Consider the following 144,179-nt stretch of genomic DNA (forward strand, 5'->3'; position numbering starts at 1 on the left):
TGGTAAAGGCTTTTAAAGGTGTAAATCTCTGTTACTCACAGAGTTTTTATAACATTAGGGAGCAATTCCTGATACTATTAATTCAATGTCGATGCTCAGTTACCTCTGACCCTGTGTGTTATCCGCTGGCTAACAAGCTATCGATTTCTGTTTGCCCATACAATTGGTAAGCAGGGAAATTTACGCAGCTTGTGGTGTTGCTTTTATTTACATATTGTAAATGTGTCACGCCAAGGTGCCGCCCCATCCTGTTCAGCTCATAAGCACCTTCAGTTAGATGGCATCTCCGCCCAGCCAATCACAAAGCGGTATTCTGTGTGATGCCACATCAATATTTATGATTTGCCCTCGGCTCTCCTATGAACAGAAAATGTGCTTACTGTATGTATACTTGCCAAACATGGGTGAACTCCAGAGAGCAACGCTGCACTTTGGGAGTTTTTCACCCCCACCTCCACCAACTCTACAAAAACTGGGTCTAACAACAGTATTGCATCTTTCATCGCTATCTTGATAGTTGGTGCAACAGCATCTCTGTTAGGACCCTAAAAGGACATAATGGATCAAAATGAGCCGCTACTTATTTTTTACAAGCAAAACCGCCACTAACTTTAAAAAATGGAGGCTACTCTCATCAATCTCAACATGGAAAGAATTCATATAGGTTGTAGATCTCCATGGCAGTATCAGGATCAGACATCCAAATCAAATGTGTGCATGTTAAGATTTAAAAACAGATCTTTTATGCATCTGCTTCAGTCAGCTCATTCAGCAGTTGCAGACCTTAAAATTGTCACTGGAAAAATACGCCTGCGTACATTCCAGTGGTGGAGGACGGAGGCTTTGTGGGGGTGTGGCAGCAAGTGTGGCAAGCCCAGTAAGAACAGAAGAATGATGGTTTGGAATGAGAAAATACCAGAAAAGGTCTCCAAGCACTCAGGGGACGAAACACAAAACTAATATGGCTGCCGAGCAGGTAAGTGGCGATGGATGGGACGACACGAAACACAAAAGACAAATCAAAGAAGGGGAACAGAAAACAAACGATAAAATCCAGGATCATTCATAATTTATTCAACACTTATGTAAAATGATGTTTACATAAATACATGATTTGCATTTTTTGCGGGGGGGGGGGGAAAGAAATTTCTGCATTTCATACATTTGTGTATTCAACTAAAATCTAAATGGACTACCCCTTCTTCTTTTGATTAAATAAATAAATAACTAAATACACTCCAGTAGGTTATATCTTGCTTTAATGTCAATGACTAATATTTTGTGATATGATTTCAAAAACATAATGAGTTTATATCACACCTTTCAAATCGAGTACATGATCCTGTTTTGATTCTGCGGCTGTGGTTTGATTTTCATACAAAGCATTGCAACAGGACTAATATAGGTTTCCTTTATGTTCTCTCTGGGGTAGATTTTAATATTTGGGTTCAGGTTTAATGTCATTTATGCAGATAGTAGACTAAAGCTTAAGCATGTTTTAGCTGAAAGCTGTACTGAAATGGACTCAAATATACATTTTAAGACCTGGAAGTGATCTGTGTGCTGACCCTGTGAGGTCTGAGCTGTTCCTTTTAGGCGTGGATCTGTAAAAGCAGACTTGTCTCTCTCGTCCATGACCATGATAAATGTAAAAAAATTAAATAAAAAACTAGATTTGTCTCCTGTCAGTCTCTACTCACACAGCTGCCTTTCACTCACTACTTTCCTCTAAAAACAATATCGCTTTGTATCTTCTAGATAAACATTATCCCTCTTATCATTAAAAAAGCTGCTGCAAAAGTAGTTAGAAAACAAAGAACACGTCCATATAATTGTCATCTATCTGTGCATCAACTCTCCACAATGTAATGATCAGTTTAATATTAGCAACAGGAAGACAATCCACACACTACCTGGAGTCTATTTCTTTTTCAGATAATGCACAATCTAATATCTAAACAAATGTCTTAATAACATGCTCCACCTCAATATGGGAGACAGAAATTCTATCGTTCCCTGGGTGAATGCTGTATAACTACATTTTTGTTTTAAATATTGTTTTTTTTTATAGAACATAAGAACATCAACTCGCTGCATCAATGTCCAAACATTCCCACCAGGCGCCCACACAGTTAACCAACAACTAACAAAATGAATAGTGCATTTAAACAGTGGGAATACTTCATACATCATACAAAACAGCATGGCAGCAAGCTCAACGTCGACATTATTCCTTCTGACCAACTTATAAGTTTCAAACAAATGACAACAAAAGATCAAAACAATGTAAAAAGATATGTAGGCTTGATCGTATATTATTATGTAGTATTGCTCTGCCTCTTTGTTCAATTATCGAAACCAATTCAAGCCTCACTCGAAGAATGAAGAGTCAATTTACCAAAAAACAGACCATCATTTTGACTGATGTTACTGGGAATTCAGTTTCACAATTTAATAAAAAACAAAGTTATCCATTCAATGCTCTGACTCCGGGCAGCATCGCTCCTCTCTGTGGCAGAACTCGAGACGGCTCTCTGAACTCCTTAGCAGGGAGGCTGATTATCATGAGCAGCAACAAAGTGCAACAGCGCTGCTAACGGTGAGCTGGGAATTCTCACACTTGCAGCTAAGAAGCGGGATATAAAAGTGCACATGCGTTTACATTTACCAAAAGCTATGCATGTATGGAATGAAAGCTTGGAGTTTTAGAGCTTGAAAGGGATGCAGGCCTGTTTCTTGATCTTAATATCGCCGTTTTTTTATAGCAGTTCAAAACTTCAATATATTTGAAATCTAAATAGTGTGATTATGAATATACCAATAGTTATTATGATCCATTCTATTCATATGAAACAACATCCTACAGCTGAAATATCTAGTAGGCAGAGTTTATTAAACCTGTGTCTCACACACTTTAGGATTGATCGAATATTGAACTGAAGACGGCCCGGTGTGACACACTTCTTCATGCTTTTGCTCGTCTCCCTGACCTTTGACTCCACCGTGCCAAAAACCAGTGGCAGTGCTGTTAATATATACAGCTTCCCTCCAAGTCCAACCTGTCGGGCGCGGTGACACAAACACCACTCTCTCCTGCCGAGTGTAATCTTGGGGTTGTCACGACATTATTCCGCACACACGCTGGTGTGTTTATACTGGCTGGTGATTTATGCAGCAGCGAGCATGCCACGTACCCCCACAGCGTCTGTAACCTAAACACAACCCTCCAGTGGAGCTGGTTTTGGCCCATGTATGGGGCGAGTGTTTACCCTGCGCCCATCACTCTGAATGGTCCCAGGCAAAGCACTGGGACAGTGTCTGATGGAAGACCAACGACCCTTAAATCATCTCAACACATGACAGTCGATTCCGGGAATGGATTAAACACAGGGTCGTCCACTCAGCGTTATCTCAAGCACCACTTTGTCTTCGTCATTTACACTTGTACAGTCATAACGGAGCCACGGCCATGAGCGCAAAACATACATGTAATGATACAGAGCACCTGACACAATCTGTTACGCTGACAGCTACATGATCAACAAGTCAGCAGAAAAATGAATTCATTTGAGAGCCGAGCAGGGAAATTCAGCCATCATGACGGAGGAGCTCGTCAACCAATAAAATAACCAGCTGTGAATGGCTGATTGAGTTTCGGTGTTTTCTTGATTATCTGATGCTGGGAGTTAAAGAGTGTATTCATTTAATTAGCTAAAATAGATACTAACATGTGTTTTTCTAACTGTTGTTGGCTGCAGCTTGGATCTTGTTGGTGGGTTATACAAGGGGGCGTGGTCACACATGGGCAGAGTAACATGTGGGGGCGTGGTCACACATGGGCAGAGTAACATGTGGGGGCGTGGTCACACATGGGCAGAGTAACATGTGTAACACTGTGCACAGCAATCCTAGTTGGCTGTGCATGTAAACCATGGTGAAGTTACATATTAGGTGGTTTAAAGTTGAGGGAGAGTTACATGTGTTACTCCGCCCCACTGGCTAAGACGCCGTGACGACCCTCTTGTTTTTTCTACAAAAATAATTTCTATCCATCTTAGCAAAAGATAATTATTTGCAAAAGTCTTTCTTTGTACCCTGATGGCTTTAAAAGTATGAAGTTTATAGCGGCACACATGATGCAGATAATGAGCATAATGGGGATACATCAACCAAGCTGCTTTCAATGTGAACACACACCACCCTGGGAATCCTTACTTACATTCTGTACACATCCAGAGATACTGTACAGAACAAAAACCTGAGAATCCACTATGTACCACATATTCCAAATACAATATTTCAAACTCATGCCGCCCATATCTGATCTCAAAACTCATCTACATCCAGTTAATCCCTGCTGGAAAAAATATCACACTTATATCATCTGGCTAAATAATCAAAAATAAATATTTAATATCCTTAATATATGAAGGATATATGGGACAAGTCAAGGCCACTTTAATAACAGACAGCAAAGTTATCATGTTACCAAACTCAGAATCTCATTCATGAACCCTGCAGGGAACATTCTGTTCATTTACCCAACTACTTTCTTCCTCTATCCAGACAAAACAACAAACCTATTCCTCCCACACAAACCACACCTGGTCACAAACACAGCTGATCAATGTACGATGGCTGATGAATACCAGTGAGTTGGTAAATGTAGTTATTTTAGGGAACAATCTGTGCTGATAAGTGTGCCACAGTGCAACTTTGGCATTTCAAAGAGCGCTCTACTCAACAGTGGAATAGATACTTTATCAAGAATCTTTCAACTGTAACAAAAACAACCTGCTTCAAGAAGGAGAACAAAATGAACAAGTTACAGTACAGTGATTTTACAACATCCATGTACAAGTAAGTAAATTCGATCCCTGGATTTTAGGGCAAAACACAAACACAGATTTATTTCTAACCCAGAGGTAATGATGATTACTATGCTATGATTTGTTATGTTATGAACCAATAATGTTGCAACCATCCTGCAGCCAGGATAACATACGTGTGCACACACGATTCAGCCTCGACAAGAACTACGTCTGAGTATGAGGTGGTATAAAAAAAAAAAATGCCATTTGTAACCAAACAAAATCCAAACTGAGTGGAATGATGGGACTACAGTGTGTTAGTGTGCAAACATAGGAAAGAATCTCATTTCGGAGATGTTCGCATGAATGAAATGAAAGGCAAGACGGTTCACCTCAAACGTATAGAATATAGCTCCAAATATATTTTCCAAACTGGATTTCGCTTAATCTCTTCTTTGCCAACTCTAAGCCAACAACTATGGTCTCATGTGGTGTTCACTGTGCTAATAAATAATCGGGTAAAATTACACAAACCAAAATAATTACACAATATACAATCAGTCCAATGGATCTTAACAAAATGGAGATTTAACTTTCTCTTTTATCAAACGTGTGCGTCTTGAAAGGAATAAGCCTTTTTTTCAAACTAATTTCTATTAATAGCTGAATTTAAAGTGATTCGACATTTCGAAGGCAGCTATTACCTTGGAAACTCTTTTGCTTTGTCCAGTTTGTCTGGAATAATTTGGTGTCGGGAGTTTGCTGTGACCGAGTTAGACTCCTGTCACAGACTTCTCAACAGTCATTTGAACACGGCCCCTGCCTTTGTGAAAGCAGTTAGCTGTTGAGTGTGGCTGCCTGTTCCTTCTCAGCTTTATCTTTGGCCTTTTCCTTTTCCACCAGCTTCTCCTCCTTCTGCAGCATCACCATGATATCGGCCACCTGGGAGGTGGAAATGTCGATGTCCTCCTTGTCGATCAGTTCTACCACCTATAAAAACAATTAGGATCATTTTCACTATAGTTACGTTCACGCTTGTATTCGTTGGTTTCACACTGAAAATTCTAATTTCAAAAACAAAAGCATATCAACAAAAGTCGTCCGATTTGAAAGGTCCAATTTGTAAAAACAGTCTACAAGTGTACTGTATCTATATAACATGTCCTATACCTAAGCTGGCAGAATGCAGAATGTTGACTTGAAGACAATGTCTGGAAAACTACATAATGCTTAATATTATGTGATGACCTACTCCTCTTTAATTCTAGTTAAATAAATAAATAAATAAATCAAAATCAATCAACCACCATGAAACAGGTTCAGAACTAGTTCACATCTTGTTCTTGATCTTCCTCTACGTACTTTGATGACTTCATCAATGTCAACTTTGCCATCCTTGTTGTCGTCAAGAGCCTCGGCGATTCTCTGCAGCTTGTGCTCTGGAATGTTCTGGATCTGACGCATGACGTTGATGAGATCGTCGATGCTGATGAGGTTCTCCCTGAAGGTGTAGAACAGACTACATACAGGAAACAATTACCAGCTTTAACAGAATGTCAAATGGTGGAGAAGTCTGAGGGGACAGTCAACATGCTGTAGGTCACGGTTCCCAGATCACACCAATCAGAATCATTTTCACACTGAATTAAATTTTTATCCATGTTAAATTTTTGTTAGATTTGCGTAAAGATTTGCTCACACTGACAAGCAACACAGAACAGCCCCACTTACTGCTTTAATTTGATTTGTGAAAAAAGGTCACAAACGTCACATTTCATGCTGCCCTAAGCAGCACAGTGTAGACGGATATGATGGCCATATGAATATATGAATATATTTGATTCAAGGGGAAATTTTATACAGACAAAGAGTTTAAGATCTATTTTGGAAGGTTAGCAGCACAATAATTTGCCCAAAACACACAATTCCAATTTCACTGTCCCTTACTGCAGTATTGCTGTGCATTTAAGAAAAAAACTTGTTTTCTTCAGTCTTAAGGTCCCTTGCTGATGATGCAACATGCCTGAGCTGCCAACACTCACTGACACTGATTCCAGTCAAACACCGGCTCACGAGCCTTGCAATTTTTTAGTTGTGTCCGCGAGTGCAGGCAGGTAAATTCACAGGAGTTACAAATTGATGTCAACATGTTACACAAGTAGCAGAAGAAAAAAAAAATTTCAGGGCAATTTGATTGAAATCGATTCAATCGGTTTGCCTTAGTGAATGCATTTCATTAGGCATCACCCTCAAGTTTGAGCACTTCTACTACACCAAGTGGTGTACGTGAACCTGACCACCATGAGGTGGCGCCAGAGCAAGAGTCAATGACCCTCCATGAACTAATGTGAACTGGGGGTCATACTGTATAATAAGTAATCACACCCCCAACATGCTCAACTCATGGAGGAAAGCAGCTGTGTGGGTAATTTCCCATGGATTTGCATGATTAAAAAGCAGAAACCCTGTGCTCAGAGACTGCAACCCCGAACAGGGACGAATGTATGTTACAATGAAAATGAGGGATAATAACTACAAGAAGAATATGTCCCCTTGAATGTCAGTAAAGGTTACATATCCCTGGCAAAGATATTTATATATTGTATTGTATCATGCAAGTCAACTTTCTATGTTATCTAATTCATTATGGGACAAAAATGCTGTGTAGAAAAATGGGCAACCAGTGCAAAATACTTAATACTTGTTACATAAAAGATACTGATGCTCAATGCAGGAATTTCAGCAGATGATGGTTGATGACTATGAGGCAATGTCAGCATTTGGCAAGCAAGCAAAATTTGGAACTTTACACAGTTCATCTTACCTTGTGGCATCACTATATTTCACAAAGAATAATCTGTAAAAGTTTGAACAAATTAGGAATTGGATTTTTTTTTTTTTTTTTTGGAATTTGTCCAAAAAAAATGGAATTTGTATTTTTCTTCTGGGAAACCGTTTCTTCCCCCAATATAGCTCCACCACCATTTCACAAAGATGATGACAATGATGATAAAATGATCGATGGCACAAACTAAACAAAATTCAACAAAATGTATCTGATAATTGCTGAATAACAGACCCAAAAGCTACGAAACATACAGTATATACCTGTCATACATGGAGAGATTAAGACGATGATACACAGGCAACATTTTGATATCATTTACAAATTTGGCCATTTAATGTTTTGGCAAATTTGATCAAATTATAATTGGCACCTTTAAATTATAGCTTTTACTCCATAGATACATTAGTGCGGCATCCTTTTTGCCTTAACCAACATTTATGGGACATAAATGCAATTATGGTTGTTATATGTCGAGGTTCTCAAATTCGTCACTCCATTCACATTTGATGCTCGTATCCACTGCATCAAAAAGTTGCCTCTTATATCATTGCCTCTCAGGGTGGCCTGTGAAATGGTGCAAAGCCGAGAGAAATCAAAGCTTTCTTCCTAAAGTGCAAATCTATTGGGTAACTCACTCACCCACGCGCTTGTGCGAGTACAAAGTGTGTGCTTCAAAAGGTCACAGTGAATCTTTAAATTCACGCTTAGCAAAACACTTGAAGTGAGGTTGTTGGTGTGCTAGTGCTGGAATCAGAACCTGTCTATCTACCTGCACCAACAACCTCACTTCAAGTGTTTGCTAAGCATGAATTCAATGTGCACAGGACAGGTGAACGCGCTTCATGCTTAATTTCCTGGCAAAATCAAGTGATCTTATTCTAAATTGAACACGATGGAGACGAGGAGAGAGGGAGAAAGACAGAGCGGCATGGAAATGTTCTTATCTACGCGAGCTTTCTTGCTGTCTTCATGAACAGCTGATTAAGTCTTACAATATTGTGTAGCAGTTTAGTCCTTAATTACTGCCTTTTGTCTCCTGCTTGTGAAACCTCCTGAGGGGTCAGTAGGCAGAGCTCAGCCAGCCAAGAGAGATTTGCACCAATTACAGCCAGATGGAGGTAACAAGATATCTCCTTGGGGACCTTTCATAAAGAACGAAAGAGCCTGAATCACAGCATCTTTAGCCTTGCAACATGTCTTTTAAACCACTAAGTTCTACTTAAGGTATAGTGGGACCTTTGCTGAATTTAGATGTTGTGATTATTGCCAGTGCTCTTGTGTAACCCTTATAGCTTTGTGAACCAGGTTAGAATAACATGACTGTGTTACTACAGACAATGAAACAGTTCTTACCCAACAGGTGGGGCGGTCCCACTGTCCATCTTTCCATCCAGGATGACTTTGTCCTTCTCTAGCTCTAAGATGATCTTGTCCATACGGCCGATCATACCGTTGACTCTCTTAGAGAGTCGCCTGCTGGCCTTCGACTCCTCCAATGCCTCCTCCTTGCCGGTCTTAGAAAGCTCATGCTTCATCTCTTCCAGATCCTAGAATAGCACATGAACACATAGCTCACACACAACGCACACATCTGGCATTAAATCTTGCTTTAATTTGTTCTACAGAAATTACTAGTCTGAGACCGGTACCTCATTGTATTCTTGGACATCATCCTTCAGGTCTTCCAGCTCCTCTTTCTCCAGAGTCAGTAACTTCCTCTGCTCCTTAAGCTTTGTGCATGCATTACTCAACAGGTCAATTTCTTCTTTGGTGATCTCCTCATCCTGGAACATAAATGAGCAAATGAAGATCTCCTACTTGGAAAATGTGTGGTACTTTTTAAACATACAATGTGTTCTTAGCAGAGAAAACACCTTTACTGACTGAACCTTAATATAGTACACATTCAATTAGAAGCAAAGGACCTGAATTATCCGGGTACTTGAAAAGGAAAATCAGAACGTGTTTCTGGAAACTGAGAACTAAGCAAGTACCACATGGGTTCATAATGTAAAGGCACATAAAAGACCAACCCAAACACACAAAATGGGTGAGAGAGGGAAGGTAGAAAGGATCCTGGGAGACTATCCATAACCTCAATAACATATCACCACATGATGTGAGGATAGTGCTGTGGAACTCAAGGTTATTATTTAGGGAAAGGAGTGGTTCACCTCAGTGATCAACATCTTCAAGGGTTGACGAGGAAAGAGGAGGAGATGGAGGTCCATCCATACAGATGTGGGCCAAAAGGAATTTGCAAATCATAGCATCTAGCATTCAGTTACATGATCATCAAAAAGCTAATAATCATGTAAAAGCTCTTCAATTCTGTCAACTTTAAACTATATTCTATTCATTTGGATGTCATTTTCTATTCCAAGTGACAGCAGCCTCTGGTTTTCATCACAGCAGCAACACACAAGAGCTGAATACAAGCATCTGTGGTTTGCGTTCACCTCACCCTCACTACCTTATATGCTTTGCAAAGTATGAGTATGGACTGGCAGATGTCAACATCCATCTCATCCTAACCATACAACCTTGCAATTGGGGGATCTGTCCTGTAATTCTGGTTATGAATGTAATGGTAATGAACCTGAAAAGCGGTCTACATGGAACCAGATGGACACCCTGCATCATCGGGCATCTGAGGATGAATCAGTTGGTGTAACCATGGATCAAATGGCAACCCAAAATGGTTCAAAGGAATACCAGAAATGCATGCAAAACAATTTGTCCCACATCTACATGGTCTGAGGCTAAAGGGGCGTGGCTGAGGGAATCATTTGGGAGGAGATTTCATGAAATCTAACCTGTATGTACAGGAATGTCTGCCACTGTTCAAACTGTACAGAGGATAAAGAAGTGGCAAAATGACTGAAGGAAACAATTAAGTGACAAGATAAAGACTAGGGTATCGTAGTTATAATAAAGAGAGAAATGTGTTTTCACAACATTGCCTTGCTTGGAATACCAGTTCTAATTTCATCTCATTTCAATTAGATTTTCTATTTCAATATTTCTTGCTGTCTTATTTATGTAAGCCATAACAATCTAAACCAATTACAACAAGCTAAGTGTTCTCAATTGCTGAAATGATTCAGTTTATGAAGAAAGAAAAAATACAGTGGTCAATTAGAAGTTTTCCTATTTATCACAGTAAATCAGACAAAACAAAACAATGCCAAACATCTTGTGTTCAAATTGTGCAAGATACAACAAATGTTGCATCTTACACAATGAAGGAGTACTACTCTTCCTCTTCTTGCAATACTTCCTGTTCAGAGAAAGATTACCTTGATTCCTTCCAGGACAGGCGCTGTATCCCTCAGTGTCTCATCAGCCTTAAAAGACGTCTTGGCCCTCTCTGCTTCAAGCTCCACCTCATCCTCCTACAGAGCACAGTGATGTGTAAATTAATCCTGTCTTAAATTCTGTGATGATGATCACAGACATAGTGAAATTTCCTATAACAACTAATTTTCTGGATTGTTTAGAGCACATATCCAGCAGTCGCCAAACTTCCACTTTGACTCCTGAGGGAACAGTATTTATCTGTACCCTGGCTGCTTTCTCTGCAGCATCAGCCAATCTCTCCATCTCCTTATCCTTGTTGTCCTGGCGTATGGCTGCCTCCTCTTGCAGTGTGGTCTCCAACTTGGTCTTATTGTCCACTTTGGAAAGCTCCAACTCAGCCACCTTCACCTGGGCCTCCTTTGCCTGGCGAGGCAGGGAGAGAATAAATATGTGTGCGTTATTCACTACACAAGACGAGACAGCAGCTTCATATTCCAGCTACGACCTGCTAACTTACCACAATTTCAGGAAGTGTCTGCAACGTAGTCTTCAGCTGATCAGCAGGGGAAAGCGTGTCAGGGAGGTACATGGCTCTCGACAGCAGTAGCAGGGAGGTGGGGATCTGCTGGTTTAGATGCAGCTCCAGCCACTGTTAAAGAGGAACACATGACAGATTGATGATATGCAACATGGGTAACATTTAAACCAAACGATATCTCCACAAAAAGCATATCCTTGATTGTTTGAGTCTCTGTAGCCTCGGCCAATGTAAGGTCAAAAGTTAAAATTCTGGAAATATCCTCCAACCCTGGTTGTTGTCATTGTTGTTACCTGGCTGAGTTGCTCTCTCAGTCGGTCCTCAGTCACTCCCAAAGATCTCATCCCTCTGACGCGACAGGCCGCCTGCACCTCATTCACGTTCAGAGTCTCCACTCCCTCCTCTGCTATCAGCTGGATGGACAAATCAAATCTTTTTTTCGTGAATTAACCTACGGTTCATTAATTTAATAATTTAATAAACAACAATCTGGAACACCTACGACTTCCCAGATTAAGTACACTATCCCCATTTCCCCCAATTACAATACCTTTATTTGTCTTGCTAGAGGAACAGTCTTCATTATTGATCGGAAGAAGATAGCAAACAGCACAATTTCAACCAGAGGCCTAAAATACAAAACACCACAGAGCTTCAGACCTTGTCATCGGCACGGATGGCCCTGAGCTTCATGATGAGCTGGAAGCGAAGAAAGTTGTTGGTCCCAATGGACTGAAGCTCCAGCAGGCGGCACAGAGCCACCAGCTGGGGACGGGTGAGGTTGTCTAGAGTCAGCTCATCTTCAAACAGTTTGGAAAAGCGAAGGATCTCCTCATTACTGGGACGCTCCCCGGAGTCCCGGATCTACAAAGGTAAAACACAATATGCTGTGTGAATCATTCTGAATGGGGGAAATCTCTCTCTAACGGTGCAGGGGGCATTAGTTAGAAGTAGAGTTTAAGGGGGGAAATGTGGCCATAATCAGCACTGATGATGAAAAACACATTCAGTGGACAGAAAAAATACTTTAAGGATTTTCTTTCTCCATAATTCCAAAATATGCACGTTTTAAATGTCAACCTGCACATTTTTACCCTAATGCCCTAATTATTCCACTTTCACTGTACAGTCTAACAAACCATCTAATCAACAATAACAATCTGAAATATCTGTTTTATCTTTACACCAACAGAGGGCAGTGGCGAGCCTGTTTTCCTATTCAGAAACATTGAGGCCAACCTTCTGGAAGAACGTGGAGAACTCCTCAGTCACATTTTCCTGAGCGGCCTTGTTCCGCAGAGCGATCTCCTCGATTGTGTCCTGCAGAAATTTGGCCATCTCCAGTTTCACCCTCAGTTCTTTCTTCAACCTCTCCTCCTACAACCACAGTTCAAAATTAAATGTTATTTGGGTCTTGATTCAATTGTGCTTTATGAAAAGTGAGAGAGCAGAAAATAGAAGAAAAACATGATTTTAATTATTTAGCAGCACCAATGAGAAGGCTCATTATATTTATTAGTATACTTCCAATCTGCTTTATGTCGCCTTTGTCATCTAGAGCTTGTCAAATTGAAAGGCTGACTCCCATTACCTTCTTTGACTGCGTCTCGAAAGTGGACGGCAGCATGTTGGGGAAGAGTTTCAGGGCGACTGGAAGCAGGAACTCCATGAAGGGAACGATGATGAACACCAGGAAGGGAAGGAGCCTGAAGACATCTGCACACGTTCTGAGGAACTGTGGAGAAAATTGGGGGGGGGGATGTCATCAGTGGGACTATGAGTTAAGAGGTTCAGCAAATATAATGTTTGAAACATGTCTCTTCACCGAGCAAAGTTTTTACACTTGTCCAACCCTTTGCAGAACATCTTGGGGCAGTTCCAACGCTCGTATTGTGAATCCTAATATTCCACCAGGCTGTAGTTTGTGCAAACGTCCGGCAGAGAGCAGCAGAGAGGGACACCAGAACAACAGTGAAAAGGTCTCCCTCATCTGCTTTTGTCTCTTTGTACAATCATTCTTCTACTAACAATTTCAGCAGTCAGCACGTTTTGACTCTGAGGCCATTGAAACCTCCTTATTCACTAGTGTGTGTTATTTGCATGGTGCTATAGACTAAAGTGAACATTCTGCCTTTCAAGGCTTAAATACTGTCCACCTGGCCCAATAGCAAGCACATTTGTTTAGCAGAGACCTAAACAATTCTCAAAGTATAGAAGTACCAGGCCAACACTAGTCTACTTCTTTGTCCAACTGTCCAACTGTGACTTACTGTCTGTCCCCAGACACAATCCCAACCATCCATCTACAGAACTAGTCCTGAGAAGGCCAAAGCAGGAATCCCTCTTTCTCTGCTCTTTCCACCTGCATGTCAGTGGACCAGTAGGGTGAAGGATTTAAGCCAGCGTAAGTGAAAAGGTCTTTGTCCGCAGTCCCATTGACATGTATATCATCTCCCAGAGTTCCACATCAAAGAGGGGAGGGGGGGGTGACACATTAAAATAGTAGGACCCTTGAGATAAAGCCTGAGTACTGGAACTGAATATGAAAAGAGGGGGGATTAGGAAGCCAGTGCCAACCCAGGTTAAGATGAATGGGGCCGCGATGGGTTGGGGACATGTTCTCCAAGGGAGTCAGCTGCATTTGAAAAGGTGCAGATGGGGTAGTAGTGAGGGTTTAATGCGGGGGGAACTGGCCATTATCAGCCCTGACTTTACTATTAGTATTGGAATGAGGGTTTATTTCCCAGCAGTTATAGAGCTGCTTCAGCAGTTATATACCAGGAACAAATACAATCAGAAGTAAATGTTGACCAATCTAACGCTGACATTGTACTGCAAGTTACTTCCTTTAAAATATCCCAGATTTAATTACTTTAAACTGTTTTCATTAACTCATAAGCAATCACTAAGTCAAACAATCGCAAATCTGCAGAATAGTTCAATCTTGAGTAGTTCCCGCTCTTTTTTTTGCTGTATAACTCTGAACACGCAATAAATTGAAAATTATTTAGCTGGGTGGTTCAGTCAAAAGATTGAGCCTTTTTTTTTTTGATGAGGAAGCAGGGCCATGGAAAAAGGGGGTGGCCACATCTCAGCTCTTCCTTTTGGCACATTCACAAGGCATGTTGCACAATCCACATACATAGCTTGAGCTTGATAGGTTCAGATGCCTGTTTATCTTTGTGAATTGTGTTGTAGCTGAATCTGAACACAAACACCAAGGACCTAAGAGATGTTGGATTTAGGAGTTGTGGGTTATCAACATTTCCTTGTACATGTAAAAAATTGAGAAGATGGATTTTTGATGGATTTTCTCACATTGACACAGCAAACCAATCACATTGGTTAAGGCTCAAAGCAAGAGAGTAACAGAGTGGCCTGAGCTGACCTGCTCGTCATTCCTCAAAGCACACCTGCATCAGATTACAGCAGTAGGTGCAGGGCTGCGCTTCAAGCAACAACTGTGAATATAACGTGACACGCTGCCTTGAATTATTAACAAGGTGCGCAGATCGTGACTGTGAATATCTGTCCTTTACACATTTAGAGGAAGTCTTCGTTCAAAGCGTTAACATGTTAACACACTTAACTTTAATCAAGCAGCAAAGACACTAGTTAGGAAACACTCATGCAGCTGATTGATCCCTTTTTTGTTTGAGAAGCTGTGGAGTAATGAGGTGTCTGGGCACTAAACACTTACTCAGTGTAGAGAATAACTCTTTCACTAGAAGCAGACGTTTATTGGAAAGTTAACTGCCGACGACTCAAGTGTTTCCCCTTCCACTATATATGGTGTGGTCAAGTCCAGGATGTGGTGTACAGAGTTTTACTGTTTCCGTACTTCCCCCAACTCAAAAATTACATTACGATACCAGCAGATTAAACCTTTCAATTGTATTTGAACAAAGAGGAGGATCAACAAACATACTTAGGGTGGTAAATCTACAGTATTTGGACGTCCTACATACATGTTAATTGATCTTCGAGTGTTCTGTGCCAAAATTGAAGCGCAATTTTGGCACACAACATGAATGGAGCCCAAGCAAAGCCGCCACCTGGATAATTATTTTCTCACCTGTCTCCTCTCACGGCGGGACAGAGCGTGTCCATTTAGCACCATCCACAGCATTCGGCCGGTGATGGTGGTGTCGATCCACAGCAGCTTGAAGCCATGGTAGTAGTGCTTAATCTCATCTGTCACCCACTGTCTAATAGTCCTTCTGACAGGTTCGGCATCAAGCGTTGGACTGTACACCGGTCCTCCTTCCTCCAACTTCTTGTTCTTGTCCTTTAGTGAACGTAGGGACTTCTCCACCTTGGAGTCGTCCCGTCTCTGTCTTGTGACGTGTATCCACCTCACACCGGGGATATCCTGCGGCCGCGCAATCGTCCACCGAGCCCCCGATGCGATTGCCAGGTGTGGTGGACAGGAGGACGCCGCCGAAAAAGAACAGTAAAGGCGTTGCGAGTCCAGGTTCTTGCAGGGGGCTGTGTAGCCATCTGACGAGTGGAAGGCAGGGCCAAATGAAGAGGCTTGTGCCAACGAGCCCAATCGCAGCCCGTCAAGTCTAAATAAGACGAGACAAAGAGAGACAAATTGGATCATTCAGGCTCAATGTTGCACAGATGGAAGACGACGTTAACATGTTAAGGATATTGTCAAGACATTTTCAGAAAGTGGAGAAAATGCCATTTAAATATCTTACTTTTGGCTGGTCAGTCTGAGTGCTGTGCAGTTGAAACAAGCACCACCTTGTTGTTTCCCTGAAAGGAAGGAACACAAACATTACCATTAGATAGACAGAGACACACTGAGAATACACAAAAGTGATCATACACCACCTACTGATACAGCAGTATTAGATCTAATTACTATTTATCAGGATTTTTTTTCTGAATTGAACAGCAGCACTGATACCACAAAAACAGGCAATGATTTTAATAAATACAAAAACCAATTAGAAAAAGATTAAATGAAGTATTTCCCAGGGTGCTCATTGACTGTCTATGTTCAGGGATGTACGGAAATGATTGAAGGACATGCGTAACAAAAATATGAGCCTTTAGTTATGCGGTTTTACATTTTGTTGTTGCCACCTCTCAAGAACTCTGCAGGAGACCTGAAGGGGACTATTCTTAAACCTTTTATCATCTATACACCAAGTTGTGTGGCGGAGAGGACCTTCACACCCAGAGTGAGGCCCACAGAGGGACTCCCGAACCCACAGGCAGCTGACAATGAAGTACAGGACACGCAGAAAGAGGCCGGGGGGAGGGGGGGAGAGATTAAGCACTGCCAACCAATCAGGTCAGGTCAGGAGGCTTGGACACGCCTCTTCTCCAGCTCACATGGCTGGTTGGAGTGAATCCAGCAAAGCCTGGTTGAACATGAGTGCCAGGCAGTAGGCCGGGAGGACACAGAGTTTACTGGAACAGTGTCACCTTTGTAGTTCAGTGACCAGCTACTGTAACTATGGGTTACACGTGGCACAGAAAGAAAACACTGGAAATACAGTAAATATACAACCAGCCACTGGAATTTATCCGTCATCTGAGGCGTGTCCCCTGCGTTTTTAGTTTCAGAATCAAACAGTATTTCAAAGTAAACTATTATTCCATGTGTTTATTTACTTGACACATTCATCGTCACATTACAATTATTGGTCGGCTGATTAGCAAAGGAAGCTGTAGTGTACACAGTCGTATTCGCTACAATCCTGACGCGCTCTTCCTTACAACTTACTATGGAGTCACAAGTTCAAGAGAGCACATATTGATTTTAATAATGTTCCTAGCAATGTCTATAATTGACACTGACGCACTGCAAAAAACATTGAACTACATCCGACAAGCAGAAAACCGGTTTCCTTTGTGTGAATAAAGAAAGTGTTGGCTAAGTGACAAAACAACACTAACACTTAACCAGGTGGTCAAGAGCTACAGCAGCGTATCCATGTTAAGTTCATAAGCCAGTCAGTCAGCTATGGAAGATATTCAAGCACAGACCTGCCCCGTTTAAACTGCAATTAAATATGACTTGGCAGTAAGGACCAACAGTTGAGTACCAATCCACAGAGTTGGGGTGGCCTTGTTTTCTCAAGTTGCAGACTGGCTGACGCTCTGACAGCTCAGTGTCCTACCTCTACATCCGTCTGACTCGGTCTTACGCTTGTGTGAACTTGCCCTTTGCCACCAGATCAGCATTTCATAACTATCCTTTCTCTCTTTCAATAAACTGTGTATTCTTTTCTATCTGGTCGACATTTACTTTCCCCAAGAGTTAAACCCATTTAGAGATTACGTCTGTGTTAATCATGTAATCACTAATCCTCAAACATTTGTGAACCCATCAGTCCAAATCCAATTTGTCTAAGTCTACAACAGTAAGCAGCTTTCAAAATCTTCTCTGCTCCCTCGTAAAGCATTATGGTTTCATTTGTGTTATTGGATTGGATAAGACTGTGTTTACTCTGGACTTAGTCAACCACATTTGTTTGTCTCGACTTCATCCTTGCTACAGCTAACAGCTAAGGTGTGAGCGCCACCTTCTAGCTGTCTGACTCTGACAAAGTACTAAATGAAAGTCTAATTACACGGTGTGACTAATATATCACCAAACAGAGTATGAGCGAGGGCACAGCAGTTATCTCGGCCACTTCAATAAAGTTACAGCTTTCTTACTCCACAAGTAGCCCATTATATGCTATTGCTACCTAAACATTCAACCACATAAGCGATGATACCTGATTGCATACGGAATGTAAATATGCTCTGTGTGAGGATAGGCGGGGTCTGTATATACTGTATATCTGACCGACAGTAAATTGGTCAAGGCCAAACAGAGTTCAAGCAGGAAGTACAGATTCTGTGGCTAGAAAATCAAACTGGACAATTCTTTAACATAAGGTTGCATCCATTTTCAATTTCACTTTAAAGAAAGTATATAAAAGATAGCTTTCCACTCTGATAAATACATTTACACACACACACACACACACACACACACACACACACACACACACACACACACACACACACACACACACACACACACACACACACACACACACACACACACACACACACACACACACACACACACACACACACACACACACACACACACACGGCTTTAAGTGGTGAGCCAGGCTTTCTGAGTATGTGGTCCTTCTGGCACTCAGATGTCACAAACCATCTGACCGCGTCCATAAAACAAAACGTTTACGGGTCATGTCTCTTAGCAGGCCAGGACAACACTTTCAACCCTAACCAAACTCACTGAAGTTTGCTATTGACGACTCACATTTTCTGCCGTATGAGTGCGACATCCTCTCAGCTGAACAAAGAAACTATAAGAATTAGAAATCCCACCAGACAAACCACTCTACACGTGTTTGATGTAAATACCTCCGCACACGTGTCCCGTCATGCATCTCCTCCAAAAAAACGTTTCATATGTGGTTTATTGACTGTTAGATAACGATCCAATCACTGATGGACCTTACATCATTGCTTTGAGCGTAGCTATATGTACACTCTGCCAAGACATCGTAAAAATGATGCACACTGGTCAATGTTCAGTCATCACAGCAGCACTGTAGCTGATCAGAAAGCTCCTGTGGAACAAGACAAAGCTTCCTTCGATCCTTAGGAACTCAATGTTTGGGCTGAGGCTATCAATTACTTACACGTTAAAGTGCAGTGCAGTGTTTGCTGAATCCATGTAATGAAGAAATATTCTGTTCTATGCATAGGCTAGTTTATGTTTGCACTACATCAGAATTTTACCGTTTCTGCTGATTCTGTAGAAGTAGTAGGATAAGATTGTACTAGAGAACATTTGCTGTACTATGACCATTTAACAACACTCATGTCAGTGGGTATTCATACAAGAACCACTGACCTTTTGCTGCAATTTGTCTAATGATACGGGGCTAAAGCAGAGACGCATGATCTCAGTCCTCTAGTGCAGACAGACAAATCCCCGTCATGCTCCTCTAATCTATTTATAACTGAATGAACGAGGGAAAGACCCCACTACACACACACACATACTGTAAATCATGTTTCCTTTACATGAGAATTGCATTTTATGACACAACTTCACTGCATATTAAACAACAAAGATGCAACAGATAGATAACCTTAACATCTACGTTGTCTAATACTTATCACAAATCCAGCCATTGGAGCCTAACCCAGCGATCAATGGATGAGAGGCAGAGTAAAACCTATACATCTTCTTATCACAAATGTCTGGTGGATTTATTATCAGTAGTCAAGCTGCTGCACCACTTCACACCTACAACTAAAAGACACACCAACGTGCCCTGTCTGCGACGACATTTGGTCTCTATTCCTGAGGGAAAATGTACTAAATACACCTCTCGTTTATATTTTATCACATAAAATCCGAAACATTACCTCTCTTCATTCATGCTTATAATATAGGCGTATGTTTCATATTCCACCATTCATTTTCTGTGCTCTGTATACAGTTAGAAACAAACAAACAACAAAGAATTTTACGTCTGACCTAACTGAACGATTTCAATAACATGTTTTCAGAACTTGTAAAATCTGCGTTACATCTTAAAATAAAAACTACAACCACGTCCCTATACTGGACACAATAGACACAAACAACATATTCGTATCTTATTTGTTACTTGACACTATTATGAACAGGCATCCTTTCTCAATGGTCCATCAAGGTGAAATAAAGGTGAATGGTGATAGAAACATCATTAAATAGAAATAAAGCTTCATTTGTGATGTGAACGGATCATTTTCAAACAACACACCGTGTGAAGCTCATTCTGAACGAGGGAAAACAACAGAGAGCTGCTCTGCATCAGCAATGAGTGAGTGTATCCTCAGACTGCAGTAAAAGAGGGGGGCGCTGTCCGATCACAACCAAACATAGGGTGTCCTCAAATAACCTGTGACCGAATTCAAGTATTATCCGCATTTACGTGTGATGAGGCATTTCTACCTGCATACACCGAGCCCGGCTGCTGGAACACATCAAATACAAGCAAATACAACGTCACTGCTTGTTCATAGCTTTAGAAATATAACGACAAATAATCTTTGGTGTGTGTGTCTGAACCTGTGAATCTGTTTTCAGCATCCACCATCTTCCTGAAAACCCCAACAGGCTCAAACAAGGCGACGCACCACCGTGACGACTCTGCCACGCTAACGCGACTGAGCTAATTATTGTAGCTGTACTGTCCTCATAATGACCACAACCTAGTTAATGAGTTAGACAATAAGAAAACAAGATAAAAGCTTACAATTACCTTTACGCAGTTCATTCTTGAACGACCTGGACGTTTTCATTAAAGGAGCCCGGGTTCTGGTAAACAGGATCAACGCCATGCGGACGCTTTCTGTTTCAGAGTTACAGTTACACTAAAGATAAAAGCCAGCTAGCGCGTTAGCTAGCAACTTTTTGGTAAGGATTTCGAAACCGACCTTCTAGCTAACAGGCCACATAGATACACCAACGTTCCCACACTTCTAACAAGCTACGGCGCATATACAAGTTTACATGGGAAACTCAAACTCCATGTCATGCCCTTGGTTTCCCTGCGTATGACAGCTAGCCGGTCCGTCTACCGAGTGACGTCACGCTGGTATTTGTTTAGCAGCTTGGTTGGGTGAAGCGAGCAACAGGGAGCAGCTTCCTGTTAAATATTTTCAAAATAAATACTTGCGAGTCTCAAAATAAATACTTGCAAGTCTCAAAAGTAAGGTTGGGTTGACACAAAAAGAGTTGAGTCAATACATCATTACAACCACTCGTACTAAATGTAGATACAGAATAGACGGTACAGGAAGGATGGATGGATGGATAGGTGGATAGAATACCATTCTTCATAAAGATCTTACCTTATTTGGGTTTTGAAGATGACTCATCATTTTTGACATGGTGAGAAAGGATCCTTTGACCCGTTTGTGTCCACGGCAGTCTCTCACTCAATCAAGCTGTCTATCATCTGCACCATCATCATTCTGTTACTGTACTCCAGAGTTTGATAAGGATCTGCTTAAGTAGTATGACTGTAGCTTTTACTTTCTTTTTTTATTTAATGTTAGGTATTCGACAGGTAGTGCATCTTTGTAATTGCCCTCCAAAACTAAGTCAGCTGAAAAGCAGACCTCTCCAGGGAACACAGCCAAGCACATGTTGTTAATGTGTCTCTAATATCCTTTCTTCAGAGGAGTGTATACAGTGCCTTTTTTACCTTCTCCCAGATCATGAAGATAGCTGGAGACACCGTCAGCCTCATCAGTCCTCATGTTCACCTTCAGCTTGTGTTCCAGCAAGAAAGGAAAGAGGGAGTGACATCAGAATGCAAGCTATGACTATGTGCTGCCCGCACAGAGTCTCCACCAGGCAGGACAATACAGTTTTCAAATATTGGGGTCCGGATCTTAAACCTTGAAAGAGCAGTTCTGCCACCCTCAAGGGTTCTGAGCAGCCAAGCCTATGCTGCAGACATACAGCACGATAGACATACGGCTGATAGATAGCCCCACATAGTTCATGATTCATGATGTCATACTCCCACTACTATAATTGTGACATCATTCATGATGTCGTCCTACTACTATATTTGGCACATCATTTGGTGTGTTCTGCTAATTTAATATAAATTAAATAATACCCCGAACGCACAAATTTTGTTTTTGGCTAGTTTGGAGGCGGTTGGATGAATGGTGCTTGTTGAAACTCAACATAACACACACATGCACGCTCTCCAATTACAGTTGTAATGATAGATAATATAAGATAGTGGATCCTACAAAAATTACAGCAAAAGTTGTCTGCATATTACCATGAGCGTCTCAGTTCTACTTAAAATTGCGATGTGAATACTTGGGCTTTATTTTCCAAGTATTAGTAGTAGTAGTTTGGGGATTAACTGCACAGTATTTTGTCTCACACTGCCAGATCTGTTTTACACTGTACCTTTGGTGTACCTTCATGGTATTATTGTTCACTGGAGGTTTTAAGATAATAGAAAATATATATATATAAATTATGTTTTCTAGATTGGTCAAAAGCATGATCATACATTGGGTAATAAAAGTGGAATATTCTTTCTTGAGTTCTCTAAATTTAAATCAATTTTTAACCCATTGTCCAGATTGCACATCCTCATATTAACTATAAATTGAAGTTCCTTTATTCCATCTGACTGCAGCTGTTCCTCTCTGGAACAGTTCTTATCAATATCTCAAGATAATATAATCATAGATTTAACTATTCAAAGTTGTATTCAACCTGAGCAAAGTAAATTGATCCCTGCGGTCACTGTAAACAGAACCAGATACGGTTTGTGTCTGTTACCTATGGTAGGTCTTGTTTCACATCATCAGTCAACCACATTCATCAAAAATGGCATTTTCTGCATTCGTGCTAATCTCTGTAATTCCATATTTCTGTCTGAAGAGGTGTATTTATATGTACGATTTACAATGCAGTCAAGACTGCTACTGTCATTGTGAGGTCTTAAGTCAATTAGTAATTGATTCGGACCAAAGGCTCAATTTCAACATAGCAGATGAAATGAAACAAATCGCTTGTAATTCCTTCAAGCATTGAGGCTTTTATTTTTTTAATTTTGTACCGGAAGTATCTTATATTCTGTTCAATGTTACGCCGCTCAGCTGTCTCTGTTGGTACTGCAGATTTGAATGATAGTACAGTAGAGCAGGCCAGTACCATTTTGTGCTATGAAATCCCATGTTATATTATTCTTCTTTCCTCTCCCTTTTAAAATAAAGTCACCATTGCAATTATAATTACATTCCTTTTTGTTTGACAGATAAAACAGTTAGGTTGTTCATATGTGCTTCCCAATAAAAACACAAAAGACTAGAACAAGTATATTTGTGAATGCTCCTTTATGTGTATGTATGAATTTTGAGTAGATAGATAGATAGATAGATAGATAGATAGATAGATAGATAGATAGATAGATAGATAGATAGATAGATAGAAGGAAATGCATACTTTGTCATCAGCATTTGAACGTCGCATGTGACGTTGGACAGCTTGTAAATTTTTTGATACTATTGACAAGAGACAAGTAAAGTAAGTGCAGCCGAGTTTAAAGTAGCTACACGTGAAAATGTTATGGAACAAAGTGAAAAGTGACGGTAGAGAGCGGACTCGGCGGACTCAGCTACTTCCTACGGTTGGTTTTTTTGAACGGACCGGTTGGATCCTCTCTCAGCTCCCAACCAATCGGAAGTGAGTATTTTTCGCGCTGGTTGTCCGCACGGTTTGAGTTTCCCGCAAGCTTTTGAGTCGACTTCAATGAAATGTTCGCCTAAATTCAATGTTTACTGCCAGTTTTTTCCTTAAGCCACCGAGAGGAGATCCGTCAGGTAACCGGAAAGGAACATTTGTTTATGTTATTGTCAAACCGGGGGATGTTATCTTTGCGGTCTCTTTTTTTGCATGGACACTTGTTCGGTCCGACCAACCATTCTAGTAAGTGAAAAGCTAAAGGGATGCTAGCTAGCCGCCGCTAACGTTAATGTACAATTTGACTGTGTTTCAATAGAGTGGGGTTAGCATAGGCTAACTCGACTAGCATGTTTGAAATGAGCTGTCATGGCGCGCACAATTTGACTATAATAGTGAAACGACTACTAAACAGCTTTAACATAATATCGTAACCGGCCATACAAATCTAGTTTGGTTTATCCGTGCATTTGGAAAGAATCGGGGATGGGTAGTCGGGTCAGTTAGCTGCATGTAGCCACTGGGTGGTGGCTACGTCTATGTACTGGATTGCGTCGTAATGGCTGCCGAAAGCAATGACAGGCAGAGTGCGACTTAAAACATAGCTTGGCTGCTCGTGCCCATGGCTGGAATTCCCGAGATTCCCAGATCGTGGCTTCCGCTCCAGACGATAGTCTGAGCCCATTCTGTGCACGACAGTGTGGAACCGCTGTTCTTAAGTTGATGCGCTAGTTTTTATCAATGTATCGCTTGCAGTAGGTCAGCTTTAAGGTAAAATGTTAGATTGGATGGCCAAGCGTTTGTTAAACTGATGGCGTTGACTTAACTCAAGACTAGCAGACTTGCTGTCACATTGTAAACTAAGCTAACGTAAAGATTATCTGTTTTCCCCATTTATCGGAGTTTAGCCGAACGAGAGTGGATTTGGTTCCAGCAGTCTTTCGTGTCCCATTAGTGAGGCACGGACTTGTCAGACGCTTCCATTTCCGCGGCTTTTCTGCACAGTGATGCTGCGGTTACGCGGCACAGCTAGCCTCTTACTCATTGGGCATTCGCTGCATGCGGCGGAACCTGCAGCCTGCCTCGCTGCTCTCCGTACAGCCTCTCTCTCCACTGCGGTCCGGAGCTAGCTAACGGTAGTGCTGCTCCAGGAGAAGGCCAACATGGAAATCCTCGCGGTAGTGATTTTTCCTCCCACCCAGTGTTTTTTGTTAGCGTGACCGTCATCTACAATGGCTTTGGCTCGGCTTCATCGCTTACATCAGTTATTACCACGCTATAGGACTGCATTTCATTGAGGATTTGCTTTTCTTTCCATACGCAGAGGTGTTGTTGTTTCATACTTTGGGTCAATTGTTTTGTTTAATTTTCACGGAAAAACATCGAAACTCTAAACATTGCGTGACAGGTGCAGTTTTCTCTGTCGCCTCCAAGCTTTCTATTCATGCTCCACTAAAGCAAGTGAGTGCCATTTTGTGAAAGGTATAACGTGAATTTATATATATATTTATATTATTTAATGCTGTTTCTGGAATGCCCTAATCTGTTATATTTGTGGTGTTGTTAAACCTGTGGAATGAAAAGTTGGTCTATTCTCTGTGACCTGCAGCTCAGTGAGCCTCCGGGGGCTTAGATGGGATGGACAGCAAAGGCAGTTCCTTGCCCTCTATACCTGAACCAGCCAACCCAATCAGCATGAAGCAGCCGCCTGAGCCCCTTGGTGTACGGAAAGCTCGGGGCGACATGAGTGGGGATCCTGCTCTGCTAATGGACAAGGCTGCTGCTCAGCTGGCTGCCTCACTACAAGAGGGTGTCCTTCAGAAGATGACTGGCCACGGTCACAACCACAACCACGAGAGATTTCTAGACCTCACCTCCCGCATGCTGAATGGGGACCAAGACCAGGTGCCTAATCATTGTACTACAGAACCACCCATGTTTAAGGGTGCTGAAGCCCCTGCCACTAATGGCACCCATCAGCACAACTGTTATCCTGTACTGAAGGGGAAGGTACCCCACGTGGTGACACAGCCTCCTTTTGAATCATGTTCTGCCAATGGGACCAGTTTCACCTTGGACACTGAAGGTATTATACCTGGAACTGAACCGAGGCAGGAAGTGAAGAAAAGGAGGGGGAGATCTGTAAAACCAAAACCTCAACCAAACCTCAGTTCCGCTCTAATCCCGGTGGTGCCAGTTGTCAACAAACACGCAATAGAAGGAACTGGAGTCGCATACGAGGTTTGGCTTTCTTTTTTTTTCTTAACCAGAATTGCAATTTGTGTGACATCGAAAACTCATTGCAAAGTTGTGCAGATAGGCCAAAGGACAAGGCCAAAATTGAATTGATCAGAAAAGTGCTGAAAATGTGAACGTGCTGCTGACACTCGATCCATGCTAAATGTAAAAAAAAAAAAGGGCAATTTATACAGAAGTAGAATAATTCAAGTATTAAATAGTTTTTACTAAACTAAATATATTTCCGAGAAGTTAAATGTGTTAAGTACATGCATTGTTACATGATGATTATTACATAATTGACGCTGTACAAATTATTAGTTTATAAGAAAGAATTGGATATTGTTGCCCAGATAGGTTTCTGTTTTTGTTTGATATTCATTCTTCTATTTCTCTAGCGGCCCGGGCCTCTCCCAGACCTGAAGGGTGCTAAAGAAGAGCCAGAGCTGAAGGAGGCTAAAGAAGAGTCTCCACTGCTCATCCGTTTCTCTGTTGGTGATGTGGTTTGGACCAAAGTGTCAGGATACCCCTGGTGGCCATGCATGGTGGCCACAGATCCTGAACTCAACCATCATATTAAACAAAAACAGAAAGGTGAGCTACATTCATCCGCAGTGCATCATTTTGATAGTTTGGTAGTATATGATAATGGCTGGGTTAAAAGGAAAAGTACTGCGATCTCTGAAGTACCCCACTGAAAAGCATGTAAGCCTGTTTCTTACAAACCCCCCAAAATCTGAATTTTAGGTTGAGAGGAGTGCTAGTAGTTGTACTTTCATTGTTCACATCTTGGGGCTTACTCTGTCATTTCTATTTGTTTCATCCTTTCCAGCGACCCACAGCAGGTACGGTCAACTTTACCATGTGCAGTATTTTGGAGATGCCCCCGAGCGAGGGTACATTTTTGAGAAAAACATGGTATTTTTCACCGGGGAGGATCAATACCAGGATCTTAGCCAGGCCAACAAACAACCCACCTCTCGCGGCCTCCACAAAAAGGTACATCACCCACGGCTTCCTGTGGGACACCCATACAAATCCAGAGTTGGTGTATAGATATATAACAGAGTATGAAGCTTTTTACAAAATGTCTCTTAAGATGACGAAGCCTTGAAAGCCTCACCAACTTTATTTGCTGCCAATCTAGTAATACATTTTGCACTTTATAAGGCAGGTTCATGGGTAACGTAATTGTCTTAGGTGATTGAAGCACAGTAACCTATATGTGTAAAGGATTCTGGGCTGTGAGAAACTCATAGTATATAAAAAATCTGTGCAAATAGTATTTCTCTTGTGCCTGTCATGGTTAAATATCAAGTGTCCAAATGCAAAAACGACGTTTGTTTATAGACAATGTCTTGGCAACAGCTTATGTTTCCTGTATCAACAACATTATTTAACCATCACAACTCTGTTGTAGCTAAAACTTTTGAGTTTTCTCTCTCTCCCTTGTTATGTCAGACTGCTCCCTCTGTGCCCCGTAAACTGAGGGCGCAGTGGAGTATGGGCATCATTCAGGCCAAGGATGCTGCCAACATGTCACTGGATGATCGAATGGCCAAGTTCTCCTTTCTATATGACGACGACGGGCCTCATTTGAACCCCTACATCCTGGAGAAGCTCAAACCTGTGCAGAGCTTTGGGATACACGCGGAAATAGTGTCACGGCTCTGCCCCGGAGTCCCCACCATGGAGGGCCACCCTGCAGGCGATCCAGAGGCCACCCACCAGTCCTTGCACAGCACTTCAACGGGGAAAAAGACCCGAGCACCTAGAACAAAACTCAGAAAAACAGAATGGCAGAAAAGGGAAGACGGCCAGCAAATTAATTTATTGAAAAAGAAGTCAAATGACCAAGATTCTTCCAAAGAAATGTCTCAACCACAGCCAGCCTCACAGGTTTGTGCAGGAGAGTTTCTTATCTGGAGTCGTATGTTATGCAGGCGTGTGTTGCCTATAGTTTTCAGTTTTATTTGTACTTTTATTTGTAAGTACTCTGTGAGCTGTCCTGACTGAATTTTGTTAATTTGTAGGATCCCACCACTTCTGCATCAGATACACAGGTTGAATTCGTTGTACCTCAGAGGGAAAAGAGAGATCCCCCAATATCTCAGGCTCCCACAGAGACGGTGAAGAGGAAGAGAAAAAAACCTAAACTGGACAACACATCTGACCCTGTGAAGAAAAGGAAGTCAAAGATGGTTTCTTCAGTGGGTTGTACAACTGAACCAGTTTCAGTTCCAGGTTGGTCAAAAGTTAAAAAGAGGCCTATTTGCCGTTAGAGGCTAGTGACCTAAGAACACAGTTGTGACGTAATGGATTTATGTACACACATTTTCAATAGATTCTTGTGTATTTGTGCAGGCAATCTCATGAAACACTGTTTAATTTCCTTTTTCGCATTTTTTATAATATGGCAAAAATATAAAAATACGTCAGAGAAAAGTTGATACTCATTTGTATTTGGTCTGTAAAATTGTTGTTACATATTTCATGAAGTTCAAGTTTATTGAATTGTTTTCTTTCCTTAGATAACAAGGTGAAGAAAATAAGAAAGAAAAGGACTCCAGTAAATGAAGAGCAGAGCACAAATTCCTCAGGTGAGTTAGTTTGTATTTAAAACCTTGAACGTGGTTGTTACTTCTCATTTGATGACATGAGATTTAATCCAAAATGCGTTATTTTACTGAACGGCCCTGTTTGTTCAATACGACATTGATCTAATTCCAAACTAAAATGTTGATAATGTTGAACGTTTTCAACACATTTTTGTCTTTAGTCGAGAAGGAGCAGAAGAAGACGTCCAAAAGGCCCCGGGCAGAAGCCACAGACAAAGATCAGCAGCCTAAAAAGAGACGTAAAACAAGCAAAGGTGCTGAAACACAGGTGAGTCAGAGGAATTATCAACCACTACTGTGTTTCTAAAATGAGACATAATCAGTAAAACATTTTGGTGTACAAAGAAACCACATAGAATCACTATTTGATCCCCAAATATTTATTTTTTTGCTTTGGAATAAGATTTCCTTGTCGGCCCCTTTCCTTTTCTCAGGGTTTGGCAGATGGAACGGGCAAAAAGGAGAGGAGATGGGTGAAAGTTGATCAAGGCATTAAAGAAAAGAAGCAAATAAAAAAGTCAAAAGCTCCTCTCACAGGTAAACAGTACTTTATTTGTATTGTATTGTATTTATATTTATTCTTGCTGTACTAATGGCAAAGTGTTTTTTGGCTCTTGCACGGCATCAAAAATAAAATCTCGTTTTGATGTTTGAATACTAGTCGAAGTGAGTATTTTAAAGGTTGAATGACATTTGTAGGTGAAACTGTGAAGTTGGAAAATTTTCAGATTTATTTTCCCTGTCATTTTAACAGGATTTTGACTTTTTTCAAATTTGAATGTTTCAGAAACTAGGGATTGAAGAACAAATAATTGTGTGGAACAACAGTACCATATCAGCTAGAACATATCTGTTTCATCACAGCTCTGTTGCACTCTGATAACTGTAGTCAAAATACTTTGGAATCCACAGAGGACCAAGATCCAGAGAAGCCAAAGCGGAGGAGGAAAAGAAAACAGGATGGACTCAACCAGGCCACGCCTTCCAAGGTCAAAAAGAGGCGGTCCTCTCTGTGCCCTGAGCCTGAGGTGAGACGGAATAATCTATAAAGTTAATACAACTTTACCAAAAAAATCATTCTACTGCCAACAAGCATGTTGGCTTTCCCTCATCTTGGCTGACTTTCCTCCGTCATCTCAATCAGAAATTAAAAGCCTTCCAAAGACTTTTACGATTACGATACAAATTGTTTGCTGCAGGGTTCTGGAAGTGAAGGACGTCCTGATTCCCCAATTGACAGCTTAGACGGGACCAAGAAGGGTGAAAGAAAGAAAGAGTCTGTCTGCCAGGTATGTCTTCTGACCTTCAGCATTTGACTCTCCATTTTGTTTGAAAATACAAACTCACTGGATTCAAAATGTTGAATTTCTATTGCTGTTAATTCCGGGGGTGAGAGATGTAGAAAGTGTGCACCTACCTGCATCTACCTTTACATGTCCCAGTTAATGGCCGATCTTATTCTCTTGCTTTCTACATTCTTTTTTGTTCTTACCACAATCAGCATGATGACTGTATGAGTTGACATGAAATGTTGTGTGTCTTTTCTCCAGGTGTGTGAGCTCGCTGGTGAGGATGTGGTCCCCTGTGAAGGCCAATGTTGTGGGATGTTTCACCTTCACTGTATTGGTCTGTCATTCAAACCTGAAGACAAGCTGCTGTGCCAAGAGTGCAGTACAGGTGAGGAGTGTGGTTTTATTTACAGGAAAGGCATGGTAATACACCGTGTCACTGACTCGTAATATGACACGCCAGTCAGTGAATGTTCTTACACGTCGGCATCGGACAAATGATCAACTTATAACAGTAATGATGTTGGCAACCATTTTTGCAATAGCTGCCATTCCAAGTGTATTTTTTACAAATCCCACACTTCTCTCTTCACAGGCGTTCACTCGTGTTTCACCTGTAAGCAGACAGAGGGGGCGCTACGTCGCTGCCACGTCCCGCACTGTGGGAAGTTTTACCACGAGGCCTGCGCTCGGCTCAGTCCCCTCACCGTGTTCGATAACAAGGGCTTCCGCTGCCCGCTGCACACCTGCCTGAGCTGCCACTATGGCTGTCCGGCCAAACACAAGGCAACCAAGGGTGAGAGTCTGCAACACCACACTTTTTTATGTAGTCTAGTAAATCACGCTATTTACTTTAGAGATATCTTTTATATTTGGACGTATGTTTGGTCCTGAAACCTGTGTTCCCCCCTGGGATGACTAAAGGATACATATGCAAGGTTCCAGCAGAACAGAAGAGAGGATGTGCATATTTCTTTGCAGAATGTAAAAGCTGCAGTGGTGTTGCTGCAGTTTCTTTTCTGTTATTTGATATTGTAGTTAAAACGTGATCTAAAACAAACCATTTGAACGATTTTGGATTTATTTCTAGAAATTGTTCCATTGTGCCTTCCAGGCTACAATCAACCTGACCACACACACACACGACAGTGTTCTGTTTCTGTCCGTCTGCATTCTCTAATTATGGTGCTTCTCGCATACATTTGCATTTACCATGGAGCCATTGAAGGATTTTTTTTACTCAAATACATTTCAAGAGATTGTGGTGGTTTCTGTTTTTAAGTCTGGTTATACACTGAATATGATAGCAGCCCTCTGGTTTTGCCACAGAGCCGCTCTCCGGGGCTTTAGTTTTGCTCAAGAGAGCAAAACTCTGTGGGGAAGCAAGTTGGTCACTGCTCATTCACAGTGAAGGGAAACCTGATCACTTTTTTTAACTTGGCATCCACTTTGCTGTGCCTTACAGGTAGACTGATGCGTTGCCTGCGCTGTCCTGTCGCGTACCACATGGGTGACCTGTGTGTGGCTGCAGGCAGTGAGATGGTAACAAACACCGCCATCATCTGCACCAACCACTTCAACGCCAAGAAAGGCTACAGCCACCACAGCCACGTTAACGTCAGCTGGTGCTTTGTCTGCTCCAAAGGTACATAGCTTCTCCTTTCTAACTGAAGGCAGTAATAATGTATTTTATTTGTTTGACTCTCCACCAGCCACTCTCTGGTGACCGCAGCTGTTTCAGGATTCTTAAAAATGTCCTTTGTATGTGTATTGTAGCTGGAATGAGCATGGATAATTAGAAATTTGGGTCACGATGAAAGAATGGCCTCTTTGCTCTCCAGCTATGGAGATATGGACATATGTTGTGGGCCTGTAAAGCCCTTTGAGACATTGTATCATACTGGGTTATACAAATAAACTTGACTTGACTTGACTTGAACAAAGCTCAGGTAGGTGTGGTACTGTTTAGTACAAATACAGTTGCTACAGAAAGTCAGAGGAACCTTCTGTTCCAACTTATCATAATCTTAGCATTTATCAAGATCTCATCAGCAAATGTTCTTTTCTTTTTTTTGTTGTAAGATAACCCAACACATTTGCCATCAAATTGTGATTTAAATTGTCAGCTCGTCACCTCCATACTCTTGATCTCAACATCTGTAGTCCGGACCACTGATGTGAGGGTGATAGCCGTGCATGTCGGATGACCGTGGTGCAATCGATCTTTTTCTTGTTGCTCTTTTTGATGTGGTGGTGTTTGCGGGGAAAACACATTTTCTTTTTGGCTTGGGCGCTGCTCAAAAATCATATAGTTATAGGGAAAACACAGATCCCTCAAGTAGAGCTCCCTTAATAAAATATCAAAATTTACACGTATCTAAAATGCCAAGTGTTTACAGTAAGTCTGCTGTTGTAGGTGGGCAGCTTCTGTGCTGTGAATCATGTCCAGCAGCATTTCACCCAGACTGCCTGAACATAGCCATGCCTGATGGGAGCTGGTTCTGCAATGACTGTCGTGCTGGAAAGAAACCTAAATACAGAGACATCATTTGGGTTAAACTGGGAACATACAGGTAAGTTAAAGGGCAGATTTCTGTTTCATTTCACACAATATACCATTCTTAATTTTTTGTAGGGTAACTTATCCTTTCCTATTCCTCAGATGGTGGCCTGCAGAGATCCACCACCCTAGAAATGTCCCTACCAACATCCAGCACCTTCGCCATGAGATTGGCGAGTTCCCGGTCTTCTTCTTTGGCTCCAAGGATTACTTCTGGACTCACCAGGGCCGAGTCTTCCCTTACATGGAGGGAGATAGGGGCAGCAAGCACCAGAGGACCGGGATAGGGAAAGTCTTTAAGAACGGTGACAGCCCACACTTCTTTATAAATGGATTCATGTAGCAGACAGTTTGAGATTAAGAGGTTCAGTTTTTAGAATCACCTGTAGCCAATTGTTTTAATATCCTTTTCCACAGATGAAAGGAAATGTAATGAGCCATTATTGCTTTGTTTTTTCAGCTCTAATGGAGGCTGAAGCGCGGTTCAAGGAGATAAAACTGAAACGAGAGGCCAAGGAAGCGCAAGAGAACAACCGAAAACCACCCCCATACAAATTTATCAAGGTCTGACATCTCAGTGTGTGCAGCTTTTGTGTTTCTATACAAATGCAGTAGATTGAGAGGTAGAGATAGGGAGGCAGTAGTCGAGTGGGTAGAGCTTCCGCTTAAGAACCGAAGGGTTGCCGGATCGAGTCCCTGCCGAGGTGCCCCTGAGCAAGGCACCGAACCCTCAAGTGCTCCCCCCTCTGCGAAGGGTGGTAATATAATGTAATGTAAGTCGCTTTGGATAAAAGCGTCCGCCAAATGATCGTAATGTAATGTAATGTAATGTAGAGATAAAGACACAAAACCATTTCTGGTTAGTACATTTGAAGAGTTGTACTGAGATGAGCGCCATCATTCTTGGTCCGGAATAAATTCTAGCTGTGTACTAGTATGGTTTATTTTTTAAAAACAAGATGTACAGACTACATTATTATTTTAAAAGTGCTTAAATTCTCTTGTTCTTCCCTGGCAGGTCAACAAACCGTTCGGAAGGGTTCAGGTCTACACTGCTGATATTTCTGAGATCCCGAAATGTAACTGCAAACCAACCGGTGAAAGGCCATGCGGGTTCGAGTCAGAGTGTTTGAACCGCATGCTTCTGTATGAGTGTCACCCTCACATCTGTCCCAGTGGGGAGCGCTGCTGTAACCAAGACTTTACCAAGCGCCTCTACCCAGAGACGAAGATCATCAAGACAATTGGCAAGGGCTGGGGCCTGATCTCCCTGCGAGACATCAAGAAGGTGAGGGGATGGGTGCTGCTCCTGCTCTAAACCCAAACGTCAACTCAAGTGTCTAACTCAAATACAACATTTTCCTATTAAGTAAAATTTTTGCTGAAGAACCATTTAGTCTGAGATGAAGTTGTTGCTATTGCCCTATTCAGCGAAAATGTCACTGATGCAGTGTCGTAGTGTAAATCTGCTTTTTATCATTCCCAGTCTTACAAACTGTTTTCCTCCTGTAGGGTGAATTTGTAAATGAGTACATTGGAGAGCTGATTGATGAGGAGGAGTGCAGGGCCAGGATCAAGTACGCCCAGGAAAACAACATCACAGACTTCTACATGCTCACGATCGACAAGGTGAGTTCCAGACATGTCTGCTACGCACACAGGTTTCTTGGGAGCAGTCTGTGACCCAATTCCTGTTTAAAAATAATGTCCTTGAGAAACCCCAGCAGCTTCAGAGTGTCTCCAAATATAACCTCTGATCTCTACAAGTAACTTTTGGGTTGCTGTTGCCAGCTCAGGCCTGACTGCTCCATCAGAATAAAGTAGGCTTCCCTGTTTTCATTCAGTGTGCAAAGTGAAGAGTAGCAGTTTTGCACATTTAAGCATTGCAATTGTATCAGAATTTACCCTGCATGGAAAATAAACACATGGGTTTGTTATTGTCATTTAAAAAAACTAGCTAAGTTTGCTGTGAATGTGTTTGCTCTGCAGTGTGTCAGTGGTGCTGTGTTCTCAGCAGCAGTGCCACTCTTACTGGGAGCTACATCAATAAACTGGTATTGCATTGGGAATGTTGCACAACAGACAGCTGTAACGTTACAGTAGTCGATACCACAAATACAAAGTGCCGAAATCTTAACCTGCTGACTGACCGAATCTGTTTTCAATGCTGAAACAATCTTCAGATGTTAGTTGGTTGTAATTGTACGTACGGATTCATCAAGCTAATGTGGAAGTAGATGTTGGTGGTGTTGAAATCGTTATCGCTGTGTGCTTTTTCAGGACCGCATCATTGACGCAGGGCCAAAGGGAAACTACTCTCGCTTCATGAACCACAGCTGTCAGCCCAACTGTGAGACCCAGAAGTGGACAGTGAATGGCGACACGCGGGTCGGCTTGTTTGCTGTGTGTGACATCCCCGCAGGTAAGACAAGTGCCAGTAGGGAATCCTCTGGCAAAATAAAGAACTGTAATTAATTTATTACAACAGTGAAGTGAAGGAACTACACTTAATCATCTCAACTCCCCTTGGAAGATTACATACATTTAATTTTTTTTCATCACAGGTACTGAGTTGACTTTTAACTACAACCTGGATTGCCTCGGCAACGAGAAGACTGTGTGTCGCTGCGGAGCTCCAAACTGCAGTGGGTTCCTTGGCGATCGACCTAAGGTAAACATCATACCTGAGCTACAGCCTGGCAGATCTGCAATATTTGAAGGAATATTATTAGTAGAAGTTTTAGGGCATGTTGGCACATTGACAAAGTAAAAGCATATATCTCCTTTTAAGGCGCAAAATTCATAAAATTCATATCCAACAATGCTTTTTTTTTGTAATCGACTACTCAATTAATTATTTTAAAAAAACATTGAATTACACATATTCTATTGTTTTGCAAAGTGGAAACTGGCAAGATGACAACTCTTATTCTGTTTATTGACTTTATTCATTCTGTTTCTTTCTGCACTACGGAATAACCACATCACGTCTTATTGCGTCTTGCAATATGACGTGAAAACTTGCCGAATTATGACAATTTATTTACAGTATGTCCATATACAAATATTCACCACTTGCTTTAAAATCTAAATAACCACCATAGCAGTTGACTTTCAAAATAACCCTAATTGTACTGGAATTTTCACTTTAATACAACCTGTTTGTCATGTAATCCACTAAGTTTGTTACCGTTAAAAACCTTACCCTCACCCAGTGATCCAGAATCAAAACTGCTCTTCAGTTTCTGGAAAAGCAGATCAGGGCAACTGGCGGTATAAGCTTAACACTGCCTCTGCTCAGGAAATTGATCCCATTCTCATGTCTCTCACACAGAACTCAAATGGCCCAACAGCTGAGCCCAAAGCAAAGAAGCTGAAAAGAAAATATAAAAAGAGGAAAAGCGAGGGGAAGAAGAAATCTGACGACGAGTGTTTCCGCTGTGGGGATGGAGGACAGCTGGTGCTCTGCGATAAGAAAACCTGCACCAAAGCTTATCACCTCACCTGTCTGAACCTCACCAAGAGACCCTTTGGTAAGAAAGGCCATAAGCACAACGCTCTAGTAGTTCAAAAATATTTAATGCAAGAAAAATTAATTGTTTTGATTTTTTGACTACTTTTTGAATACCTGATTAAACCGTTTTATAGATCTACATATGAAAATCAGCCTGTTCACACATGATATTTGCTTGTTTTTTCCATTTGTTTTCATTTAATTAAAATGGTCTTGTCGCTGTAAGATAAGTAGAGTTTTTAATTTTAGTTTTTAATCTCTTGATATCTCTGCTGCCCCCTGCAGGCCGCTGGGATTGCCCCTGGCATCACTGTGACGTCTGCGGGAAAAACTCTGAAGCCTTCTGTCAGCTCTGCCCCAACTCTTTCTGCAAAGCTCACCAGGAGGGGGCGCTGCGTCCCTGGCCTGCCACTGGACAGATGTGCTGCCTGGAGCATGAAGAGTTGGAGGGAATGGACAACCAGGATCTGGCCATCACCACGGCGACACCAACAGAAGCAGTCACCGCTGTCACCTCCACCATCGGCCGTCCCCTCAAAAACCCCAGGAAGGCAGACGGAGCCAAAACCAAGGGCTCAAAGAGGAAAGCAGCAGAGGCCTAAAGTGACCTTGACTCCTCCAAGAGCCAAAACAACAAACTGGACACAGAGGCCAATTCCCCTTTCAGGAACAGAAGCAAACCCCAACTAAATCTGTTTGAAATCACACAAACCCAAGCACTCATCATCAAAAGCCGCCAGCACACCGCTCATACCTTTTTTCTTATAAATCTTTCGTTTTCCTGTTAAGAAATTACTCGACTGCACTGGGACAAACCACCTGTTGGAACGTACAAAGCGCCTGCGCAGGTAAAGGAACATTGGCTCCTGAATTCCAACTGTCAACCAAACTGCGTGTTTTGTTTAGTTTGACATTAGAATAACAACTTAAGAGACTACAAACTGAAGCAGCCTGGAGGTGGAACTAATCATTGCTGTCTGCTCACTTGAATCTCGGCTCATTCACCTCATACAATTCAAAAGACCTTGAAGCGCAGAGTTTTATGGCTATATCTATATATGTGTATATCAAAGACCAAACTTATGATTACTGGAATAGTTTAAGTCATCGAACAGGTTGCCAAATGTATTGTTTTTATTTTTATATATATAGTGTATACTGTACATGTGAGATGTAATATCAAACTCCAAGACACTATGAGTAGGCCCCCAGATGACCTGTCTTTACTCCTTTCAGTAGCCATAGGTTACATTTAACTGTAGACGAGTAATCATGTTTCGTTATTTTACAACCTGTTTATGCTTTACTTTGTTTTAGTGAAATCGCACTGTCTAGATGTAAAGGATTATGTTCAAACAAGATGCACAACGTTGGCACCATAAACCGTTAATCTACCTGCCTGTCCAGAGAGCAGCCGATTGCAAATAGTATTTCTCTGCAGGCGCTTAAAGTGCCGTCTAAGAAAGAAAACACTACAGGGAGGTTCAGAGGTCTGTGCTGCCCTCTTCTTGGTGCTAAAACAGATAAATGAAGGAATATAAATGATCCATTTAAGGTTTTTCTAGAGTTTTGAGTCCGATCTTGAAGGTGCTGTTTTTACTTCAAGGTTTTGTTGAAGCTGCCCTCGCGTCCATTATAGAGCTTCAAAGATCGGTGCATAAACACATGATTTATGTTGTATGGATTGTGGTTTATGTGGCCTTTCTAGTGCTGACGAGCAGTTTCAGCTACACTGAACAACACGGCTCACTGCTGAAACCTGCTCGTTTTATGCAGTTCTCCATCAATCTACCACAGTTTCAATCAAACGTACAAGGTTTAATCATAATTGACTGACAGAGACAAAAGCCGCTTAATTTCACTTTACATCGATACAAAGTGGGGAGGGTCGTTGCATTTTGTTTTTTGAAGAACCTGATAGCCACTTTTTTTTTTTTCTCCTTTTAAGGTCTCTTACGAAATTACTTCAAAACTCACATTTCAGTTGTGCAGACCCAAAGGTGCTTTTTTCTGAGTGCACCCGTTTGTTTTGCCCCCAAAGATGTTAACAGAATGTGTCCAGAGGTGCAGCAAGCCTCTTTGTTTTTGTTTTTTTTTTACTTCCTATATAACTATTTTCATCCTAACCATGACTGTTTTGAGTGAATGTAGTCAAGCCAGGCTTTTTTGTTTTGTCGTTGTAAGCACTGTAATTCCACTGTAGAGCTGAAACGTTATAAACCGTGCTTAGGGGTTTCATTCTGTAACTACTGTCATAGTAAACCAGAGACTAATATGTACATAATGTATAAGTGGTAATAGTGATGCATCTATTGTAAATATCATACAATTACTTCAGATTGTATGCTTGTTTTTGTTTTCTGATGCAGTGCTGATACACTTTTGTGCAAGATTTCACTTCTATTAAATCATGCAATAAAAGTGATGGAACTGCACTCTGCTGGACTTGTATTCTAAACTATTTACTTTTGAATGACTGATCTTTTCTCTTTTAGTCATGACACTTCAGAACTTAGATAAATAAATTCATTATGTGAATTTTGTTGTGGCACCCTCAAATTTCATGCACAATATAGAATCCTTTGGTTTTTTAGGGTTGGACTTAAGCTTTCAAGGTACACTTAAAATTTACAATAAAGTCTCAAACACGGACAAACTACAAGTCACAATGCTCTCTGGCTTAACTGTTCAGCGCGTAATTTTAGAACAGTCATTCCACTAAATCTATCAACTGATCTCCCCTTTTGAATAAAGGAATGGATGATGCAGCAACACAGTGGTTGACATTCTGTGTCCCGTTGTAACTGAATAATGATCAAGTTAAATGGACCTCATTCATCAAATGCACAGATTTGATCTTGACCTGCACGCCAAAGTTTATATTTATTGTAACACTGACTGAATCGGAGATGTCTGTAGCACAGCTTGACCTCCTGTATGTGTCCTGTGCTTTTTGGAGATGTATTTCTAAGCACAAAGATGACAATTGACATGTGGCATGAACTGAGCCTCCTGCTTTGGTCAGCGGCCTGTTTCCTCTTCTCTCTCCAGGCAGAATCATCACTTCCCTGCTGTGTGACGGACAACATTTCTGGAAGATTGAGAGGGTTGAGGGAGGCAGTGGCTCAGTGGGTAGAGCTTCCGCTTGGGAACCGGAGGGTTGCCGGTTCGAGCCCCTGCCGAGGTGCCCGTGAGCAAGGCACCGAACCCTCAATTGCTCCCCCCTCTGCGAAGGGTGGTAACTGTAATGTAAGTCGCTTTGGATAAAAGCGTCTGCCAAATGATCGTAATGTAATGTAATGTTGAGAAGCAATCCAGTTGGGCTCTGGCATGTGACTGAATGGGGCTGCCTTCTTTGTGTTAAGTCAAGACAGAAATATTTTTTTTTGAAGAACTAATGTTCTAGTGCTCAGTCCTGGTCCAGGGTTGTGTTCATGATGCAGGTGTAGGTCCCCTCGTCTTTATCGTCACATCTTTGACGGTAAAACTTTCCGTTGCCACCACAGACCTAATGGCAGAGTATCAGCAGAGGATGAGGCTTTTGTTCTCATTTCTCCATGTTTTCAATCCCCATGTTTGGTGGGTCTCAAGGGTCTTGGAGCCACGTCATGGTGGGAATTAGGGATGGAGCCCGTTGGACAAGTACAAGGCTCTCGGTCCCTCGTTTTGGCGACACCTACTGGATGTATGGAGGGAAAGGCAGAAAAGATGGAGAGAAACAGAAAGATGAAGAAAATGGACCGTGGAGCATCAGGGGAAAAAAATAATTTAATACAAAAACAAATGTGTCTGTGTGCAAATATGTTTAACAACTCATTTTCACCTACCCATCTACAATATGACAGGAGGGGGCCAGGAGGTCAGCACTGCAGCACCAGGAAGACCCCCGTTGGTACCAAAAAGGCTTAATTTCTCACTTTTTACCACAAGGGGGACCCTGCGAGTCAGGTAACCACCAAACAAAGTCATTCTGGAATTCCTGCAACTTGGTGTAGATCAAATAGATGTGTGCTTTCCCAGAATTCTAGGGAAAGACATGAGTTCAGAGAGTAAGAGTAAGAGATTGAATATGAATGCTAAAAAAAATTACTTCTAAGTAAATAGAACTTTAGCTTGGTAATGCACACCTTCCATGACCATGAATGTATTATCAAATCTTCCAGAGAGACTTCACATTCATCATTCATATTCAGGGAAAAATATGTGACAAGAAGCCGATACAATTTAGACATGAAGCCCTGAGAATTGTAGTCAGATGTGATGAGAGTGATGTGAGTAGCAGTTAATAAGCAAACATCAAGCTGTCTGAATTCAATTAAACACAGAGAGAACAACCACTGCTTTAATTTATTTTAAGCCCATAGGTAGGTGCCATTTCAGTGTCTTCTGGGCTGGAGAGAGGTTTCATTCTGAATAAAGTTTATAAAGTTTATCACGAACCAACACTTGTACTCATCCTCCATTTGGCAAGAGCAAAGACTAAGGCAAGTGATATTATTTTATATATATATATATTGGTTGTATATATATATATATTTACTATTGCTTTTCAGCTCTCCATATTGCTCACATATAGATGATTGCATTATGAGGTCAAATATGATTTAATAATCATTATTGATCTTCTAGTAGGTGCCATTTCATACACTGGTTGACTCCATCTATGCTGCATTTGAGTGCTCATTTGAATGCGGTTTATATCAATTAGTACATGACGTAATAACTGGGTATTTGACCCCTTGTGGTTTGAATGAAGATTATAACTTTCCATTTTTCTGTCTCAGATGTGATTTTAGAACTTCCACAATGTTGGTGTGATTAGATTTTGCGATAATGTAAAACACTTTTTACGCTTGTCACTGTATAGCAAACCCCAAGTTAACCACGGCGGATCTAATCTCGTCTACTCTATTATCTATAATTTGACAGAGAACAATGGGGCGTTCATGGCCCTGTGTGAGCTGAGTTTGTTGGCTCGGGTCCCCTAAGCAACCAGCCTCCTCAACGCAAACACCGCGTTACCGTGGACCAGGTCAACAATCACAGCAGGACAGCGGTGGACAGCGGACGACATGGAGGACAAGAGGTTCGACTTCATAGAGGAGGTTGTGTTAAAGAGTTTAAAACTTAAACGGGACCACTGGCAGAGATGTGTCTCCAGCGAGGACAACAAGCAAGTCCTGCAGGAGTTTCTGGACAAAGCCGAGCAGGACACGGTGGTTGTGTTCCAGAACTCGACCGGACTTCAGACCGCTTCTGACTTCTCCAAACACTCCAAAAACAGAGCGGTGTACTTTGTAAAACGAAGTAAAACTGTCCTGACCGCAGACTCCATGAAAACTAGCTTGTTTTTCGGCGACATACCTCAAACTCCATTTGACCAATTCTCCTCTCTGTTTGAGCAGGTGAGCATCAGCACACACGGACTTATTGAGTTACTATTTGCTTTGGATTAGTTTGATGTATCGTTCAAAGTTACCAAGGTTACCGGATTACGTTTATAGTTAAATCAATCAGTGTAAAGTTTAGACAACGGTCCACGGTTAGTCTCAAACTTTTTCCTAGGTGTCTGCAGGATTTACGCCTTTTTTTTTTAACATTGATTCAAACAGAACTGAAAGATTAGAAACGAATGTCGTAACGTTTATTTTCACATATAATAAACCATTGACAACAAGCGATGATTTGATAACGTCATTACTGCAAGGTTCATTTTAAGGTCGTTCCATCAGGACAAGCTCATCTTCTCATTTGAAATGTAATTTATAATTCGGAAATAGCCACATTTCAGCTGTGATCGTCATTACATTACGTGTTATTTATTAATTTGATTGGCTGTAACTTCTTCTACAGCCCAATCAACCAAGATGAGGATTTGTTAACAGATAGAATCATATAATACCAAAATTGCAGGAGATAGAACTCTTGAAAGTATAACATTTATCAATTCATTAATTCATTTAACCAATACACACAAAAGACCCAGACATCTTAACCCTAACTATAGTCCTAATCTTACCTATAATAGGTTTATAATAGGTTAGAACAAAGCTGTTGGAACAATGTCACTTCACTGCAATGTGGCCTTGGTTCAAGTCCACATGCTTCCCTATGTTCTCTTTTTGTGGTAGTAAGGATTGGTCAAATGCAGAGGATGAAAGTGTGGGATACAAAAAGCATTATTAGAATAAGGCGGACTCATTCAGTCCAGGCCATATGTACTCTCTATTACTTTAGTCTGGTCGTGGTATTATGTCCTTTAGAACTGTGACTGTCTTGAATTTCCCAGTAAATTCTTCTCATGTACTTTTACTCCTCTAGGTAGTGATGCCACTGCTGTCCAACAGTATTAAGAAATCTGACTGGCCAAACGTGATTTCTCAGGACATCAAGCGCCATGTCAACTCCCTCGGGACCAGTGTATGTGTGGTTTCAGGTCAAATCAAAGGAAATATTATGCTTCCTCTCCCCGCAGGGTTAGAAAGAGTGGAGCAGGAAACCAACAAAAGGTAGAAGAAAACATCTGGGTCTTCAATACTATAACTGAGGGTACATAATTTGTCCTAAAACTTATTTATGTCTGAAACATTGTAGGTGGGAAACGGTGGATAAGCACACGATCCATTCCCTAGAGTCAGTGGTGATTGAGTGGTGCCAGCAGATCTATGCAGTCCTGTGGAAAGACTCCTCTGAGGCCCTGCTAAAAGGCAGAAATCCTACTCCACACACAGAGCTGCTCTTCTGGAACAACAGGTCAGGAATGATATTACCATATCCACTGGTTTTTCTAATGTTGTGCTGATACTATTTATTATTTCAGATTTATCATTTCAGATGTACTATATGTATGTATGTATGTATATTCTGGCCTTTTGTCATGCTGTAATGTGCTTTTTGCAGGAGAATGAATTGTATTGCAGCTAATTTCATAAAATAGTCTTTCCCTTTCCTTCTTATCATTGTGCCAAATTGCTTTCTAACTTACTTACTTACTTATGTGTATGTATTAAGTTATATGAATTATATTTTTAAATAAATTAGGCTGCTACCGGGACCTTGTACATGTTGTATATGCCATTTGGGCGTCTTTCCTCTCCTGTACAATTTTTAAATGTATAAATTTATAAATTGCAACTAATCTTTCATTATTTACATCCAATGGAATGTAATAGAGAAAAAGCAGCAGAATCTCATTTTGAGAATTATGAAACAGGATAGATATTTAGTAATTGGTTGATTGATTACTTTGACTCATTGGTTATTTCAATGCTTTTCTTTCTTCAAGATATGCAGACCTGAAGTCCATTAACACTCAGTTAAGTTCCTCCAAGGTGAAAAAGATGGCGATGGTGTTGGATGCTATAGAAAGCAGCTATTACCCTACCTTCAGTACCATGTTGAAGGATGTTCTTGCAGGTAAATACACAATATTTATATGATAATAGTAAAAAGCTTAATGAGGCCTGGTTTGTGAGGCATGGTAGATCTTTGTAATATTTTGCTTTTACACATTTGTTATTGTTGTTCCTTGGGTACAGTCACTTTAATCCTATATTGACTTGACAGCATTAGAGGAGGCAAAGGACATCTGCATCCACTTGAAACCTCTGCAACATCTGTTTGAGGACATGGAGAATGCAGAATTTCCTCAAGTGAAGGTTCAGATTGGCCCTTTAATGCACACAGTGTGCCTGGTGTGGGCTAACTCCAGATACTACAACAAGCAAGCGCGCATCATCATTCTGCTGCAGGAGATATGTAACCTCCTAATGCAACAGGTCAGCAGAAGTTTTCTTAGTCAGCACCTTGTGGGCAGTGGTGTTATATCATGATCCGGATCTTCATTTAGTGTTACATCATTGGAATAAATATAACTGCATCCTGTAAAATATATAAGATTCTTATTATTTATTTATATTTATATTCCTTTCAGAGGAATCGCAAAATCTAAAACGTTTACAAACTGGATTATGTGAATTTCTGACACCATAAACACCCATGGGTATAGAATGTTTGTGTTGTGCACCTGACAAACAGACTCTGTCCTTTGCATCAATAATAGGCTCAGGTGTATTTAAATCCAGAAGAGATTCTCAGAGGGGAGGTTTCAGAGAGTCTCTTCAAAGTGCAGACAAGCCTAGAAGTCCTGGAGCTGTTCAAGAACACCTTCAATGAACGCAGGGCCAGTCTGAGTCAGTACCAGAGGAATGGGAACCTAGTTAAGCCTTGGGACTTTTGCCCTCACTTGGTCTTCTCTGGATTAGACTGCTTTTTAAACAGAGTCAGAACTATTGAGGTGGGTATATGGATTGTGTATTTTATTTCATCAGTGGTAAATTTGTCAGTGAACGTTTTATTCAACATGGTGTGGTTGGTGTTGTAAGTTGTAGAATAGCTTTAGGCTTCGTCCTCCAGGACTGAGAATCTATTTGGACAGGATTAGTTTTACATGATTACTCCTTACAGGGTATACTTTTGATGGCCGTGGACCTGTTAAAACTTGAGAAAGTGGAGATTGGTGGCATCCAAGGCAGAGGCCTCAGCCAGCAGGTCCAGTCACTTCATCAAGAGTTCTTGGACACGTATAAATGCTTCACAGAGAAACCGTATGACTGCTTGGACCTGAACAACAAGGTTTGTTAGTTCATGATTCACAGGGTTCATGGGGTACAGGGTAGAGAGCTGCACAACTCCTGTAGGAGAACGGGTCCTCTTCCCAAGTTGAAACATTAGTATTGCATTATCATTGTCAATGTCCAGTACCATTGTCTGTTTAATAGATACATTTGTATTATATTTCAATGTACTCATCACTTACTTGCCGTGGAGCTCTCTGTCTCCGTCTATCTGACTCTCTCACATGTGGAGTAGATGCAACACAAAGGGTTTTAGGCGTATTATTGTTATTGTTATTGTGTGGTGTACTGTGTGGTATTTTGCCAGTCAGTCTAGCTGATATGTTTGCCCCATAGGAGTTTGAAGATGATGTGAGAGAGTTCAAACTGAAGGTGGATGACATAGACCGACGACTAGGAGCCATCTTTTGTCAAGCCTCAGGGCTGGAGGATACCTTCAAGGTCTGGGAACCTAATCTGTCTCTCTGTTTATCTCTATTATCCTCTTTCTGTCTGTCAGTGTCACAAATTCTAAGATACACACATGCAACGCCTTAATTTGAATTCTTTTTCACTGCTCTAATGCCTGCAGCTTCTGGATATGTTTGGTAGCTTGTTGGAGCGTCCATTAGTCGCTGCAGAAGCTCTGGGCATATACCGTGTCCTTGTCTCAATGTTTGACAAGGAGCTGGACTGCTGTAAAAGCATCTACGACGTACACATTCAGACTGCACAGGAAAAGGGTAAGATTGTAACATTTTTGATATTTTATACAATTTTACACAAGTTTACATGGTCAATGACTCCTTGAATGGAGGCCTTATTCACCCTTCATACTAATAATAGTTGTATATCTTCATTCAACCTTACCACCTCAGGTTCCTCTCGAGTGAATAAAGATATGCCATCAGTAGCTGGAGGGCTGAGGTGGGCCAAGGAGCTACAAGGACGCATCGAGGGCTGCTTCTGTAAATTAAGCCACATTTCCTACCAGTGAGTTAGTCCTCTCTCCGTACAATAATGTGGCTGAGATGTTTATTTGTCACATACCTACATAAAAAGCATATGTTGTGAGATGAATTAAAGAGTATTGTCAGAAGTGGGATTTGAACCCACGCCTCCAGAGGAGACTGCGACCTGAACGCAGCGCCTTAGACCGCTCGGCCATCCTGACGGTTGTAAATGTATGATAGACCTTAGGTAATGTTCTTAAAGGGCCACAAACTGTGTGTTACAGTTACTGGGAAAATATTGTATGACTTTTGCATGGGTTGTAAAATTTGATTTTCTCTTTAGGTGCCTGGAATCTGCAGAAGGTGAAAGGGTGGTCAAGAAGTATGAGGAAATGATGCAACTTTTGGACAGGTGTCTTACTATCTTTCTATTTTTTTTTAATTGTCTTATGTCAGTGTATTGCATCATCATGCTATTGTAGCTGAAGTTTGTAAGATTGTTCAGTGGGTGAAATTGCTGTCGAAATCTAAATGACTTCCCCCACCTGTCCAGTCCACATAATATCCCTCCGTTACATTGTGTCCTTGCATCCACAATAATTGAATGATGGGAAACACCTTTGTTATGCTGTAATCAGCATTGTTACTGCCAACAGCGAACGCTGCATCATTAAATATATACCAGTCGGGAGAAGGACATGTGTCCTCACTCATTTCCTGCATGATTATGTTTTATGGCAATGACATGACAGTTTGATTGCCCCAGTATCTGTGGTGCAACCATCTGAATCTCACTGCACAAATCCAACTTGCTTGTATTTATTTTAATGATGTGAACCATTTGTTTGTTTGTGATGTAAAAGCCTGGACCCCTTGAATAGGAATCACACAATGTGACCACACTGGTGGTAAACATGAATTGGCTTCTTCAATATTACCTTTTGTGTGATTTTGATCTCTTTTGTTATTATATCCAGATACTCCACCAGCCTGTATGAGTCATGGACAGAGACAGTGGGCCAACTTAGCCTGTGCAACCTACAGTTACCATTAATCAACAGAGACCCTGAGACAAACATGATCTCAGTCAACTTCAATCCACAGGTTTTTACTTGCCAAATGCTGCCACATGCACCTGTTGCTTTGAATAACTAGATAATGAGTTAGCGCTAGTGATTACGATAAGATAAGATAAGATAAGTTACTGAATTGTGACCACATGTTACTGATCTCAGCCTTTTAGCGATATTTGTTGCAGTGACATCCACTCTTCAGTCTGTTTAATGCAGCTTTGAGGAAGCTGCCCAAAGTGAAATTACTGTAATGATTAAGGGCTCTGTTACACGTCAGTGAGCACAGGGGAAAAATACTAGGCCCCTGACACTGGGAAAGCTGAAAGGAATGCAGCCGTTAGTTGTTAGTTGACCGTTGTGTCTGACTCGAGAATATGTTGAGAAAGATGTGACAAAGTTAAATTAAAACCGAACTGTCAATAAAGCTGCTTCCATCAGCACACAAACCAGTGGAAAGAGAGTGTATACAGTATGAAAATAATACAATTTAATTTTCCAGATGCTCAAACATACACATTAAAATCACATTACATTATGAAAATACACAGGATAAAAAACAACAATGTATGTCAGTACACTCATGCATACTCCATGTGGGTTTCAATAAATTAAAATGATAAAACATTTATCCAGAATATTTTATAGGGAGTCAACTTATATAATGAGATGTATATTTACAACCATTACCTTTATTTGTGTCTCTGTGCTTCGGCTTTCTTCTTTCACTGTCTTTTCGTCTCTAGTTGACCTCTGTGCTGAGGGAAATGAAGTACTTGGGGTCAGGACAGGCTGACAACATCCCTGACACTGTAGTGCAGATCTACACCACCAGGGAGCAGTTGTGGCAGTATGTGACCAATCTGGAGATGACCGTTGGGCGATACAACAAGGTGTTTGTAGATAATGCAAAAAATTCTTGCCAGCATACATTTAAGAATAATTTCAGTGTTCTGCACAACTTTTTCCTTCTAGCTTCGAAACAGGCTAATGTTGAGGTGACCTCATGATCAAAGCTGATAGGGAGCCTACTCGGTCGGGTCAGCTTCGGTCTGGTAGCTACAGGATATATTGTCACAAGACCCAAGGCAGTAGCATGGGACTCAGCCTACCTGATCAGCCTGAATATAATTTGGAACAGACTCATCACATCATCATTTATTAGATATTACAAAAAAAAAAACGTATATCTGGCCGTCATAAATCTAAGTTGAAGTGCTCATAATTATTTTAGGCAGAAAAGGTTCACGTCCAATTTGGCGGTGAAAATGAACATGATACCCTGTCCTGAAGTTTGTAGCTGAAAATAAAACTTTGAAAATGTCTTCTTTCTCTTTCTTCTCTCTTGTGTCATCTGGTTTAGGTGCTGCACTCTGTGCTGGATGTGGAGCTTCCTCTGGTAAACGACCAGATAAAGGACATTGGCATTCAGCTTAAAAAGGGAGAGGAGAGCCTCAACTGGAACAGCCAAGGTTGGAGTTCTATTATTACAGATGTTAGTAAGCGAATAACGCGTTCTTGATCAATTGACTAATTTTTAGTTAAAATGCTAATATTGATTTCCCTATTGTGCTAAGAGTGCTTTTACTATGATGTTGTATTTTTCCTCAGAATTCCGCTAGATTTAGAAGTAGCTATAAGAACTTATTCAGCAACCTCAGTCATCTCAAGTACTTAATTTAAATACAGTTCTATGACCACGTCTCAGATTTCTACTGCATTACAGTAAATATTGTATTTTGTATGTTTATTAGACAGTTGTAGTTACAGCACTAACTAGCTGCATCAGTATAGTCTGATGAATGCTATCAGCAAGGAAGTTAATTCATCTTGGTGAGGACTTGCAGGAGTTTTCTGAAGGCCTTTTTTTTTTACACACTCACTCACTTGCCTGTTGTCTTTTGCCATGGAGTTGCTGCTCACATTCCTGAGACCCTGTTGTGTTTATATGGGGTCATGGCAATCTTCTTCTTACTATTATCTAGAAAGACATCCTGAATGTTCTGATGAGAAATAGGTAATTATTTACAGGGGAAGATTAGCTTGCATCTGTGTTCCTCCACTATGTGTGTACTGTGTGGCTGCGGTACTTGTGAGGTAACATTTTCTCTTTCTTTTCTTTCGTATCTTATGACTATCCAGCTTAGCATACAATTATGCAGTGATTTTCTTATGTATCTGTAAAAAAACATAGAGTACCATTCATTACACATAAGGACTTTTGATATCACTGTTTTTTATCATTTGTTTACCAAAGTTTCACACATGAAATACTTTGAGATGTACATAAGTTTGTACATTGTTGTCATTCATTTACTCATTCATTTGAAATTTTCCCATATCTTTTCCTGTGTTTTCTTCACTTAGCTTTTTTGACATCCGTACTTCATATCTCACCCATCTCCCTTTAGGTGTTTGGCAGTATATCCAAGAGCTGCGTGACTCTGTGTGTGACTTGGAGAGCCGACTCCAGAGGACAAAAGACAATGTTGAGGAGATTCAGAGATGCATGAAGTCTTGGGCCAGCCCAATATTTGGCAGGAAAGAGGGCAAAAAGGACACACTGCTATGTCTGGAGGACAGGGCACAGAGGCTGGACAGGATTTACAGCTTGATCCAGTCGTCTGGAGAAACTATCCACTTCTGGCTTAAGGTGGTTAAGTTTAAGTCCTTCATTGGTGTGTCAAATGACAAACTTCACCATTACAATTTGTTAATAGTTTACAGTTCAAATGCTGATTCAAAATTTATAGTTTATTAATGTTGAGATCACATTTTTGATAACTCATGCTCAAATGATGCCTCAGAACAATCTGGAGCTGTTGAAGGCTGAGCCATCTTCTGAGGAGTGGAAGGCCTACGTGGAGTACATTGATGACTTGGTCACAGATGGCTTTTACAACAGCATAGAATGCTCCCTCAATTTCTTCCTGGATAACACAGGTACCTAGTTGTTTGTGATGGAGCCTGAAGAATATCATTACATAGCAAAATAAGAACACACCAGGAACGCCTCATTACATTTCCATCCGGTTCAAGATGTGGACTTCAGTCCAATCTTCCCTTTTCTCCTATTTCCCTGTCTGTTTCCATGTTCTTGCCCTTCTGCCTCTCTTCCCACCATTGCACTTCTTGGATGGAATCAGAAATTACCTTCTTGTTTGATCAGAAAGTTCCCCAAGTTAGTGAGTCTGCTTTTTGATATCTCACTAGCAGCCATAACAGAGCTGGTCCAATCTCCAATCTTAATTTCAACTCAGGCTCACACTGGTGCCCTATGGACCACCCTCTGTCTGTATAATTCCTATGGAGCTTTCCCCATATTAAGAACTGTCCTGAACAAGCGAAGTAGTCAAGCAAGTTGGGCAATAGAACCCTCACACAGGGTTTCTGCACCAGTGCTGCCGACCTCTCATATTTAATTACCCATAACAACTAGTTCTGTGTCTGAGAATGGAGGAAACATACAGATGTTCTGTCTAGGTACTTTATCAGACATTGTGTTCACATTAGCAATTCCCTTTTCAGGGTGGGATCAGATAAAATCACATAGTACGAGTTCATATTCAGAAAAATGTGCTTCACTTTTATCCATTGGCAGTACAGGCACTTCAAAACAATATACTGTATGATGCCATCTTTTTATTTGTTTCAATTCATTGTGGAACATTTTAATTTGTAGGAAAGCAGTGCATTATATTAAGCAACATCTGCCAGTATTCATGGTGACCTGCTTACAGTGGAGAGAAGGGAGTGGCATGCTCCTTGGGATGGAGAGATGCTCCACAAGGGTTTTAATGCAGGATTCATTTTGGAATGACGGAGTCCAGAACAGGTTGAAGACAGCAACCAACTTCCACATGTTGAGGGGGGACATAACTGTGTCCATATAATTGTATATATTTATGATTTATCTTTTTTGTCTTTCATACCTTTTTCATACCAAGTTGTTTTACACACTTTTTTAGGGTTTTTAAATGTTTTCCTATTCAAAATGCAGAAAATCTTCAAACTTCCTTCAAACCTAATCTTTCAGCTCTTGTCCTTTCTTGTTGATTTCACTAAGAAACGTCACTCAATGTTTGAAATAGTCACTGTACCTATTCAGAGATATTCATACAACATTTTTTTTTTCATATTCTCTTCAATTTGAATTTGAAACCTAGCTAGTCCTGCACATGTTCAACTAGAAACTTAAAACCAACATTTACACATTTTATAATTGTCATACTTTTCCACTTTATTTAAACACTTTTGTTGGCCTGTGAAGTCCGCATTAACCTTTCCAGTCCTTTCCTCTCAATCCAGACAAAACAGCAGTTGTTGCACCCCTGTTCAAGGCTCAGCTAGAGCTGAGGGTTCCTGACATGGTGTTCAATCCATCAATGGATTTTGGGTCTGCAGACAGTTTCTTTGAACTGGTGGAAAGTCTCATCAATGATGTGTTCAGAATCTCCTCACTAGTGCCACGCCTCGCCCAGCACAGCCCCTTCCCCCACTACCAGGTACCAGATGTTTGATCTGGCTCATGTGACTTCATTGCAGTTGTAATATCTTTTTCTTTGTGATGACATTCCAGTGGTTTGTCCTGGGACAAGTTAAAGCAATGTAGATCTTCTTGTTTCAAAACTTTGATACTTGTTATTATCTCTACCTCACCATCTCAAAACAAGTGCAATTATATTATCTTTTCCACCATAGGCTGACATGGAGGACATGGATAACCTAACAAAAATGCGTCATCGTTTGATGGATCGTGTGCAGGGCATCATGGCATCATGCTGTGAATTTCGTAACTCTCTGGAGGGCCACTCCTATCTATACATAGACAACAGGAAGGAGCTAATGCATCAGTTCCTTCAGTATGGCCATGTTCTGACCAACCAGGAGATGGAAAATTACGAAGGTCTCCCAGAGTGTCCCCCAACACTGGACAGCTTTAAGGAGCAGGTGGATCGGTAGGTGGAGGAAGCGGTCATGTTATTGGTGGCAGTAGAACACAGAAGAACATAGTTTGCTGACAAACACACAACAGTGTCACAAAAATGACAGTAGGGGTGTGTGAAGGAATTATGGAGGTTGAAAAAGAGAAACGGGGATTGACCATGTAGATATGCACACACAAAATTAAGGCAAGGTGAGCAACCTGATTATAGCAGAAACCCTGCAAAATACACATGACATTACATTACATTACGGTCATTTAGCAGACGCTTTTATCCAAATTGACTTCCAAGTGCGTTTGACATGACAAAAGGATCTCCATCACTATACTGCATGAAAAAGACTTTGCTGTCATCACCAGTGAATTAAGGAAGCAGAGGAAGTTCCAAAGATTGATCCCTGTCCTATCCAATTGGCATGTTAGGCACGACAGCAGATGCAGTCGTGCCTAACATGCCACGACTGCATACCATGCTCATCAACATGATGAGCTCACATCATGTTGACCAGATAATTCACACAAACAATCTTGAGTAGAACAGACAACAGCAGCGTTGATGATAATTAAGAGGATGAGAACCCACTTATGACGTTGTCCAACAACAGCACTAAGACATTTTACTCTAAGTCCGTAGAGTATAATTTAACTGTCTGTAGAGTATAATTGCCTGTGGAATTTGTTGCATTTGTCAGTTTACCAATTTCTCTGTACATTTCACAGTACATTTGCTCTGCTCTCATACAATATTGCAGATTTATGATTGTTTTAAGTGATTTATAACATTTATCACATCCACTATTAAGAGTACCTTTTATGTGAGCAATAGCTGAGCTTTTGTCTAAAATGAAAAGGGACTTTTTAAAGGGATCATTAACTGTTTTGATGTATAGTTTTTGTATGATATCGTACATCGTACCTTATCTTAGATAGAAAGATACAAACCCATAAGATCCTGAGTAAGAGTTACTGACTGAGAAAGCATTTCATTTTAAACTTCTGGTTATCAGTCCAGTGGCGAATGTTTGCATATGTTGTTTTATTTCTAGCCATGGTTGAACCACTTTCAGTTTACACTCCACATTGCAGTTATGAGAAGATCTACGAGGAATTGCAGGGTCTGCAGAAGGTGCACATCTTCCAAGGATGGATGATGGTGGATTGTTCTGCCATGAAGAACAGCTTGCTTCAAATCTCCAAAAAATGGAGCTTCATGTTCAAACAGCACCTCATCGAGCATGTAACCAACAGGTACAGTATGGCATGCAAGCTCATTATACTTATATCACCATGCTGACAACCTACTGAAAAGGCCATTAGTGAAGGTATACATGTGAGGCTGTTCTGGAAATTATCACCTGGACACTCTATTCTCCCATATACAACTGTTAAACCTTTTTTGAATGCAGCCACCCTTTGAGTTATTATAATAGACATGACAATCCTGTCTAGGAAAATAAATTGGTAAGTAAATGGAGTTCTTGAACCACTTCTGATATGTATGCAAATGAACACTTTAGGAAAGTTATTGCTTTACTTTTCATTATTTTTACATTACAAAATGTCATCCGATCCGTGTTATTGTGCACATGTATAATGGTAAAGATGTTTGTGAATGTAAGGATGGTGTGTGTGAGATCAATTTGTATGTTTTTATGGCCTTAAAGGCAATTCATTACTTGTTACGAATACACTTGTGACAGCATATTTCTCTGCACTGTACATCCTGTATATTAATTGTCAAGGGGAATCTTTTTTTTATAGTTTATCAGATCTGGAGAATTTTGTCAGTCTTGCTGAGGCTGGTCTGGCCCAGCGGGTGGAGGAAGGTGACTACAATGGGCTGGTGGGAGTCATGGGTCATCTTCTAGCTGTCAAGGAGAGACATCACACTGCGGATACCATGTTTGAGCCCCTGCAGCAAACTATGACTTTGCTGAAAGTCTATGAGCAGGAGCTGCCTGATGTGGTCTACAAACAGTTAGAGGTGAGGACTGATGGCTAGTCAGTTCAACTTGTTTTTTTAGAACCCATTTTAATTTCTTCGACTGTCATCTGAGACACAGCCATTTTTCTTTCTTTTTATCTGTGACTCCCTGCTATATACAATCACACATTTCTGTATCACCTCTCTCTCCTGACAATGTATTGTCTCTGTCACTACTACACTTCTCTTCCTTGTTATCTAACTCGTCTGTCTTATTTGTCTGTCTTTCTCCAGGAACTGCCAGAAAAATGGACCAATATAAAAAAGCAGGCAGTGCTGGTCAAACAACAGGTGGTGCCACTGCAGACCATTGAAATGGCCAAACTGCGTAAAAAGGCTGCTTCGTTTGATGTGGAGCAACATACCTTCAAAGAACATTTTCGCAAACACGGGCCCTTCAGGTGCAGTTAACATAACCTAAATTCTGTCAAATGACTGCCTTAATTTAAGGTTAATTTATTTATATATTAGTTTAATTGAGTGCAGTCACTGAAGACATCATGGATTGCTGTTAAGCAGTTCTCTTGGCGGAGATATGCATGTGTAAGTCATAAATTATAAATTGTTCTCCCTGACTTCTGACTTACACAAGACCCCTCAGGTGGGTTGCTGCCCTCCACATTTTACAAGATCACAACAGGCTTTTTACAGGATAATTATTTAGGATTATTGCAGATCTTTCACTGGTTGGAACCTATACTGATACATGTCAGACCTTCCATTTCATTCATCATAACATGCATTCGTCATAATGATTAATTGACAGATTAGTTATTGTCTCCTCATGACCCGGTGAATATATATGTGTGTGACCAATGGCCACGATCCAAAATGTCATTGAAGATATCTCACTGAGTCCATTTACCTGAGCCGGATAATCAAACAGCCATTGATCTCAAGGTTTGTGTGTGTGTGTGTCCTGTGTGTTTGGGTATTCTGTCAGATTTGACTGCGAGGAGCCCTACCAGATGTTGAATGCTTTTGATGGGCAGATCCAGGAGCGGGAGGAGGTGATGGCCTCTCTGATTAAGTCTGCCAGCTTGTTCGAGGTCACTGTTTCAGAATATAAACAACTCCGGCAATGCAGGTAATCTGGGAACAAGAAAATTAAAACGAAAATGAACCAGGTTTTTGTTTTGTTTTTTTACTTTTTTTAAAAATGTGCTTTGTCTGCTCAAATTATTTTCAAAGACAAGAGGTGGGCCTGCTGAAGAAGCTGTGGGACATGATCACTGTGGTGGGATCGAGCATGGATGCATGCAAGACCACTCCCTGGAGGGATATCAACGTGGAGGACATGGAGCTGGAATGTAAACAGTTTTCTAAAGACATTAGAGGGCTGGGCAAAGAGGTAAGAGAGGTTAAAGAGAGGGGGGAATATGTACCTCGCATGCTTTTAGTCATTGCAAGAAGTGCATACCATAAAACTGAGCTAACTCATCTCTGATACTGAGTCTTTGTTTTTGTCACTCCCACTTTTAGGTGAGAGCATGGGAAGCCTTCACAGGTTTGGAAAGCCAGATCAAGAACCTCCTCACCTCTATGCGCGCAGTGGCTGAGCTCCAAAATCCAGCCATACGGGACCGGCACTGGCATGAACTTATGGATGCTACTGGAGTCCGCTTCACTCTGAATAAGGTTTCCAGTTCATTTTATAATATAAGCAATATGAACTGAGGGATTTATGGAATCATGCCTGTTTTTAATGGTGTTTTCTTATGTATGAGCTACAGACTAGCAGTATGTTGTTTTCCATATTTGGGAGCAGTTCCCCAGCTCTGTCTGGAAGATCAGTTAGCCTGCTTGTTCTGTGCATGGAGAGCAGTGATGGCCGAAGTATAATGACCACAATATTGTAACAGGTGTATTTAATAATGTAATCACTGGTCAAAAATAGCTTAAAATTGCTAACATCGTTTCTGCCCCTGATTATTGCTATAAAATATATATAATAGTGTCTTCTGTCCTCTGACATTCCTGATGAAATCTCATTGATGTGATTGCACAATTCCTAAACCAATTTCTTGTGCCTAGCATGATCAAAACTCCCATACATGCAGGCATCATGGATGTGCGAAAAAGTGTTGGCACCATCAATACTACGGGGAGAGAATCCTTTCTTATTTCAACAGCGTGGTCTGTCAATCCAAGACAGAATTTATTTACTCGCTCTATAAATGTCTCTCTTTGCACTTAAACCTCAGCACCTCACGCTCAAAATGTCTTTCCCTGCACTTGGATTCACACTTTTTTGCGTTTGATCGCGTTTGATCGCGTTTGATAGAATGGCATGAGTTGCTTTGAATTGACAGACCACACTCTTGAATTTAGAATGGATTCTTTCCCCATAACAGTGTCCATTAAGAGTCACTTTTGGGGCTCAGTTAGTGCTGACTTTAGTACCAGAGGTACCTGTCATGGTTTGCAGAACAGAGGACCAAAGCGCAGATTCACTGAGCCAAAAATATTTATTTACACTTGCCGCCAGTGGATGAGTTTTTTTTATTTTATTAACCTCTCAACTGTATTGTATGTATCGTTAGAAAAAATAATGACTCAATCAGTCATTTTAACATCAGTCATCAGTCTATTTTAACTAGCTATCCCACCATTAATATGTTATTATCATCATATGCTATTATAAACATAATGTGGAGTTGGAATTTTTGGTAAAGCAATACTGTGTTTGTCAATGAGCAGGACACCACTCTTGCTGACCTGCTGCAGCTGAACCTGCACTGCTTTGAAGAGGAGGTGAGAAGTATTGTGGACAAGGCTGTTAAAGAGATGGAAATGGAGAAAGTCCTGTCAGAGCTCAACTCCACATGGACAGGTATATTGATAAAAATCACAATGAATGTGTCACGCAAGGACGATATATCAATAATAATCAATAATATATATTCAATTCAAAAGGCTTTATTAGCACAAACGTATATTATTGCAAATGCTCTCTGTGCAGGGAACAACACAAAGGGAAAAAAGGCAATATGATAAAAATTATTATCTGTTATGGTTCAGTTTTCCCTATTTGGTGGCACCCAATTTGCTGCTTTTTGTTTTCTCATGATGATTTATGGACCCTTAGTTGCTTTGTGGAAGTCTGGATGTATTTTGTTGGATTTTTTCCCTGACAGGCCTAAATTTCGAACATTCCAGGAGGAAATGCTCCTCTGTTGGCTCAGCTGCTGTATGGCATCGCTGACAGAATCTTTCGTGTTTGTGCAGCCATGATTTTTTTGTATCTTCTTGTTTCTATAGCCAGGCTGTGTGTGCTGAGTCTGTGCTTTGTCAGTGTTGTGCAATGTTTAATACCAGTCACTGTGCTCAGGTAAGTCACCTTAGGGCCAGATAGCACTTCATCTTGCTCTGTGCTTGTTTGTTTCAATGATGGATGTAATTATGTTTGTTGGTTGTGATTGGTCATCTCTCAGGCTGCTCCTGACACTCAGGGACACGCCTAGCTTATTGCTTGTGTCTTTGCATTGCAAGTCTTGGTACCAGTAGGATTGGGTGATTATTTCATCATCGTTCTAGTATTCTGAGAACTAAAATGTATATTCAGCCTAATTCTGATTGGCAAGCATTGTTTGTTGAATTTCTGTGGGATTAGTTTGTATATTTCTGTATGGGCCATTTTGACCAGTTGTTTTTTCCCCTCTCATTGAAGTTTTGGTTTAGCAGTGGACCCCACACTACTGTAGTGGAGAATAGATTGGATGACGCATTTCACACAAGCACTGTCCATTGGGGTTATTTCAGCACTAGAATGTTTCACCATACTGGCTTTATGAACCATTTACATATTGATTTTATCCATTGCAGGTATGCAGTTCCAGTATGAGTCTCACCACCGGACCCAGGTGCCGCTGCTGCGCACAGACGAGGAGCTGATTGAGATCCTGGAAGACAACCAGGTGCAGCTGCAGAATCTCATGTCAAGCAAGTATATCTCCTATTTCCTGGAGGAGGTGTCATCATGGCTGCACAAGCTGTCTGTGGCCGATTCGGTCATCTCCATCTGGTTTGAAGTGCAGCGGACATGGTCCCACCTGGAGAGCATCTTCATCGGCTCAGAGGACATCCGCTCACAGCTCCCAGAGGTTATATTCGCACAAACATCCAGAGTGATCGATATTCATACTGTATTACTGATGCACCATGCACATATACATACATACTGTACATACATAGTATACATCACTTAATGGTGCCCCGCTAGCATAACTATTATTGCTGAATTAATTAATATGTTCATACTCCTAGTTTAAGAGATGTGTGGAAAAGTGCAAAGATATTTGTTATTAAATCTCTTTCTGTCATATTGTAACCTAATTCATTTGGCTGGCCTGTCTTTTGAAATTGTCTTTAGGATTCCAAACGCTTTGAGGGACTTGATACAGATTTCAAAGAGCTTGCAACTACTATGCATAAAACGCCTAACGTAGTGGAGGCCACCAATGAACCTGGTCTTTTTGAAAAGCTGGACGACATCCAGAGCAGGTATGGTTCAGCTTCCTGACTCCTTTCTCCTTCCTCCTTCCTCCTTCCTCCTTCCTCCCTCCTCCTTCCTCCTTCCTTCTTCCCTTTTGTACGTTATGAGGTTCACATATTTGTACTTTCACTTCTTTTTCTTACACATGGGTACACAAACACACAATAACACCGTGTGTGACCATTGTGTATTTTTTTCGACAGGCTGTCTTTATGTGAGAAGGCTTTGGCAGAGTATCTAGACACCAAGCGACTTGCCTTCCCTAGATTCTACTTCATTTCTTCAGCTGATCTACTGGACATTCTCTCCAATGGGACAAATCCAAACCAGGTGTCTCATCTGATATTTGTCAATAAGTATCCATGGATATTGTGTTTGTTTGTCATTTCACAAAGCATTAATCTCCCCTGTCTTATTGGGAACAGTGGGAGTTTTCTGGGCATACCTGATGAGATCTCAGTGATGTGTTTCAGATATTTTCCACACCATTTCCCATTCCTAGGTTACCTCAACTCACTGCAATCAGTAATAGCAGTGACTGTGTTCAGCGAAAATCACTGGGTCTAAACTCGCACAAGTTTGGTAGCACAAACTACCTAGGGTCCGATTTATAGTTTGTTACCTAAGTTACAGCGATCGATTAATATGCAAACAACACAACAACATATGAGACTGTTGTGTATGATAATACATATCAGTATGGATAGTTATCACTGTGTTATTTTAAATATATCTTTTAGAACCTAAATGGATAGAGGGGGAAAATAAGAGAGACTTATTTGATGCTTCCATGAGAGAGAGCACTTTAATATTCCTTATAAGAAGTACTTTTCCTTAGTTCTCCTGAGTAACTGTTTCCTGTATGCCCTACCATCAAAAAACATTTGTTGGAAGTGATCAGGAATGAATTCAATAGAATGTAGGATCTATAAAATCTCTTATCAGGGAAGACTGAGATTGAGTGATGATCAGTGATCATTTGGATGTACACAAAGTGTTTGCCAGTTCTGTGTCTATAAATGCACATAATGAAGAAAAGAAAATGTCCCTCAGATCATTTAATATAACCCAGCTGCGTGTTTGTGTGTGTGTGGTTTTTGTTAGGTCCAAAAGCATCTCTCTAAGTTATTTGACAGCATGGCTAAGATGAAATTTGAGGAAGATGGAGAGGGGAATCCCACTAAGATCGGTCTGGGCATGTACAGCAAAGAAGGGGAGTACGTCTCCTTTAATGAGGTCTGCGATTGCAGTGGACAGGTAAAGAACACATACAAATACAACTACAGCCTTTAAATGGTGTATGTGATGCCATTATCTTCTGATGGCTGACTTAAATGATGATAGACTCTACGTTATGTTTCTTAATGAGATGAGATTTACTGTTGACAATGTCACAAATTTTGTCTGTAGATAAAAAGAATTCATACAAAACTTAACTCACTAGCCTTTGTCTGTCTGTAAAGGAATCAAATATAGATATCACAAACAACAAAGAAGAAACAAATGAAATGGACTGTGACTACAGAAATGTTTTATATTGCACATCAAATCCTACAAATGCATAAAATAATTTTCCTTTATATTCTACAGTATTTGCCGGACTCTTCTTTCACTCTAATCCTTATTAATGATCCTATTTGGGTCCATTGATAAAGGAAAGCACATAGGTGCTGATGTGACAGAGATTGCAATGGTTCACCATTTGCATTCTTCATTCATTTGGTTCTTTGTGTTTGGGATAAGGTGGAAGTTTGGTTGAATCGTGTTCTGCACGCAATGCGTTCCACGGTTCGCCATGAGATGACAGAAGCAGTGGTGGCTTATGAAGACAAACCTAGAGATCAATGGCTGTTTGATTATCCGGCTCAGGTAAATGGACTCAGTGAGATATCTTCAATGACATTTGGGATTTTGGCCATTGGTCACCTTATGGTTACCTTTATGAATTATTAATTGGTACCGAAATCATTGGTTATCATCATCATGGTAAAAGTACATACATGGGTACAAAAGATACATGGGTAGAAAAGAAATTGTTAATTGAGTGGTATTTCACTCTTTAAAGGCACAACATCCAATCCACATGTACACTTCTGTAAATTATGATATCCTTTTCTGTTTAGGTAGCATTGACCTGCACTCAGATCTGGTGGACGTTGGATGTGGGTACAGCTTTTGCTTCTCTGGAAGAGGGCCATGAAAATGCCATGAAGGAATACTTCAAGAAACAGGTGTCTCAGCTCAACACACTCATCTCCTTGCTGATTGGCCAGCTTTCACCAGGTGACCGCCAAAAGGTCATGACCATCTGTACTATAGATGTCCATGCTCGAGATGTGGTGGCCAAGATTATTGCTCAGAAGGTGAGAGGGCAGAATGTAAAATAAAAGATGTATGGGCTGTTCATGGTGCTGCAGCATTTCTTTGAGAGGATTTTACCAGCAAAATATAATAACAAGGAATATCCTTACCATATTTAGAGGAATGATTATATCATGCTTTATCTTGAATCTATAATAATTTGCTTCCGCAGGTGGAAAATTCTCAGGAATTCATGTGGCTTTCCCAGTTGAGACATCGCTGGGATGAGAACGACAGGCATTGTTATGCAAACATCTGTGATGCCCAGTTTCTCTACTCCTATGAATACCTTGGCAACACCCCTCGATTAGTCATCACTCCTCTCACTGACAGGTACAGAGATGATCTGAGTGTTATGAATCAATTTGTTGTGAAAGGCAACAAAACACCTGACTGACAGCTGAAGCTACTTTAGTTGGTCACAGGCAAAAAAATACATTTACAATACAATGCACTGCCTTTTATTATTCAGAACAGAGATAGTTAACTTTGATTTATCTGACTCCATTGATTAACAAGAATGGGCCTGGGACAATAGGCCTGGGACAATAGAAATATATAATTAAAATAATACAAATAATGAAATGAACAAAATCAGTGATGACTAAACAGAAGAGCAGATGGCAGGATAAAGCACAGAAGCCAAGAGAAGAAGAGGATCAGATGAAGAACAGCCAAAAAACAAGAGAGGGAGCTGGAAGCAAGAGCCAAGAGAAGAACACAGACCCCTGCCAAAATGGAATCTTAAATACCCTGGACATTCACATTCACATACTTTTTATCTTATAATTTTTAGTCATTTTTTCAATATCCAGTAGGAATCGTGGATGAAATACATTTTCCTTCATATTGGATTTTCCAGCCTGCAGGGAGTTTGGTCGGTTTACTTATCTAAGCATAGGTCCTCTAATATTCCAAAATAATTATACAGAATTATATGATTCAGACAAATTAATATTTGAATTCCAATGTATTCTATTATGTGTATTCTACATAAGTATTGTAATAACAATAATAATAATACGTTTTTTATATCTTCGGGACTCACAGGTGATTTATTTGCATATATTTGTACTATATTTAGATGCTACATCACCCTGACCCAGTCCCTCCACTTGATTATGAGTGGAGCTCCAGCCGGGCCTGCAGGCACAGGGAAGACTGAGACCACCAAGGACTTGGGACGGGCCCTCGGCATCATGGTCTATGTGTTTAACTGCTCTGAGCAAATGGACTACAAGGTACTGATGAAGTGTGCATGTGCTTGGTTTATGTTCCTGCATTTTAGCCAATGCATGTAATTAATGGTTCCTTCATTACAGCATGTATGCATGCATCCATTACGCAGGCATCTTAAAAATATTCTTATCTACAAAAGGGGAGCCCTGCTGAAAAAGTTTGGGAACCACTACTTTAAAGTGACATTCTACAGCAATCACAATCACGCTACACACGACTGCTAAACACAACCTCAGACTATACCTTATTTAAAAATGTAACCTAATTTACTGAAAGCACAGCAGCGCTTTCAGTGTATGTATAGCAACTTTAGTGACAGTTTTCATCTTTCTGTCTAATTGCCACTAAACAGTTATGCTATATCCAAGCTGATTGAGTCACAACCTGTGTGCTTAGCTGTCCAACTTTCTATCCTGTAGTTTGGATCTTAATATCTGTGTGTCTCTCTTGGTCTACCAGTCCTGTGGGAACATCTACAAAGGCCTGGCTCAGACAGGGGCGTGGGGCTGTTTTGATGAATTTAACAGGATCTCAGTGGAGGTGCTGTCTGTGGTGGCTGTACAGGTAAGTACAATTCAACTATAGTTTCTGTTTCATTGGGAGGGCAGTTTGTGTGTTTTTGGTCTTTGATTGTTTGAGCCATGTTTTGTTTGAGAATTCATATGACTGTCTTATACTTTACACGAATGACATGCCAATGAGTGAAACCGAATGTGTGTCACACGAATTGGAAACATCCTTTGGGAGTGTTAACTGACAACAACAGTTCATTTATGTCTTACAAGTATCCTGTGTTGGTTTTGTGTACTTGTTGTTAGGTGAAAAGCATTCAAGATGCCATTCGGGATAAGAAGCAGAGGTTTAATTTCATGGGTGAGGATGTGAGTCTTTGTCCCTCTGTTGGTATCTTCATCACAATGAATCCAGGCTACGCCGGCAGGACAGAGCTTCCTGAGAACCTTAAAGCTCTCTTCAGGTAATAAAAGACATACATTTTCAAACATTAAGAATGGAATGGGAAATATGGTGGGAAGTAAGATGATGAGTAAAGATTAAGATTATTCTTGTCATGTTGCATGCAATTCACGACAATCACATGCAATTGATATTTGTCTTGCACCCCCTACATATCACACACACATGCACTACAGAGGGGGTGCAGGGCAGCCATTCTACGGTGCTCTGTAGTGCTGCAGTTTAATATCTGATCCACTGCTCCACTATTCTAGTGGAACAGTTGGGGGTTTGGTGCCTTGCTCAGGGGGCACCTTGGCAGTGCCCTGGAGGCAAACTGGCATTTCACCAGCTACCAGTCCACTTACTTGGTCCATACGAGACTCGAATCCCTATGGTCCTAGCTACTGCCGCCAGTGCAGGATCACTAATATCACTAAAAGGATCACTATGTTTATAAAGCACTTATCGGGTTTACAAGAGTTTACAAGATTTGTTTATGTTTTTTTCCCAACATTCATCAGTTAAATTTGAATGAGGCTGCACCCATTTCACTTCTGTTTTTTTTATAAATTTCATCCACTTAATCCCTCAAATCTGTTAGATATCATATTTGAGGCTCTACATGTTTTTTTTGTATATTTCATAACATTTTCCTGTAAGTGGGTGCCAATTTTTGTATCCATGGTGTTGGAAAGTCTGAATGAGTTAAATGAATTTGAGGGACAAACAACAAGTGACAGCTATATGTCTCCTTGCTTTTCACCAGCAAGATGATGCCGGTTTTCCTCGTGTGGAGCCCGGATAGCTCAGTCGGTAGAGCATCAGACTTTTAATCTGAGGGTCCAGGGTTCAAGTCCCTGTTCGGGCGGAGAATCTTTTTGGGGGCGGCAGTAGCTCAGTCCATAGGGGACTCGACTTGGGTACAGCCACTGCTGCAGCTAGAGAGTTGTCAGTTTGCCACCGGGGCACTGCCGAGGTGCCCTTGAGCAACTCAAATTCCTCCAGGGGTGCCGTATCATGGCTGCCCTGCCCGGCCCTTCTCTGTAAAAGTGTATGTTGTGATTGGATATGTAAAGGGGCGCAAGATGCATTTCATTTTGTGTGATTGAATGTGACTGCATGTCATTGCATCGAATTTGACAGATAAAGAATCTTAAATCTTAAATCTTAAAATTATACTTCATTAACTTCAGCCTAAATATGTAATTCCATCGTTCTATAAAAACATGGGGCTCTGTACTCTTTCTGCTGTTGGATTTTGGATTTAGGATTCAGTGGTTTTAATGTAAAATGATTGTGCCCGGTGTGGGACTGATTTCAATTTGTAAACTTGAGTTATATGCTAGTTTAATGATTGCTTTACAGTCTCAAACTCCTACATTTTTATTCAGTTTGTTTCAGGTTATTTAGTTTAGTTTGTAATGTAGTACATGCTACACTGTCATTCTTGCACAAGTTAAGTTGATTGAAGCTCGAAAACATTGAGCTGCAGACTTTAAATGTTAAATTTCAGAATTGAAAATATGTCAAAATTTGGCAGACACAATTTGGGAGGTCTGTGGCAATGCCCAGCCTTTATTACAACCGGGCTCCTAATGTATTCTGTTCATTTTTCCCACAGACCATGCGCCATGGTAGTGCCAGATTTTGAGCTCATTTGTGAGATCATGTTGGTGGCAGAAGGCTTCATTAATGCTCGAGTCCTTGCCAGGAAATTCATCACCCTCTACACACTGTGTAAAGAGCTATTGTCTAAACAGGTACAATAGGCTAAATAACACATTCATTTCCACTTCAAAGCTGAACAGCTGACACAATGGACCTCATTCATCAACTGTGTGTACAGAGAAATTTGATCCTGTCCTGTGCTTAACAGCAAATCCACGTTTCTTGGGATTCATTGTTGTTTCTAATAGAAAAAGGTATGCATGGAATTTAGTGGCATTGTTTATGAGTGGCCAGGACCACTCATGAACAATATGAAGAAATCTGTATTGGTCCTTCTTCAATTCTTTAATATAATGTACAACAAACAGCATTATGATAACACCTTAAAGAAAACTTTATAGTTAGTTTAATAGAACATGGTTATAATCATCCTACAAGGGACCAGATCAGAAAGAACTGGCTTACGCTTCTGTTTGCTTTTTAAAGAGCAGTTACACAGGACACTGAAAGGCGACGAGAGCATTCAAATATGTCTAACTCATTTTCCTCAAGTTAGGTTCTTCAACCTAAGGTTTGTCAAGTTTGAAAAAGAGTGGAAAACTTTCATGACTGCAGGCATTGCACAGAATAGAATACACTGCTTGCCAAATTCGCCATGGAGTTTAAAAGAACACAGAATTTCATATTATAATGGCATCCTGGAATTCAACCTAAAAAGTACATTTCCACACAGGTTAAAATTGTTAAAGGCCATTATAGTCCTGCCTCTACTGGCCAAAAGAGGATTTTCCTTCCACTTTCTCCTCTATGTGTTATGAATGCTGTCTCAGATCTGTTTCTCTGACTTTTACTAAAGGACCACTATGACTGGGGCCTCCGCGCCATTAAATCAGTACTGGTCGTGGCTGGCTCACTTAGGAGAGGAGACCCTGAACGAGCAGAGGACCAGGTACTGATGAGGGCTCTAAGAGACTTCAACATCCCCAAGATTGTGACCGACGACATGCCTGTATTTATGGGGCTAATAGGAGACTTGTTTCCTGCCCTGAACGTCCCCAGGAAGAGAGACTTGGACTTTGAGCAGCAGATTAAGGAGTCCATACTGGACTTGAAATTACAAGCAGAGGATAATTTTGTACTCAAGGTAAACATGATTAATCAATAGTCTCACAACAGTCCTCATGATCCTCTACTGCAGTTTTATGTAACTCCATTTCATTACAAGTCAAGGATAAATCCTTGGCAAATACGATCACAATTTGTCTTTGAACCAAGTTTCCCATGTTTCACTTTGTGTCTGTGTCTACCCGTCTGTCTGTCTGCAACTCTGCATCTGTGTGTCTCAGGTGGTGCAGTTGGAGGAGCTTCTGGCGGTTCGTCACTCTGTGTTTGTTATTGGGAGTGCGGGGACTGGCAAGAGTCAGGTGATGAGGTCACTCCAGAGGACTTATCAGAAAATGAACCGACGACCAGTGTGGGCAGACCTTAACCCTAAAGCTGTGACTAATGATGAACTTTTTGGCATCATCAACCCTGCTACCAGAGAATGGAAAGATGGTGATTTGCAAGTCCCTCAGAAACTGTTTAGGAAGTAGTTTGATTGCTAACCAGTATTATCTACGCATCCAAAATGTGGTGTAATTATGTATTATACAAGACATTCTACTTACTTCTAACACATTTCCTTTAGGTTTGTTCTCACATATAATGCGTGAGTTGGCCAACATCAGTCACAATGGGCCTAAGTGGATTGTTTTGGATGGAGACATCGACCCAATGTGGATTGAATCACTTAACACTGTTATGGACGATAACAAGGTCTGAACGAGTTCACGGAGTGTGTTTGTGTGTGTGTGTGAACTAACTGTCTCACTAACTGTCAGTTCCTTGTGAGTGATTGATTCCTCAATGACTGATGGCAGAGTAGTAAAGTACTGTATTTGTACTGTCTGGACAATGGACATAGTGGCAGTCTGCATGTATAATAATAAAGAACTGAGGGCAGCAACAGCTAGAAAGCCACAAAAGAATAGGAAACATGCTGCTTTTAATATCATATCTATCCATCGATTTACAGTGGGGTCCATAAGTCAGTTATGACATGTAAAATGAAGAGGAACTATTAAGATTCTACAACATTTCTAGGTCCCTACTTTTGTACCCAGCTGTAGATGTATACAGTACCTATAAATATTGATATTGATATTGATTTTGATATTGAAATTGAAATTTATATATATACTATCACCGTATATCAGGTGCTGACTCTGGCCAGTAATGAACGTATTCCCCTGAACAATACTATGAGGCTGGTGTTTGAGATCAGCCACCTCCGCACTGCTACCCCTGCTACAGTATCCAGAGCAGGTACTTTATATATATATTTTTTTTAATATCTTTTTCCTTCACTATACATTGGATTTATACATTTTGCAGGTACTATAATCACAAAAGGCATCCACCCTGCTCATTTGTCTTTCAGGTATCCTGTATATCAACCCAGCGGACCTTGGCTGGAACCCACTGGTGTCCAGCTGGATTGACAAGCGAGAGATCCAATCAGAGAAGGCAAACTTGCCCTTAATGTTTGACAAGTACCTGCCCTTCTGCCTAGATGCTCTGAGATCAAGGTGAGGCTTTGCCTGTCCTGTTGCTTTGTGTCAGAATATGTTGTTATATCATATTTGCAGTGGTCAGGCAAATTGCAATTTGGTTGGATCGGGGAAAACAGAGAAAGTGAGTCAATACAAATGGATGTTAGTCTGCATCCAATTGTACAGGACCACTTACATCCTCCAATACCTCAATTACCGCCATTATTGAATCCGGGAATTGGTGGCAGTGAGAGGGAGAAAGATTTTTCCTCAGTGTGAGGCCAAAAATCTGGCAAATACGTAGGTTATTGTTCCATTTTGTCATTTATAAATTGAAACTGAAGGCCTATTTTATTTTTAAACAAAGTAATAATTTTTCCGCATAATCTTTTGTTCTTTAACCACAGTAGTTTCTCTCCTTGCAGAATGGGATCATATAAGTGGTAATGCTCAAACCCAGTGACAAAGTTATGTTTATGTCTTTCATCAGGTTTAAGAAGATCATCCCTATCCCAGAGCAGAGTATGATCCAGATGCTTTGTTGCTTACTAGAGTGTCTCCTTACTCCAGAAAACACCCCAGCAAACTGTGCTAAGGAACTTCTAGAACTGTATTTTGTCTTTGCTGCTATCTGGGCCTTTGGCGGAGCTTTGTTCCAGGATCAGGTACTACATGGGCCTCGAGGCATCTGTGATGTTTACTAAGTGGTTGCATGACAAGGAAAAACAATTGGAAAATATTACTGAAACGGCCAAATAATTGATACCCCCTAATAACTTTGTCTTCACAGAGTTTTCACTTACATGGTGGATATTCACTGGTTGATTGAAGACCTCATGGCTCTTATGCAACACAACATTAAAGTTATTTTTAGTTGACGAAAGTGCAGGGTTGGAACAGAGAGATCTGAGTCACTGAAAATATGTCTATTTCACTTAACAACAGAGGCTGGCTTAATTTAGAGCAAGTACACTACAGTAATGTGCTTATTGAAGATTTGATTGTTCCATCCCATTGCGTTTAATTGCAATGTGGGTTTTTTGAGTGGACTATGGTTGTGAATGGAGGACACAAGGGGTTGGGAAGCAGAGTGGTGGTTAGTAACCAGTAGCCATTAGTTGATGAGGCTACTGCACACTGCCTGAATCAGACAACATGTTTGTGCCGTGCGATTTAATGTGTCCCCTTGTAATCACACCAGTGCTGCTGTGCTACTGTGTGGAAGGGAAAAGCAGAGCGGAAGTCATTTAAGATTACTGACCTGTCACCTACCCTCTGTATCTCTTTGTGAGTGAAGCTGGTCGATTACAGAGTGGAATTCAGCAAGTGGTGGGTGACTGAGTTCAAAACCATCAAGTTTCCAGCCCTTGGAACTGTGTTTGATTACTACATCGACCCTGAAACCAAAAAGTTTGAACCCTGGTCCAATATGGTGCCAACATTTGAGATGGATGCAGATACACCACTTCAGGTACAATATTAAACAAGTAATGATTTTAGTTCTCGGGGTTTTTCACTTGATCTTACATTATTTACGTTATTTCTCTGCATTTCCAAAATGCAGTGTTATACTTAGAGAAATAAGAGTAACAGCTTCATACTTTCGGATTTAAAGCAAGTGTGTATGTGTGTGTGTGTGTGTGTTTGTATGTGCAGGCATGTCTGGTTCACACGACAGAAACCATTCGGATCCGTTATTTCCTTGACCGGCTTCTGGACATAAGTCGGCCAGTCATGTTGGTTGGGAATGCTGGGACTGGGAAATCCGTTCTGGTTGGGGACAAACTGGGATCACTGGACACAGAGAAATACATTATAAAAAATGTCCCCTTTAACTATTATACCACTTCTGCTATGCTCCAGGGTAGGAACTCTGCATTTATGTATTGTACCTTTGGAAATGACTTGTACATTAGAAATTGAATATTGGGAAACACGTCCTCTCGCTGTAATAAGTTGCAAAAAACATATAAACAATGCTATGCACAGTAATTAAGTAAATATTGTACCATACCATGTCAGTAGTTATATCTGATTATATATTATCAATGAGGCATCCCCTACCATCAAAATCAAATGTTCCTACTGATGAAACCCTGATTCTGAACACCTCCATGGATAGTGTACACACATCATCTTTCTCAAAACTCATTCAGTTTTATCACCACTTTATTGCTCTTCTTCTGCATTTCTCTTACTGCTAGCTGTACTGGAAAAGCCCCTTGAGAAGAAAACCGGACGCAACTATGGGCCTCCAGGCAACAAAAAACTGATCTACTTCATAGACGACTTGAATATGCCAGAGGTGGATGCTTATGGCACAGTCCAACCTCACACACTCATACGCCAACATATGGACTACAGCCACTGGTGAGGTTGTTTCTGTTGTACACATAAATGCAGTCATGGGTTCAGGCCACTATTTTGTCATTCGTTTTAGAGGATAGTACCCTGGCCAGAGTGTGGTTTGATCTGAGTAATTTTCTTATTTCTGAAAATATTTGAATACCTTTAGTTTTTCATAGAAATCACAATATATATGATGGTGTGATGTGAAGTTTCATGAGTGCCAGACACAAATGTTAGAGGAGAGTTGTACAATTTCCCTTAAAAGGATTTTGTAACTAGTCTTTTGGACACCATGACACAAAGGTTGAATGTGTATGGGATATATATTTTGAGTTTTTCTCCAATTGATCTTACTGAACTATCTTCAATGATTTCTTCATCTAAATCATCAACTTGTGTCTTAGACCAAATTCCAACTAGGCTGCTGAAGGAAGTATTTCTTTCAATTAGCACTTCTTTGCTGAATATGATGAATCTTTCTCTAGGAACAGGTTGTGTACCACTGTCCTTTAAAGTAGCTGTAATTAAACCTCTTATTAAAAAACCTACTCTTGATCTAGGCCAGGGGTGGCGAACACGCGGCTCGACATGCATCTGAAATGCATATGCTATATTTCCCCCCGTCAGACCGACTGATCGCAGCGCAAACTGATCTGCTTCATTGTTTTGTACTCCTAGGTATGATCGCAGCAAACTGCTTTTGAAGGAAATTCACAATGTTCAATATGTGTCCTGCATGAACCCCACAGCTGGCAGTTTTACCATCAATCCACGGTTGCAGGTAACAGCATCGATTGTGCTGCGTAATTTCTCTTCCACATGTCATCACGCATACATCTTCTTTTTCTCTTCTGCCTCCCATGATTATTCTGGTTTCCCTCTCTGGTTGACACTGTTTAACATCCATTTTATATTTGTATTTACACTACATAAATATATATCCCTTTACAGTATGCATGACTGCATTTTACTAAACTTGAAGTAGCTACACAACTCAATGGGGACTGCAGCTAATGGTTATTTTCTTTACTAAATCATCTATTGATTATTTTGGTGATTAATTGGCAAAGTCATGTTTGTCAGTCAAAGGTAACAAAAGAATAATAAGAAATCTAATTTACAAGTTCCCAGAGCTGAAAGGTTTTTCAATATACATAAAAAAAATTGTCACAATTGAAAAACTGCGAGCAGCATATACTTCTTATTTTTATTTGAATTAGTTATAGCAGAACTGTGTCGTGACTGGAACCCTCCAACATTGTGTTACTGTCATTTGTTTGTGTTAAATGTTATAGGCACATTTTTGCGGCATACTACTAGAAGCAAAAAACTAACTAGAAAAGTTATAAGTTTACTTAGTGGGGTTTTAGGGGGTGATGATCTGTAAGTGAGATCGCTTGCGTCAAAAGATTCAAGATTTCCACTTGACACTCCTCTGTTTTGGGGAAACCCCACAACTCACCTGAGAGGTGCAAAAATCCTCAGGTAAGGCAGAACTCTGAATAGTACCTTTTCTGCTGTAACTCAGACTCACACACATGCATCACAAGCTTGAATATTTTTCTCTACGTGGTTTTAACAATGAACATGTTTTTGACATCATTGATGTGATTTCTTACACAATTCCACAATTGCCAATGTAGGCTTCACAATTACATTGAATTTCTTCATTAACAAAATATAAAAGTGTATAGGCATCCATACAGCAAGAGGAGTTTTAGTAGCAGTTGGAAGATGGAAGGTGATTCACTACTTTGTTTAATGTTGACTTGTTTCTGAAACTCCATCTGTAGAGACACTTCTCGGTCTTTGCCCTGTCTTTTCCTGGATCGGAGGCCCTGACCACCATCTACACCTCAATACTCTCACAGCATCTAAAAGGCGAGGGCTTCAGCACCGCCTTGCAGAAGACCTGTCCAAACTTGGTCCAGTTAGCCCTGGCCCTGCACCAGTGCCTCTCCTCCACTTTCCTGCCCACTGCAGTCAAGTTCCACTACATCTTTAATCTCCGAGACCTAGCTAACATATTCCAGGTAGCAAATATTCGATTACGAATTATCCATATTGACCTTTTTGAAAATCTCTGCTAAGAAGCTTGACACCAGGTTAAATCTTTCAGTGTCAGGAGTTAGGTAGTGTTTGGTTAGTGTTTTTTGTTTGCACCAACCTTTTTTTTGTTTTTGTTTTTGTAACAAGACAACCTTTCCTTTGATGCCATCATCACCCTACATTTTACATTGTGTAACTTCCCTTGAAATTAGTGAATTAAAAAAAGCAGTTAAACATTACAGTTGTGTGTAAACTGTCCTTTTCATACTTATGCCCAATACCTGCCCAGAGAGCTTAGCTTCCGTGTCTCTCTGACACATAAAAAGCTTACCTACTCAGTATCCATTGATTCACCCACACTGACTGTGCCTCATTTTCCCCGTTCTCCCCTCCTTTCTCAGGGAATTCTCTTCTGTACAAGTGAGTGTCTAAAAACCCCTCATGACCTGCTGAAAGTCTACCTGCACGAATCCAGCCGGGTCTACAGAGATAAAATGGTGGAGGAACAAGACTTCCAGACCTTCGATAAGCTGCAGACAGAGACAGTGAAAAAGTTCTTTGAGGTGAGAATGTTATATAGTTCAGTCAAGGAAGAAAACCACAAGGGTGGATGAAGGGAGGAGAAATCATTAGTCTTCCTGCCTTGTGTCTGGACCTGGGTATAAAGCAGCAAACAAAGTATGGAGAAAGACATTGTTGATGGGGAAGAGAGGGTGGAGAACCAAACACATCAATCAGTAGCATGTTTTGGATCTTGCTGTCTAGTTTGCACCGTCAGTCAGGCAAGTTGGAAAATGTTTGAATGGTTTCCTTTCCTCTGTGCCATTGGTGGAGAGGTAAAAAGAGAGAAAGAATAATACACCAGAATATTTTACTCAGGTTAGGCAATTAGACAATTTGCTCCTATGCCACAGAGCCCTTTTTACATTTAAACATGCAAGACAAATAGAGTATGTACTTAAAGGTAGAGTACTTGGTATCGACACTATGAAAACAAAGACTGCACTGTATGATAAAATAAATGGGAATTTGAAAAAAAGTATAATTTTACAAGAGAAAAAAAATCCTAAAAAGACACTTTTCTGGACACAGAAATATATGGGGAAATATGTTTTACTGTGTGTGTCTGTGTCTGTGTGTGTGGGTGTGTGCGCGCGCATGTGTGTGTGTGTGTGTGTGTGTGTGTGTGTGTGTGTGTGTATGTGTGTGTGTGTGTGTGTGTGTGTGTGTGTCACAAGGATGTGGAGGAGACTCTGCAGCAAACCAGGGAGATGAACCTGTACTGCCACTTTGCCCGTGGGCTTGGGGAGACAAAGTACTTGGCTGTGGAGTCCTGGAGCAGCTTGAACAAAACTCTGCTAGAGGTGCTGGACAGTTACAATGAGGTCAATGCTGCCCTAAACCTGGTGCTGTTTGAGGACGCCATGGCTCATATGTAAGTTTAAAAACACAGGGACTGGCTGAAAAATGGTTCCCTTTGGGAATGTAATTGTACAATTGAACAAATGTTCAGGAAATTTACTTGTTTGATCAGTTATTTCATTTCATCAGCTGGACAGGTGTGTTTACAGGCTGTTGTTGTCAATGGAGAACCTTTTCAACTATTCCCCTGTAGTTTTTAGGAGTTCTTGAATTTGATGATATGCGCAAGACAACTGTTTAGACAACCATAGATTCTCAAGAGCGCAATGTTTTGTAAATGCTAGTATGTCTAACTTAACTGATTTCTCCCTCCTTTCTCCCTGGTGTCTGTTCCTCCTCATCTAGCTGTCGTATTAACCGAATCCTGGAGTCCCCACAGGGTAATGCCCTACTGGTTGGTGTAGGCGGCAGCGGCAAGCAGAGCCTGACACGAATGGCAGCCTTTATCTCCAGCTTGGAGGTTTTCCAGATCACCTTGAGAAAAGGCTACAGTACCATGGACCTCAAGGTTAGATGAGGATTTCACTGCACAAACACATACAACAACATACTAGAAAATATTTTACTGTCATGTAAAACTTCTCAATAGCAAGCATCCCTGACAGCAGACTAGGTAACTCATATAACATCTCAATCTCAAAATGCAAAGGAATATCTGTCCATTGTTTATAATAATGTACTGTAATAATGTAATAATGATGGGAGGCAGTAGCTCAGTGGGTAGAGCTTCCGCTTGGGAACCGGAGGGTCGCCAGTTCGAGCCCCTGCCGAGGTGCCCCTGAGCAAGGCACCGAACCCTCAATTGCTCCCCCCTCTGCGAAGGGTGGTAATGTAATGTAAGTCGCTTTGGATAAAAGCGTCTGCCAAATACTCGTAATGTACATTGCAAGCAAATGTCCAGTTTTTGAAATTTGCATGTAAACAGCAGTATCAAGTACTCAATTTAAAGAATAACCTCTTTTAGTTTCTTTGAAGCAAGCAACACTTAAATGTTGTAAATAGTCTGCATGATACAGAGTTTTCTAACTTGTGACAAGAGTGCCGTATGTAGTGGCGATAAAGGTAGAATATTTCCTTTTTCAGTTAAGTCCATTACTTAATTACTTTACATGCCCGTGATTTGAACCCTCTCACTATATGTTGCTTTCCCACCACGTGTCTGTCAGAGTGACCTGGCTTCCCTCTACATGAAAGCTGGCATCAAGAACATTGGCACCGTATTCCTAATGACTGATGGCCAAGTGACAGATGAGAAATTCCTCATTCTGGTCAATGATCTGCTGGCATCAGGTAACAGCAGGCTTCATTAATGATCGAGTGTCATGTTGGAAGAATGACATTCTTGTGCTGTACCCCTGCAACAAGCCACTCTGGTGTAATTTGTGGCAAATTATGTATCTGTGCTTGTGCTGTAACACACTGTTGTAAATATTAAATAAATTGGTTAATTACATAACGCTTTCCAGGAAATTAACAAATGTCCCTTATCTTAGATCCTTGACAAAAAGCTAGAACAAGTGCATTTCTACCATTCCTCATTTAATTTTATGAACTAAAACAAACACTCATTAAGTCAATTCAGGATTTTTTACACGTGATAATGTTGACTATTTTTTTTCTAATTCAAGGAGAGATTCCTGACCTTTTCTCAGATGACGAGGTGGAGAGCATCATTGGCAGTGTGAGGTCAGAAGTCCGTGGCTTGGGATTGATGGATACCAGGGAAAACTGTTGGAAGTTCTTCATTGACAGAGTTCGCAGACAACTCAAGGTGAGCCATTGAGACAAGTGCAAAGAGTAGCAATCAATGTGAGAATCTGCCAGGAGGGCGACCAATGAAGCATTTTTGGTAGAATGACTAAATCAAAACACTTGACCATGACAACAAATGAATGGCCATTTCAATTGATCATAATCCCATGCTACCATATTCCAAATATCATGGCTTTTCAGTAGATAACTTTGTGTGTGTGTGTGTGCGTGTGCGTGTGCGTGTGTGTGTGTGTGCGTGCGTGTCTGTGTGCGCGCGCGTGAATTGCAGGTGGCTCTGTGTTTCTCTCCAGTCGGTAATAAACTCAGGGTTCGTAGCAGGAAGTTCCCTGCCTTGGTGAACTGCACAGCAATAGACTGGTTCCATGAGTGGCCACAGGAAGCACTGGAGTCGGTCAGCATGAGGTTCCTCCACGAAATCGAGTTTATTGAAGTGAGAAAAGCTCATACTTTACTGTACATAGATGAAGCCACCTGTAAAATGATGTTCGTATTTTAAATAATAATTTCCAATGTCAATTAAATATTACCTTATTTTTCGCTGCACAGTCATCTTCCCTTAAAATAAATTAAGAGTTCTTCTCTAAACCCTGCAGCCCGAGCTTAAGGAGTCGGTCAGCAAATTCATGGCATACGTCCACACAACTGTCAATCAAATATGCAAGGAGTACCTGGCCAATGAGCGACGGTACAATTACACCACGCCCAAGTCTTTCCTTGAGCAGATCAAGCTGTATCACAGTTTGCTCAGCCAGAAGAGCAAGGAGCTCACCGACAAGATGGAGCGGCTGGAGAACGGCCTGCAGAAGCTCAACAGCACCTCGGCTCAGGTACCAACCACAAGAAAAGAGTCAGGATTTTTCATTTTCAAAAAAAGCGAACTTACACCATAGTGCCAAAATTCACAGTTGGAGAGGTTTCAAGCTATGATGTGAATTTCAGAGTGGCATTATACTTTCAAGAGCATGGAAGATGGGAGGACCTCCAAATGGATTATGTAGCGAACCCCAAACCCATTAATGTTATTTGTTTTGGGTTTTGAGTCTTAGGTTTGGCATATGCAACAGCAGTTCTATGTGTGAAGCAGCCCTACTTATATATACAGTATGTGCTGGCGAATGCTAACACTTCCACTCTTAGGTACAGAGCACCACTGTGCATAAACATGCCAGCACATATCCACTTACAGACATGCATAAACACCCCTGTCATGACCTATGAAAAAGTGACATCAACATATGGACAAGCTACAAAGTGTCCTATATTTATTTATGTTTTCCACTGTGCTGAAGGAATGAGCTAACAAACACACATGGACGGTGTACAGTAATTGAGGAGCCTCTTAATTTCTTAGCTCATCCTTTGGCCCTCTGCATCACCAAGCTAACAACAACTCACCCTGTGTTTGTTATGTATTCACATTGATGGGCACGCTGCTGTAACTGGTGTTATTTTACATATTGAGCAGAGAGATATGTTTTAAGATCTTATATTTAGTCTTACTTTCCCTTTACAAACAATGCAATACCACACATATTGCAAATAAATCCCAGGCATATTTCCCTGTTTATATGAAATCACCAAACACGTTCATGTTGATGGCCTGTACATTGTTTGATTGAAGTCTTCCCTCTGGCCTGAATTCCTGTAAATAAGCTGAAAGAAAAGCATGAAGAACAGTTTGTTTTTACTGTCTGTCAACAAAATGCAAATGCCAAGAACGAGATATCCTTTGCACAGCTTTCTGTAGTGTAGTGTCATTCTTCCACTTTTTGAATAATTAGATAATAGATTCTATACTTCCCATGATTCACACACCTATTGCTACAAATACAGTTTGTTGGTATAAATAATAGATTATTGTCAGCAGTCCACCTCTCTGCTTAACCGACTAAATCTCCTCATGTCATTCCTTGTATTTCTTTCCTCTTTCAAACGTGAAGATTGGAGAGATTTATAATGTGTGTGTAATTTTTGTGGAACTTCAGTAACTTCAGTAACACTTGGTTGGATATATATATATATATGTATAGGTGAACTGTTCTATTCATACACTTCTGATCTGCTGGCCTGTTTATTCCTCTGATAGGTGGATGACCTGAAGGCCAAGCTTGCTGCCCAGGAAGTGGAGCTCAAGCAGAAGAATGAGGATGCTGACAAGCTGATCAAGGCAACAACATTTGCAAATTTTTAGACGTGCAATGCTGAAATGTCTATTTTAGTGCGCTTTAAGGGGTTAAAGACCAATACCTCCATTTGCCCGGATAAAATTCTACTGTTGGCTATAAACATTAAACACCCATGTCCTCCAGCACTAAACACACAGGAGCATTTCTTGAGCTTTACTTTGGGACTGTTGACTCAAAAGCGTGGGAACAGCTAACCTGCTGCAAGCTCTGTTGCTGTACTGTCTAACACACTCACACACACTCAGACTCAGACTCAGAGATTGGCTCAACACAAAAATCTGACTGCCCTCTTCCATGCTCCCAGAAACAACCAGCAACCCCAAGATTTCGGCTGTTAAACTGTGTTTACTTAACATGCGAGTGGCAATGCAATCGAAAGGCAAATGGTAGTTGACTTTAAATGAATGTATATTACCATGACAATGTACGCTCCACTCCTGTTGCAGGACAATATCCTGTCCTCTGAGCTTAAATGGTTTGGGGCTCTCGGACAATGTGTGTGTGGAGCTGCCAGCACCCGGGTCACTCCTTGTGTCAAGCTAACGTCTCCATAGCCAGTGTGGTAGTACAGGCTAAATCTTATTGCGGCAGTTGTACCACATTTCTAAATCCTGTATACTGTCACCAGGTGGTCGGGGTAGAAACTGAGAAGGTTTCCAAGGAGAAGGCGGTGGCTGATGAGGAAGAGAAAAAGGTGGCAGCCATCACTGTAATGGTCACTGGAAAGCAGAGAGACTGTGAAGAGGATTTAGCCAAGGCTGAACCGGCTCTCGTAGCAGCTCAGGAGGCCCTCAACACCCTCAATAAGGTCAGTTTTTCCTGATGTGGTACAGAGTGAATAGAATCAAATAGTGGTCTCACGTATGTAAGGGTGTGACAGTCATATTTGCCGTGAAGCAGTTCTGAATCAAAACTGGATCTTTTGTCGGGGAAAGCAGTACAGCACAAAGGAGCTTTGGTCTCCAGAGTGAACAGTTGTTCATACTCATTTAAATCACTGCCTTTTCATTCTGTCTATCTCACTCTCTCTAGAACAACTTGACAGAACTGAAGTCATTTGGTTCCCCAGTTGCGGCAGTGACTAATGTCACTGCAGCTGTCATGGTCTTGATGGCGCCTCAAGGCAGAGTCCCTAAAGATCGAAGCTGGAAGGCTGCAAAGGTGATGATGGCCAAAGTGGATGCTTTCCTTGACTCTCTAATTAACTTCAACAAGGAGAAAATCCCAGCAACTTGCCTCGAAGCCATTAAACCCTATCTGAAGGTGAGCTTTTGAAAACAGATTTACTCTCTTATCAAAAAAATTAAACATTTGCACATTGACAGCACTACAATGAGCCAAATCTACGGCTCTCTCAGTTCAGCACACAATTCCTAACTTAGCTGGCTTAGCTGCAGTGACAGTCAAGAGTCTGTGTGTGTGTGTGTGTGTGTGTGTGTGTGTGTGTGTGTGTGTGTGTGTGTGTGTGTGTGTGTGTGTGTGTGTGTGTGTGTGTGAGAGTGAGTGTGTGAGTGTGTGTAGATGTATCCTTATAGCCTTTAAAAAGATGGTTCTTGCTCAAGGAAAATATGATATTTGTAACTGTTATGGTTCCACGGGGTCATTGCATGCCCTTGCAGTCAGGAGTAACCTCCCTGACTGAAATGACATCAGTATCAGCATATACAGTACATACCAAAATGTTGTCAGTCTGGAATCATACTACACATCCAGATTGATCAATATATTTTTGCTTTCTGTCTTCATTTTTATTCTACTCTCCAGGATCCAGAGTTTCAGCCAGATCTGGTGGCGTCCAAGTCAATCTCAGCTGCAGGCCTGTGCTCCTGGGTTTTGAACATTGTCAAATTCTACCAGGTTTACTGTGAGGTAGAACCCAAGCGTCAGGCTCTGAATGAGGCAAATGCAGAGCTGGCATCAGCACAGGAGAAACTTGCTGTCATCAAAAAGAAGATTGATGTAAGCCTTTTGTGGGTGTGAGTTAGACACATACATGTATATATATTTATTTTTTCTCAATAACTGTGTATCTGTGTTTTCCTCCATGGCCTGGCAGAAACTTAATGAGAACCTGGCCAACCTCACAGCCAAGTATCAGGAAGCAACTAATGACAAACTGAAGTGCCAACAGGAAGCTGAGACGACTGCACTCACAATTTCCTTGGCCAACCGCCTGGTGAGGAGCCAGGGTCACACAGAACTTAGCGCACAAATATACACATTTTACTGCCACAGATCTAGCTGTAAAATCTTTAAATCTGTAAAAATCGCACACCGGTCGATCTCGAAGGTAATGTGGGTAGATCGCATGGCATTGAAAAAAAAAGTTAGCCTATCGTTAAAAGTTAGCTGACACCAGCCTGGGCCGCGACACACCCGGCGTTGCCGGCACGGCATACACGATGGCACACACTGCGGCAACCCCCCCCCAGCAAATCACAATTTCAAAACGATTGATTTCTGGTGTGTAAATCTCATGGTGACAGCAACCAAAATGGAAGGAGGAGTGATGACAGTATTAGTACGATATTCCAAAAGATATGACAGGAACAACAAAGAGACAAGTTTCTGATCATCCACTCACTAGTTAATCAAAAATGCAAATGCAGATGTGATCATCTTGCCAAAGCCTGCATGATATATGCTGAGAAATGATCAAACTATGAATCCAACTAAGATGGAAAATGGGAGATATTAAAATTGCCCTCACTGATCCCTGAAGGGAAACAAACATTTATTTATTTGTACTTGGTTTGTGAAGTGTTCATAATATGTACATGTAGATGTAACATATAGATAACCTGGAAAAAAGTAGGTCATCATTGTTATCCTGGAGATTGTAACGTCCATGATGTGATGACAAGTCAAGTTAAATTCAGTCAACTTTAAATGTATAGCCGAATACTACCTTTAAAGGGCCCACAACATCAAGAAAATTCCTGACCCCGCCCAAAGCTCTTCAGGAAGACAAGGAAAAACTCCATTGAAAAGAAACCTTGGGGAAGGCAATTCCAAGCCAGATTCCTCCTCCACTAACAGTCGGGTGTGCAATAGGAACTTCCAGTGGGATTATACTTAAGTACAATAAAGTGTCAAAGCATGCCAAGCAGTAAACACAAACAGTCATGCATTAGGAAATAACATCTAAGACAGAGACAAGGGAGAGACAGAATGAATGATATAAGCACAAATCATAAAATGCAAAAAGAAGGTTATAGGAGGAAAGAGAGAGAAAATCATGTGCCCCATCCACTCCCTACACTCACACTATCACTGACCAAGAGTGGATAGAGTCTATTGAAACCCCAAACTAACCTGTGCTTCCTGTTCATTGGTGAATTAGCAATTATCAAAGTATACTGAATAGAGGTGCGTCTTTTGAGACTTGTGTCAACACAAATATTAATACTTTGTGCCTGTGTTTTAGGTGGGAGGTCTTGCGTCAGAGAATGTCCGCTGGGCAGAGGCTGTGGAAAACTTCAAGATCCAGGAGAGGAGTCTGTGTGGGGACGTCCTCCTCATCACAGCCTTCATCTCCTACATGGGATATTTCACCAAACACTACAGAGTTCAGCTTATGGACAATACATGGAGACCCTATCTGAGTCAGCTAAATGTGGGTGAACTTACACAGTTTCAATTTGTGTGAAGACAAGATACTTTAAAATGCACTTGCAATAAGACATAAACAATGCTATATGCTATAGTGTTAATCTAAGAAAGTTAGCAGAATACTTCTTTGTTAGAATTCAGAGACCACAGTGAACCTGAGACATCTTTTCTCGGTATACCAGGTTCCCATCCCAGTGACCACTGACTTGGACCCTTTGACCATGTTGACGGATGATGCCGACATAGCAGCATGGCAGAACGAAGAGCTGCCTGCTGACAGGATGTCCACTGAGAACGCCACAATTCTCACTTCCTGCCAGCGCTGGCCACTCATGGTGGACCCTCAGCTGCAGGGCATCAAATGGATAAAAAAAAAATATGGAGACAAGCTGTGTGTCATCCGCATTGGACAGAGAGGGTAAGAGGATTTTTTTCTATATTCATGAACACATATTAGGGGCAAGAATTTAACGGTTGGATTACTGTTTTTGTCCCGGTAGATACCTAGACAGCATAGAGAGAGCACTGGTAGCAGGTGATGTGGTTCTGATGGAGAACCTGGAGGAAACTGTGGATCCTGTTCTTGGACCTTTGCTGGGCCGAGAAACCATCAAAAAGGGCAGGTAGGAAACCAGTTAGAAGGCCACTTAGTCATGTATTAAACATGAATGTACCATGGTTATAAAAGGCAAAATCAAGTCCCAACTGCAGCCCTCCAGTTCTCTCTGCCCGGATGCCGTTAAACCTCACTACTGCCCATTTTCAAATCATGTGTAATCTTATGATCAGGATTTTAGAAATGTGCTTGTACCTGTAGACATTTACATCTTTCCAAAGCATTTTCCTCCATTAAACCTCTTTAACTGTTGAATATGGCAGTGCAATTTAGACAAACCAGCACTTCTGCCAGTTAGGGAGGCAGGGGTCTGTACAGATTGCCAACAAATACTCTGACATGTGTGTGTTGTAATGCCTCCTTCAAAACATTATCTTTTTCAGTTTTCAGTTTTTGTTTGAGGGAACGTATCCATTTGCATTCATTTTAGAGCGCTACACTCCCAGTGGGCCTCGTTCTTACAATAGAAAAGATGTTTGGTCAAAATCAGAGGATCTATGGCACTTGCAAGATGCAGCAAATATGAGTATATGTGAAATCAAACTTAAGTCATGTCTGCTCTGCTTGTTGTCATTTAGCATCTGTCAGCAACAGAACATTTGATCTCATCAGATTATTTTCCCCAAATAAACAGGTACATAAAGATTGGAGACAAGGAATGCGAGTTCAACCCAAAATTCCGCCTCATCCTGCACACAAAGCTAGCAAGCCCCCATTACCAGCCAGAGCTACAAGCACAGTGCACCTTGATCAATTTCACTGTGACCAGGGATGGGCTGGAAGATCAACTACTGGCTGCTGTGGTCAGCATGGAAAGACCTGACCTAGAGGAGCTGAAGGTGAGGGAGAAAGAAGAGAGAATCACTACCTAATGTAGCTGTTGTACAATAAGAAAGCATTTAAAAATCCAATGTATACTGTATAACTTTGCAAAAATCACACAAAAAAAAATCGGGAAATACTGCACTTTTCGCTTCTTCTTTTCTCACCTTTTTCTTGTTTGTCGTGTCCTGTATTCTTCATTCAGTCTGCTACTGAAACTGAAAGTGCAATTGCTCTCATTCTCTATTTTCTGTCCTAGATTGTTATGCACCTTTTGTCCTTCTTGTTTCATCCTTTTCCCTTTTCATCGTTTTTGACTACAGCTGTTTGCTGGCTGACTTAGCGAGTCAGCACTAGTCTTATTATGGTCAGTTCTTCCCTTCTTTACTTTAGGGCAGCACTGTCCACGTTAGGATAGTAAGAAGAGTCCCACTACAGAATTGTGAGATCAGTTAAAAAACTTCACTTATTAGAATGAAACACCTTTTGTCAAGACTGGTTCATCCTTGGCATAGGTAGGCCTGTTTGATGTATAATAAGTGCACTCCAGTATTCATGCCCTTATATTTTAATCTCCACGTCACTTGACTCCTGAATGGTACTCACTGATGGTCACGTGTGATTAAGGACAGAAAAACAGAATGACAGCAACAGAGAAAGTCATTTACAATCTGTCGGGAATGTCAACATTTCGCCTCATTTGTGTGTTTCCGTTTGCAATAGTCTGACCTGACGAAGGAGCAGAATGGTTTCAAGATCACTTTGAAGACACTGGAGGACAACCTGCTGTCCCGTTTGTCGTCGGCTTCAGGAAACTTCTTGGGTGACACGGAGCTGGTTGAAAACCTTGAGACGACAAAACGCACTGCGGCTGAGATAGAGGAAAAGGTCTTGTTCTCTTTTAAGTTTTTCCTTTAGTAATCTTTTCTTTGCTCCTATTATTAGGTTTCTATCTTTAACCAAATAGGTTGTTTTGAATCTTGTCTGTTTGTCTTTTTGTTAGCAGCCTACATAAACTCTTTTCAGTGCAACATGGAGGAAATGTACACACTGGATCAAGGATCAGTTCTTGTGCTTGTGTACCAGTGTGGACATAGTACTATTATTTTCTTCTATGAGGTCTTATAAAGTATTCAACGGGTGTTTATTATTGGATTGTACACAGTGTCATCATCAGCTGACTGATAAGTCATGAATGTGCATATGTGATGCATACATGTGTGTATGTGTCACTGTATTTGTGTGTGATTGCATTTTGTGTTTGCACTGTATTTTTTACTCTAGGTAAAAGAAGCCAAGGTGACAGAGGTGAAAATCAATGAGGCTCGTGAGCACTACCGACCAGCAGCAGCACGGGCTTCCTTATTGTACTTTATAATGAACGACCTCAATAAAATACACCCCATGTACCAGTTCTCTCTCAAGGTAACCTATTGACCTGTCGTGTTTTTTTGCTTTGATCGCTTGAATGAGATGAAACATCCATTCCTTACATCCGCCTAGAGGCGTGTGTGGCATTGCTAACTTGTACGTAGGTAGATAATGATGCCTGAACCTAGATAAATACCAGTTTATGTTGCGGTGTAGTTGACAACTATTTAGGACAGACAATCCACAACAGAATTTATCATGTGCGAAATTACACTTCCTCATAAGCAAAACATTAATAACAGATGGTGCAGTCTAATGACTGTGTGAGTCTGTGAGCGTGATCAAAGATGAATGTCTCCTTCTCTCAAAGAAGTAGTGTAGAGTAGTAGAAGGTAGAGTTCCTTTTACTCTGTTCAAAGTGAGACATTGGTTCCTGTCTGGTAGTGCCAGTCTGGTGGTGCCAGTCTGGTGGTGCCAGTCTGGTGGTGCCAGTCTGGTGGTGCTACGAGGGCAGCAGCTAGAAGGGGAGGGAATAAATGAGTGTGGGTAATTAGATGTTTACTTACTGAGCATAATATCGTCCTGGAAGGTAATAACCAGGATTAAGAGGGTGCAGATGAGGCGGATGAGCTGACTGGAAGAAATGTGAGTGATGAGGGTGTAGTGTCTTTAACTGCTAGAAATGCAACTTTCCATTTAAAGTAACACATGAATAACATATCCATATGTTCATGCGGACTAACCTAAATGCATTAAATCGATGTTATGAGGTTGCTTTAAACAGGCTAAGTAGAACAGATTTCTTCATTTCTATTAGATGATTAATTGTTGTATATTTTGTTGGCACATAGTCCAGTTTCATTGATATGTTTACCTGTAGCGCTTAGTGCCATGATCTGTGGTTCTCCAGGCATTCAGTGTGGTCTTCCAAAAAGCGGTCCTCAAGGCCCAGCCAGACGAGGATCTGAAACAGCGGGTGTCCAACCTAACCGACAGCATCACCTCCTCAGTCTTCCATTACACCACCAGGGGCCTGTTTGAGTGCGATAAGCTTACCTTCATATCGCAGCTTGCATTCCAGGTAGGAGAGAAGCCAGTTCCATTGTCTTCATGGTTTGGCTTTCAATTAATTGAATTTAATTTAATTTTTACCGCCCTGTTTGGACCTAAGCAAGGGCAAAGGAAATGTGGTTTTGTGCTGAAATCTTTCCTTTCTATTGTATGTCCAGATCTTGCTGATGGATAAAAAAATAAACCCCACAGAGTTGGACTTCCTTGTGAGATACCCTGTTCAACCAGATGTAACATCACCAGTGGATTTCCTATCCAACGTCTCCTGGGGTGGGATCAAGGTATGGAGAGGCTGAAGTGTTGTGGCAAAAAGCAGTTTACCACCCCAACAGCTGGCTGGCAGGAGTGATTATTTTAACAAAGTGATTTTTTGTCTGTCCAAACCACCGGATTATGCAATAGGTTAAAACACTTAAATAACAAATTTTATGAAACAGATAAGTTTAATTTCCAGATGGTTGCTGTCCCTTCTTAACAGTCTTCCTCCACATACAGTAACTTCTAAGTCCTTCTCAGGCTTCGAAGACAACATTTCTGTCTACTGTACTCAATTTACTGTAGTCTTTGCGAGTCAAATTGAGTCACTGGGTTTACTTATCGCAGTTGGAACCATAGTTGGAAAGCTTTACAGGAGGATAAGATCCTTGCTCTCTTGATGATAATTGCTGGAGCAGGAATCCCATGAGACTGAATTGAAGTGAAGGACTTGGTGCTGACTGACACCTTCCTAGAAGATTTTATGGATTTTTTTCTTATCGATATATGGTTTTCTTGGAGGTTTGTTTGTGTGTGTTTGAATGTACGTACTGTATATGTATGTGTAAATAACCTGCTTGAGGCTGTACTGCATGACAACACTGTTTGCCAGAGATGAAATAAGCTTTTTGGGGCAGTTCAATAAACCTCTACTTGTTCTGCAAAATATGCATATTCAATACATCGCACCCCTGCCACCTCATGTCAAAAGGCATGGTGTTTACTCAGGGAGGCAGTGGCTCAGTGGGTAGAGCTTCCGCTTGGGAACCGGAGGCTTCGAGCCCCTGCCGAGGCGCCCCTGAGCAAGGCACCGAACCCTCAATTGCTCCCCCCTCTGCGAAGGGTGGTAATGTAATGTAAGTCGCTTTGGATAAAAGCGTCTGCCAAAATGATCGTAATGTAATGTAATGTAATACTCAGTAGCTGTGTTTGTATTAGAATTATCTATGTGTGTGCAAGTGAAGACAAGCACTCCATTCTCTTTTTTTTTTTTCCTGCAAATGTTGGACCTTTTGCAGACAAAGTGAGCGGCTTTTGTCGTGCATTGTGAAATATCTCTAAACTGGGAAAATGTGCAGCATTGCTGTATAGTAATTTCTACAATGTTTTCTTCCCCAACTAATAGTCCCTGTCCTCCATGGATGAGTTCAAGAAACTGGACCTTGACATCCAGGGGTCGGCAAAATGCTGGAAGACATTTGTTGAGTCCAAGTGTCCAGAGAAGGTGAAATTTCCCCTTGAGTGGAAGAACAAAACTTCACTGCAGAGACTGTGCATGCTGCGGGCCCTCAGGCCTGACCGCATGACATACGCTATCAGGTGAGAGAAACTTAGCTCTTTTTGGTATTATTCAGTCATCATCATACAAGGGTGTTGAGGAGGACTGCATCTTATACCCCACCACAGAGATTTTGTAGAGGAGAACCTGGGGCGCAAATATGTGATTGGCAGATCACTGGACTTTGCCGTGTCCTTTGAAGAGTCAGGTCCAGTGACGCCCATGTTCTTCATCCTCTCACCTGGAGTTGACCCTTTGAAGGATGTGGAGAAACATGGTAATGCTGTTACTTAAATCAACTTCAAAGTGTGGTCTTCATTCATCTTCATAGCATACATGTACCACTTTGTTTGTCATTCCTTTATGCTAGGAGTGGAGAACCCCTGGCATAAAGGTCCTTGACAGGGACAATGCATCAGGGGTTGGGAACCTATAGCTCTTTCGATGACGGCATAGGGCTCGCAGACAGTTCAAAGCTGACATTGTTTAACACGATTAACAAGTGATAAATAATTATACTGTGATCATAATCCCCCTGTCAGACCAGCTGTTGCCGCGCAAATTGTGATATATGAATGCTAGATATTGTGAAAAATATGATCTTATAGAGATTAAATTTAAACTTCTTTTTTTTCTTAAAAACATCAGCCTTTTTGATGTATATATTTGAAAAAGCCCTTTCAGACTAATGGATAAATTAAGTGAAACAAATGTTGTAGTTGACACAGATTAACTGGCATTTTTATCTGCACACCAGAAGATCCTGAGAGAAAAGTTACACTTATTCTTTCAATGTTTTCTTTCAGGAAAGAAGCTTGGGTTCACATTCGACAACAATAACTTCCACAATGTTTCTCTGGGTCAGGGTCAAGAGGTTGTGGCTGAACAAGCCCTTGACTTGGCAGCAAAGAGCGGCCATTGGGTTATATTACAGGTACACCGCAGCACAAACGTGTCCCAACACTCACACGCGCACACACACACACACACACACACACACACACACACACACACACACACACACACACACACACACACACACACATACACACACACACACACACACACACACACACACACACACACACACACACACACACGCACACACATGCTGGCCACACGGAATGTTCCAGGTTGTGTTATTGCTGATCAGCCAGCAGAGACCAATTTTGGTGGAGGAAATTGCACTTGTGTTTCTGTTGAACCTGGGAGTGGCCTGGGGTGGACCTTTGTGATTGCATATATTGTGGGCTTCCAACTAATTTAGGAATCGACAGTGCTCCGTGGTGAAATGTGGAAGGCTTGGCTCACTCCTTATCATTTACAGGATGTCCTGTAAGTGTCAAGACAGTGAAGAGCTTTTATGTGGTATCCATTAAACGCCAGCCTTTCATAGATATCTACCTGAAAACATATTGTGGGATTAGATTAGATTCAGAGATTGAATTTTGCAGCATCCATATATTCTACCAATAACTTCCCTTTCATACATTGATGTCCATGCAGAATATCCACTTGGTGGCTCGCTGGCTCGGCACTCTCGAGAAACGCCTGGAGCAGCAAGGGGAGGGAAGCCATGAAAACTTCCGGGTCTTCATCAGTGCTGAGCCCTCATCTACCCCTGAGGGCCACATCATCCCACAGGGCATTCTACAAAACTCCATCAAGATCACCAATGAACCTCCTACTGGCATGCATGCTAATTTACACAAGGCCCTGGACAACTTCAATCAGGTAACATGTTTTGTCACCTGACAGTGAGGCACTGTTGTTATACAGACCTTTGTAGAATTACCTTTACAATTGCGAGCAACTGGATCTTCATGTTGATGCCACTATTTTGTTGTTTGTATGAACTCTGCTGCCATTCAGGACATGTTTCCTTTTTTGCACCAAAAGTCTTGCTCTGTGTTTTGCTTTCCAGGACACGCTGGAAATGTGTGCGCAGGAGAATGAGTTTAAGAGCATTTTGTTTGCCCTGTGCTACTTCCATGCGGTGGTGGCTGAGAGGAGAAAGTTTGGTCCTCAGGGTTGGAACAGATCATACCCTTTTAACACCGGAGACTTAACCATTTCTGTCAACGTCCTCTACAACTACCTAGAGGCCAGTAGTAAGGTGCGTGTCTTTCTGGGCATTAGTGTGTAGCTTTCAAAGTTTTCTTTTATCCATCTGAATAGGATAACAAATTAGAAATATGTCCACAAGGGGCAGATTTTAAAGAAGAAGTCGTGATGTGGATAAAATATAGGAACACAATGCTTTCTTCAATAAAAACTAAAAAAATATACATATACAGAAAGAAAAGTAGAAGAGAATATGGAGTGTTGTGGCTGTCAAACCCACTGCTCAGATCCATGGGAAACATTCATATGACCAGTTAAAGTCGCACACAAATGAAACCCAAAAATTGATGAAAACGGAATCAAATAGTCAAAAGTGGGCAATAGTTAAAACTGGAAAGAACAAGGTGGACGGATCGAGCGGCCGGCCCAAACTCCATGGGAAGCACAGGGAGGAGGGATCGGGCGGTCGAACTCCAGGGAAGGCTGGACGTGGACTGAGGTGAGAGAGAACGTGGATCAAAAAACTAACAGAACAATCGGGTGAAGAATGGCTGGATGACCTGGTACTTAAATGCAAGCAGCTAATGAGCAATGGAAGGCTGATGGGTAACAGATGTGTGGATGAGTTGGCGGGAACAGGAACCAGGTAACCACGCCCAGCCAGGAACAGCAAACACAGGGATAGAGACACAGACAGGAACCCAAGGAGAAGGGGAAACATACAAGTACACAAGGCAGGTAGCAACGATAGAGACAAACCCAAACAATGACCCACTAGAATACAAGTCCTGCTATGTGTCTCTCCTCTTATATGTTGTATAAGCGTTATAAATACTCTTGTATTTGTTACTGAACAAAGTATCGCGTTTCAATTGATTTAGCTTAGTTTAACATTCTAAATATTTAATGCTGTTATTGTTCCAATACCATTTTTCACAAATACTTTGAGTGAATGGCCAAAGCATTTACAGCAGTGGTCTCCAACCTTTTTGCCTTGAGAGCTACTTTGTACAAAATAAAAGTGTCCGAGAGCTACTCATGTTTAATATTATTAGTAACATTTATCCACAGGGTTGATCATTCAGTCTTTTCTGATGTTAAGGAGATGACAGAGAGTGTGGTACTATTTTCATGAGGAATTCAAATAGTTCTGGAATGTTCTTGCAGTGAAGCATGTTCTCCCCGTCGTACAGATTTGGAATGTTTTTTTCAGAGAACCTAGCAGCCGGAAAGTCCTGTGAAAAGTTGCTGTGGACTTTGGTGAAGTGGCGCCCCACAGACGCGTTTGCACCGCAAATGAGACACGCACACACTTGTCATTTACATTCGTAATTTTTTTTAATTCCTCATTAAAATAGTATATCTGTTGCTTTTTATCGGGGCTATTTTCAGGGCGGTCATCGTCAAATCTGGTTTGCGCTTGCTAGCCGAATGTTACGGTGTCACATTAACCAAACATGACAGCATCGTCATTTGTTGGACTGACAGCTGATTGGCTTATAATCGTTTTGTGACAAAAGGGGGCGGGAATCTGTGAATTTGATTGGATAGAAATTTAAACAGCTTTACCAAGTGATGTGTTGTCAAGTTTTCCTGAGTGTAGTATCACTGAAGTGGCAGAACCTTTACCATGGATGAATAGAGTTTAGAGGTTTAGGGGTGTCTCACTTGGTTTCTGAAGGTTGTGGACCACGGCTCGTATGAGTCCTAAGTGGATCTGTCAGCTTCTTTCAGTAGTAGAGATGAGAATGGTGCATATCTCCATGGGTTCAGGTACTGAGATGTGAACAGCAGAGGGTCGGTTGGCCAATCTGGCTGCATGGTGGCGCTCCTGGAGTAAATTGTTCAATTATAAAATATCCAGTTTAATAGATAATTGTATGAGGTAGTCTAAATTGTTGTTGTAACAGGACAGCTCCGTTTAGATATTTGGTTGCTCTGCTGTCCTCTCGCTGGGTAGGATTAACAAACCATTTTCAAGAGATAATTGGGAACAATAACATTACTACTACTACTACTACTACTACTACTAATTATAATAATGATAATGATAATAATAATAATGAAGTGAAAGAGTGAAAACAACTAATGGAGTTATGCAATCATGTTATGCAATGCAAGTGGAGCAGTTCTAAGAGGCTTCCCCACACTTTGTGCTTGGACCCCTAATTAAACTTAATGCCTATGACTTTAGCTAAATATCAACAGCCTCCTTATTGCAATGTAACAACTGACTTTCTTATTCCCAGGTGCCATATGATGACCTGCGCTACCTTTTTGGTGAGATCATGTATGGAGGTCACATTACAGATGACTGGGACCGTCGCCTATGTCGGACCTACCTGGAAGAGTTTATCAGGTCAGAGATGATGGAAGGAAACGTGTACCTGGCGCCAGAGTTCCTCCTTCCTGGAAACATGGACTATAACGGCTACCATGAGGTACTAGAAGTTGGCGTTCACGTCACACCATTCTAGAATCCATTAAGCTTATATTTAGAATATTAAAATGAAATTGGCTCATTCCAGCAGTAATTTGCTTAACAGGCTAAAAGGTGATGGTTACTCCAGCATTCACTGACATGAAAGGGAGGGAAGAAGCCAGGAGAGATGATGAATTTACTGCACATCATTGTATGCCTGAGACACGAGTCTTTGTGTCAGTGAAAACAAGCCATGTATTAATATTTTGGATACAAAATGAATCTCACACACAAAGTCTCATTATCCGCCTCGCTTATTTGTTTTATCTTTACGTCGTGTCAAACATCAGGGCCACAGGAAGAGGTAGAATCCAATATATATATATATTGCATCTACTGTAGATACACTGCAAGCATGTAGCTGTCAGCATGTAGTGATAAGTTTAGTTAAGGAGTGAAACAGGACTGTAATGCTTGGCGCATGCTGCTGGTTTGCTCCCCAGATTTGGATTTGCTGAAATTTACAATCAATCAATGAAACCAAACAGTTTGTACATGCATGCTTGCGATTGACACTCTGCCTCAAAATAGTGACCAGCTTTCAATGTTCTTCATTATTCTTTGATGAAGCGATATAATAATATTTGGTTTGGTGTCCCGAGGATATCAAAGGCTACTTAAATGTATGTCCTTTTCTGGAGGTATGACTTTTCATTTTTAATGATTCTAAGTTAGATTTATAACTGAGTAATAACTCAAAGTTATAAATTTGAGTTGGTTGCTGCTTAAAGAAGCTGACTACAAAGTGGCAGCATAATAAAAGCAAATATACTCTCATCAAAACCTTCTTTGGGAAATTATGATTAGACGAGTTTTTTTGATTTAATGTAAGTGCCACACAAAAACACAAACTGTGGTTACAGTGTGACAATGCAACAGTTCTGTGCAATTCTAACATGGAATCATTTTGCTCCAGTACATTGACGACGCCTTACCTTCAGAGTCCCCTTACCTGTATGGCCTTCATCCCAATGCTGAGATCGGCTTTCTCACACAAACCTCTGAGAAGCTTTTCCGTACAGTGCTGGAAATGCAGCCCAGAGACGGAGGAGCTGGAGAAGGTGGAGCAATGACACGAGAGGAGAAGGTAGGGGTTATGATTCACAAGTATTGCCATTTTATGATTGGTGCTGTGTAGGCTTTGAAGCTTGAATTGATTATAACAATATTGATTTCATGAATATGATTGATCAACTTTTTCTAAATGTTAGTTGAGGGGCTTTGTATCACTATGACAAAAACAAGCACTATTTTAATTTCATCTTGATATAACCAATTGAAATTCTCACAACAAATCACAGCCCACAATTAATGCAGGGGAAAAGATTCTCACCTACCACTGCAGAGACCAGGGGTTTGATCCCCACAATTGGTCCCTCTTTTGTGACCTACAGAGCATAGTTTACAGTTTCCACTAGAATTTTCCTTTTTACCCAGCTGACCAGGTGTCACGGGTGGGGGTGGGTGGTTATCATTATTGGTGCATTACATGCAACATTACATCAGTCCCAAAACATATGAAGGAACTCCAGCATTTGGCAAAACGCAGCTTTCTGTAATTACGAGACAGAAACCAGAAGGGCTAGACCTACACCTCATATGTTCACTGACTCTGTCACTCTCCCACACACTCATCCCATCACTCACTGACTTGTTCACTCGGTCACATACTGTCAGGTTCGAGTAGTGCTGGAGGAGATCATGGAGAAGCTCCCAGAGGAGTTCAACATGGTGGAGCTGCTCGGGAAGGCAGAAGAGAGGACTCCCTTTCAGGTGGTGGCGCTGCAGGAGTGTGAGCGCATGAACATCCTCACCCAGGAGATTAGACGCTCTCTCCATGAGCTCCTTCTTGGACTCAAGGTAAGTTGACTATAATGTCACCATGAGGGTAATGAAAATTATGGTTGATTTAGGTGATATTTGGTTGATTTAGGGACCCAGTCAAGTTTATTTGTATCCCCTGTAATGACCAATTTCATAATATCATTCTTGTGCTTTCAAAACATGGAATCATATCTAATGAGGGCTTGTCAGTGGCAAACACCTTGTGCTACTGAAAAGTTTGAGTAGAGGGTATCACCTGTCAATGCTGAGATTACTACTATTAATTAAAGTTCCACAAAGGAAAGAAAATACACAACGTTTTGTAAAAGTGAAATGACCAGTCTCTCTCTCTTGCTCTCTCTCATCTTGTCTAAGGGAGAGTTGTCCATGACCAGTGACATGGAGAACCTTCAGAACTCTATTTTCCTGGACTTAGTGCCAGACACTTGGACCAAGCGGGCATACCCCTCCATGTCTGGCCTGGCACTGTGGGTTACTGACCTATTGGCCCGGATCAAGGAGTTGGAATCGTGGGTAACAGACTTCGCCTTGCCTTCAGTAGTGTGGCTGGCCGGCTTCTTCAACCCCCAGTCCTTTCTCACTGCGATAATGCAGGCTATGGCTCGAAGGTACTATCAGGTTGGTTCAGTAGATTGATGGAAGTAACTTTGCATGATACAAATAAACATCTCTATGTGGATGACAGGAATGAGTGGCCTCTGGACAGAATGTGTCTGCAGTGTGATGTTACCAAGAAGAATCGTGAGGACTATAGCTCCCCTCCTCGTGAAGGGGCGTATGTGTATGGGCTGTACATGGAGGGTGCACGCTGGGACACACAGGTGAAGCATTTACCTCCACCAAGGAGATTATTTGTATCTGTCATTTTGTTGATCGGGTGTCTGTGTGTTTGTTTGGATATATTTGTAGTGTCTCAAAAACTATTAACAAAATTTAAATACTATATCAAGTGGGAAAGCTTGAGCCAAGAGCCACTGATTAGTTATGATGGAGGTATACTGTATATCCAACAAGGCAACCATTCGACCATTTATCGTGTGTAAAAGTTTGGTTGAAAACTCCTTAACCACAAATTAATAATGTTTGTTTACGTGTGATCGCTGTGATCAAAACAATGGTCAGCTCCAGCTCTCCACTACCCCATGCTGGCTATCAGGGATTATATGGAGCTTGCCCGCCCAGCAGGGGGCAAAATGTAGACACAGAACCGATTGTGTGGTCAGTGGACAGGTTTCTGTCTTCTGTCTGTGTGTTTGGTTAAGGGATAATCAGGCCTCAAGGTTTCACTGCTGGCTCTACAGACTTCCAGCACTTCAAGAGTACCATAGTGTTGTGCTGTCATAGAAGTCGGCTAGAAGTTTTCACAGCATCTCAACTTTACACCTTCTGTCACTGGTAAATGTTTGTCTGTATGTGACTGGCTTGTAATTTTCCATCTTGCTCCCCGCTGTCCCTATAACTTTTCCCTTTTAGACTGGCATGATTGCAGATTCCCGCCTGAAAGACCTTACGCCAGCCATGCCTGTCATCTTCATCAAGGCCATCCCTGTGGACAAGCAGGACACAAGGAATGTCTACCAGTGTCCTGTCTACAAGACCCGCCAGAGAGGACCCACTTACATATGGACTTTCAATCTGAAGACCAAAGAAAAGCCTGCCAAGTGGACTTTAGCAGGGGTGGCTTTGCTGTTGCAAAACTAATGTTCGTAATCAGATTAGAATGTGCATGAAGGGAAGCTGTAGGTTGTGATTGTAAATAGATAGGCAATTAAAAAGTGTTAATTAAATTAGTTCAGGCAATAATAATTTTCTTTGAGTGATTAATAGAGTCTCAGCTGTGGGTAGAAGTACAGTAACACATGCAGAAGTGCATTCTGTCAGGAGCGCAAGTGTGGGGACTCAGTAGCTGGAAACAACACAAAAACTGACATGTCGTGGTGTGCAGAGTCAACATCTTGTGGCCAAGGAAGATTAAACATACTGAAACACTGTTAAAACATGAATGATGTAGGGATCACAAACATAAAGTACATTTTGTAAGGAAAGAATATAGCTCAATGTGTTGAATGATTAAGGAATATTATAAAGTCAACCAGTAATTAACTTGAACATGATTTAAGCCCTAAACTGAAAATACATTATCGCACTTATTTAACAGCTACAGAAAATTCCCGACTAAGCCCAAAGCTCTCAAGGAAGATGAGGAAAAACTCCCACGAGTGGGTACCGCGGTTGCTGGAGCCAATCCCAGCTGTAGACGGGCGAGGGCCGTTTTCCAAAGTCCTTTAGGTGATTGAAATTCCACCACTACCACACATACCTTAGCTCAGACATGGGCAAACTATGGCCCGCGGGCCATATACGGCCCGTTGGGCTTTGTGTCATTATTGTGTCATTATTATTATATTATTATTAAATTATTTTTTATTTTAAATAAACCTCGTTCGTTTTACATTTCCCCCGCAATGCCCGCGTTTCCCCAATAGATGACGCACTTCAGAGACATTGACCGTATTACTCCCTTCTACACTTTTTTGCTTTGCCCTACGAGCCCTTCTGTAAAAATGAGCGGATCAAAGAAACGAAAAGTGGACAGTGAGTGCCGAGTGTTTAATAAGGAGTGGACAACAACATATTTTTTCACTGAAGTCCGATCAAAGGCTGTATGCCTGATCTGCCAAGAAACTGTCAGTTTTTTAGGGAGGCAGTGGCTCAGTGGGTAGAGCTTCCGCTTGGGAACCGGAGGCTTCGAGCCCCTGCCGAGGCGCCCCTGAGCAAGGCACCGAACCCTCAATTGCTCCCCCCTCTACGAAGGGTGGTAATGTAATGTAAGTCGCTTTGGATTAAAGCGTCTGCCAAATGATCGTAATGTAAAATGTAATGTTAAAGAGTACAATATCAGCTTGGATCTAAATCCAAGCAAAATGTATTCTCCAGACAAATTGCAAACAAATCTTTCGCTCATTTCCCCTCACTTGCCATGCAGAAAGAGGCGACGCGAAACGCAAAGAAATACAGCATATTACTTGACGACCTGCATGGAGAATTCTGCCGTAGTTTCTCTGATTTTGAAAACATTGAAAAGTCACTTCAGCTGGTGTCCTGTCCCCTGTCAGAAGACCCTGAAACAGCGCCACAGGAGCTGCAATTGGAACTGATCGATCTTGAATCCGACTCCGTCCTAAAGGAGAAGTTTAATTCTCTTAAACTGAATTACTTTTATGGTTCACTTAACAAAGCCACGTTTACAAACCTCCGAAGGACTGCACAGAAGATGCTGACTTTTTTTGGCTCGACCTACGTATTTGAGCAGACATTTAGCATCATGAACATCAACAAAGCCCGTCACAGATCCAAGTTAACTGACCAACACCTCGGATCTATCCGGAGAATTGCCACAACAAAACTAACTCCAGACTGTGATGCACTGGCAAAAAAGGGAGATCAACAACACTGTTCTTACTGAAACTGAACGTGAATTTCTCTACTGTGTTTATTAAAATAAAATGTAATTAAATTAATGCACTTGGAAAACAATTTGTACAATGAGACTTGCATATTCATGCTTTGCTGCCTGTGAAAGGCCAAATACTTTCATATGATAGCTTTTACATGTCATTTATATTAGTTCACACAAACACTCCATCCATCGTTGACTGGCTCGGCCCCTCTGTCAAATATTAGAACCCATTGTGGCCCGCGAGTCAAAAAGTTTGCCCACCCCTGCCTTAGCTAGTAAGCTACATTGTTGCAAGACTTAACGATGCACTAGAGTACTTAATTTAAGACCTTGAATTTGCGTTGGCTGTATTGATCATTGTCATATCGACCTAAGACACCACGTTCATATCTAAGTCATTGTTTTTCACTCCTGCAATGTCATCAGTTTGGGCCCACCCTGATCTCAGTCCACAGAACCTTTCACAACAAGCACAGTGGTGCAGTGGAAACGTGCTGGGCCCATAACCGAGAGGCCGATGGATTGAAACCACCCTCTGCTAAATCATCTCCTTTTTCAAGGTGGTAGACCATGTTTTCCATTGTGGAACACAGATTACATTGGCTCCTCTTAACCTGTCTTCAAACGGAACACCTGAAGAAACTCCATCCATCCTCCTAATGTAATTTTTCAGCAATATTTGCTTGAAAGCTGACTGCTCTTTGTATTGGTCAAAGGTAGTGTGGCCCAGTGGGCGAAGGCACTGATTTTAGCCTCCAGTCTCTCTGGGGGTATTATTTCAAATCCCACCACTGCCATGTCAAAATGTTAGGGCCTATCCTTTAGCTTCTTATGTGATACATAGCCAGCTGTGTGCTCAAAAGCAAGTGACAAAGTACACTTTTTTTGATTTGTGATCTTTTAATTTTGTTGTGGGTTCTAATCAGTGGTCTTAGCAGAAGAAACATGTTTACTTCTGGTAGTGTGGCCGAGCGGTCCAAGGTGCTGGATTTAGGCTCCAGTCTCTGTGGTGGCGTTGGTTCAAATCCCACCGCTACCAAACATACCTTACTTCCCAATCTGAAGACATTTTGTTGCAACAACAGAGCCATAATTGTTGCTGGACTTAAGAATGGAGTGCAGTACTGACGTTCTGAAGCATTCTTCTTCAACCCTTGAATATCACCAGATTCTGAATGGCGTGACCCTGCTCACCTTACACAAAACATTGACAGCAGAGTACCGCAGTGAAAGCGTACTGGGCACGTAACCCAGAGCTCGATGGACCTAAACCAGTGGTCTCCAACCTTTTTGTCTCTGAGAGCTACTTTGACAAAATAAAAGTGTCCAAGAGCTACTCATGTTTTACATTTACAAAATAATGATATCCAACACTTCAGCAACATCAGCTTGTTTTTTTCTGTACACATTTTCAGTGTCAAGCTCACACTAATAAATTCACATCATATTAATCTCATAGAAAACAAATCAATGTTTTCATTTTTTTTATATCATTGGTTACTTATTTTGCTATTTTACCAATACTACAACTTTCATATTTCACATTTGTCTGTCCACATATCACTGTCACAATTTCTCTTCACATTCCCTGTAATTCAGGGAATTCCCTGTAGTTCCCATATCATCTGTACTTTACATGCATTCAGTCTGTTCTGATGTTAGTGAGATGACAGAGAGTGTGGTGCTGTTTTCATGAGAAATTAAAATAGTTCTGGAATGTTCTTGCAGTGAAGCACGTTCTCTGTTGTACAGTTTTGGAATGTTTTCCTCAGAGTGTTTTTCCTGTTTGGAAGAACATACAATGTTCCAACTGAACTGTTGGATGCACAGTTCTCATGTCTGTGAAGGTTTTTTGTGAACTCTGCTAGACGTGACGGCTTGATTCTGCCTTTATGTTGTCACAATTGTTAAAATGCATCCAAATGCTGCTTTTTCCCAGCTGTCACTCATCTCTGCTTCTCTCCGTCCTGCTCTGTACCTGCTCTGACTGTAGACCAGGGGTGCCCACACTTTTTCAGCTTGGGAGCTACTTTTAGTAGGGTGCTGCCGCGTGTGCCCCCGTGTGTGCCGCCGTGTGTGCCGCCGTGTGTGCGATACTGTGAGTCAAGTTGCCGTTGCCAGCGCCCTTGCCGGTGTCGGCTAACTTTTAACGATAGGCTAACTTTTTTTTTCATTGCCATGCGATCTACCCACATTACAACTACGACCGGTCGATCATGATCAACGTATCGGGCAGCACTGCTGTAGACCATCAGCATGCCCGCCCCTCCCTGCTTGATGACCCGTTATGATCCTTGTCTGTCTTCAGGTGAATTGGTCAAACGGCACAACATCAGTTCCAACATGTTCATGGCACGGAGAAGACCATCCTATCATTCTGTCTCGTATTACGTTTAAAATAAAAACAGCTCTCGGATGGGAGCCTGCTCCCATCGTTCACCTAAAAGAGCCGGCGTTTTGAGCTGGTGCTTTCACTAACGACACATCACGCCCAGCTGACAGTCGGAAAGTCCCGTGAAAAGTTGCTGTGTACTTTGGTGAAGTGGCGCTCCACAGACGCGTTTGCACCACAACTGAGACACGCACACACTTGTCATTCACATTCGTACATTTTTTAAATTCCTTATGAAAACAGTATATTTGTTGCCTTTCATAAGGGCTATTTTCCAAGGTTATCATCAAATCCGGCGTGGGCTTGCTAGCAGAATGTTACGGTGTCAAGTGACCAAACATGACAGCAGTGTAATTTGTGGACTGACAGCTGATTGGCTCATAATCGTTTGGTGACAAAAGGGGGCGGGATGTCTGTGAATTTGGTTGGATAGAAATTTCAACAGCTTTACCAGGTGACATGTTGTCAAATGTACGTATTCTTTGAACCTTTCGCGAGCTACTCAGAAACGGCCGGCGAGCTACTGTTGGAGATGAATAAATATAAAAAATTGTCTACTCAACCACAAATTTTGCGACCCCCCTGCAGTTCCTCCACGGACCCCCTAGGGGTTGTGGACCCCCTGTTGAAGACCCCTGGTCTAGTGGTTAGGATTAAACCTGTGACTGAAACCATGATTGTCTGCGTAACTGGTCAAAAAGAAATGTGCGGTCACTTGTCAAAAGTGCTAAAAAAAAATCCCCAATCAAGTCCCTGATGGTCACTGTAGTGGTTAGGATTCGGCGCTCTCACTGCTGCGGCCCAGGTCCGATTCCCGGTCAGGGAATTCTTAAGTCCTCCACTGCTATATAATTATTCAAGTTAGTCACCATTTGGGCATAGTACTCGCTACCAGTGCTCAGGCCTTCACCAATCAAGAGGAAGCTCTAGTAAATGCTTCAGAACAAATCATCATAATCTAAGGGGAGTGTAAGGGTGATATTTGCTCTGGTTCCCAAAGCCCCTACATTGTATCTACGTGTTGCATTTCAATGTGCGATTTCCTTGTTTTATTTTTATTTTTTTGTATTGTTTTACCAGGCGTGGTTGTGGTTATGATGACTATAATGCTTTTGTGATTCTAATTTGTATTTTGTGATTATGATGTATTGTTTTGTAATGTATTTGTGCTGACCCCTGCAAATTCCCCAAATGTGGGAATCTCGACTGCATAATTTCTGGTATGAGGGACTGCGTTCACGCTCTCCCCTGATCACACTGCAATACAAATCAATGAATATAAATTGTCTGGATCATATAACTGCGTTTAAAGATAAGACTGTTTACAATGAATGTTTGTTTGAGTTTTATATGTTTGGCCAACATTTGGCTTTAATCCCGCGCAACCCAGATTCTGTGGCTAAAAAGTCAGGAACAGGTTAGATGTTATTTGACTTTTGATTGTCCATTTTCCTCATCCTAAACACAAGTATGAGCACAGAAAATCAGAATCAGAATCAGAAGAGCTTTATTGCCAAGTAGGTTTCCACTTTTTTGGTAGTTGGTGCAATCAACATAATAAGAGCAAAAAAATAACGGGTCAGAGTGCAAAGATAAGTAGAGTAACCAAAATGTGCAAGATGCAAATTGTGCAAGATATTAAGTGTGCAAGTTTCAAAGTACAAAATGTGCAAGATACAAATAGTTCTGATCGTTCGGTCAGTGGAAGACCCGGGCCTTGTTGATGAAGCCTACTGTGGAGGTGAAGAAGCCGTTTTGGTGTGAGGTTTTGGTCCCGCTGGACCTCAGCCTCCTGCGAGAGGGCAGGGTTTCAAACAGTTTGTGTCCGGGTTGGAAGGGGTTGGCCGCAATCTTGCCTGCGCGCCTCAGGGTCCGGGAGGCGTACAGGTCCTGGATGGACGGCAGGTAGCAGCCGTTCACCTTTTCTGCACAGCGGATGATACACTGAGCCTGCCATTGTCCTTGCAGTGAATGCAGGTGAGGATGGACTCAATGATGGCAGAGAAGAAGTGGACCATAATTGTCTTCTGAGGGTTGAACTTCTTCAGCTGTCGCAGGAAGAACATCCTCTGCTGATCTTTTTTGGTGAGGGAGCTGATAATGAGCTCCCATTTGAGGTCCTGGGAGATTATGGATCCCAGGAAGAGAAAGGACTCAACAGTGTCTACTGAGGAGTCACACACAATGAAGGGAGCGGGTGGGGCTGCGTTCAATCGGAAATCCACAACCATCTCCTTTGTCCTCAGAGCATTAAGCTCCAGATTGTTCTGCCTGCACCATTTCACCAGACGATCAATCTCCCACCTGTAGGCGGACTCGTCCCCATCAGAGATGAGTCCAATGAGGGTGGTGTCGTCTGTGAACCGCAGGAACTGGACTGACTGGAGGTGCAGTCGTTGGTGTACAGGGAGAAGAGCAGAGGGGAAAGAACGCAGCCCTAACGGGAACCGGCGATGATGGCCCGTGAATCAGAGACGTGTTTCTGCAGCTTCACGTGCTGCTTCCTGTCAGTCAGGAAGTCTGTAATCCACCTGCAGGTGTAGTTAGGCACGTGGAGTTCATAACTACAGAGGTCGGTGTGACGGGTCTGTAGGACGGGTCTGTAGTCAATAAGTCCTGTGGTCCTTGGCTTCCTGGGGATGGGGAAGATGGTGCATGTGGTAGAGCGCTGCAATACCACTTTCCGCCTGAGCTGGGATCCGTTATACTGGGGAGGCGCTGTTTCATCGTGTACAGAACAGACCAAATCCTGGACAATATTGTTGACCAAGCTATAACTTTGCTAAAAAGTAAAAATTAGAACGCTTCACGATTGTGCGTGTCATCCTTGCAGGATGGCGCAAGGATGCAAGGATGACAAGGAGGCGCAAGGATGACACGCACAATCGTGAAGCGTTCTAATTTTGACTTTCTAGCAAAGTTATTGTTTGCTCCGCAATATTGTCCAGGATTTGGTCCGTTTCGTACACGGTGAAACAGCGCCTCCCCAGTATAATGGATCCCAGCTCAGGCAGAGAGTGGTATTGCAGCGCTCTACTTTCAGCCACCTGTTTGGCAGTGTCACCTCTCAGACACAAATTTGCCGGTTCCAATACAACTCAAGTCACACCAACTCTGGCATTTCTTTTTGGGGTTTGCATAATTACCTCGAGTCAACACAGAATGGACTGGAACTTTCCTTATCAGATGTAGTAGTTTGTCTCTGACTGAAACCAGTGGCATAAACTGGCATTAAAGTCGATTGTGCGCGTCATGGCCCCTGGCGCAAGGATGACACGCACAATTGTGAAGCGTTCTAATTTTGACTTTTTAGCAAAGTTATAGTTTTCTCCGCAATATTGTCCAGAATTTGGTCTGTTTCGTACACGGTGAAACAGTGCCTCCCCAGTATAATGGATCCCAGCTCAGGCGAAGAGTGGTATTGCAGCGCTCTACTTTTCAGCCACCTCATTGATTTGTATTGCAGTGTGATCAGGGGAGAGCGCGAACGCAGTCCCTCATATGAGAAATTATGCAGTCGAGATTCCCACATTTGGGGAATTTGCAGGGGTCAGCACAAAACCACTACAATCACAAATTAGAATTACAAATACGTCATAATAACAAAATACAAATTCGAAATACAAATGCATTATAGTCATCATAACCACAACCATGCCTGGTAAAACAATACAAAAAAAACCCCAAATAAAACAAGGAGGTCAAGGCATTGAAACTCAACACGTAGATACAATGTAGGGGCTTTGGGAACCAGAGCAAATATCACCCTTACACCCCCCATAGATTATGATGATTTGTTCTGAAGCATTTACTAGAGCTTCCTCTTAATTGGTAAAGGCCTGAGCACTGGTAGCGAGTATGATGCATAATGGGTGACTAACTTGAGTAATTATATAGCGGTGCAGGCCTAAAGAATTGCTTGACTGGGAATCAGACCCAGGCCGCGGTGGTGAGAGCGCCGAGACCAGGGGTGTCAAACTCATTTTAGTTCAGGGCCATATTCAGCCAATTTTAAACTCAAGTGGGCTGGAGTAGTAAAATCATAACAAAATAACCTATAAATCGATGTAAATGGACAACTCCAAGTTTTCCTGTCACTTTATAGCATATCGCACAACATGTTGCTGTATAGCAGATATACACACGTGTATGCTGTCGTTGTATAGATTGTAATTACTCATACCTCACAGTCAGATGCACATTTGCACTTTGTAACCTTGTAACCTTTGTAACCTATTCTGACATGTACTGTTCCCCCATTGTATGTACTTCGTACCCCCTATTGTGTGTACTTTTTATCTACGTTCTATCTCGTTTTCATTCTGCACTGTACTGTAACTGTTGCATAGTAATTTCCCTTTCTTTTAGTGCAAACAAAGTACAAGTTCATATTGCAAATGTTTACTTTTATTTTACTATCTTTTTCAAAACATATTATGAACAACATGAAATTTCTTAACCTTCCTGCTGTCCTTGTCTGCTTCCAACTGGCTTTGAACCCATAAACATATAAACCAGCCGCTGTCCTCCTATTCTGTATACGCCCTCCGGGTCAAATTGACCCACAATGCCATGTTGCCTCCTGCTGTCCTGGTATTCTGTACCACCCATGTAATCACCCATGAATCCCTTTTGGTCATCTGGATGGGGGTCCAGGTTCTGTCTCAGCTCCATTAGGAGGAGTCTGCTATCGCTTAGTAACAAGTTTCCAAGAAATTACTGTGGGGTCAGTTCCAAAAGCATTTGAGGGTGGACTTCTGAAGCGATGCGGATGCAGTTATCACAGGAGATGGTGAAGTCATGGTGATGAGTCACTTGAGGGTGTGTTAGCAGGAGGTAATTACCATCCACATCACAGGCTACCTTGAGGAAGAATCCAGAGATGAGAGCGCGCTTGATATTATTGCAGTTTTCTTGCCATCCAAAAGTAGGAGGTGAAATAGGAAACTCTATTCCTTGCAACACCTCAAGCAGCTCCGCCCTGATCACCACAGCCAGCCTTAAAGCAGCATGATGGAGGAAATGTGTTGTGCACCACGGCTCATTCTGATGATACTCTATGACGCCATTATTGATGAGGATCAGGTGGTCCATAAAAAGAAAACAAACCGTGTAGACCCAGAGGAAAGCCCACACCCTGTGCTGCATGATCACAGTTGCAAGTTACAAGAACGCTTCATACTTTGCCCTCTGCCTCCTTGTGACCTTCTCACTGAGGTCAGGTGCTTCTTTAGGCGGTATAATTTTTTCTCATCCAACATATCGTATCCTACTGTTTTTCTCGAGGTGTTTACGGATCTGACAAATTTTCCAATATCTTTGAAATAATCTTTAACCATCACAGTTTTACCAAAGGTCTCATCCAGGAAGACATTAATCTCAGTGAGAGAATAGAGCTCACTGCTCCTCCCAGCCGCAGTCTGACTGATACTCATAGTCCATCTATGGTGCACGGACTCTGCCGTTGTGGATACCCATTGTTCTGCTGATCTGGAATACCTGGTTATCAAGTGCAGGCCCTTCTACCTTCCACGTGAGTTCACCTGCATTGTTGCTGCTGCGGTTTATGTCCCACCGGATGCTAATGCAAAAGTGGCCATGAAAGAACTTTATGCTGCCATCAACAAACTGCAGACCATACATCTGGATGGGGCCTTTATTGTTGCTGGGGATTTTAACCACTGCACTCTACGGACTGTTCTTCCAAAGTTCCACCAGAACGTCTCCTGCTCCACAAGGGGACAAAGAACTTTGGACCATGTTTACACCAGTGTAGCTAAGGCATACAAAGTCACTCCCCTCCCCCACCTTGGTCACTCTGATCACCTCTCTTTGTTCCTGATCCCCAAGTACTCCCCCATCATCAAACAGATCAAACCCACATCAAGGACCGTCAAGATCTGGTCCGAGGGTGCTGATTCCATTCTCCAACAGCAATTCCAACAAACAGATTGGAATGTGTTCTCCGCTCAGGCCACCACAGACTCCCTGATTAACATTGACATTCTCACAAACTCTGTCCTGGATCATATCAACAGGTGTGTGGGCAGAGTGACATCACTTAAAACAATAAAAACTTTCCCCAACCAGAAGCCCTGGATGAACAGAGAGGTTCGCCTTCTGCTCAAAGCCAGAGATGCAGCCTTCAGGTCTGGAGACCGGGAGGCCTACAGCTCAGCTAGGGCCAACCTGAGGAGGGGAATCTCACAGGCCAAACATGGCTACAAACTGAAGGTTGAAGAGCACTTCAACTCCTCTGACCCCAGGCGTATGTGGCAAGGCATACAGACACTCACCAGCTACAAACCACCTAACACTGTGCCCCCTACCAGCTCCACCTCCCTCCCTGACGAGCTCAACCACACCGCTCGCTTTGACCGGGAAAACAGGGAGATGACGTCCAAGGCAGATCTACCTCTCAATGATCTGCCTCTCACACTCTCCACCTCAGAGGTCTGTTCCATCCTGAGCAAGGTGAACGCCCGTAAGGCAGCTGGCCCCGATGGAATACCTGGGCGCGTGCTCAAGGCGTGTGCAGAGCAGCTGGCCGGGGTCTTTGCGGACATATTCAACCTGTCCCTGGCCCAAGCAGTTGTTCCCACTACCTTCAAGACCGCCACCATCGTGCCAGTGCCGAAGCACTCCACCGCTACGGCCCTGAATGACTTCCGTCCTGTTGCCCTCACCCCCATCATCGCCAAGTGCAGGATTTTGAGGATTTTGAGAGTGTGAGGAGGTGCTTTGAGAGGACCAGCCTCTCAAAGCACCTCCTCACACTCTCAAAATCCTGCCTGCCTGCTACTTTGGACCCTCACCAGTTTGCCTACCGCCACAATAGGTCAACTGAGGACGCCATCTCCACGGCACTTCACTCCACACTGACACACTTGGACACCCCAAACTGTTATGCCAGAATGCTGTTCATTGACTTCAGCTCAGCATTCAACACTCTTCATCCCTCTGCAATTGGACTCTGGACTTTCTTTCTAACAGACCCCAGTCTGTTAAGATAGACAACCTCTCCTCCTCCACTATCACCCTGAACACCGGCGTGCCACAAGGTTGCGTGCTAAGCCCTCTCCTTTACTCCCTATTCACCCATGACTGCGCTCCCATCTATGGTTCCAATTCCATAATTAAGTTTGCAGATGACACCACGGTGATAGGCCTGATCAGAGGTGACGATGAGATGGCCTACAGGGAGGAAGTACGGCACCTGACCACGTGGTGTGCTGACAACAACCTGGGACTCAACACCAAGAAAACCAAGGAGATCATCGTGGACTTCAGGCGGGCCGGGAGCCATGCACACACCCCCATCTCCATCAACGGAGCTGCAGTGGAGCGTGTGCCCAGCTTCAAGTTCCTTGGCATCCACATCTCCGATGATCTCACCTGGTCCATAAACTCCTCCACCCTGGTTAAAAAGGCGCAACAGCGCCTCTACTTTCTTCGGAGCCTTAAGAAAGCTCACCTTTGTCCCAGGATCCTGGTGAACTTCTACCGCTGTACCATTGAGAGCATTCTCACTAACTGTATCACAGTATGGTATGGCAACTGCTCCGCATCAGACCGGAAAGCACTTCAGCGGGTGGTGAAAACCGCCCAAAGGATCACCGGTACACAACTGGACAGCATCGAACAGATCTACCGTCGACGCTGTCTGGGCAAAACCAGAAACATTATAAAAGACTCATCCCACCCCAACAATAAACTTTTCACCCTCCTCCCATCCGGCAGGCGTTACAGAAGCCTCCGCTCTCGCACCAGCAGGCTCAGGAAGAGTTTCTTCTACGAGGTGGTGACCCTCCTGAACTCTACTCCATTCCCCCACTCAACTCCATCCTCCCTCTAGCATCATCTTGCACTCCACTGCAATTTGCACAACTTTCTGTTTGCACTGATCATTTACATTTCACTTCCATTTTGCACTAAAACTCCTTGCACTATCTATTAAAAAATGTATTAATTTATATTTATAGTTAGTATATATAGTATATATAATGTATATAGTTTATTCTGTATATATTCTGTATATATTCTGTATTCTGTATATATAATAGTACACTTTTGCACTTTCTGGTTGGATGCTACTGCATTTCATTGGCTTGTACCTGTACTTGCTCACTGACAATAAAGTTGAATCTAATCTAATCTAATCTACTCTCCCCTACATCACTATGATCCTGACCTGACTGAGGGGGGCATGTCCGTGACCTCCCCGCTCCTCTCTGCGGTCTCGGCCAGACCCAAAGCCGCAGAGCTGGTCTGTCTGTCTCAACATGCACACACAGGAGTGTGCGGCTCCTCCGACCGTGCAGCAACCTCGTCCACCTGCTCAGTACTGGGAGGAGCAGACACCTCCTCCACCTGCCCAGTATCGGGAGGAGCTGCGTGCTCCTCCCGATACTGAGCATTTGATTGGTAATGAAAGGCGGAACACCTGAGATGGTCACTCTGGTTGAAGTTGCAGCCAGAGGAGACACCTGGATGTAACCACTGCTGATCACCACGCCACCCTCGATCAGCTGATAGACGCACCGCTCGTGCTTCAGAAACACCACTACAGCTTTGTTCATGTGTGAGGCGTGAAACCCGTATTTTGCAGGCTTGCTGGGAATATACTGCCGGAAGGGACAGCGACCTTTATAATATATTGGGTATATTGGGTTGGAAGGAGAGAGAAAGTATAAAAAATATCCAACTACTCAAGACAGCATGTACATCCAGTGATGAACTTGCAATGTCACCTTGACGCCTATGTAGGTGACATAGATGGTCCCCGCTGCCAAGGCCGGCGGGGACCTTGCCTTTGCGCTGAATGATGTTCAGTCGAAACTTTTTTGTGTGGGCGCGTGCGTGGGGTGGAGGTGAGGATGGGGGATGGGGGATGGGGGGGTCGTATACAGAATACTAGGAAAGCCGGAGGCAACATGGCATTGCTGGTCAATTTGACCTGGAGGACACGGGCGTATACAGAATATGGGGACAGCGGGTGGATTTTATGTGTATGAGCTCAAAGCCAGCTGGAACCATCTTTGGCTTTTCCTCTCTTCCACACACACACACACACCCGCTGTCCTCGTATTCAAACAGATTGTTGTGAAAAATTAATGTTAAATGTTCCAGGCATGGTTTAAATTAATAAATCGGAATAGCTGAAAGGTATAAATAAATCTGTTTAATTTAAATAAATCTGTGTTTTATTTGTTCAAGAGAAAAACGTTTCTCGCTGTAAAGCAATACAATACAATACAATACAAAAACCCGGCGTATCATCCGAGAAGGTGATCGGCTGCAACCTGCCGTCCCTCCAGGACCTGTACGCCTCCCGGACCTTAAGGCGGGCAGGCAAGATTGTGGCTGAATTCTCCCACCCTGGACACAATCTGTTTGCAACCCTCCCCTCTGGCAGGAGGCTGAGGTCCATCAGGACCAAAACCTCACGCAACAAATTCAGCCCCTTGCGAGGACCCAGGAGGTGGTGGTGTGACCTGAGGAGCAATGGGGAGTTTTTTAAAAGTATCCACTTGTTGGGTGTGGGATTGGTTTTGGGTGTTTTTCACTTTCCTTTGTGTAAAAATGGGAAACCAGCACATGCCACTCACAGTGGCCACAATCAATGTATGTAGGGTAACAAATTAAAGGAGGGCAAGAACTGTTTTGTCAGCATTGGAGGGTGTGCAGGCAGACGTGGTTTGTCTGCAGGAATGCGCGCTTCCATATCGCCCCTCCTACGGGCAATGGGAGACAATGTGGCGTCTGGGGCCGTCTCTTTGGAGCGGCTTGGCAGAAAACAGGTGTGATGGGGTGGCAGTTCTGGTAAAAAATAAGGGAATACAGGTGACGGGGAGCACAGTGGTGGTTTGTGGTAGGGCACTGTTCTTATCACTGTCATTTAATGGAATGCAGTTCAATCTTTTTAACGTTTATTGTTCACCCTTAAAGAAGGAGAGGTGGGAATTGCTGCAGGAGCCCCCCGCCTACCTTCTGGGACGGGCCCCAGTGATATTGGCGGGGGATTTCAACTGTGTTCCAAGCAGGGTGGGACGTAAAGGGGTGGGAAAGGATTTTAAGGTGGACAAGACCTCGTTCTACTTACAGCGACTCCTGACAGATTTTAAGCTCCAGGACATGTATGCTGGCCTCAACCCGGGAAAGGAGGGGTTTACCTGGCAGACGAGGGATGGGACCCGGGCGTCGAGGATTGACTTCCTCTTTGCCAGGGGGTTTGCAGGTCTGACTGCATCCCTGAGCCCAGTGTTCTTTTCAGATCATTCCCTGCTGAGCTGCCCCCTGTCCGTGAAGTCGGGTGTAGCGGTGGGCAGAGGTTTATGGAAGCTAAACTGTCGGCTGTTGGAAGACCTAGCAGTAGTAAAGGCCTTTAGAGCACAATACAAAGACTGGCAGTCCCTCCAAGTTTTTTTTGATACACGGGCTGAGTGGTGGGAGGAGGCAAAAAGAAGGATCAAGGGCTTTTTCATTCAGCAAGAGAGAAGGAAGAGGGCAAAGGAGGGCAGGGTGTGGGGGGGGTTACAGAAACGTTTAAACAGGTACGCCGACTTAGTAAACATGGGCTTTGATTTTAGTGAGGATTTGGACGAGGTGAAGAATGAAATGGCAACATTAGCAGAAAATAAGAGCAGAGCCATAATGTTTAGGTGTAAGGAGAAGGAGATAGATGAAGGGGAGAAATGCACCAGGTACTTCTTTAAAAAGATTTTATCGCGACGTGTGCTAATGACAGGCCTGAAGGGGGAAGATGGGGGAATTAGGAGCGACACGAAGGGCATGTTGGGGGTGGTGGAGAGTTTTTACTCAGAGGTATTTGGGAACAAAGAGGTAGAGGAGGAGAGGATGGGGGAAGTACTGGAGTTTGTTGATGGGGTGGTGCGGGACACGAGGGAATTGGAGAACGGGATAGGGAAGGAGGAGTTGGTGGAAAGCCTTCACTCGTTCAAAAAAGGGAAGGCCCCGGGGTCAGATGGGCTGCCTTATGAGTTTTGTTTGGGATTTTGGGATGTGCTTAGTTCTGATTTGCTAGCTGTCTTCGAGGAGTTTGAGAAGCTCAGTATCCTACCGAAGAGCTTTCGGGAGGGGGTGGTCACTCTCCTTTTTAAGAAGGGAGAGAGGGAGGACATAAAGAATTGAGACCTATCACCCTGCTGAACTTTGATTTTAAACTATACAGCAAGATCTTAACCCGCAGGATGAAGACTGTGCTAGGTGACGTGATCCACCCGTATCAAACTTGCGCCGTGGCTGGCAGGAGGATCACGGACAGCCTCTTGCTGGTAAGGGATGCCATCGGGTACGCGAGGGACAGAGACATCCGGCTCGCTGTGGTAAACCCGGATTTTGAGACGCGTATGATCGGGTTTCGCACTACTACATGTTCCAGGTACTGAAGAGAATGGGTTTTCCGGAGAGCTTCTTGGCGAGGGTGGGGCTGCTCTATACGAGTGTGCAAAGCAAAGTGTTGGTGAACGGGTGTCTATCGAAAGCGGTAAATGTCAACTGTGGCGTCCACCAGGGTTGCCCGCTGTCGCCGCTCCTGTTCGTGTGCTGCATGGAGCCACTGGCACAAGTTTTGAGGAGGGATACCCGGCTAAGTGGGCTTGGCATTCCAGGAAGCGGAGGGCAAGAGGCAAGATGCATCCTGTATATGGATAACGTGACTGTGCTCTGTACAGACCAGGGTGCAGTTGACAGAACGTTGGACAGAACAGAGTGGGTTGGGCAAGCGTCGGCAGCAAAGCTGAACAAAGACAAATGCGAGGTCAAATTGTACGGACGGTGGACAGAGACTGAGCTCAATAGAATGCCCCTGGCGGTGAATACGGGCCAGATGAGGATCCTCGGGGTGTTGTTTGATTCAGAGGGACAGGGGGATGGAAATTGGGAGGGGGTTCTGAAAAAAGTGGAGAGGAAGCTGCAGTTTTGGAGACTGAGGCAGCTAACTTTGGAAGGTAAGAACCTCATTTTGAAGGCGACGATCCTACCTTTGTTGCTTTTCGTCAGCGTTGTATTTGTGCCGCCACGGATTGTCCTAATGCGGCTGGATCGGGCCATTTTTCATTTCTTTTGGGGGACGAAATGGGACAGGTTGCAGAGGGTGGTGCTAAAGAGGAGGACGGAAAAAGGGGGGAAAGGGATTTTGGATTTTCATTCTGTGTTGTGGTGCCATTTCATTGCTTTGCATGTGTCTATGTGCCTGTCGTTGTCTTGTAAGGCGGCATTCTTTGTGAAATTTTTTGTGGGATTTTAATTGAGAAGTATTGGTGTCTTGAAAGTTCCTTTGACGGTCCCGCTCGCCTTTGAGATGACTGGGGGGTACGGAGGGACAAAACTGTTCTTGAAGAAAATGGGGCTGGAAGGGGTGGGGAGGGAAAGGTTATGTAAGCACAAAGCTATGTTGTCTTTTGTACAGGGCAGAGAGCCGGTGTGCCATGTGTGGGGACTGGCATTAGGCCGGTCAGAGGAAGTTTGGAAGGAGATGGCCCACCCGGGGCTGCTGCATCGCCACAAGGACCTGACCTGAAAAAAAAAAAAAAACAATTCTGTTCTTATCAGTTTAATATCTGATACGTCCCCTACCCGGGGACCATATATTAAATTGATTTTTGGAGCAGGGAGATGGAATAGGGGCTTGCTTCGTCCACTCCACGCATCGACCCGGTATTGCAGTACATCCGGGAACGGTGCACCTCTCTCAACCTGTAGGAAGGAAAATGGTCTCGGGAAAAGGTCCCGCTGGCGGCAGGCCGATGCTGCCGCACTGCTCCGTCCTGTGAGTATGCTGCCTATTCCCCTTAAATGGGAACGAAGCTAAGCTCCTTGTGCGTTGTAGGTTTTTTCCGCCAGTAAGCAGTTTTGTAACCAAGAACAGGGTACCTTGTTTTATTGTTAGTGGAGAACTTATTGCTGAGAGATATCAACATCTTACCAGCAACTAAGCAGATGCCTTTACAAGTAACAGATTTGCAATGGTGTCACATTTCCGTGCGGTATAGGCACTTTGGTGGCTTTTACTTGGTGTGGCTTATCAAAGGATCCAAAATGGTCATCATACTATATGTTTCCACAAATCCCTCAGGCCATCTCTGTGTCATAGGAAACACACATACTAAAATTGGAATGATACAGAGAGGATTAACATACACTAAGGGGCCATGCCAATCTTCTCTGTATCGTTGCAATTTTAGTGTATGTGTTTCCTGAGAAATACAGATGGTCTGAGGGATTTGTGGAAAGATATAGTAAGTTGTGCGGTCATGCACCTCAGTCCATGGTGATGACCATTTTGGATCAATTGATTAGACTCTAAGCATTTTTATGTATACAATGCACGGGGGAATACATTGTTAGTGCACAGTTTATGCCACTAGTTTCAGTCAGAGACGAACTACTACATCTGATCAGGATTCGTTCCAGTCCATTCTGTGTTGACTCGAGGTAATTATGCCAGTTTGAAAAGGCTGAGAACCGATAACCACTACATTACATTATAATGTTAATTTTCCTTCCTATAGTTTGAGAGACGTGCACCGATCCTGGATGTACTGCAATACCGGATTGATGCGTGGAATTCGCAGGAGTCAGCGCGACCGCAGTGCAATGAGTCATATCCATTTCCAGCTCCATTTCAATTTCCATTTCATAATGGTTTATTGAATCCACACAAATAAATTACAATCACAATTTACATAATTTACACAAATACATCGTAATTACAAATTAAAAATTAGTATCACAAACACGTTTATTATTTATAATTATCATAACCACAACCATGCCGGATAAAACGATACAAATACTCAGAAAATAAAACAAACAGGTTACAAACCAGCTTTTGTACAGGGCAGTGGTGTACACCCTAACCAACATGCCTTGACGTCATCCCTGCTGCACCGCGATATAAACCCTCGCCTGGTTCTGTTGGTCCTCTGTCCCCCATGATCATTGTCCATGCTGCATGCCCCCACATGTCCTTGGCCCATTCCAGGCCTTTCCACCTCTGTTCCCGGCACATATAGTCTTTCACTGTGGCTAATGTGGCTCTTCCCTGCCTTACGCAGATGTTCCGCGCTATCCACCATGCTTCTTTTATGCAGTTTAGAACAATCCATAGGCACCTCCACCTCTGTGCATTTCTCGGCCTGCCTGCTCCGTACAGGACCATCCGGCACTGTGCCGCCGATTCAGCCTCCAGGTAAAACTTCACAAGTGTCTCACACTGGTTCCACAGAGCCTTTGCCGCTACGTAGTCCCACAAACAGTGCTGGACCGTCTCCCTGCCCTGTACAAAAGACAACAAAGCATTGTGCTTCCGTAATATTTCCATTCCCACACCTTCAAGCCCCATTTTGTTTAAAAACTTTTTCATGCCTCCATAGCCCCGCGTCATATTAAGGACAAGTGGGACAGTCAAAGTCATGCATTTTTTTGGCACCCATGGAGCAGTTGGGGGTTTGGTGCCTTGCTCACGTGCACCTGGAGTACTCTGGAGGCAGACTGGCAACTCACTAGCTACAGAGGCGGACAGTAAGGGAGTACATTAAATTGAGTACTGTACTTAAGTACACTTTTTAGGGATCTGTACTTTACTCGAGTATCATGTTGGGGGAGTACTTATGACTTTTACTTCACTACATTTGAAAGGCAAATATCGTACTTTTTACTCCGCTACATTTCTATCCATAACCATGAGTTCTCGTTACTTTTTCTAAAAAAAATAAAAAGGCGGGGAAACCCTGTGGATTCAGTATTTTGTTTTTCCTTCTCAAACGTGATTGGATTGTACAGGTGCCACTGACAGGGACAGCCTATCAGCAATCACCTTCAGTTTTCCTACCATGAACGCAAACTCCATGGTCAGATTCAGTTGGACAGTAATTATTCCGGAGAATGTCAGGAAAAATTACGGGGACTTTTACCTTCTATAAAACGGTTCGGAAAAACGACCTCAGGTAATACTAGTCCCGTGCGAATACGACCTCTAAAAACGTATGTAGGTAGTCCGTCATGCCCTGTTTAAACATATTTTTCACTGTTTCTCGTGCATGGAGGCACTTAAAGAAGCCCTCGGTATCATTGGCAGTTGAAATATAATAGCTTGGGGCAAAACCGAAGTGTTCTGGACATACGAACACCGATAAAAAAAGAAAGTCAAATTCATCAGAGGCCGAGACTTTACCACCACTGTTGATGGGTAATATTTGTCTTCATTAATTATTATCAACGTGTACAGAAGTCCCTATATGCCTATTCTTTGCTATTATTATCCTCCTGCTGATGAAGTTTTGAACATGATATAAGGAAGCAATGTAACACGCCCATGGCAACAGCTGGTGACAGCAAGTTACCCCTCCCATTTCTGGTATGATACAGGGATTTCTTCAGGCGAATTGGTCATTTATATTGCAGTCAGACGTCCTGAGGTAAAATTATTTTACCCCACGTCAAACTAATCCCATCCGATTATGGCTTTATTTGTGAACATATGCATATCTAAGTGGGGGAACGCTATTCTTATGACAACGTCACAAAGAATACTATAATCCCCATTTCACCACGGCTGATGTCTTGAGCGTACTTTACCTGAAGGCCTAGATTAGTCTTTATAAACCATAAAGTCATTAATTAAATCATCAAAGCAAGTTGGAATGTTGAATAAAGTAACATTTTAAAAATATGAAAGTGACTTTTTTGTCAATGATTTTATTTTCAAAATTTGTTACATTCTTCAAGGTATTAACATTAAAGATTCCATAAAAACTCCATCCAGGAGGTTTCTATAGGTAAAGGTAAGCACTGTGGCAGTAATAATACAATATTTAGAAAATGTACTTTTGATACTTAAGTACTTTTAAAAACAAGTAAAAATGTCAACCTTCAGAGACGCTCACACACTCTTCTTCTCTGCTCTGTGTGGAGTTTGTATAAAGAATAATTGGTCCTGCAGACTGTATTCAAATGGAACCCTGCGTTTATCTTCTATTTCGCCCACCCGCTCGTAAGTATGGCCCTTCCCTCCTCTCCCTCCTGCTCTAACTCTTGCTCTTGCTGCTCTAAGCTTTCTGAGTTAGAAAGACGGATCCGTCTGCCAGAGGAGAAACAGAGTAGCCTGAATAGTCAACTGTTAGCTGCAGCGGGTCCTATTAAGACAGCCGGCAACGTAGGTAAGAACGTAGCTGCTAGGTATAGCTCAGCTAGCCCGCCCCCATCCACCCGGGAGCTTGCTATGGTCAGGTCGCCTGCTAGCCCTTCACTCCGGCGTGTCTGTACCCCCCCAGCTCTTGACCAAGCGGCTCCCCTGACACTAGTTATTGGGGAATCGATCAGCCGCAGCATTAAACTAGCTAGGCCAGCCAAGGTTCATTGCTTACCGGGAGCCAGAGCTCCTGACATAGAAGCAACGCTTAGAGTGCTGGCGGACACTAGGGCTAAGGCTAATGTTGTTAATACACACTCGCACACACATAGCTCCCACAGCGTAACAAACTTTGATAATGTAGTAATCCACGTCGGCACCTCTGAGGTCACCAAATCAAGTTTGGCTAGGGTGTATGACCTCGCTAGAAAGGTGTGTCAGCATCGAGTAATTGTCTCTGGCCCCCTCCCCGCAAAGGGTAATGATGAGAGGTTTAGTAGACTGTTTTCTCTGAACCGGTGGCTGGCAAATTTCTGTAAAGAGCAGAACTTAGTCTATGTTGATAACTGGGCCTCCTTCTGGGGGAAACCTGGCTTGCTAAAGAGAGACGGCCTCCACCCTAATGCACCCGGAGCCCATCTACTTTCAAAAAATATTAACCATGCACTAAAATGACTCATGAGTTTAGAGCCTGCCAGGTCACAGGCTCTTAGAGAACCTGTTAGGCACTCGTCTGCTGTGGTTGGAGATTCTCCCAATAGTTTAATTCACTCCATGGAAACTGTGCTTCCTTGCTCTAATATTTTGCATATAAGGTCTCCTACTAACAGACCACAAAAAATTGACTGTGTATTGTCAGTACGTCACACTCGTTAAAGAGGTGCTCGCTACTCTGACACTAACAACCTGATAAACATTTGTACACAGGAATCACTGTGCCCCCCTGTGAATGGGACTGGCATTAATATGGGCCTGATTAACATCAGATCCCTAGCCAGCAAATCACTCTTAGTTAATGATCTGATCCAAGAGCATAGCCTGGACATGTTGAGCCTCTGCAAGACATGGCTCAAGGATGATGACCACATGCCTTTGAATGAAGCGTCTCCCCCCTGCTTCACCCATGCTCATGCTGGACGCTCCTCCAAAAAGGGTGGTGGCGTAGGCTGTATTTTTAACCTGTCCCTCTCTCTCCTTGTCTCCAGGAAATGCATTAACTCTGTTTTCTCCTCGTTTGAGGTACTAACTCTCATTTTAGCACACTCCAAGGCAGGAAATCAACCCTCCTTCTGTTCTGTGGTCATCTACCGCCCTCCAGGCCCTTATTCTAAGTTCCTGGAAGAATTCTCCACTTTTATTACAGATATGGCAACCCATGTGGACAATATTATAGTTCTGGGAGATTTCAATATCCACTTCGAAAATGGAAACGATTCCTTTTGCAAAGCTTTTACCAACCTCATCGACTCAGTGGGCTTCTCCCAATACGTCCAGGAGCCTACCCACAGAGGTGGCCACACGCTCGATCTAGTCCTGGCACGTGGGCTAGGCGTAACCAGTGTAAGAATATTCCCGATCCTGCTTACATTATCGGACCATTCGCTTATCATCTTCCGTGTGGAGGGACTGACCTGTGACAAAGGCAAGCCACATGCCTTCCTCAGCTGCACTATAGGTCCTAGTGTCATCAACCAGCTTGCTGTGGAATTACCGCAAGCCCTAGAGGTATTAGAACCTAACGGGACCTCATTGGATACTCTAACCGACAACATGAACTTCCTGCTGGCCAGCACCTTGGAGTCCATCGCCCCTCTAAAGCAAAGGTCCTCCAAACGGGACAGAGTGGCCCCCTGGTTCTCGAGTGACATCCGGTCACTAAAACAAGCATGCAGACGGCTAGAACGGAAATGGCGCCTGAACAAACAGGAAGTTTTTCGACTCGCCTGGTCTGCCTTCTGGACTATAAACGAGCACTCCGCTCTGCACATTTTGGCTACTATTCAAAACTAATAAATGACAATAAGAGCAATCCGAAGTTCCTCTTTGACACAGTGGCACAGCTTTCAAGTAAACCTGCAGCCGCAGTCGGCTCTGAGCTGTCACCAAATGACTTTATGGAGTTCTTTACGAACAAAATTGATGATTTAAAAACATCAATTGTTAACTCTTTTTCTACTATGATGACACCTGCTGATGTCCCCCCTACGAGGAACCCTCCGACCTGCAGATTGAGCCTTCTTGAGACGATCTCACTGGCTAGTTTCGACAAGATGGTTGCCTCCTCCAAGCCTACTACCTGCCTACTTGATCCTCTGCCTACCAAAATGATAAAGGACCTATGCCCTGTACTCGGGGCCTCTTTTCTTCATGTTATAACATGTCTCTCTCAACAGGGGTTGTGCCTGCTGCTTTTAAAACGGCTGTCATTAAACCCCTCCTGAAAAAGCCTACCTTGGACCCGGATGGCTTACAGAACTATAGACCTATCTCAAATCTCCCTTTCCTCTCTAAAATTCTGGAGCGTCTGGTGGCAAACCAGCTTACTGACTATCTGGACGCAAATAACCTACTGGAGCCGCACCAATCTGGATTTAGGACGCTACACAGCACAGAAACTGCGCTAACAAAGGTCTCAAACGACTTACTTCTCACCGCTGACTCTGGTGCCTCGTCGGTGCTGGTTCTCCTGGATCTAAGTGCGGCCTTTGACACTGTCGATCATGGACTCCTACTAGATCGCCTTGAGACCCACGTTGGAATCTGTGGTCTCGCACTCTCCTGGTTCAGATCCTATCTAACAGACAGAACTCATTTTATTTCATTAAACAATGTCAATTCTTCCTGCCACCCTGTAAAATGTGACGTTCCACAGGGCTCTGTACTTGGCCCATTGTTGTTCTCTGTCTATATGCTTCCTCTTGGTAACATTATTTGCCAGTTTGATGTTGATTTTCACTCATATGCTGATGACACCCAACTGTATGTTTCCATAAACCCTACTGATCACTCTGGGATCTCCAATATGGAGTCCTGCCTTCTAGATGTTAAAAACTGGATGACTAACAACTTTTTACTTCTTAATGTTGATAAGACAGAAATGCTGATCCTGGGACCAAAGAAACAGAAACAGAAACTGCAGAATCTACTTGTTAACTTTGACAATGGTCCTATCCGGCGCTCCGCAGTGGCTAGGAACCTGGGTGTAACATTTGATGAGGATCTAACTTTCAGCAGCCATATTAACAATGTTAAAAGGATTGCTTACTTTCATATCCGTAACATAGCCAGAATCAGACCATTTCTTAGCAAAGCAGATGCTGAAACCTGGACCTGGACTACTGTAATGTTCTCTTCTCAGGTTTGAACTCCTCTGCCCTTAAGAAACTGCAGCTTGTTCAAAACACTGCAGCAAGACTACTAACGAGAACCAGGAGATTCGACCATATTACACCGGTTCGTCGCTACACTGGCTTCCCGTCAGTGCCAGGGCTGACTTCAAGGTACTGCTTCTTACTTACAAAATACTGCATAACTTAACCCCTGTGTATTTGTCTAACCTTCTCTCCAGGTACACTCCCGCCCGACCTTTGAGATCCTAGCAAGCAGGCCTGCTTGTTATTTCAAAGATCCAGACGAAAACCTTTGGTAGTAGAGCGTTTTCGTATCGTGCTCCTTTGCTCTGGAACGCACTTCCTGCACTCGTTAAAGAGGCAGGCTCTCTAGAAGCTTTCAAATCCCGCTTGAAAACGCACCTGTTTTCAGCAAACTTTGATAACTGCTAAATGGGCAGGTGGCACAGTCTCCTACCTGCAGGAAAGTGATTAGCTAACCCAGGTTAAAATCAGGGCCCAGTTAGACTTAGTACACTCTGGTTAGTGACAGTGTCAGTGTAGTAAGAGGATGGGGCACATTAGCTGATCTTCTCTCTCCATTCTTTTCACCTTACTCCCTATGTCTCCTGATGTCTACTGATCACCCCTCTGGCTCTGGGCCCCACACCCTTGCGTGTGGGGTCCACGGGCCAGCTGTTTTTCAGCTCCGTGGCTGTTTCAGTGACGGACGGCCGCATCCATGGACAGACGCAGGGGTGTCCCACAACCAGGACTCCGCGGCTTCCCCTTCTACTCTGCCTTCCATCCCATCCTCCATGGCTACCCCCCCCCCCTTCCTGCGAACATCACTCTGCATGGATCGCTGCCCTAAGAGAAAGACTTTATTTAGAAGTACATTCCTACTGTGCTTAACATTTCTTGTCATCCTTCTCTCTCTCTCTCTCTCTCTCTCTCTCTCTCTCTCTCTCTCTCTCTCTCTCTCTCTCTCTCTCTCTCTCTCTCTCTCTCTCTCTCTCTCTCTCTCTCTCTCTCTCTCTCACACACACCCTCCCTCATCCCTGTCCTGCATGATATTCCCTAATCCATGACTTAATATGTTTTGTCCTACAAGCCTTTGCACCTCTGTATAATCCCACTGGAAGTTCCAATGGCACACCCAGCCATTTGTGGAGAGGGAATCTCTCATGGAACTGCCTCTCCTGAGGTTTCTTCCTTTTTTCCTTATTTATCAAGGTTTTCTCGGGAGTTTTTCCTCGTCTTCCTTGAGAGCTTTGGGCTGGGTCGGGAATCGTCCTAATGTTGTGGGTCTGTAAAGCCCTTTGAGACATTGTATGTGATATTGGGTTATACAAATAAACTTGACTTGACTTGACTTGACTACTTCAGTACTTTTATTGAAGTAAACATCTGACTGTAGTACTTTTACTTGTATTGGAATTGAATTAACAAGTGGTATCTGTACTTTTACTTAAGTAATGAAGCTGTGTACTCTGTCCGCCTCTGACTAGCTACCAGTCTGCTTACTTGGTCCACACGGGGGACTCGTACCGGCAACCCTCCGGTTCCCAGCTGTTTGGCCCAGCGGACTGCTGCCCCAAAAGAACCTTAAAAATACCAATACTTCTTAAATAAAATCCAATTATAAATTTCACAAAGAATGCTGCCTTACAGGACAATGACAGGCACATGGACACTTGCAGAGCCACGAAATGACACCACCAAACAGAATAAAAATCGTCACAGAAAGCTTTTCAAGACCTGGATACTGCAGTAGCCAATAACCATGACGTCCTGAAGGATGAAATATTGAGCAGAATCGGACTTACCAAGTTTGGAATGGCTCAGCGTTTCCATAATTGGGGTTTCAGGAATGACCAACCCCCCCGGGCACAGATGCATGAGCTGATTCGTCTTACAAAGAAGTGGCTTGATCCTGATAAAAACAGCTGCAATAGTTGAAGCCATTGTTGTGGATCGATATCTACGTGCCCTACCCTATGAGGCAAAGAGGGTTATCAGCCACAGTGCTCCAGTTATGGCTAGTGCCCTGGTGGAGGCAGTTGAACAGTACCAGGCCACGAATGAAATGAATGAATTTTAGGAATTCTTTTAGGAATTTTGAGAATCTTAGCATTTTACCAGAGAGTTTTAGAGAGGGGGTCGTCACTCTCCTTATTAAGAAAGGAGAAAGAGAAGACATTAAAAATTGGCGACCAATCACCCTTTTAAATGTCGACTTTAAGTGACTTTAAAAAGATTTTAACCCTGAGGATGAAAACTGTTTTAGGTGACATGATCCACCCAGATCAAACTTGTGCTATGGCTTGCAGGAGGATCACAGACAGATTCGTGCTGGTTAGAGATGCTATCTGGTATGCGAGAGACAGAGACATTCGGCTCAAGTGTTAAATGTAGATTTTGAGAAGGCATACGATCGGGTCTCGCACCAGTACATGGTCCAGGTACTGAAAAAAATGGGCCTTCAGAGGGTTTCTTAGCAAGGACGGGGCTTCCAGGAAGATTTTGGCGAATCGTGCATCGAGGCGTGTGTTGGTGACATATGTGGTGACGTTCGAAGCCTCACAAACCTGCCGTACCACATGACTGATTCACGAAGCAGGGTATCAGGTGCATTGCCGCTGCCCCTATTGTTTTGAATCGCACGCGAAACTCGCAAACCAGCTGTTTGTGAATCAGTCACGTGGTACTGCAGGTTCGCGAGGCTTTGAACGTCACCACATACATCACCAACACGTAACACACAACACAAGATAATGATGATGATAACGCACGGGTAAAGTGCACACAGATCAACTAATAAAGAATGTTCAAACAGTAAACAAACAGACTGGCCCATCCCATAATCAGAGGGCCTCGGGAGACAGAGAGACAACAGCACAGCAGCGCAAAACCTCCGGGGTTCCTCTTCATATTTTCATTTAGTTTTACGCTTTCGTGCATCCATGGTGCTTCTGTCAGTAACACTCTGAGACTGCACGCGCACATTAGAATGTTTCATGTTTGGAACATTAACGTTACTTAATGATATCCGTCAAGATCGTGTGATGACAAATTATATGTGAAGAAATATCACAATGAAATCTAACCGCTTTTTGTCTGTATTGCCAAATATAGACCTATGCATTTGAGATGTTTATTTTGCAATATGAAAATCTTGTACACCAGAGAAAAATCAGTGAGCACTTGAGCCAAGCCACACGTCAGCCAGAGGGTCGAGTGCGTTTCTCGAATCGCACGGCAAACCGAGGCTTCGAACCACATACGTCACCAACACACGCCTCAATGCGCGCTTCACAAAAATCTTCCTGCATTATTCGACACACGAACCATTGACACGAAACATCAATCATCCATTGATTCAATTCAAAGCTTCAAACACCAAATCCATGGTGTCAATACATCACTGCCTGTTTTACATTTATCGTCCACTTGATGGCACAGTAGAGCAAATGAAGCGCTGTGAAGCTTCGGCCCGTGTGTCGAGCAATTGGATGGAAAGCTTCAACACTTCATGAAGCTTCATCTCGCCATCACTACTTAACAGGTCAACTTAATACTTGCAGTCAGAAGATAAACAAAACAAAAACACGAATTTGTATCCAACTCTCAGTCACTGTCTTCTTTGTAACATAACAAAAGAACTGCTTCTCTCCGTGCACCTCAAAGCTTGTCTCTCTTTCACATACAGTACACTGTTCACTTCACTTTCAGCCCCCTCACTGTGACAATCAGCTCATATGGTTCAGCTGGGCAGCAACCTTTGTCCTGACTGCCCTGCTGCCTTGGGGTTTGTAGTCCTTCAAAGGATGCCATGATGGTTTTGTAGTCCTTGCTGCAGCCACCGGGAGGGGATGCCATCTCCCCTCTATGACACAACCTCTCATGACATCACATTGTATATGGACGATGTGACTGTGCTCTGTACTGACCAGGGTGCAATTGACAGGACTTTAGACAGGACTATGGTTTGGGCAAGCATCGGCAGCAAAGCTTAATAAAGAAAAATGCGAGCTAAAACTGTATGGACGGTGGACAGAGACGGAGCTCCTTGGAATGCCCATGATAGTTAAGACGGACCAGATGAAGATCCTCGGGGTATTTTTTAATTCAGAAAGACTGGGGGATGGGAATTGGGAATGGGTTTTAAAGAAAGTGGAGAGAAAACTACAGTTCTGGAGACAGTTAACCTTTGAAGGGAAGAGTCTCATTCTAATAGTTACGATTTTACCCTTGTTATTTATCAGTGTTGTGTTTGTACCATCACGTACTGTCTTGCTCGTTTAGATCGTGTCATTTTAAATTTTTTTATCGGAGACAAAATGGGAAAGGTTGCAAAGGGTGGTGCTAAAGAGAAGGCCTGAAAAAGGGGGAAAGGGGATTTTAGATTTGTATTCTGTGTTGTGGTGTCATTTCGTGGTACAGTATATTTCTATATATTGTGTCCTGGAGGAATAGGTTGCTCCTTTTTCTAAACAAATCCCCAAATTCCAAATAAAACTCGTAAGGCAGCCCATCTGACCCCGGTGCTTTCCCTTTTTTGAAAGATTGAAAACTTTCCTCCAACTCCTCCTTCCCTATCATAAGATAAGAAAAGATAAGATGAAAGTTTATTATCCCGAGGGAAATTACTGCGCAACAGTTACAGTACAGTGCAGAATGAAACTAGAACGAGAAATCACCAAATTACTGCAATATAGAAAACGTGGAAGAGTGCATGCAGATACCCTATGATCCCACTGTCCCACCCCGATCCAAGGTAGATTTATTATAAACCAATAAATTGGGGATCAATAAAAGTCAATTAATTTTTTTTTTCATGCACATTACATGTACACAGACAAGAAACACACAAATGCAAACCACATGCAAACACGGTCTGTATACAGCAATGGTGGAGAGATGCTGAGTGAGGGGGGCCCGGAGCAATCTGGGGGTTAGGTGCCTTGCTCGAGGGGACCTCGGCAGTGCCCGGCGACCCTTCAGCTCCCAGCCAAGTCCCTCTGCAGACTGAGCCACTTGGCTCAGTCGCTGGTTCAAGTCTGAGGAGGACCAAGAGAAACGGACGATGGGCTGGTGGCTGGAGCTCTAGCTCTTTGTCTCCAAATAATTTAGAATAAAAACCCTCCACCATCCTCAGCATGCCTTCAGCATGCCTAGAAGTTGAACAATAGACGTTTAAAAGATTAAAAGGCATTCCATTAAACAACAGTGATAAAAACAGTACCCTATCACAAACCACCACTGTGCTCCCCAACACCTGTACTCTTTATTTTTTCAACCAGTGTACTGCCCTTGCAGCGGGTGTTCTATTTGCGTAGCTAGACAGCCAGTTAACAAACCAAAGGTTCCTCTTCAATAATCAAACAAGGCTTGACTTTTCTTTTTTCTTTCTTGTATTTTTACTGAAGATATTATTGGGTTGTAAAACTCTAACATTACAGAGAAAAAACACTTAAGTACCTGAAACATACATACTGTAACATATAACACAAAATGGTGTAGCGAATAATGAAAGTACACTGCAGAAAAAGGCACAGGTTTAACCAGTACACAGCTACGATGGCAATTTGTACACAGCATGTAGCATGCTACTGCTACAGCTGCTAGCTAACTGTTTGTCCCCTCAGACCCCACCTCTCCCTCACACCAGTCCTCCGCTTTATACTTCCTGCCCCATTTTCTGTTCTGCCCTCTGGCTCCCTCTTCAACAGTATTCCATCCATACTAATTTCACTGCTGTCTTCATCCGATGTTGTTACTGTAACTGTTACCATGGAGGCAGAATCAGAATCTCACAAATCACACAATGTCCCTCCACTTAACCCACATGTCTATACCCCTGTTGGTGTAATTACTTTATCAAATATTGCTATCAAACTAAAATAAAATGAAATAATAAAATTAAAAGTCCTCGGGCACCACCATTATTGACAAGGGAAAAAAGATAGCAGATAATTGACCTAGGCCTCAAAGATTCACCATAAATCTTAATTATCAAATTAATTTAATTAATTAAATGGGAATAATTTTAAGATTAGTTCTGCGCCCGAAATCAATCTGGAAGGGTGAGACTTGGCGTGGACAGAGGAATCATGCAATATTCAAAGCAAACAATTTCAGACACTTGTTATAATGTGAAAGGATTTATTAACTCACAATAATAACTAAGAGTCATCACCATAAATATAATAAACCAGAAAGACAAAACAATAGCAAGTTCAGATGAAAACAGATTCAATCACAAGGGAAGTTAAGCTTGAGTGTGTGTTTGTGAGAGATGATATACAGGAAGTGGCATGTGTATGGGAGGAGTTCCAGGGTCAAGGTTCACCACTAAGATGGCGGCTTCACTCCTAGTTTAGCCTGTGAGAGACTAGTGTTTGTGTCTTAACACCACAGGGGGTTATCACCCAAGAGGTGCAGAAAGAGGGAGAGGAAACATGCAGCATGCAGGTTTTGTGCTGAAAGCACGGTTAGAAAATGGAAAAGGAACACAATAGCAGAAATATTAAACATGGAAAATACAGTATTCCATACAGTGTATTTATCTACTTAGATCTAAATCTGAGTAAATCTTAATCTGCCCAAACATCAAAGCCTTTCTTAATGGAATCATGTCTGTTTTGTGATTCTCTGTAGCATCGATTGGACAGCTGCGCTGAGGGTCCAATGAGCCCATGATTTGTCCTTTGTGGTGAGCTTTGCTCCAAGTCTTTAGTTCTGGGCTTGAAGAAGTTGGAAAATTGTCTTTGTGGTATTGGAGATAAAGGGCAAAGTGAATCGCTGCTTGGTCCACACGTTGAGTCACGGTAAGACAACTTTTGAAAGCTAACAGAGATGCAGGCCTTGGAGAATTTGTGTTCACTGGAAAAATCCAGGGTTGGGTTTCTTAGGTCTCCTTTCTGCCTTGAGTTGAGCCGGAGAGAGGGTTCTGGGTTTGCTGGATTGGGAAAAATCCAGGGTTGGGTTTTTTCCTCTTCCTTACTGCTTGGTTGGGCTGGAGAGACTTGATTTTGATTTTCCAAGGCTTCTTATAGTGCAAATGACCTCACAGCCAAGGCTTAACCTTTTGGCCAATGTCACAGCAGCTGAGTCTATGACATCTTCACATCAAGGTGTGAAGAGGGGGTTGGTCTACTACAACTCTGAGGAAGTGTTCTTGTTTTGTGAACAAAGGACTGAAGGGCTTATGTGCGGACAGGCTTCAAAGATGTGTTGTAGGCCTCACATATTTACAGCCTCAAAACTGTGTATGCCCCAACACCCCTCTACCCCCTTCCTCTTCATCTGTCCGAGTCCTTTCTACAGCAAACTACTTCCTCCAGCCTCATCCTCACTTTCTGCCACCTCAGCAGTCTTACATCTTCCAGTCTCACCCTCACTTCCTGCCACATACACTTGGGGCTTTCTCTCCACCTTCTCCTCCAACAGCTTCTTGAGTTCTAGCCTCCTCCTCCTCCTCCCTCTACTGTTCCGTAACAGCTGCCCTTGCTTTCCTTGCTCTATTTGCAAAGGAGTCGGGGCAGTCACGAAACATATGTGCAGCCGAGCCACAAAGTCTTCCTGTTGGGCAATCAGCTGCCAGGTGCCCCACCTCTCTACATTTAGAGTGAACAATTGCTTTATACCCTTCTGCCAGGTGACCATAATCCCAACATTTCCAGCACAACTTTGGTTGCCCTCGGTAAAACACCAGCCCTCGGTTCTCACCAAGCACAATCAAAGAAGGTAAATGCCTGAAACTCCCATACCAAGCCATATCCTCAATGAGCCTGACAGGGCTCTGCCAGCTCCCTGTCCAAATTCCATCCACATCCAATACCTTTTGGGCTGGGCCCCTAATCAAAGAGTAACGCGCCAGCCAAGTTAGCATATCATCCACTTCCACTGTTTTGTTAAACATTTTAAACACCACCGTTTTTACTGAATCATCGGTCAATTTCGTTTTTTTCGCACCTTTCCCCATTGGAAATAGACAAGTAAACAGTTAATGTCTCAGTTTATGTCTCCAACCACATATCCCAACACACCTACCAACAATTTCCGTGAGAAGTCTAAACGAGACATCTCTATGGCTACAGCAGCCTCCGGGCGCCAATTTGTCAGAGTGCCACGGCACAAAGACATTGGATCCAAATGCACAACTCCAAGACAAGGTTCAAATAACAGAAATTTCCTTTACTCTTGATGAACAAGGTTTTACAAAAAATATGCACGAAACCAAAAACTAGACTTGATGTGATACTCGGACTTAACACTCTACTTAACATGACCTTACAAGACAAAGACATGGACTACTTATACATGAGGTAATGAGACACAGGTGACAACAATCAAGGGTGGGGCAGACAATCACAAAAAGCGGGAAAGCACACAAAGGGAGGAAGTGAAGTGACCTGGAACGAGAGGGAAGGTGAGTTTCATAACAAAACAGGAAGTACAAGACGACACAAGACATGAGTGACGGTGACTTAACAAAACGTGAGACAAGGACGAGACATTAAACACTGAACATGAACTAGTCGACATGGCGTGACATGACACAACTCTAGCAGCCGCCATCCCCAAAGCTACTAGAACACAACCAAACACAACTTTACCCAAAAAAGGTGCACACTACAAGAACAAAGAACAGAGCAGTGTGCCCTGAAGGGCCCTGCCTGACAGCGAAAACCCAGACAGAGGATCCACCTGAAATGAAAAAAAAACATTAATTTACTCACAATTTATGATGAAAAACTGCCGCTCAGCAGAGAAGGCCTCAAATAGGTATCTCCCCTGCCAGGTAAGTATGAGTTGCTGTGCTCGGAGATGGTGCAGTCCTTCACAGACGTACTCATCTGGCTGATGGTCGAAGACTAATTCACGGGAACAAACCACCTCAACCGGACATGATGTCAGGATGCCTCAGCCGAGTAATTCTCTGTATTCTCCACCTATTTACGCATTTAGATCAAACTCAGCACTCGGACACACCGAGTAAAACACACCAAAGTGCCTATACGGCAGGAAAATGTGATACCATTTCAAATGTGTTACTTATAAAGGTATCCGTTTCAATTTTGGAGGAATAGATGGCATACTCTCAGGACACCACAGCACGAACCCAAGCCAGTATCTATCTATCTATCTATCTATCTATCTATCTATCTATCTATCTATCTATCTATCTATCTATCTATCTATCTATCTATCTATCTATCTATCTATCTATCTATCTATCTATCTATCTAGCATCACATGTGGTACATCAGGGATATTGGATGATGTGACCATTGGAAGGTGATCACTGAGAGAAGTGGTGATTGAATCAAGATGGAGAAGATGCCACTATCATATCATCTACAATGCACAGGATGCATGAAGAGGGGTGTGCCAAGAGGAGGGGACCCCCGACCTCCAACCAACACAAAGGAAGAAACACACCCACATTGGAACACTTTAAATTCTATAAAGATCTTGAGTTCGGGGCTCATTGAGTGGAGGTGTACACGGGAATGGGTTGCAGTCTGTGGACCACTGAAACTCATTGAGACCTCGGCTGAGACCATGTGACCTCAGCTGAGTTTTGCTCTATATCACAACTTTAACCTCTTTTGCTTATTAAACTGCTTAAGTGAGATCTCTCTCAACTTGAAGTCCTTCTTGCTGCCCTGATGAAGTATTTTGAACATGACACTATCTATCTATCTATCTATCTATCTATCTATCTATCTATCTATCTATCTATCTATCTCATATTTTCAGAAAATTAGTATTGCACATGGCCATAGGTCAGCTGTTATTAGTACCAGTCCTGCATTCTTTCTATTATTAATATCACTACTACACAAGACAAGAAGAGTGTAAGTGTGTGCCACCTTTCAAACACAAGGTGCCTTAGGAATGGACTCACATTTAATAAAACAATCCAGCTGTGCAGTGGAGAAAAATAAATCACAAAAGATCTGTGGCTAAAATGTAAAAATTTATTTGACATGAAGAAAGCTGGGATACATTAAGGTTCATAAGGAATCCGGGTCTGTCTCACCTATAAAGATCCTGTGTGTGGCTGCTCTCCTCGTTTACGGCCATACCACCCCGAACACGGAAGTGTGAGGAAGTGTGTGTGAGAGCTCCCGGCGTGTGTGTAATTTGACTGATCCTGTGCGGCAATATTGATTTTGAACAGTGGCGTTTTTAAAGCCCAGATTTTTCGTTTGTATGTTTGTTAGCTCGGTTTTTTTGAGCTGCCCCCAGCAGTTTCGACTGTCTGGGGGGCCCTTTAAGTTAATTGTTTGTTTGTTTGAGTTTTCTGTTGTCCTCTCCGAGTCCTTTAACGGATGTAAACAAAGTCGTGTAAGGCTCCAAGTAAAGGTGTAAGGCTCCAAGTAAAGGTGAAATCAGAGGGCCCAGACAACAGAGCCGGAGGGGAAAGAGGATCGGGAAGACAGGATTGTGGACGGTCAAGATATGATGGGAGTAATAGAGGAGCCATGTGCGGTGAGAGCTGCTGACGTGGTCAAGAATTTCAAACAAAAGGTGTGGGAAGATAACTGTCTATTTGTGTGTGGAAAACAGGGTGAGGTGCAAATGTCAATAGGTCAAGGGTGATGGGTGAAGGTAAACAAAAACGATGTTGTTATGAATGGTGTTATGGATTGTTAGAAATGATTTGATTTGATTTGACCGATCTCGTCCGATCTCAGGAAAATGAGTATTGCACATAGTCATAATACGCTATGCGACGACAACGATGGCGATGATGATAATGAAGGTGAGTGTCAGAGATGTTAGTGGTCCCTCTGTATGTTTTACGTGTTTATTATCAATTGGATGAGGTAAGACTTCATTATCCAGAATTGTGTGTTTCTAATGAAGGGATCATGTACATTGTTATTGAACTTGAGTGTAGTCATGTGTACTCTGTGACTTGAACCGGGTCTGTCTCACTGTTAAGAGGATTCTTTTCTTCAGGCACGAAGACTTCGGAACACTTGGTTTGAGAGCAAGACAGTTTATTACAACTTGCAACAAGGAGTCAAGTCAGTTACAATGAGTGATCATTGCAGTCTGAGCTGACTGAGACAGCAGTAGTACTTATCCACCAGGTCGACTCCCCTGCACGTGCCAGGACATTGCCTTGTAACATGGTTTACTGGCGATTCAGCAGGACATTGTTCCTGTCATTCACAGTCTTTGGTCAGTTTCTCTATATCTACAAGAAACATCTTGGTGCAGTTTAGCTGAGTGAGTAATAAGAGTGTGTCTAGTCAGAAAGCAAGCATCCTCCTCAATTGCTCAGCATACTCTTCAGCATTTTCTTATCTCACAGTATAACACAATCAACATTTATCTAACACTCACCTATAAAGAGCCTCTGTGTAGCGGCTCTCCTCGTTTACGCCCATACCACCATGAACACGGAAGTGTGGCGACGTGTGTGTGAGAGCTCCCGGTGTGTGTGTCATCTGACTGATCCTGTGCGGCAGAATTTACTTTGAACTGTGGCGTTTTCAAAGCCCAGATTTTTCGTTTGTTGTTAGCTCGGTTGTTTTTTGAGCCAACCCCAGCAGTTTTGGCTTAACTTCCTGCCTTTGTGTGTTTTCCAGCTACTGTGATCGTCTGCCCTGCCCCTGATTGTTGTCACCTGTGTGCCCTTACCTCATGTATAAGTGGTCCATGTCTCTCCTTGTCCTGTGCCAGTTTGTCCTTTACAGTGGCGGGCCATGCATTTCACACCTAGGCCTTCAGTGATGTCCATTTTGCCTTGTAGCAGGCCCGTAGTAGCCAACTCGAAATCTGATTGGTTAATGCCACAGTTTTATTTGCGTTCACTTTAAGCTACAGGCGCCCTCAAAGTTGATTCTGAAGGCCTCAGGGCAGATTTCATGGACCCTGGCAACACATTAAGGCTGAAATATGATTGGATAAAAGCTCTAACGTAAAGCCCAGCCCCCTCCAACTCTCGTTCTGAGGCTGGATACAGCGCAACCAAGACGGAAGCTATAAAATGAAGAGAATAGACTACAGGGAATAATTTAATAAATATTTGTGGAAAGAATATACCAAAATTAAATTTATATTCTGATGATGTTAAGGCCAGCAGAGAAGGCCTTGCTTGCCCCGACGGCCCGTCACTGGTCTTGTAAAGTTCAGCATGTGTGTCATAGCGTTCAAGCCTAGTTTTTTAGTTTCACATATTTATTTTGTAAAGCTTTGTCATTTTCTTGAGTAAAAGATATTTTTGTTGTTTGAACGCCTTCGTCGAGTCGTGTATTTGGATCCAGTGTTTTTTTGTGCCGTAGTCGCTGACAGTTTCTTTTTCTGTTTTCCTCTCCATTGGTCGTTGAGCAGAGGGGCCGCACCAATCCCTAACCGGACGGCCCAAACAACAGAGCCGGAGGGGAAAGAGGATCGGGAAGACAGGATTGTGGTCGGTCAAGATATGACGGGAGTGATGGAGGAGCCATGTGCGGTGACAGCTGACGTGGCAGACAAGAATGCGGAAGGAGGAAGAGGGCAGGAGAGAGAGGTCATCAGAGGGAAAGAGAAAGGAAATATAAAAGATAAAGCGGAAGACTTTCAGCAAAAGCTCATGCTCGCCTTGGAGAGGGGACGAGGGTGTGTGCTGACCTTGGTCGCCCTACCAAAGAGTCTGACAGAACCTGACGGCAGTCTGTCAGATTATTTTCTTTACAGGTGCCTGGCCACAGGCATTCTCAACACGATTTTTGAGAATTTCAAACACCCGCTGCGGTCCCTGACGAAGGAGGGCATGAGTCGGCCAAGTTTACAAAAGATGGTCGAACTGTCTAGGTTTAGGGTGCTGATAGTCAATCTGCCCTTCGTCCTCAACCTCCTGGACCAGGCGGTGGAGAAGGCCAACTCCGAGCATCTTTGTTTTCGTGTTGTGGCAACTCTGGGCCAGTTCGGTCAGCGTGACCAGGAAACGCTTGAGGTAAGCGATCCCAGTGCCATCAGGGCCATTTCGGTACACCTGGCAATGAGGGTGAGTGCCTTTGATGAGGGTACCCACCTTCTGTTTAGTAGACATGGCCTGCGGGATCTGGTGGGACATAGGGGTTCACTGTTCTCATGCCTGGGCATGCATGAGGTGGTGAACTTCCAGTCAAACCTGGACAGACAGCGGATGGATGTGAGCCAGGACCTGATGCATGTATTTTCAGACATGGGCCTCGTCACATTCATCCAGCTATACACCGACTCGCCACATTGTCAATATGTGCAGCCATTTAAGCACCCAGTTGTAATGTTTCTAATTGTAAATAAAGAAACTTGGGTTCTACAATAACGTGTCTTTACTCAGGAACGTGACAGGTACATACTACAACGTACATCAGCTACTACGGTCTACTTCTTCTAGTCTAATTAACACACGCGTTAGTCACTGTTGTCACTGTTGCCATCTAATGGTTATTCTTTATCACTACATCCCCTCTCTTTGAGAAGTCAACAGTGCACAATAATTCCACATATATGCATTTTAACCAACTTCTGCTGCAAAACAAATTGTTTATATTTATATTTTAAACAAAGTAAACATTTCTTACATTCCTAAGACATAACACTGTTTTGTCCATTGTTTTTTTTAACACAACCCCTATAGATAGATGTTTTTATTCCACCAAATTATCACATCTAAGAATAACAACAACAACAATATTAACTTAGTATTTTTCTTCTTTTTTTCTTCTTCTTCCTCTTTAAACAATACTTTTAAGGTCATAACGTTAAAGGTTGAGTCGCTCAGGGACTTTGATGTGACGTGTGGATCTTCTCAACACAGGCACTGATGCTGACTGCGTCTGTTCATCTGTTCCGCTGTCATCCGGCACTGCTGGTTCAACCGATGTAGTGCAGGTTGGAATGTCCTGTGGTTGTTGCTCTGGAAGTGTCTCTTTTGTTTTCAGCAGACTTTTACGATTCCTCCTCAATATTTGGCCATCTTCCGTCCTTACAGTGTAAGACCTTGGACCCACTTCATCCAAGACAGTTGCCTTTTTACTCCATATGTTGAAATCCTCCAATCTCACTGTCTCATTTCTTGCAAGTGGCGTTAGGCTCCTTGAGGACTTGTCGTAGTTGGTTTTCTGTCTCCTTTGCAAATGGTTTTGTTTCTGTCTCACTTCTTCGCGCTTCTCCAGGTCAACGGAATGAGGCAGGGTGGTGCGTAGCCTTCGTCCCATTAGAAGTTCAGCAGGAGACAGTCCATGTTCCAGTGGTGCAGCTCTATAAGTTAAAAGCGCCAAGTATGGGTCTGAGTTACTGTCTTTCGCCTTCCTCAGCAATTGTTTAACAACGTGTACACCTTTTTCTGCTTTACCATTGGACTGAGGGTAAAGAGGGCTCGACGTCACATGTTGAAAGTCATATTCATCTGGAAATCTCTGGAACACGTTGCAACTGTAACATGGACCATTATCACTGTAAACAGTCTCTGGTATCCCATGTCTTGCAAAGACTGACTTCATCTGTCATATGACACATGTTGCTGTCATGCTTGGGAGGAGTGCCATTTCAGGGTAGTTTGAAAAATAGTCAATCAGCAGCAGGTAGTTTTGTCCATCCCAGTGAAACAAGTCAGTACCAACCTTCTGCCAAGGATGCTGAGGCTGCTCCCTGACTGCCATAGGCTCCTTTGGTTGTTTGGCTTGATGTTTCAGACATGTTCCACAACTTGAGACCATCTTGTCAATGTCAGCATTGATTCCTGGCCAATAAGCAGCTGTTCTGGCCCTTCTCTTGCATTTTTCCATACCGAGGTGTCCCTCGTGTAGTCTTTTCAGCATCTCTGGTCTCATTGTTTGAGGAATGACAATGCAGTTTTTTCTGAGCAAAAGGCCATTTACAACACTCAAATCTGCCCTGATGTTGTAATATTGTTGACAGTCATTTCTCGGCCAACCCTCCTGTAGGTTTTTGATTACTCTTTGCAAAACTGTGTCTTTCACTGTTTCGGCTACAATCTGTTTGAATTTTTTATCTGTCACAGGTAGTGACTCTTATCAAGTTCACATGAAGACTCACATCAGTCTCTGAAGAGCTCTCGCTGTGAGCTTGGTTCAGTGTTGTCGCCCTGGACAGAGCATCCGCAAGGATAATGTGCTTGCCCGGAGTGTAGATCAGGTTGAAATCATAGCGCTGTAGCTTCATCATCAGTCTCTGAATGCGTGGTGACATCTCACTGAGGTTTTTCTTGATGATGGCTATTAGCGGCTTGTGGTCTGTCTCTGCCACAAATGTTGGAAGTCCATACACATAGCTATGGAACTTCCCAAATCCATACACCAGTCCTAAACACTCTTTTTCAATTTGTGCATATCTGCATTCCGCTGCCGTCATTGTTCTTGATGCGTAAGCGACAGGCCTCCAATCCTCTCCATCTAACTGCAGTAGCACGGCTCCAATCCCATCTTTTGATGAGTCGGTGGATATTTTCGTCTCCCTGGACGGATCAAAGAATGTTAACACTGGTTCGGTTGTGAGAACAGTTTTCAGCTGAGTCCATTCCTCTTCATGATCAGCTGTCCAATTGAACTCACATTGGTCTTGCAACAACTGTCTCAGGTGCACAGTTTTTGTCGACAGGTTTGGTATGAATTTTCCAATGAAATTAATCATTCCCAATGCTCTCAAGACACCTTTTTTGTCCTCAGGTCTGGGCATCTCCATTATTGCCTTGATCTTGGTCTTGTCTGGTTCAATGCCAGCTCCAGATAATTTGTCCCCAAGAAAGGTCATCTCATTCACACCAAACTGACATTTCGCTCTATTCAGCTTCAGTCCAGACTTCTGGATCCTTTGTAGCACTTTTATGAGCCTTTCATTGTGCTGCTCCAGTGTGGAACCCCACAGCACAACATCATCCACATACACTCGAACACCTTCAATGCCTTCTATGATGTGCTCCATGGTCCTGTGGAAAACCTCTGGTGCTGATGCGATTCCAAAGGGCATTCGCAACCAAAGGGTGTATTGAAGGTGCAATACTTGGTGGTCTCTTCATGTAGCTTTATCTGCCAGAACCCCTGAGACGCATCTAACTTGCTAAAATATTTTGCACCAGTCATTTCACTCGTGATTTCATCTCTGGTAGGGATCTGGTAATGCTCTCTTTTAATGTTGGCATTAAGATCTTTCGGATCCATGCACACACGTATATCACCATTCTGTTTCTTGACACATACCATTGAATTCACCCACTCAGTAGGCTCTTCCACTTTTTTAATGACTCCTAGAGATGTCATTCTGTCAAGTTCTTGCTTCAGTTTGTCTTGAAGCGGTGCTGGTACTCTTCTTGGAGCATGAACTACAGGCTGTGCATCATCCTTAAGCTGCATCTTGTAAGTGAGGTAAGACACCGAACCCTTTGAATATGTCTGTGTATTGGTCCACTATTGACTCTGCACTGCTCCGTGGCTGGCTGTCAATGTAGTAAATCCTCTTCACCAAACCCAGTTTCTCACATGCCTGGTCACCTAAAAGTGAGTCATGTCCATCTGGAACAACTACAAACATGAGTATGTGTTCTCGTCCTTTCACCCTCACCTTAAGTCTACATTTGCCTTTGGTGCTGATGGGCTGCCCATTGTAGGCTTTGAGAGTACTTGCCTCCCTGTGGATGTGTGGCTACACTGATGTCCCGCTCACTTATCAGGTTAGCCTTTGCTCCTGTGTCAAGCTTGACAGAAATATAAGCTCCATTTACGTTCAATGGCACAGTCCATTTATCCGGTTCAATTTTATTAATTGTTTGTTCACTCTTTCTAGGCTTAGTATCTTCCTGGATTACCATGCCCACAAATAATGTTTCACTAACTGCACTTTCTTCCACTGTGTGCACATGTTCACCTTTGTTTTGTTTTCCTTTGGAGAAACATTGCTTTGCGAAGTGATTCTGTCCTTTGCATTTGTTACACACTTTTCCATATGCTGGACATTGCTTTGGTGCATGTCTAGTTCCACATCTTTCACAATTAAAAGTCTCAGTGGCTCTTGATCGTTGGATCTGCCATTTTTTCTGTTTTTGTGACCCTGCAGACACTGTGGCCATGGCTGCATTGTGCTTTTCAGAGTCCCTCGCACCTTCACTGAAGGTTTTAGCATAATGCTGAGCTATTTCACTGGCGTGGCATATGTTCACAGCTCCAGCTAAGGTCAGCTCAGTCTCTCTTAGCAACCATTCCCTCAATTTTTTATCATTTATTCCACACACAACTTGGTCTCTAATCAGTGATTCTTGCAAAACACCAAAGTTGCAGGTTTTAGCTTTCAGTTTCAAGTCTACCAGAAAAACATCAAAGCTCTCACCAGGCTGCTGCATGCGCGCACGGAACATGTAACGTTCAAACGTCTCGTTTTTCTTCGGTGAGCAGTGCTCATCAAACTTGTGCACAACTGTGTCAAACTTTTCCTTGTCCTCCCCGTCAGCATACACAAAAGTGTTAAATACCTCCACCGCTTGAGGTCCGGCGACGGTTAGCAGAAGTGCTATTTTTCGCGCATCTGGCTTGTCATCCAGCCCGAGGGCCTGCAGGTAGAGCGTGAAACGTTGCTTGAACGTCCTCAATTCCCAGTCGACATTTCCAGTCCAATTCACAACATCAGGCGTCTTCAAACTTTCCATAACGTGTGATTTTGAACCACTCATGCTACCATGTAATGTTTCTAATTGTAAATAAAGAAACTTGGGTTCTACAATAACGTGTCTTTACTCAGGAACGTGGCAGGTACATACAACAACGTACATCAGCTACTACGGTCTACTTCTTCTAGTCTAATTAACACACGCGATAGTCACTGTTGTCACTGTTGCCATCTAATGGTTATTCTTTATCACTACACCAGTGAGTGGGTCTCAGGCACCCTCAGCACCAGCCCACTGTGGTGGCTAGGGCTGGCAAATACCTAGGGCACATGAATGGCCTCGGCCAGCACATTGTGTGCAAGCTGGGCTGCTGGGTGGAGCAGGGTGTATGGTTTGAGGGGAGGGAGGGCATGCCATTCACCTTCAACCCCAAGGAACATTTTAACACCTATCAATTCAAAAGGTTCCTGCAAAGTCATGCCATGCTGGTGCCTTTTACAGATAAAGACAGCATTAATGTCTCCTCTCCATGCTCCGGGCTGTGGTTGAGCACCTGGTGGGGACACTCAGCACTGCCTTTCGAGGTAGTCAGAGTGTGAGGAGGTATGATTTTTCTTGGAAGGCCTTCCAGGCTGAGTTGGCTCTGGAAGAGCTGTTCTTTGGCCATCCTCTGTAACCACTTGATTACACCCTCAGTGCCAGCCTGGGAACCAACACAGTATGTGGCAGGGGCTTGAGTCATGAGAGGGAGTTCCTTGGGCTGGCACCTTACAACAGTGCCAGTTTGAAGGAGTCGCCACCACCTCTCCACCACTGGACCAGGGATGAGCTCCAGAGATTGCGTATTTAGAGGGTTTGGGTTTGGAGGCTGGACCAGCTGTGCTGCGGGCAGCCCTTATTATCCCCTTCTTGGGGATCTTTTAAAAGAGGAACACATAGCTCCCCTGGGCATTGTTAAAGTCTGACACCCCACGCGGCAGGCTAAAAGATGCCAAGTCCATTTAAGCCCTCTGCAATGACCTTGCTACCAAGAATGTCTTTCGCGTCCCGAACACCTTTGGGCGTGCACGGGCACTGGTGACAGAGCAAAGATGCAGCTTCTCTCCTGTGTGGAGAAGCTCTCCATTCTGACTTGAGGTGTTGGTTGGAGGTTCTGCCTTTGTGTACTCGCGGTGACATAACTGTACTGAACTTTCACTTTGTCATTTTCCCTTATCACTTTTCACATACTCCCTCAGACGTGAAGCTGCTCTCCATCCTGACTTATCCAGAGTTCCTCCTGTTCCTCTTTGATTCGTGGGCTAGGGTGATCTGGCTCCTCCTGGTCCAGTCTGGGGGCTCCACTTTTGCTGCACATACTGGTGTTGGATATCTGAAGGCAAAGCTATTCTGTGCAGCTAAACTTCCAGGTTGAGAGCGTCGATCAGTCGTGTTAGTAGTCTGTCGTTCTCCTGCTGTGTCTGGGTCAATTCTTCTTCTAAAGCTATTGTCTCTTTTATTTTCTCTTCCACATCCGCACTCAGTCGCTCCCTCTCCAGCTCTCTCAATGTTTGTACTTAAGACATTTTCTCTCAGATGGAAACTTTTCTCCACAATAACTCCAGAACAATCACTGTTTGGTATCTGTCACTCACTTTCACAAGCTAGGAGGCTAAGCTAAGTGAGCTACCTGGAAAAAGAGCAGCAGCACCATCTAGTTACACACATTTATGAGGGCCTGAGAACACAGAGTTTGCTGTCCGTCGCCCTGAAGAACTCCGTCTTGGCCACGCCAGGCCCCCAAGGTTAAAAAAATTAGGCCGTATAGACCATGTAGAGGTGTGCATTAGGTCAAAGGTAATTTTGTCCTCAGTGAGAGGTTAGGCAAGTTATAATTTATGCTTGTGGTCATCAAAGACGCTCATAGTGCAGAGGCGCACAGAGGCCGGGGAGCAGGTTAATATCGGGACATACCGGACTCATGGTCGACTCTTCCGTTGCCCAGTACAGATCACAAACATACACAAAAAAAAAAGTCAAACATGTAAATTCCATCTATAAATACTATATTTAGTTAAAATCAATCCTCTAACACGAAACAATATAAAATGTAAAATAGAATAAATTGACACAGTAAAAAAATAAAGAATTTAAATAACAGATTATGAATTAAATATCATAAGTGCTCCACCAAACAGGCATAAGGTGGCGCTCAACAAAGGGGCGAACCCCTGGAGCCAAGATCACCAGGAGGGGAATGCGCAGCTTCTTTTTCCCGGAGGCATAGAGATTCATTTTTTCAACTGCTATAAAGTGCTTTGTTGAAAAAATATATAAATTAATGCACAAGTATATGGATGATCACAGAATACATAATAAATAATAAATATAATACATTCATATTCTGGGCCAGGATTCTTCCCCCTTCCGGGCAGTGCATTATAAAGTGCATCGAAAGTGCATGCAAAAATTATATTTCCCTCCCATTTTCCCTTAGTTTCCCCTGTTGCAACGTTTTGTCATCTCTGTCTTCATCAGGCTAGGTCAGGAAATCTACGCTTCCATAGCACTATTTGGCTCTAATGGCATCCCGTGCGTGAAATGGCCCTGCCACATAATAGCCTTTTACTATCCCTTACCAACCTCAATTTGCCTCAAAGTCCCAGGCTGCATAGACCTGTTGGCCTCTGTGTCCCCACACAAACACCCTCCCTTCCCTTCACTCTCCTTTCCTTGGTGTACTGGTCTGAATATTCCTTACTGCAACAAATTGCATACACCAGGTTGCTTTTGGGTGAACCAGTTTTTCTCTCAGCATGTTTGAAAGCTACATGGATATGGTGGTTGTTGAAAATCCTTCTGATTTTCTAAGATACTCCTAACCCATGGACAGAGTCCGATGACATTTGATGTACAGGAACATGGAATAACAATGTATTTGTATTGGTTCATCTTCTATTCATCATCCATAGTGCTGGTGTATTTCCAGGTTCTTTTGGCTGTTGTTATGAATGACGAGTTAGGGTATCCACAAGCTTTAAGTGTGTTCTTCAGGTGCCCCTTCTCTTTGGCCTGGACACTTGTTGGCATTATCAGCTAGTTGTTGCAAGGTACGGATAACTCCTACTTGGGTTCCAGTTGGTGTTCACAGTAAAGTGTACTTGTTGGGGTTCTCCTTTTTACGTTTTCCTCAAGGAGTGTCCCTTGTACTATAAGATTTGTCCTGAAGAGTTGGCTCTCCTAAGTTGAGCCATGTGTTTGTGTAATGGTTGTTTGGTTTTGTCTGCTTACTGGTCTGTATATTCCGCACTGCATTTAACTACATACACCAGGTTGCTTTTGCCTTGTGGTGTTGGATCTTTTGGGTGAACCAGTTTTTCCCTCAGCGTGTTACTGTGTGTAAAAGCTACAGGGATATGGTGTTTGTTGAAAATCCTCCTGATTTTCCCAGATACTCCTGACCCTTGGAATAACTATGTTTGTCTGTTGGCATGTTGGACAGAGTCAGGCACAACCTTCCAAATGGAAATTAATTTGACTGGAGGAATGGAGGAATCATTCATTTACGCCAGTGGTCCCCAAACTACGGCCCGCCTCCACATTTGGCCCGGCCCCCTGAACAATACCAGAGACGCATTATGATTTTTTTTTCAGTCTGGCCATGTGAATCCTAGACTCGCCCCTGTCAAATAGAACGGAATAATGGCGAAAAAGTTAGGTAAGAGAAAAATTTATTCAGAATGCAGGGTATTTAACCTGCAGTGGTCAAACGATTATTTTTTTGTTCAATGCAAAGAAAAGGCTGTTTGTCTCATCTGTCAAGAGGCGGTGGCGGTATTCAAAGAATACAATCTGCGCCGACACTATGAATCCCGGCACAAAGACAAGTATGATAGCTTGCAAGGCCAAATGCGAGCAGACAAACTCTCAAAGCTAAAAAGTGGACTGTTAGCTCAGCAGAATACATTTGTACGCCAAGCTCAGCTGGACCAGTCATCCGTTCGGGCCAGCTTTCAGGTTGCTCAACTGATAGCAAGCAGCGGTAAACCTTTCACTGATGGAGAGTTTGTCAAGAAATGTTTGAATGCTGTCGCGGAGGAGGTGTGTCCCGAGAAAAAAGATGTCTTTAATGCCGTGAGTCTGTCGGCGAGTACAATCACCAGACGCATTGAAGAAATCGGGGGTAATGTATATGCCCAGCTGCAGCAGAAGACGAAAGAATTTGACTTTTTTTCATTAGCACTGGATGAGAGCACGGACGTGCAGGACACAGCGCAGCTGCTCATTTTTATTCGTGGAGTTAGCGCAAACTTTGAGATGTGCGAGGAGCTGGCAGCCCTCCAAAGTCTCAAAGGGACTACGACGGGGGAGGATATTTTCGGCAAAGTATGCCAAACCATGGAAGAGTTGGACCTGGACTGGTCAAAGCTTGCCAGCATCACGACTGAAGGGGCTCCTAGTATGGTGGGCGCGTCTCGGGGTCTAATAGGACGCATGAACTGGGAGATGGAAGAACGGGGTCTCACCGCCCCGCTACAAGTCCACTGCCTAATTCACCAGCAAGCACCAACTTTTTTTTCTGTGAAGATCCCGGAAAGGGTTATTAATATTTGGTTATGTGTGGCTTTCTGGAAAACAATAAATGTTTACGTTTAGGCACCCCTGCGATCGTCACACTTTTTCTGTTACAAACTGACCCCGGCCCCCATCAGAGAAGGGAAAAGTTATGTGGCCCTCACAGGAAAAAGTTTGGGGACCCCTGATTTACGCCACTACCCCTTTCAAAGCATCAAATTTATAGGACAGAGTTGGACAAAATAGAATATAGTATAACATCCTGACACCAGAAGCCAATTGAAAAACCCTTAAGTGATCTAATATCTCAGCACTTGAAAGAGTACAGGTATAACATAGTGAATATTGTCAAGCTGCTGGTGACCTTCAGGCCAACTCCAAAGCTTGTTCTCCGAATGTTCAAAGTTAGCACAATGGTAAGTCTTATAGTCTCAAGTAAATGAAAACATCGAGCTAGCCAGGAGTCGAACCTGGAATTTTCTGATCCGTAGTCAGACGCATTATCCATAGCACCACTAACCCTGCGAGTCCCAGAATATATTGCAGAAATGCAGACGATATTAGATGTACAGGAACATACATATGGAATAACAATGTATTTGGATTGGTTCATCTTCTCTTCATCATCCAGAGTGCTGGTGGAGTTCCAGGTTCTTTCGGCCGTTTTCACAAAGGACTAGTTAGCGTATCCACAAGCTTTAAGTGTGTTCTTCAGGTGTTTGTGCTACTTCTCTTTGGCCTGTACACTTGTTGGCACATTATCAGCTAGTTGTTGCAAGGTACAGATAACACCTACTTGGGTTCCAGTTGGTGTTCACAGTATTGTAATGATTGTGATTAGAGTAATTTGTCTGTCTGTCTGCGTGTGTGCGAGAGAGAGGAGGAGGAATAGAGAGAGGATGGCCCAAGTCTGCCGCAAGTGAATGGGCGTGTAGTTTCTATACAAAAAGCACAGCTCGCTCGCCGCCGCCGCTTGCTCATGTAGTAGGTGGAATTAAGGTGCCTGTAGCTTTAAGCCCGAGCTGTCTTGCGCCGCACCTGACTGACGTCACTCGATGCGACGCCAATGCTTTAATTGGTAGTCTCTGGCCTCCTTTAAAAGCACTGTGCCGGTGGTAGCCCAGTAAGCGGCAGGACTACTTTGATGTGTCTTCATTGTCCGTGGGGTCGTTTCGTTTTCATCTCGTGTGGGTTGTAGCCCGTGGGTGTTCTGCACCTGGAGTGAAGGTAGGCTGGCTTACGTGGTACCTTTTGCATCGTAGGATGATCAGTGTTTCTAAACTCCCTCCTTCGCCTTAGGGTGCTGTGGTTGGAGTGTTGCTCCGGGAGTATTATTGATTCGTGTGTGATCGTGGCGATTTCCTTCGTGGGCAGCTACAAGTGTGGCAAGCCTGAGGCTATGCGATTACACTTCTATATTACCGGTATGTAGCTGCCTGTTTGGCTAAGCTGTAGCCATTTTAGCGTGGCTCTGTTTTTATACATTTTACTCGTCCACATTAGGCTGCTTGGCGGTTTTGGCAATTCATCCTTCTCCAAGTAAAGCTCCGATTGATCCCTGGCTGTGGTAGGTCACTCTCTTCGTTTGATGATGCTGTAATTCAAAAACAGATAGATTAATATATGCCTCGGGTACTTTATGTTTCTAGCAGGTTCTGCTGACTGCAAGAACTGAGGGCTGCCTTCCGTCACCGTCTGCTGTTTTGTTTCTATTTAATTTTCCCTTTTTTTTTTCATGTCCGTATACTCAGGGTCGGCGATTGTTGCACTGCGTGCGTGCGGCCAGATCACCCGAAGTGGTAACCTACCTGCGTGCGCGTCTGTGTGCCGGTGGTCATTTTGTTTTGTTTAATGTTTGTAAGCCTGAAGCGTCCGTATGCTTTATTGTGTATTTCTCTGTCCCGTCTGTTTTCTGTGAGCCTCACTGACATCGAGTCGGACCCCTGTGCCTGGGCACCTAACATTTAGTTGTATTGTGTTGCTTGCTTAACTGTGTGCTATTTCATTTCTTTTGCTGTGATTTCATTTAGTTGTATTGCCTCCTTAACTGTGTGCTATTTCTTTTTTGCTGTGATTTTATTTAGCTGTATTGCCTGCTTAACTGTGTGCTATTTCCTTTCTTTTTGTTGTGATTTCAGGTAGTTGCATTACCCAATCAGTCCAAACAGGGTGAGACGACTGTTGGTCTCCTGAGGCTCGATTTGTGTTCTGTTTGAACTTGTGTGTGTGTTTTATGGTTTCTTCTTTTGTTGCAGGAGTTGGGTACTACCAGCGGGGAGGCCTGGCACCTGGTGGTGGGTATCCGTGTGCGTGTCTTACCACCTTCTGCAGTGTAGTGTCACCTGGGTGTGCAGCACAGGTATTCACAGGTGGTTCCTTGGACCCAGCTCTTAGACAGATTGCCCCTCCCCCCTTCTGGTAAGCTCCCCCCCCTCCTGCATATGTTTGGTGTCTTATGTTTTTGTTTCTGAGTGTTTGATTAAATAAAGACATTAATTTAATTGTAATAGAACCCTGTCTCTGCTTTCTCCTTGCACGAACCTGTGTGCTGATTTCATACTCACCTTATTTGGTGACTTGCAGCTAGCTCATTTAATTCCTAATGGGAGCCTAACTCCTATAGGTGGCGTTGTCGACAACTGACATACTGATCATATCCATGGCCCTGCTACACTCACATCTACAACAGCTTTATCACAGAGGACTTCACGTAATTTGTACTGAGACAGAGAGAGACGCTCTCTGATGCATGGATGAAGAGGCAGAGAAGAGAAGAAAAGAGGAGACGAGAAGATGACAGAAGAGAAGAAAAGAGGAGAGAAGCGGAGACGAGGACCGAAGAGAAGGGTTCGGAGAGGAGACGAGGAGCGCAGAGGAGCTTTTAACATCCTCCTCATGACTATTTCACTTAGAGTGGGGACATTGAATGTAAATGGCGCCAGAGAGGCAAGGAAGAGGGCGCTGGTTTTCAACACAGCCAGGATGAAAAATGTTGATTTGTTTTTACAAGAAACACACAGCGATGCAAGCATTGAGGCAGACTGGAGCAGAGAATGGGAAGGAGAGGTGGTGCTGAGCCACAACACCACATCCAGTGCTGGAGTAGGATTCCTCTTCTCCAGAACTTTTGGAGGTTGAGCATGTTGTGAAGGGGAGGTGTCTTTTGACCAAGGCTCATTTTGAACATCATACTCTGGTTTTTATTAATATGTATACTCCAATCAATGGGACAGAGAGGAAGAGCTTCCTAAAACAAATTACTGCTAGTTTAAACTGCTGTGGTGTGGAGGAGTTTCTATTTTTGGGTGGAGATTTTAACTGCACAGAGGATGAGCTTTTAGACAGGAATCGCACAGAGCCTCACAACACGCTCTGGGCAGCTGGTCTCCTCTCATGGCCTGGTGGATGTGTGGAGAAGGATGCACACAGACTGTAGGCAGTATGCATGGTCCCACCACTGCCTGAGACTCGTCAAATCACCTTTTGTATTTCTAAAAACAATCCAAAAATAACTCAAAGCCTCCTTAAAACCTTTAACCAAAATTAAACCAGAATTAAAGTGCCAGTATGCACTCTCGAAAAACATATTCTTTAAAACAACACGACATAAAACCAAGGACTGATCCGAAAACCAGCTGGCATGATTCTGCAACATTTAAAAGCATTAAAATGTTGCTTGAAACAATAAAACCGTTCAAGTCTGGCTAAGGAGATCCTATCCTCTCTCAGGTGGGACCATGTGTACTGCCTACATTCTGTGTGCATCCTTCTCCACGTCTTGGAGCAAAAGACGGCAATAAAACTTTTGTGTCAACAGTATATTCTCAATGTCACGTGAGACACCTGTCGATCTATGAAAGACCTGTAGACTGAGATTGTGGAACTAGAGACAATGAGTGGTTCCACTGGAAATCCCAAAAAATGGTTTTAGCCAACCTGGTAGAGAGTAAGGGACAGGGTGCACTGGTCTGGTCCCTGGTCCAAAACATCATAGAAATGGATGCTCCCTCTAGCTTCTTTTTCGGCCTGGAAAAGAAGCGCAGACAGAAGAAGGCAGTCCACTCTCTACTATCGGACATTACATTACATTACGATCATTTAGCAGACGCTTTTATCCAAAGCGACTTACAATAAGTGTGTTCAACAAAGGTAGATAAAAGAACTTCAGGTCACAAGAAATCGTAAGCGCATTTCCTTCCTAAACCAACAGCTAAGAGCATAACTAGAGCTAGAGTAGAAGTGCAATAAGTTAGGTACTATGATGAATGAGAAAAAAAGGACAAATTAGAAATGAAAGATTAGAAAACAAGAGCATCAGAAGAGCTAGGACAGAGTAGGTGATGTCCTAAGAGGGAGGATCCGGGTAGTGTTTCTTGAAGGATGGGTCTTCAGCCTGCGGCGAAAGATGGGCAGCGACTCCGCTGTCCTGACATCAGTCGGGAGATCATTCCACCACTGAGGTGCCAGAACAGAGAAAAGCCGTGACCGCATCGATCGCAAGCAGGGGCCGCTGAGCGCCGGGGCAGCCAGTCGCCTGGAGGCAGCAGAGCGAAGTGGTCGGCCGGGGGTGTAGGGCTTGACCATAGCCTGGAGGTATGAAGGAGCTGTTCCTTTCACTG

The 144,179-nt window shown here is 42.6% G+C and overlaps 4 protein-coding genes, 4 non-coding genes and 1 pseudogene across 12 annotated transcripts; 6 read left to right on the forward strand and 3 right to left on the reverse strand.

Annotated features, from left to right (window-relative positions):
- Window positions 1–1,138: 1,138 nt before the first annotated feature.
- On the reverse strand, window positions 1,139–21,128 carry letm1 (leucine zipper-EF-hand containing transmembrane protein 1). Of its 3 annotated transcripts, XM_076146623.1 has the most exons (15): window positions 20,803–21,128; window positions 16,204–16,261; window positions 15,573–16,065; window positions 13,089–13,232; window positions 12,737–12,874; window positions 12,158–12,361; window positions 11,791–11,910; window positions 11,477–11,608; window positions 11,224–11,382; window positions 10,959–11,054; window positions 9,309–9,443; window positions 9,013–9,206; window positions 7,636–7,668; window positions 6,174–6,330; window positions 1,139–5,801 (listed from the first exon to the last, which is right to left on the reverse strand). In XM_076146623.1, the coding sequence occupies exons 1-15, from the start codon at window positions 20,879–20,881 to the stop codon at window positions 5,649–5,651; spliced, it is 2,295 nt and encodes a 764-aa protein (XP_076002738.1). In that variant the 5' UTR covers window positions 20,882–21,128; the 3' UTR covers window positions 1,139–5,648. The 3 variants fall into 3 exon arrangements, with proteins under 3 accessions (XP_076002738.1, XP_076002740.1, XP_076002739.1); XM_076146625.1 differs by lacking the exon at window positions 7,636–7,668 and having other exon boundaries at window positions 6,174–6,312; XM_076146624.1 differs by lacking the exon at window positions 7,636–7,668.
- A 2,665-nt stretch (window positions 21,129–23,793) lies between these two features.
- On the forward strand, window positions 23,794–38,562 carry nsd2 (nuclear receptor binding SET domain protein 2). Of its 3 annotated transcripts, none has more exons than XM_076146759.1 (23): window positions 23,794–24,008; window positions 25,372–26,003; window positions 26,399–26,594; window positions 26,833–26,999; window positions 27,462–27,899; window positions 28,034–28,244; window positions 28,532–28,600; window positions 28,780–28,886; window positions 29,053–29,155; window positions 29,531–29,646; window positions 29,818–29,907; window positions 30,169–30,295; window positions 30,503–30,703; window positions 31,373–31,552; window positions 32,324–32,480; window positions 32,570–32,772; window positions 32,928–33,031; window positions 33,486–33,755; window positions 33,980–34,096; window positions 34,748–34,889; window positions 35,032–35,138; window positions 35,802–36,000; window positions 36,267–38,562. In XM_076146759.1, the coding sequence occupies exons 2-23, from the start codon at window positions 25,401–25,403 to the stop codon at window positions 36,581–36,583; spliced, it is 4,224 nt and encodes a 1,407-aa protein (XP_076002874.1). In that variant the 5' UTR covers window positions 23,794–24,008; window positions 25,372–25,400; the 3' UTR covers window positions 36,584–38,562. The 3 variants fall into 3 exon arrangements, with proteins under 3 accessions (XP_076002874.1, XP_076002872.1, XP_076002873.1); XM_076146757.1 differs by having other exon boundaries at window positions 23,794–23,902; XM_076146758.1 differs by lacking the exon at window positions 23,794–24,008 and adding an exon at window positions 24,819–25,223.
- Window positions 38,563–41,053: 2,491 nt separating this feature from the next.
- dnah9 (dynein, axonemal, heavy chain 9) lies at window positions 41,054–93,781 on the forward strand. The gene is made up of 78 exons (XM_076146681.1): window positions 41,054–41,386; window positions 42,303–42,490; window positions 42,576–42,734; window positions 43,267–43,397; window positions 43,548–43,759; window positions 44,044–44,277; window positions 44,448–44,615; window positions 44,954–45,058; window positions 45,189–45,339; window positions 45,475–45,589; window positions 45,893–45,961; window positions 46,527–46,653; window positions 47,366–47,512; window positions 47,983–48,091; window positions 49,031–49,272; window positions 49,427–49,562; window positions 50,928–51,124; window positions 51,321–51,577; window positions 52,651–52,812; window positions 53,326–53,548; window positions 53,783–53,949; window positions 54,492–54,635; window positions 54,740–54,899; window positions 55,031–55,186; window positions 56,249–56,381; window positions 57,374–57,651; window positions 57,921–58,051; window positions 58,247–58,373; window positions 59,148–59,300; window positions 59,787–59,912; window positions 60,167–60,406; window positions 60,577–60,737; window positions 61,489–61,645; window positions 62,103–62,207; window positions 62,462–62,619; window positions 64,222–64,360; window positions 65,125–65,412; window positions 65,615–65,825; window positions 65,959–66,086; window positions 66,527–66,635; window positions 66,751–66,898; window positions 67,353–67,527; window positions 68,160–68,333; window positions 68,519–68,726; window positions 69,067–69,232; window positions 69,890–69,992; window positions 71,005–71,244; window positions 71,662–71,823; window positions 72,499–72,695; window positions 73,028–73,190; window positions 73,849–73,972; window positions 74,311–74,453; window positions 74,724–74,885; window positions 75,049–75,282; window positions 76,542–76,622; window positions 77,270–77,449; window positions 77,674–77,904; window positions 78,406–78,600; window positions 78,698–78,817; window positions 80,069–80,257; window positions 80,436–80,671; window positions 80,754–80,876; window positions 81,504–81,708; window positions 82,415–82,579; window positions 82,976–83,116; window positions 83,973–84,143; window positions 84,292–84,414; window positions 85,515–85,708; window positions 85,796–85,944; window positions 86,474–86,601; window positions 87,174–87,401; window positions 87,592–87,783; window positions 89,981–90,172; window positions 91,130–91,300; window positions 91,891–92,073; window positions 92,413–92,666; window positions 92,744–92,879; window positions 93,532–93,781. The coding sequence occupies exons 1-78, from the start codon at window positions 41,054–41,056 to the stop codon at window positions 93,757–93,759; spliced, it is 13,350 nt and encodes a 4,449-aa protein (XP_076002796.1). The 3' UTR covers window positions 93,760–93,781.
- trnal-cag (transfer RNA leucine (anticodon CAG)) lies at window positions 45,688–45,770 on the reverse strand. Its single transcript has one exon. It is a non-coding gene; the product is annotated as a tRNA-Leu (tRNA).
- On the forward strand, window positions 63,396–63,468 carry trnak-uuu (transfer RNA lysine (anticodon UUU)). Its single transcript has one exon. It is a non-coding gene; the product is annotated as a tRNA-Lys (tRNA).
- A 2,694-nt stretch (window positions 93,782–96,475) lies between the features above and the next one.
- On the forward strand, window positions 96,476–96,557 carry trnal-uag (transfer RNA leucine (anticodon UAG)). Its single transcript has one exon. It is a non-coding gene; the product is annotated as a tRNA-Leu (tRNA).
- A 13,174-nt stretch (window positions 96,558–109,731) lies between these two features.
- On the forward strand, window positions 109,732–114,738 carry LOC142995563 (uncharacterized). The gene is made up of 2 exons (XM_076146653.1): window positions 109,732–109,879; window positions 114,206–114,738. The coding sequence occupies exons 1-2, from the start codon at window positions 109,732–109,734 to the stop codon at window positions 114,736–114,738; spliced, it is 681 nt and encodes a 226-aa protein (XP_076002768.1).
- LOC142995762 (U2 spliceosomal RNA) lies at window positions 110,443–110,622 on the forward strand (annotated as a pseudogene).
- On the reverse strand, window positions 111,037–111,138 carry LOC142995766 (U6 spliceosomal RNA). Its single transcript, XR_012961660.1, has one exon. It is a non-coding gene; the product is annotated as a U6 spliceosomal RNA (small nuclear RNA).
- Window positions 114,739–144,179: the final 29,441 nt, after the last annotated feature.

This window comes from Genypterus blacodes, unplaced genomic scaffold, assembly GCF_046128005.1.
Source record: "Genypterus blacodes isolate CSIRO-AG114 ecotype Tasmania unplaced genomic scaffold, CSIRO-AGI_Gbla_v1 ptg000033l_1, whole genome shotgun sequence".
NCBI classification, from domain to species: domain Eukaryota; kingdom Metazoa; phylum Chordata; class Actinopteri; order Ophidiiformes; family Ophidiidae; genus Genypterus; species Genypterus blacodes.

Bases quoted from the DNA above. Each gene is read 5' to 3' on its own strand.
- dnah9 (XM_076146681.1), top strand. From the start codon at position 41,054: ATGGAGGACAAGAGGTTCGACTTCATAGAGGAGGTTGTGTTAAAGAGT. The intron at 45,059-45,188 runs GTCTGGGAACCT...TAATGCCTGCAG, and splicing joins GGCTGGAGGATACCTTCAAG to CTTCTGGATATGTTTGGTAG. The intron at 69,233-69,889 runs GTGAGGTTGTTT...TTGTACTCCTAG, and splicing joins CATATGGACTACAGCCACTG to GTATGATCGCAGCAAACTGC.
- LOC142995563 (XM_076146653.1), top strand. From the start codon at position 109,732: ATGCCCCTGGCGGTGAATACGGGCCAGATGAGGATCCTCGGGGTGTTG. The intron at 109,880-114,205 runs GTAAGAACCTCA...GTACCCCCCCAG, and splicing joins GAGGCAGCTAACTTTGGAAG to CTCTTGACCAAGCGGCTCCC.
- nsd2 (XM_076146759.1), top strand. From the start codon at position 25,401: ATGGACAGCAAAGGCAGTTCCTTGCCCTCTATACCTGAACCAGCCAAC. The intron at 28,245-28,531 runs GTTGGTCAAAAG...TTCTTTCCTTAG, and splicing joins TGAACCAGTTTCAGTTCCAG to ATAACAAGGTGAAGAAAATA. The intron at 28,887-29,052 runs GTGAGTCAGAGG...TCCTTTTCTCAG, and splicing joins GCAAAGGTGCTGAAACACAG to GGTTTGGCAGATGGAACGGG.
- letm1 (XM_076146623.1), bottom strand. From the start codon at position 20,881: ATGGCGTTGATCCTGTTTACCAGAACCCGGGCTCCTTTAATGAAAACG. The intron at 9,444-10,958 runs GTAATCTTTCTC...TTTATGTTCCAG, and splicing joins CTGTCCTGGAAGGAATCAAG to GATGAGGAGATCACCAAAGA. The intron at 9,207-9,308 runs GTACCGGTCTCA...GTGCTATTCTAG, and splicing joins ATGTCCAAGAATACAATGAG to GATCTGGAAGAGATGAAGCA.